Raw genomic sequence first — 103356 nt, 5'->3', positions numbered from 1 at the left:
AAGACTCCCTTCCGAGGTACTCCTGCCTCACTCCTGGCCCATCCTCTTCACCCTCTTCCCATTTCTCCTCCTACAGACTCCATTCCCTGCCTTGTAAACTGGGGATGAGAGAGCAACAACATCACAAGATCTCGAGAGACTCCTCCTCAGGACACAGCCAGTGTGCCCCCACAAGGCTGCCACCTTTCCATTTCTACTCAAGGTCACTTTCTGTTCTTTCCCTCCACTCTCACTAGCAGTGGCCAGCATTCTTTCTGCCCTGACATGCCAGGTCCAATTCTTTATGTGTTTTCACAACAACCCTATGAGGTGGCCACTGTTAACATTTTTTAGAGAAATGCAAGGTGCAGTCCATTGCCCTGGGCCATAGAAAAGAAGCAGGGCAGGAATGTAAACCCACGTGGCCTATCTCTAGAAACACCCACATGGGGGTGAGAGGGGTACACCTACAATCCCCACTACTCAGGAGACTGAGACAGGAGGGTCACAGGTTCAAGGACAGCCTTGGCAAGTGGGGAGACCCTGTTTGAAAATAAAAAATGAGCTGGGCATGGGAGCATTTGGGAGGCTTAAACAGGAGGATCGCAGTTCGAGGACAGCTTCAGCTCCTTAGTGAGACCCTTTGCAACTCAGTGAAACCCTGCTTCAAAATAAAGAATAAAAAACAGCTGGTGGTATAGCTCAGAGGTAGAATGCCCCCCCCTCCGCTCCATCTCCAGTACTGCGAAATAAATAAATAAATAAATAAATAAAATAGGGCTGGGGCTGTAGCTCAGAGGCGCAATGCCCCTGGGCTCAATCCCCAGTACCACAGAAAAATAAAATAAAAAAGTAACAGTTACTTAGCTATGTCTTATCTGAGATTCTAGTTCAAAGTTCTTCTGTAGCCCACTACCTCTCCCCCTCTAAACAGGGGGTTCCAAATAGGGGTTTTTGTTGGTGCTGGGGATCAAACCCGGGACCTCATGCCTGCTAGGCAATGGTTCTACCACTAAGTAACATGCCCAGCCCTCAACTAGATTTTCTGTAGCCTGATCTTGCTCTTAGCAGCATCTAACAAAAGGGATTCTTACCCTTTTGATAAGAAAAAAAACTTTCCCAAGTGTTTTTAAGAAATGTAGGTGCCGGGCGTGGTGGCGCGCGCTTGTAATCCTCGCGCTTGGGAGGCTGAGACAGGCGCTTGGGAGGCTGAGACAGGAGAATCGCATAGGTTCGAAGCCAGCCTCAGCTACTTAGTGAGGCCCTCCGCAACTCAGTGAGACCCTGTTTCCAAATAAAGTATAAAATAGGTTTGGGAGTATAGCCCGGAGGTAGAAAAGCCCCGGGTTCCACCCCCAGTACCACGCCACCCCCCCAAAAAAAAAAGAAATGTAGGCAAGGAACCCTGTTTGGATTTCTTTCTATACTTTTCTCCCTTCGTGAATTCAACAAATACATACTGACCACCTCCTTTGCAACATCCAAAACAGTCTTGACTTATGATGCGAGGACACGGGTATCAAACGAATTTCTTACGCAACTGACTTTAAAATTAGAACTGGGGGAAAGGAGCAAAGAAATTCAACAACACCCTATAACAGCCTGTAACGGGGATCTGATCTCTCTTTCTTTCTCTCTCTTTCTCTCTCTCTCTCTCTCTCTCTCTCTCTCTCTCTCTCCTCTTTGATGGTACTGGGGATGGAACCCTTCTACCTCCGGGCTATACTCCCAGACCTATTTTATATTTTTATTTGGAAACAAGGTCTCTTAAGCCAGCGAGGCTGGCTTCGAACCTGCGCGATCCTCCTGTCTCCGCCTCCCAAGCGCGGGGATTACAAGCGTGCGCCACCACGCCCGGCTCCTTTCTCCTTTTAACAGGGCTCTTTCCACAGAAGAATGTCTTCCTCTTACTAAATCAGTTTCATTCCCTGATACTCGAGGAAAAAGGTCTCCCGTTCTCCCGCGTCCCTCCAAGGTACCTCCCCTGTGGAATGGGAAGAAACAAACGAGGAACCCCCATCTCACTCTTCAAGGTGTCTCCTCCCTCAGGGCTCGCCTCGCTTCTCCTCTCATAGGGAGATGGAAGTTCCTCCCTTGGGTGGTCTCCCAGTCGCTCGTGTGACTGCTCTTCCTTCATATCCTGCAGAGACCCTACACTCTAACCTCCCCTTAGGGAAACCCTCCGGGACCCTACTTACAGATCTAGCCAGTCCCCGAGCTCCAGGCTGCCGCAGCAGCAGAAAAGCAGCCTGGCCGAGGCCTCGGCCTGTTCGCCAGACCCGGGCGGCAGAGATCGCTACCGCCATCTTGACTAAGAACCTCTCTGAGATCCGCCCCTCTCCTGGGATAGACCTGGGGCTGCCCCCTTCTCAGCCTGATTCAAATGCCAGCACAGCCCAGCCAAGGGAATATCTAATTCAGATCACAGAACATCCAGAATGCATTTAGTGGAGGAAAAGATAATCTATCTTCCCCCAAATTACTCCTATCACCTCATTGTAGTTGCATGTATTACAGGCAAAGAAAAGGGCAGCCTAACCAGATCCTTAGGGCTTAGGGCCCGGGGCCCTTGAGCAGGAGAAGCCGACGCCAAGTCCCGCCCCCTCGTCTCTATTGTCCAATGGTTTGTCAGAGTTAGGAGGTGGGGGTGGGTGGAGCTAGATTGTTGGTAAACGCGGAGACACGTGCGGGCGCCAAGTCTGACTGCGTCTGGGCTTAGCGCGTGCGCACTGCAGGCGCAGGCTGTACGCTTGCGCAGAGCTGGGCGGAAACAACTTCGGGTCCCGCACGTGGGATCTGGGGCAATGGAGGGGGTGATGCAAACCGACGACAAAGCCAGCTTTGATCCTGGAACAGAGTCCAACCCTCGGGGCCCTGGCTGTAGCCTCCGGCATTTTGCTTGTGAGCAGAACCTCCTGTCCCGGCCGGATGGCTCTGCTTCCTTTCTGCAAGGTAAGAACTTAACTCAGAATTGTCAGCCAGGTATACCTGGGTCGTAATTATGTCGCACGGTACAACGGAGTACCCGTCTTCCTTCGATATTAGGTGGTAAATACTCCTGCATGATGCAGAACAACTTCTTATTCCGAGTGAGTACTTCTAGAAACGGCTGGATACACACCCCTCTCTATAGATTCCAATGAAGGTATTTTTGCTCAGGTACATTCTTCTCCGGATGAGATAGGGACAGATCACCTTCATAAGAATGAACATTCCAGAACAAGGAAAGTTTCATTAGTGTCAATATCCCCCTTAACTAGGTTTCTTTTGCCTCCTACACACACAACCTGGGGCTGTACATCACCTACCAAGGCAAACGTACATTTGCATAAATACCCCGTACACAGGTAAATTACTACTACAGACTCAATTATAATTACTCACTAGACAGGGTCAGGTATTTTACCCAGGTAAATACTCCTCAGATTGAAGGTGACAACCCCACCCTCCCACCAATTGAATAAAATTCCCTTTATTTGGGATCCACAGCTCACCTTAGTAAATCAGGGTAGATAGAAATGAGGAGTCTGGGTGTTTTACCCCTGTAATTTCAGCAACTCCCAAGAGAGGCTGAGGAAGGAGGATCACAAGTTCAGGGCCAGCCTGGGCAACTTGTTGAGACCCTGTCTCAAAAGTAAAAGATAGCAGGCGTGGTGGTGCATTCTTGTAATCCCCGCGGGAGGCGGAGACTGGAGGATGGAGCAGGTTCGAAGCCAGCCACGCTGGTTTAAGAGACCCTGTTTCCAAATAAAAACTATAAAATAGGTCTGAGAGTGTAGCCCGAAGGCAGAAGGGTTTCCAGGAACCCCAGTACCACACACACACACAAAAAAAGTAAAAGATAAACACTGTGGTGGTACAGACCAGTAATCTCTGTACTTGGGAGGCTGAGACAGGAGAATTGCAGATTCAAGGCCGGCCTCAGCACCTTAGGGAGACCCTGTTTGAAAATAGAAAATAAAAAGGGTTGGAGGAGGTAGGATTCTACTAGGAGGTACAATGCCCTAGGTTCAATCCCCAGTACCACAAAGAATAAAAAATAAGGGCTGGGGATTTAGCTCAGTGGTAGAGTACCCCAGGATTTAATCAAGAGTACTGGGAGGTGAGGGAAAGCCCGTGCCATGTTCTAAAGCCCCAAACCCATGGGTCCCTACAGCAAGTGATAGTTCTTGCAGACCCTCTCAAAGTGTGCTCCAAGCACTTCTCATCTTAAAATCTCCAGCAAAAGTTGTAAAAATGCAGAGCCCTAACCAACCCCATACCACTGGCTGTCTTCTTCCCCCTCCTCCTCCTTTTTTTGTGTGGTGGTGGTGGTACTGGGGATTGAACCTAGGGCATTCTACCTCCAAGCTATACCCCCAGCCCTATCCCTATTCTGGTGTGTGTGTGTGTGTTTGCGAGAATGCTGGGCCTAAGTAGCTGAAGCTGTCCACAAACCACGATCCTCCGGTCTCTGCCTTCTTTACCTCTCAAATGTTAGAATTACAAGTGTGCGCGACCATGCCCCGCCTATTATTTTGAAGCAGGATCTAAGTTGCAAAAACTTAAGTTGCTGAGGCTGGCCTTGAACCGATCTCCTTCTGTCTCAGCCTTTCGAGTGGCTTTCGCCGTTGCCTCCTCCTCCTCCTCTTAAAGTGCTAGGATCAAATCCAGGGGCACTGTACCAATGAGCTGTACCTATACCCCTTTCTGTTTTGAGAGAGGGTCTCATAAGCTGCCGAGGCTGGCCTATCCTGTCTCATCCTCTGAGTTGCTGGGATTATAGGCATGTCACTGCACCCAACTTGGACTCTTTCTTTTTAAATTAACTCCTGAAGTTATTCTGTGTGCAGGCCAATGTTTAGAAACTGGGCTAGAGCTCCATGGGCTAGAGGTAGGGTGGGTTAGAGGGAGCAAACTAAGGGAAACTTGCATGCTAAACAAGTGCTGTTATCACTGAGCTACATCTCCAGCCCCAAAGAGCTCTATTTTTTTTTTTTCCTTTTCATGTTGTAGATTGCAGTCCTGGCTACATATTGGAATTAGCTGGGGAGCTTTGAGACTTCCCAAGTGCCTGAGCCCACCTTTGAACAGTTAAATTAAGAGCCTTGGAGGGAAGGCCCTGGACATTGGAATCCTTTTTTTTTTTTCCCCTCGGTACTGAGGATGGAACCCAGGGGCATTTGACCTCCAAGCAACACCCCCAGCCCTGTTTTTTATTCTTTTATTTTGAGACAAGGCCTCACTGAGTTGCAAAAGGCCTCACTAAGTAGCTGAGGCTTGTGGCCGACCATGATCTTCCTGTTTCAGCCTCCCAAATGGTGGGATTACAAGCCTGCGCCACCAGGCCCAGCCATTGGAATCTTTTATTATTATTTATTTATTTATTTATTTATTTATTTATTTTTGGTGGTACTGGGGTTCCTGGAAGCCCTTTACCTCCGGGTTACACTCCCAGACCTATTTTTATAGATTTTTTTTTTTTAATTTGGAAATAGGGTCTCTGAAGCCAGCACACCTGGCTTCGAACCTGCGTGATCCTCCTGTCTCCGCCTCCCAAGCGCAGGGATTACAAGCGTGCGCCACCATGCCCAGCAACTGGAATCTTTTAAAGCTCTCTAGTGGGCAGCCAAGGCGAGAACCACTATTAATGAGCTGTGACTAGCATTCTTTTTTTTTTTTTTTTTTTTTTTTTTTTGAGTATGTTTGTGTGCATGGAATTGGGGATTGAACCCAAGGGCATTCTACCTCCGAGCTACACCCCGAGCCCTATTTTATTTTTTTCTTTGAAACAGGGTCTCGCTAGATTGATAAGAGTCTCACTACTTGCTGAGGCTGTCCTCAATCCTTCTATGTCAGCCTCCCAAGTACTGGTATTACAGGCATGCATCACCATGCCCAGCAACTAGCATTTTTTTAAATAAAAGAGAAGAAAATATCAATACATCCAGGAAATAATGGATAAAATTGTGCCATATTTATTCCACTTACACACAGATTTGTGTGAATTTGGGGTCATCCTGTAAAACGTCTCTCTTATTGTGAGTATGGTCAGAGAAGTTCAGAAGCCACTGTTTGAGTTGATCTTTTGGTTTTACAGATGGTGTGACTGATGCCCAGAGAGCTTTTCCAAGTCAGTTGAGAGCCAAAAGGAGGCAGACAGGACTAAGAATCAGACTTGTTATTTCCCAGGTCTTATTTCCCCTCACTGTTCATATATCTGCTCTAGGGAACTAAGCAGAAGTCAGGATTACCCTCCCCCACCGTGTATCCCTTTTTCAGGTGTTTAGACTGCTGCAGAGTTTGGAAAGAGTGCGGGGCTAAGGGAAGCTTTGGGAAGAGAAGTTGAGACCAGCTGCAGCAAGAGGTATCAGCTAGAGTCTGTTGTTGTGCCCTCAGCGTGTCCCAGGCCATGTTTTAAGTGAACTGTCTTTTCTTTCCCCCAGGGATGGGGATGGGACCCAGGGCCGCACACGTGCTAGGAAAGCACTTTACCACTGAACCACATCCCCAGCCATGAACCGTATCATTTAATCTTCACAGGGACACTATGAGGGAGGCACAGTTGTTATCCCATTTTACTGGTGAAGATGCAGAGGCAGAGAAGTAAAGTGGGCCCTCAAAAAAATCACTGCTAACAAGTGGTGGGTGACATGGGGAGCCCCCATCCCCATACTGTTACAGGCTGCGCATTGGGACCCAGAAGCAGGGTAGGTGTGGCTGAGCCTCCCCTGCTGTCTTCCCAGGTGATACCTCTGTCCTGGCAGGCGTGTACGGACCGGCAGAAGTGAAGGTCAGCAAAGAGATCTTCAACAAGGCTACACTGGAAGTGATCCTGAGGCCAAAGATCGGGCTGCCTGGTAACTGGGCCCAGTGAACCTCCCAAGATCCAATCTTCCGGGACCTCACCCCACTCCTTTCTGCTTGCTGCCACAGTTCCTACTGCCCCCCTCACCTGCTGTAAGCTATTTCTGTCTTTCTCCAACTCTGCCTCTCTGTCTCAGTGTTTGTCGTTTTCTTCTGTCTTTTCTTCCCTGCCTCTTTCTCCCCTTTTCATTAACCAGTTTCTCCATCATTTCGCCCTGTCTCCCTCGCTCCCCAGGGGCTACGCCTGCTGGCCTGGGAGTGGGTGTGGGCAGCAGGCTCCCACCTGGAGTGGACGCTCCAGGTGTTCCTCCTCTAGTGGCTCCTTGGTGGCGGTCCTCTGTCATCCAAGCAGGTACCTGACCATTCCAGGCTGAATCTGCAGGCCTTCCAGAACACTTAGCTTCAAATGATGGGATGATAGAGGAACAGGAGCCAGGTAGAAGGGAGGAGCCTGACAGCCTCCTCTCAATTTCCCCAGGCGTAGCCGAGAAGAGCAGGGAGCGCCTGATCAGAAACACATGCGAGGCAGTGGTGCTGGGCACGCTGCACCCCCGCACCTCCATCACCGTGGTGCTTCAAGTCGTCAGTGATGCAGGCTCCGTATCCTTTCCCTGGCTGCTGCTGCCTCCAGGAAGTGCTCTAGAACCTCCCTGACAGCTTCTGTTACGGTAGCCCTGTAACACACCTCTGCCAGCCAGACGCTGACAGTCAGTTGGCAGGCACCAGCCTGTGAAGAACAGCAAACACAGCTTGAGTGCATACGTGTGCCAGGCTCTGTGCTGAGCGTCTAAACGCATATTAACTCCTTTAGCCTCGTGGCTCATGAATCGGATGCCTTTATGTTCCATGTGTAAGTGAGAACCCAAGTCTTGAGCCCAAGCCATCTGGTTCTAGAGCCCAAGGACCCTGGCAGATGAGTGTTCTTATGTTCCCATGTTTGAGGTGAGGAGAATGGAGCCCAGGGAGGGGGCAAGGCTGGATGGCAGCAGAGGCAGCGCTCGACCCGGCTGCTTAGACTCCAGAGCCTGTGCCGGGGACCTCCGGTTTACACCGTAGCCTGCATCTCATGAGGTGTGGACTCTGAGTAGGGAGAGTAGTTGGGTCAGGAGCTCAGCCTTGATAATCCAAGTGGCTTAGATGGGTGAGGATGAACCTGTCCCTGGTTCATGGCCCTGTCAGGCAGGCACCATATGGATGGGCAAAAGGAGAATGCGTGTGACCTGTTTTATAGATGTAAAAACTGAAGCCCGGAGGAGGTGACAGGGTCAGTGGCAGAGCTGGAACCCATTAGTTCTAAAGCCAGAGCCTTTGTCTGCGCTGCTAGGCCTGAGGGGAAAGACAGGAAACTTGAGAGAACCAGCTAGTTGACTCCGGCCTGTGAGTGCCCCCAGGACAGCAGAGGCTGTGGCTCCTTCCCCCTGCCAGCCCCATCACCTGCACGCGTAACCTGGAGAGGTTCTGACCCAGTTTCCCTGAAGATGCTTGCTGCAGACCTTAGTATATATTAATTTGTTAAGTATTTTGGTCCCTGTGTAACAGATGAGGAGATTGAGACTCAGAGAGCAGCTTTCCTATTCGTGGTCACACAGCTGCGGGATGGCAGAGACAGGCGTGAAACGGGCGATCCCTTGCCCATCCTGCTAAGCCACCTTTCTGTGATCAATTAGTGATGTCTGCCCCGGGCATCAGCATGTAAAGGGAAGCCAGCCCTGCGGTAGACACTTCTTAACTGCTCCCCGTTGCGTTCAGCTCCTGGCCTGTTGCCTGAATGCTGCCTGCATGGCATTGGTGGATGCGGGTGTGCCCATGCGGGCTCTCTTCTGCGGGGTTACTTGTGCCCTGGACTCTGATGGGGCCCTGGTGCTGGACCCCACAGCCAAACAAGAAAAGGTAGGTGTGAAGTGCTGTGGCCTGCTGCTCTCCCGCCTTCTTCCAGACACCGTCCTTCTCTGCAAGTCTGTTGGCTCTTGCACCTCCGCCTCAGTTGGCAGCTCTGCTTTATTTGTCAGGGTTTGTTCAGCTGCAGTTGCTAGAAGCCCAAGTGAAACATGCTCAAGCCCAGTAGGGGATTTATTGGCTTTTCTATTTATTTTTTATTTTTTATTTTTGTGTGTGTGGTACTAGATATGGAACCCAGGGGCAGTCTACCTCTAAGCTAAACCCCCAGCCCTATTTTTAACTCTTTATTTTGAAACAGAGTCTCACCGAGTTGCAAAGGGCCTCACTAAGTAGCTGAGGCTGTCCATGAGCCGTGATCCTCCTGTCTCAGCCACCCAAATGTTGAGATTACAAGCGTGCACCATCATACCTGGCTTATTGGCATTTCTTAACAAACTGAAATAACAGAGGTCTATTTAGAACAAGGAAGTAACACTTGCCTGTAATCCCAGGAACTCAGGAGGCTCGGGCAGGAAGACAACAAGTTCAAGACGAGCATGAACTTGCCTTGACAGGATTATCTCAAAAAATAAAAAAGAAGCAAGGCAGGGTGGCCCATGCTTATAATCCCAGTGCTTGGGAGGCTGAGACAGGAGAATTCACAGGTTTGTGGCCAGCTTCAGCTCTGCAACTTACTGAGACTCTGTTTCAAAGAATAAAAATAAGGCAGGTGGCCAGGCGTGGTGGCACACGCTTGTAATCTTTGCCCTTGGGAGGCCGAGACAGAAGGATTGCACAGGTTCAAAGCCAGCTTCAGCTACTTAGGCTCTCAGAAACTTAGCAAGACCCTGTTTCCAAATAAAATATAAAATAGGTCTGGGAGTGTAGCCTAGAGGTAGAAAGCCCCTGGGTTCCATCCCCAGTACCACCAAAAAAAAAAAAAAAAACTGGCACAAGCCAGCATTGGGGAGGCTGAGACAGGAGGATCGTGGTTCATGGACAGCCTCAGCCACTTAGTGAGGCCCTTTGCAACTCACTGAGACCCTGTTTCAAAATAAAGAATAAAAAATAGAGCTCAGAGGTAGGATGCCCTTGGGTCCATCCCCAGTACTGCAAAAAAAAAAAAAAAGAATAAAAATAGATTCTGGACATGGTGGTGCATGCTTGTAATCCCAGGATTTGGGAAGCTTAAACAGGAGGATCTCAGTTCGCAGATAGCCTCAGCTACCTAGGCCCTTTGCAACCTTGAGACTCTGTCTCAAAATAAAAAATAGGGCTGAAGGTGTAGCTCGGAGGTAGAATGCTCTTGGGTTTCATCCCCAGTACTGCAAAATTAAAAAAAAAAAAAAAAAAATAGAGCTGGGAGTATAGCTTGGGGGTAGAATGCCCCTGGGTTCAATCGCTTTTACCACAAAATAAATAAATAAATAAATAGGCTCAACATAGTGTCACACACCTTTAATCCCTGTATTTAGGAGGCTGAGACAGGAGAATCACAGGTTCTAGGACAGTCTCAGCAAATAGTGAGAGTCTCATCAACCTAGTAAGACCTTATTTCCAAATAAATAAAATCGAACTGGGTGTGTAGCTCAAAGATAGAATGTCTCTGGGTTCAATCCCCAGTACCACAAAGAATAAATAATGGGACTAGAAGTGTAGCTGGGTGGTAGAGCACACTTGGAAAAATTTCCTAGTACTGAAAAAAAAAGGAAAAAAAAAAGCCAGGACTTCAAACACCATCTGGATTTCTTTGCTTCATTTCTTGTCCCTGCTTTCTTCTGTGTCAGCTTCCTCCACTTGGGCCAGCATCTTTCCTAAGACTGAGACATCTTCTGCCAGCTCCATGCGTTGGCCTTTTTTTCCTTTAACATATATATACTTGTATTGGTGCACTGTAGTCTCACATAATCCATGCCTCCTTGAGATGCTCGAGTTTGTAATTCCTGCTGCTCTGGTTCTTTGGAATTTCCTGCCCAGTACTACCATGGCCCAATCAGGAAAACCGTACAGCCCTTGGGGTACTTCAGGTGGAGGGGATTTCATGCAAGGGATTGGTAGCAGCAGTGTTAGAAGAGTTCAAGAAATAAAAGGGAAGGTGCCCCTCGGTTGCTGTTCTGGATGCACAAAAGGAACACTGTCCTTTTGTGTTCGGCTGAAGGGCAGAACCCACTTCATGTTCATGGCTATTATTTACTGTCAGAGTGAAAAACAAGCTGCCTCTCTCGGCTCTTCCCAGTCTCCCACCGGATTCTTGGTAGAACCTAACGGTGAAGGAGTCTGGGGAATGTACTGTTCATTGGCCTTCAGCCCCCGTGGTCCAGAGCATGGAAAGGTGGTGCAGATGCGCTGCACCCTGTAGCTTACTGGCACTGTGGCTCCCCTAAGGGGCCTGCGCAGTACTGAGGTTGGAATAGGGGGCGTGGGGTGTGGCTCTACAAAGAAAAGGTAAAGAGCCATTACCTGGGGAGGGGGTTGTGTGTGTGGACAGAACAACACCTGGCCGTGGGAGGACAGGGCCTTGGGCCGGGGGGTCTGGGATTCCCTCTTTGGGGCTGGCTTGAGATAGACTTTATTGGAGGGTTGCAAGTCTCTTACTACCTTCTATCCCTTGTCCCTAGGAGGCCCGGGCAGTCTTGACCTTTGCCCTTGAAAGTGTGGAGAGGAAGCTGCTGATGTCCACCACCAAGGGGCTCTACTCTGATTCTGAGGTACCTGGGTGGGGATGAGAGCCAGACCTTCCCTCTCACTCTGACATGATGCCTTGTCCCAACTGAGAGGTTTAAGAGCCCTTGCCAGTACTAGGGAGGCTGAGAAAGGAGGATCACGGGTTCAAAACCAGCCTGGGCAACTTAGCAAGGCCCTCTACAACTTAGACCCTGTGCCACCAAGAAGAAAAAAAAAAAGAGTCCCTTGCCAGGTGCACTGGCACATACCTGTAATCCCAGTACTTGGGAGACTGAGACTAGAATTGCAAGGTTTGAGGCCAGCCTCAGCAATGTAATGAAACTGTTTCAAAATATAGGGTGTAGCTCAGAGATAGAATGCTCCTAGGTTCAATCTTCATTACCCCCTCCAAAATATAGGTCTTTTATTTATGACCTTTTTTTTTTTCTCTTTTTCTTTTTATTCAAAATAAAATATAGGGCTGGGAGTATAGCCCGGAGGTAGAAGGCCCCTTGCTTCCACTCCTAGTACCACAAAATTAAAATAAACAAAAGGGCTATAGCTCAGAGGTAGAATGTCCCTGGGTTCAATCCTCAGTACCTCAAAAGAAAATACTTTTTTGCTTGTGTCCCTGTCTATTTAAAAAAAAAAAAAAAAAAAAGGAAGGTGTGGGGGCTTTTGAATTTTGTAACCATGGAAATCTTTGTGGACATTTTGGAAGGAAGCCCAGTTTATGAGATAGAGAAAGAAGAGACACACAGTTTAAAGCCGAGGTAGGACATCAGAAAGCCCTAACGTCAAGCTCAGGGTGGCTCACCACCCAGAATGCTGGGTCTCCAAGGAACAGAGTTTGAAACTATTGGGCCAAATGGTCTCCGAGAGCATTTCCAACCTAGCCCTCCTCTGGACACCTGACAATAAGATTTGGAGGTCTCCAATCCCAAGGCTCTGAACCCCAAGATCTCCAGTTCTGTGAGCTCTTAGGCTCTGTGGCTCTACGCAGCTGGGGCCTCTTCTGAGGTGTTGAGATGCTGCTCCCACTGGTCTAAGGCCCTGTTGCTTCCAGCACATGATCCCTGAAGCCCTTGCCTGTGTTTTTCTCTTGCTCCCCACTAAGAAGAAAAAGTTTTTGAAGTGGGAAAGGAAATAAACGTGAGATAATCCACTCGGCGCCTGCCTCCCCTGCGGTTGTGAGGGGTGGAGCAAGGGGAAGAGGAGGCGCTGCGCTCTGGGCGTCAGTTGGGGTTGGGGGTCCTCTGGGGCCAGCGGGCCGTGGGTGGTTGCGGAACACTGACTGGCCTCTCCACTCCCAGCTCCAGCAGTGCCTGGCTGCAGCCCAAGCTGCCTCGCAACACGTCTTCCGCTTCTACCGGGAATCGCTGCAGAGGCGCTACTCCAAGAGCTAAGGCAAGCCAGGGCAGGGCGCCCCTCCTGCCGCCACCACCCACCACCTCAGCCTGAAGCCAGCCAACCAGCCTCCTCCCAGGCCCCGAGTGCCTGAGTGACGCCTGTTTTGTAGCTGCAGAGGTTCCTGCATGTAGGATAGGGTCTCAGAGACAGAGCCTTGGCCTCAGAGCCCCGGGCCTGGGCACACCTCCCCTCATAGGACAACATTAAAGGATTCTCAACTGTACAGAATGAATGAGTCAATGTACGTTTATTCTAACCAATAAGCGCCTGCTGTGTCAAGCTTTGCTGGATGCTGAGAAACTGGCAGTTTATACAAAAGACTCATATCCTGTATTCCAGGAGCACTCAGGCGATGAGCAAAGAAAGATGTCAGATGGTGCTTAATGCTTTGACAAAATTAAGAAATAAGCATCAGCTGGGCATGATGGTGCACACTTATAATTCCAGTACTTGAGAGACTGAGACCAGAGAGTTTCAGGTTTGAAGCCAGCCTTAGCAAGTAGTGAGACTCATCAACCTAGCGAGATCCTTTTTCAAAATGAAAATAGGGCTGGGGGGGTGGTGGTTTGGAAGTAGAATGCCCCTTGGTTCAATCCCGTGCCACAAAAATGGAAAAAAAGATGAGCCAGGCATGGTGGCGTATGCTTGTAATCCCAGCATTTGGAAGGCTGAGACAGGAGGATCGTGGTTCACTAACAGGTTCAGCTACTTAGGCCCTTTGCAACTCAGACCCTGTTTCAAAGTAAAGAGTTAAAAATAGGAGCCAGGCATGGTGGCACACACTTGTAATCCCAGCATTCGGGAGGCTGAGAAGAAAAAAAAGCAAAAAAAAAAAAAAGTTAAAAATAGGGCTAGAGGTGTAGGTTGGAGGTAGTATGCCTCTGGGTTCCATCCCCAGTACTGCAAAAAAGAAAAATAAGGATTAGGAGTTTGGGAGCGGGTCTGGGGAGAGCAGAGATGATGCATGAATGGGGACAGGGACACTTGCACAGGTGTGCTCTGCCAGGTGTGGTGGGCACGCCTATAACCTCAGTACTTGAGAAGCTGAGCCAGGAAGATTGCAAGTTTGATGCCAGCCTCAGCAACCTAGCAAGACCCCATTTCAAAAACAAAAACTAAAAAGGACTGGGAGCCAGCATGGTGGCATACACCTGTAATCCCAGAATTTAGGAGGTTGAGACAGGAGGACGATAGGTTCACAGCCAACCTCAGCAACTGGCCCTGTTTCAAAATAGAAAATAGAATAGGGCTAAGGGTGCAGCTCCAAGACAGTTTGTCCTTGGGCTCAATCTCTAGTACCACACACACACACACACACAAAAAGTAAAAGATAAAGGGAGTGAGGTCTTTGGTAGCATGGGGGAGAGGCCCCAGGGGTCGAGGACCAGCCCAGCAGCTAGTGTGGCTGGAGTGGAGTGAGAAGGGCAGGAGGAGCAGACGGGATCCGAAAGGCACAGTGTGAACATGGGGCCTGGTGGGCCATGGGAAGAATCTCCCTGACAGCTGTTTTAACCCACCAGCGGCCTCGTGAAGTGGGGCCCTTATGGTCTCATCTGAAGATGTTGGCTGTGTGGCGTCCCAGCTAGTCAGTAGAATAAGGATCCCACTCAAGTTCAGTCCCAGAGCTCACTGTCCACGTGGCCAGGGAGCCCAATGCACGGGGTGTTGCTCATCTATAAACAAGTAGTTCGGGTTTGCTCGTGTTTAGTCAGGGGGTAGCACCCCCTAAATGTGTTTGGAAGTATGGGGGGGGGGCGTATTTAGTTGCCATTTGACTGCTCCCTACCTCCTGGAGTGTTTAGGGGGCAGGAGTTAAGTACCTGTGGGCTTCCTGGTAAGAGCAGCCCAGCCACATGGGGGCGGGATCAGCAGCCTCCCGATGTTAGGGGGGTTTTCACATGTTGGGCGTTCTGCTGTATGTTTCACATGTGTGAACCCATGGGATCCCCACAAATGCTATGGGGAAAAGTATGATGTAGCAAAATCCTATTACATTAAACACTATTGCATTAAACAGTGAAATGACTAAACTGCTCATCTTCATTACTTGGTAACACACGACCCATTAGCAAGCATCTCCTGTGTCTCTGCTGAGCGCCTGCAGACATCTGCTCTGCCTGCAGGTGCCAGCACTTCCATGTTTCCTTAAGGTCCCATATCCTTGCCAGATTTGATCTAGTGGATTTAGATGGGGCTGTCTCCTAATCACCTGAGAAGGGGGACCTCGCTGCTGGGAAGGTTTTTCTCCCTCTGGAAGGGGCTGGCACAGAACGACACCAAGAGAGGAAGAGGGGCAAGGGATGCAGAGAGGCCAGATCTTCAGTTTCCTTGAGCCCAGGTCCAATTCTCAGTGTTTGCATTTGTAGCCTTAGGCAGTCGGGAGATCTCAGAGCAGATAGCCATTCACACCTAGGATACATTAAGGCCTCACCTCAGCTTGAGATGTGGAGAAAAGCGGCCCCATTTTGCAGATGGGAGAAAGTGAGGCTGGAAGATGAGTCATTTGGGCTATGGTTATGTGTCTGCCAGGTAAAAGGAGCAGGGATTTCCGAACCCACTTCTAATCCTCTACCCACTGTTGTAATTAAGAGAACATTCTGAGGCAGGTGTGGTGGTGCATGCTTGTAATCCCAGTACTTGGGAGGCTGAGACAGGAGGATCTGGGTTCGTGGCCAGCCTCAGCTACTTAGTGAGACCCTCTGCAACTTTGTGAGAGCCTGTTTCAAAAAAAAAAAAAAAAAAAAAAAGGGGCTGGGGGTGTATCTTGGAGGTAGAATGTCCCTGGGTTCCATCCCCAGCACCACACACACACACACACACACATTCTGCCACTTGGAAACCCTCTGCTCTCCTGACTCACCCTCTTCCAGGTCTCAGGTCTAAGGCCAAGCACAGCCTGTCACCCTGGCTGGGCTCTTCCTGGTGTCAGGCACCACCACCCAGTCCACCTCCCCCTCCACATACACACAGACTCAGGTTTAGGTGCAAGGGTGGCTTGTTTAATCTCATATTGCTGCTGTGTGGTGAGCAGTGGCCAGGAAGGAGAGGGGTCTCCAGCTGGCTCCCGTCCCTGGATGATGCACCTGCTGCAGCCTCATGCACCAAGATCCTCCACTCTTCCTGGAGATGCGCTGGGCCGCCGGCCTCCGTGTTCATCCTGGGGGCTGCAGGGACAACTAGGGCGGGTCTCGGGAGGCAAGGTAGGCAGCCAGGCTCACCAGGGCAGCTGCATATGTGCACAGGCCCAGCCCGATGGCAAGGACCCCCAGCAGGAAGGCGCGGCGGGAGGCGGCCCCTGCCCCCTGGACATCCCCCTTGGCCCAAGCCTTGTTGGTCTGTAGAGGCAGTGGGCAGTGGTGACCAAGGTGTCCCCTCATCCTCACCCTGCCTTACACGGCCCTCCCCCACTGACACACCATCCAGCCATACACTCCAAAATCAGGGCACCCCCACTGTGGATCAGACACAGCTGGGCAGAGGGATGCTGGGTGACTAATAAAAACATGTTACTATATGCCACTATGTGTTGTTCGGTTTGCTTTGTTTTTTTAGTACTGGGGATCGAACCCAGGAGCATTTTACCACCGAGCTGCATCCCCAGCTTTTTTTTTCCAGCCCTCCCAAGTACTGGGGTTACAAGCATCACTACGCCTGACTCCACTAAGGTTCTTTTTTTTTTTTTTTTTTTTTTTTTTTGTGGGTCTGTGGATGGAACCCAGGGGCATTCGACCTCCGAGCTACACCCCCTGCCCTATTTTTTATTCTTTATTTTGAAACCAGGTCTCACTGAGTTGCAGAGGGCCTCACTAAGTAGCTGAGGCTGTCCGCGAACCGTGATCCTCCAGGTCTCAGCCTCCCGAATGCTGGGATTACAAGCGTGCGCCACCACGCCCGGCTTCCACTAAGGTTCTTAATACTCCCATTTTACAGAGGAAAACGAAGCCCAGGAAGTCAAGTGGCTCACCCCCAGTGGCAGACTCAGGAGCTGAGTTGGGGTTCTTAGCCACCACACCAGGCTCTGAAACATGCCTCATCTTAACCCTGGATGCCTCTATGTGCCCTTCTCTCCCCCTGCTACTGCCCTCAGGCATGGCTCCTCTTGGGATTTTTTGGGGGAGGTACATTTTTCCCTTTTGTACACAGTACCTTCCCAGTCTCACCCACAGACTGACCTTCTGGGCCAGACAGAAAGCAGCAATACCCACGGGCCAGAAACAGCACAGCATGGAGAAGACCGCCAAGCCCAGGTGGTCCTGGGGTAGAAGTGGTGCACGATGGCCGCTCCCATCCCAGTCCGAGTCGCTGTCGCTGGATGATGTATCCTGTGGACAGAAAAGGGGCGGGGTGGCCATTTCCAGCCACCTTCTCTCCCATCCTCTGCTCCCCACTTCCCCGAAGACTAGTACCACCACAGAGACAGAAAAATGATCCACACCAGGCATAGTGGCTCACACCTCTAGTCCCAGTACTTGGGAGGCTGAGACAGGAAGACTGCAGGTCCAAGGCCAGCCTCAGAACTTAGCGAGATCCTGTATTAAAAAATAATTTTCAGCAGGGTGTGGTGGCGCACGCTTGTAATCCCTGCGCTTGGAAGTCGGAGACAGGAGGATCGCGCTGCTTAAGAGACCCTGTTTCCAAATAAAAAATATAAAAAATAGGTCTGGGAGTGTAGCCCGGAGGTAGAAGGGCTTCCAGGAACCCCAGTACCACCAAAAAAATAAAAAATAAAAAATAAATTATTTTCCTGTGCTTGGGAGACAGAGACAGGAGGGTTGCGCAGGTTCGAAGCCAGCTGTGCTGGCTTAAGAGACCCTGTTTCCAAATTTTAAAAAAGTATAAAAAAGCTCTGGGGTGTAGCCCGGAGTTAGAAGGGTTTCCAGGAACCCCAGCACCACCCAAAATAAAATAAATAAATAAATAAATAAATAAATAAATAAATAAATAATTTTTGGCTGGGCATGGTGGCCCACGCTTGTAATCCGCGCACTTGGGAGGCTGAGACAAGAGGATCGTGCAGGTTAGAAGCCAGCCTCAACTGGCTTAAGAGACCCTGTTTCCAAATAAAATATAAAATAAGTCTGGGAGTGTAGCCCAGATGTAGAAGGTCCCTGGGTTCCATCCCCAGTACCACAAAAAATTAATAATAATAATAATTTTTGAAGCCAGGCATGGTGGCTCACACTTGTAATCCCAGCATTCGGGAGGCTGAGACCAGAGGATCGCAGTTCACGGACAGCCTCAGCTACTTAGGCCCTCCGTAACTTAGACCCTGTTTCAAAATAAAGAATTAAAAAATAGGGCAGGGGGTGTAGCTCGGAGGTGGAATGCCCCTGGGTTTTATCCCCAGACCTGCAGAAAAAATAATAATAATAATATTAATAATAATAAGTTTTGTAGCCAGGTGTGGTGGCACACGCTTGTAATCCCAGCATTCAGGAGGCTGAGACCAGAGGATCGTGGTTAGCAGACAGCCTCAGCTACTAAGCAAAGCCTCTCAAAACTGAGTGAGTTCCTGTCTCGAAATTAGAAAGAATTAAAAAAATAGGGCTGGGGTGTCTCTTGGAGGTAGAATGCCCCTGGGTTCCATCCCCGATACCACAAAATAATAATAATTTTTTTTTTGAGCCAGGCATGGTGGCACACACTTGTAATCCCAGCATTTGGGAGGCTGAGACAAGAGGATTGTGGTTCGAGGATAGCCTCAGCTACTATTTAGTAAGGCCCTTTGCAACTCAGTGAGACTCTGTTTCAAAATAAAGAATAAAAAATAGGGCTGGGAGTATAGCTCAGAGGTAGAATGCCCCTGGGTTCCATCCCCAGTACTGCAAAAATAATAATATAATAATATATATATATATATATATATATTTTTGGGTCTGTGTGGAACTGGAGATAGAACTCATGGACATTCTACCTCTAAGATCTAAGACCTTCATTACAGGCCTCAACATTTCCTAGGAGCTGGGCACAGTGGCATATGCTTGTAATCCCAGTACTTGGGAGGTTGAGACAGGAGAATCACAGGTTCACGGCCAGCCTCAGCTACATAGTGAGGTCCTCCACAACTTAGTGAGACCCTGTTTCAAAATAAAGAATAAGCCAGGCGTGGTGGTACACACTTGTAATCCCAGCGCTTGGGATGCTGAGACAGGAGGATTGCACAGGTTCAAAACCAGCCTCAGCTACTTAGTGAGGCTCTCGGCAACTTAGTGAGACCCTGTTTCCAAATAAAAGTATAAAATAAGCTGGGCGTGGTGGCGCATGCTTGTAATCCTAGCATTTGGGAGGCTGAGACTGGAGGATCGTGGTTCGTGGACAGCCTCAGCTACTTAGTGAGGCCCTCTGCAACTCAGTGAGACCCGGTTTCAAAATAAAGAATAAAAATAGGGCAGGGGATGTGGCTTGGAGGTCAAATGCCTCTGGGTTCTATCCCCAGACCTGAAAAAAAAAAGTATAAAATAGGTCTGGGAGTATAGCCTGGAGGTAGAAAAGCCCCTGGGTTCCACCCCCAGTACCACAAAAAAAGAAAAGAAAAGAAAAAGAAAAAAAGAAAAAAGAAAAGGATAAAAGTAAGGCTGAGAGTGTAGCTTGGAGATAGAATAAATGCCCCTGAGTTCAATCCCCAGTACCACACACACACACACACAAAAAAAAAAGCCATAATGGTCAGTATGTAGTTGAAGATAACCAGGCACACAAGTCACCAAGAATGTGAACTAGCAGGAAAAAAATGTTCAAAATCTTTGGCTACTGGAATTATCAGACACAATGTCAACGTCATGCTTACTATGTGTGTCAGATTGTCTTTTCCAAAAATGGTCACAACCTCCCATCCCACATGCTTTTATCTCCCCCCACCACCACCACCCCCGGCAATAGAGGTCGAACCCAGGGCATTCTAACACTCCCAGCCCTTTTTATGTTATTTATTTTGGTACTGGAGATTGAATCCAGAGGGGGTTCTACCTCTGAGCTACACCCTCAAAGCTCTTTAATTCTTTTTTTTTTTTTTTCTTTTTGCAGTACTGAGGATGGAACCCAGGGGCATTCTACCTCTGAGCTAAACCTCCTGAATTTTTATTATTTTGAAACAGGGTCTCACTAAGCTGCGGAGGGTCTCACTAAGTAGCTTAGGCTGTCTGCAAACCGCGATCCTCCTGTGTCAGCCTCCCAAATGCTGGGATTACAAACATGTGCCACCACGCCCGGCTGCCTCTTTAACTCTTTTACTTTGAAACAGAGCCTAACTAAATTACTGAGGCTGGTCTCAACCCTGTGATCCTCCTGTGTCAGCTTCCCAAGTACTGGGATTACAGGCATGCACCACCAAGTCCGGCTTTAATTTTTTATTTTGAAACGGTATCTGTTGCTGAGGCTGGCTTCAAACCTGTGATCTTCCTGTCTCAGCCTCCCAAATATTGGGATTACAGGCATGTGCCATCGCAACTGGCTCCTTTTTATTTCTATTTATTTTTATTTTTATTTTTTTTTATTTTTGCGGGTCTGGAGGTGGAACCCAGGGGCATTCAACCTCTGAGCTACACCCCCTGCCCTACTCTTTTTTTTTTTTTTTTTTTTTTGGTGGTACTGGGGTTTCTGGAAGCCCTTCTACCTCTGGGCTACACTCCCAGACCTATTTTTACATTTTTATTTGGAAACAGGGTCTCCTAAGCCAGCGCGCGCGGCTGGCTTCGAACCTGCGCGATCCTCCTGTCTCTGCCTCCCAAGCGCGGGGATTACAAGCGTGCGCCACCACGCCCGGCCCCCTACTCTTTTTTTTTTTTTTGGTGGTACTGGGGTTCCTGGAAGCCCTTCTTCCTCCGGGCTATACTCCCAGACCTATTTTATATTTTTGAAACAGGGTCTCTTACGCCAGCGCGGCTGGCTTCAAACCTGCGCGATCCTCCTGTCTCTGCCTCCCAAGCGCGGGGATTACAAGCGTGCGCCACCACGCCCGGCCCCCTACTCTTTTTATTCTTTATTTTGAAACCAGATCTCACTGAGTTTCAGAGGGCCTCACTAAGTAGCTGAGGCTGTCCGTGAACCGCGATCCTCCAGTTTCAGCCTCCCAAATGCTGGCCACGCCCGGCTTCCTTTTTATTTTTGAGACAGGGTTTCTCTAAGTGGTCCAGGCTGACCTCCAACTTGCAATCCTCTTGTTTTAGCCTCCTGAGGTTTGGGATTACTGGTTTGTATGCACCACCGTGCCTAGCTACACATGCTCTTCTTTGAGTGTGACCTTGATACACCTCCCATCACAGAATGAATTGTAGGCCAGCTTAAGAGGCTGAGACAAAAAGATCACAAGTTGGAGGCCAGCCTTGGCCTCTTAACAAGACCCTGATTCAAAGTAATTAAAAAGGGCTTGGAGGTAGAATGCCCGTGGGGTTCAATCCAGTACAAAAAGAAAAAACGGAATGAGGTCTATGTCCCCTCCACTTAAATCTGGGCAGGCTTGTGACTTGCTTGTAATTAATAGAATGTGGTAGATGTAATGCTACATGACTTGTGACTTCCTAAGTCAGAAAAGGCAAGGCGGCTTCTCCTTTGCTGAAACACACCTGCAGGAGGTACCTAGTGGTCTGCCGGCCTGAAGCCCAGGACCTCCCACAGAGGGAGATCACGTGTGAAATCCCTGTGACAACAAGAAGTACCCAGCCAGCCTCAGGCAGCCCAGCTCCAGCCACCGACCAAACGCCCTGAGACCCTGAGGCAGAGCCGCCACCTGCATCCTTCTCTAGTTCCTCACCCCAGCAGCCATCAACGGAAACCAGGAGGAATAACAGTGTGTGTGTGTGTGTGTGTGTGTGTGTGTGTGTGTGTGTGTGTGTGTGTGTTGGGGACTGAGCCCAGGAGATTCTATCTCTGAGAAACACCAGTACCCACCACCTTTTTTTTTTTTTTTTTTTTTTGCGGGTCTGGGGATGCAACCCAGGGGCATTCGACCTCCGAGCTACACCCCTCCCCTATTTTTTATTCTTTATTTTGAAACAGGGTCTCACTGATTTGCAGAGGGCCTCACTCAGTAGCTGAGGCTGTTCGCAACCGTGATCCTCAGCTCAGCCTCCCAAATAATGGGATTACAAGCGTGCGCCACCACACCAGGCTTCCACTTTTTTTTTTTTTTTTTCAAACAGGGCAATCTACCTCTGAGCTACACCCTCAGCCCTATTTTTTTCTTTTCTTTTCTTTTTTTTTTTTTTTTTGTTGTTGTTGTTGTTGCGGTACTAGAGATGGAACCCAGGGGGCATTCTACTCCCCAGCCCTATTTTTGTTGTTGGTTTTTTTTGTTTGTTTGTTTTGGTGGTACTGGGGTTCCTGGAAACCCTTCTACTTCCGGGCTACACTCCCAGACCTATTTTATACGTTTTTTTTATTTTTGGAAACAGGGTCTCTTAAGACAGCAGGACTGGCTTCGAACCTGCGCAATCCTCCTGTCTCCATCTCCCAAGTGCAGGGATTACAAGTGTGTGCCACCATGTCCCCATGCCGGAATTTTTTTTTTAATACTTTTTTATTTGGAAACAGGGGCTCTTAAGCCAGCACGGCTGGCTTTGAACCTGGGCAATCCTCCTGTCTCTGCCTCCCAAGCACGGGGATTACAAACCTGTGCCACCACGCCCGGCATCCCAGCCCTAATTTTTTTATACATTTTTTTTAAATCTTTTTAATTTTTTTTTATTTTTTGGTGGTACTGGGGTAGAACCCAGAGGCTTTCTACCTCCGGGCTATACTCCCAGACCTATTTTATAATTTATTTGGAAACAGGGTCTCACTAAGTTGCTGAGAGCCTCACTAAGTAGCTGAGGCTGGCTTCGAACCCGTGTGATTCTCCTGTCTCAGCCTCCCAAGCGTGGGGATTACAAGCGTGCACCACCACGCCCAGCCCCCCAGCCCTATTTTTTATTTTTATTTTTTTATTTTTTGGTGGTACTGGGGGTGGAATCCAGAGGCTTTCTACCTCCGGGCTATACTCCCAGACCTTTTATATATATATATATATATATTTTTTTTTTTTGGAAACAGGGTCTGTTGCTGAAAGCCTCACTAAGTAGCTGAGGCGTGCGCCACCACGCCCGGCTTAATCTTTTTTTTTTTTTTTTTTTTTGGTGGTGGTACTGGGGTTCCTGGAAGCCCTGCTACCTCTGGGCTACACTCCCAGACCTATTTTTACATTTTTTATTTGGAAACAGGGTCTCCTAAGCCAGTGCGCGCAGCTGGCTTCGAACCTGCGTGATCCTCCTGTCTCTGCCTCCCAAGCGCGGGGATTACAAGCGTGCGCCACCACTCCCGGCTTAATCTTTATTTTGAAACAGGGTCTTACTGAGTTGCGAAGGGCCTCACTTAAGTAGCTGAGGCTGTCTGTGAACCGCAATCCTCTTGTCTCAGCCTCCCAAATACTGGGATTACAAGTGTGCCACCATGCCCAGTTTATTTTTTATTTTGAAACAAGATTTCACTAAATTACAGAGGGCCTCACAAGTTGCTGAGGCTGGCCATGAATCTGATCTTTCTGTCTCAGCCTCCCAAGTACTGGGATTACCAATGAGCCACCACACCTGGCTTATTTTTGTATTTTTATTTTGAAACAATATCTTGCTAGGTTGATGAGAGTCTCACTACTTGCTGAAGAACCCAAGATCCTCTGGTCTCAGCCTCCAAAGTACTGGGATTACAGGTAAATGTCACCATGCCTGTCTGTGATTGTTTTAAACTACTACGTTTTGAAACAATTTCTTATACAACAATAATAGAAGCCCTGCATGGTGGCTCATGCTTGTAATCCCAGCATTTGGGAGGCTGAGAGAGGAGGATCGTGGTTCAAGGACAGCCTCAGCTACTTAGTGAGGCCCTTTGCAACTCAGTGAGGCCCTGGTCCAAAATAAAAAATAGTGCCAGCTGGGCGTGGCGGCGCATGCTTGTAATCCCAGCACTGGGGTGAGACTGGAGAATCGCGGTTCACGGACAGCCTCAGCTACTTAGTGAGGCCCTCTGCAACTCAGTGAGACCTGGTTTCAAAATAAAGAATAAAAAATAGGGCAGGGGGTGTAGCTCAGAGGTCGAATGCCCCTGGATTCCATCCCCAGACCCACAAAAAAAAAAAAAAAAAAAAAATAGGGCTGGAGGTGTAGCTCAGAGGTAGAATGTAGGGCTGGGGGCTTGGCTTAGAGGTAGAATGCTCTTGGGTTCAATCCCCAGGACCCCACCACACACACACACAGACAAATTTGACAATAATGTACAAGGAATAAGACATAATTATGTGGTACTGGAGATGGAACCCAGAGCCTTGCACATGGTAAGGAAGCACTCTAACACACTGAGCTACAATCCAACCCTGCAATAAGAAATTATTAAATGTAGCCGGGCATGGTGGCGCACACCTGTAATCCCGGCATTCGGGAAGCTGAGACAGGAGGATCACGGTTCGCAGCCACCCTCAGCTACTTAGTGAGGCCCTCCACAACTTAGTGAGACCCTGTTTCAAAATAAAGAATAAAAGCCAGGCATGATGGTGCCCGGTTGTAATCCCCACACTTGGGAGGCGGAGACAGGAGGATCGCGCAGGTTCGAAGCCAGCCTCAACTGGCTTAAGAGACCCTGTTTCCAAATAAAAAATATAAAAAATAGGTCTGGGAGTATAGCCCAGAGGTAGAAGGGTTTCCAGGTCTCTTTCAAAATAAAGAATAAAAAATAGGGCAGGGGGTATATCCCGAAGGTCAAATGCCCCTGGGTTCCATCCCCAGACCTGCAAAAAAAGGAGAAAAGAAAGAAGCCGGGCGTGGCGGCGCACGCTTGTAATCCCAGCATTCGGGAGGCTGAGACCGGAGGATCGCGGTTCGCGGACAGCCTCAGCTACTTAGTGAGGCCCTCTGCAACCCAGTGAGACCCGGTTTCAAAATAAAGAATAAAAAAATGGGACAGGGGGTGTAGTTTGGAGGTCAAATGCCCCCAGGTCCCATCCCCAGACCCGCATAAAAAAAATGGAAGGAAGGAAGGAAGGGAGGGAGGGAAGGAATTATTAAATGTGGCTAGATGTGGTATTTGGAAGGCTGAGACAGGAGGACTGCGGCTTTAGTGAGGCCCTCAGCAATTGAGCAAGACACTGTTTCAAAATAAAAAGGGCTTGGAGGTAGAATGCCCCTGGGCTCAAAAGGAAGACAATGAGAGGGAGGGAGAGAGGGAGAGGAAGGAAGAAGAGAGGAGATGGAGGAATAAAGTAAGAAAGAAAAAAATTGTAAAATGTGCCAGGCACAGTGGTCCATGCCTGTAATCCCAGCTATCTGGGAGGCTATGGCTGGAAGATCACAAGTTTGAAGCCAGCCTGGGCATCTTAGCAAGACTCTGTCTCTAAATAAATAAATAGAAGCCAGTATGGTGGCCCACACTTGTAATCCCAGTACTTGGGAGGCTGAGACAGGAGGATCACAGGTTCATGGCCAGCCTCGGCTAAGTAGTGAGGCCCTCCGCAACTCAATGAGACCCTGTTTCAAAATAAAGAATGAGCTGGGCGTGGTGGTGCACACCTGTAATCGCAACATTCTAGAGATGGGAGATCACGATTCATGGGCAGCTGCAGCTACTTAGCAAGGCCCTTTGCAACTTAGTGAGACCTTGTTTCAAAAATAAAAAAGACTAAAAAATAGGGCTGAGGATGTAGCTCAGAGGCACAGTGCCCCTGGGTTCCATCCCCAATACCACAAAAAAAAGAAAGAAAGAAAGAAAGAAAGAAAGAAAGAAAGAAAGAAAGAAAGAAAGAAAGAAAGGAAAGAAAAGAAAAACAGGGCTGTAGTTCAGAGGTAGAATACTCACTCCTAGATTTAATCCCACAAAATAAATAAATAAGAAAGTAAATAAACAAATAAATAAGGCTGGGGAGCCAGGTATGGTGGCATATATCTGTAATCCCAGTACTTGGTAGACTGAGACAGGAGGATTGCTGGTTCAAGGTCAAGCTCAGCAACCTATTGAGACCCTGTTTCAAAATAAATGATAAAAACAGGTATGGTGTTATACAACAGTAATTCCAGTACTTGGGAGGCTGAAAAAGGAGGATCCCAGGTTCAAGGACAACCTCAGCAAGTGGTGAGTCTCTCATCAGCCTTGTAAGACCTTGTTTGTAAATAAAAAATAAAATAGGGCTGGGGGTGTAGCTCAGAGGTAGAATGCTCCTGGGTTCCATCTCCAGTACCACAATCAATCAATCAATCAATCAATCGGGCTGGAACCAGGGATGGTGGCGCACGCTTGTAATCCCAGTACTTGGGAGGCTGAGACAGAAGGATCTGGGTTTTTGGTCAGCCTCAGCTACTTAGTGAGGCCATCCACAACTTAGTGAGACCCTGTTTCAAAATAAAGAATAAAAATTAGGGCTGGGGGGTGTAGCTCAGAGGTAGAATGCCCCTGGGTTCCATCCCCAGTACTGCAAAAAAAATGTTAATTAATTTAATTAAATAAATACATAGATCTGGGAGTGTAGCTCCAAAGTAGAGCGCCCCTGGGTTCAATCCCCAGTAACACACACACACACACACACACACACACACACACACACACATGTAGCTCAGTAGTAAAATGCTTGTCTAGCATGTGCAAGGCCTTGGGTTCAATCCCAAACACTGACAAAAAAAGAAAAAAGAAATAGCCAGGCGTGGTGGCGCACGCTTGTAATCCCAGCATTTGGGAGGCTGAGACTGGAGGATTGCAGTTTGCGGACAGCCTCAGCGACTTAGTGAGTTCCTCTGCAACTCAGTGAGACCTGGTTTCAAAATAAAGAATAAAATATAGGGCAGGGGTATAGCTCGGAGGTAGAATGCCCCTGGGTTCCATCCCCAGACCCGCAGAAAGAAAGAAAGAAAGAAAGAAAGAAAGAAAGAAAGACAGAAAGGAAGACAGAAAGAAAGAAACTGGGGGAGACATAGAACTAAAAGAACAATAACTGGAGATCCACAAAGCTGGGAAGTGAGACTCCCACCACCAGCCTGCCAAATGTTGGCTGTCATTGCCTCTCCCTCCCCTCCCCCTCCCCCTGCCCCTGGCTTCCACCTAGGCCTGCAGCTCCTACCTCAGGGGTGGGGGGTCCTGGCTCCCCCAGGCCAGCGCTCACAGAGAGAAGAGGTGGTGGTAGGAACTGCCAACCTCCCAGAGATTCTGCAAAGCCTGTTTCCCCTAAAGGGGTTCCCAGGTCAGGTTCGCCAGGCTCCCAGGCAGGGAGGTCACAGGCTATGCCCACCAGTAGAGGCTTTTGAAGTTCCTGAAGACTGGGGCTGTCCATGGCTGGGGGAAGACTTTGGCAGGGGGATTCCTGGAGACAGATGCAAGACAAATACAAGTTGTAAAACAGTCTCACCTTCATCCACCCCCTGACCCGACTTTAGAGAGACAGGCAGAGATGAGCTCTTTCCACAACCCTCAAACCCATTCTATAGATACGTAGGAAAACTGAGGCCCAGAAGGTAAAAGAGATTGGCTTGCTGGGCATGCTAGCACACACCTGTAATCCCAGTCCTTAGGAAGCTGAGACAGGAGGATTGAAGGTTTGAGGCCAGCCTCAGCTCCTTAGTGAGGTCCTCTGAAACTTAGTGAGACCCTGTTTCAAAAAATAAAGAATAAAAAATAAGGCTGGGAGTGTAGCTTGGAGGTAAAATTACCCTGGGCTCAATCCCCAGCACAGGAAAAAAAAAAAATCTCATTAACCTAGTGAGACCCTGTTTCAAAAATAAAAATAAGCCGGGCGTGGTGGCGCATGCTTGTAATCCCCGCGCTTGGGAGGCTGAGACAGGAGGATCTCATGGGTTCGAAGCCAGCCTCAGCTACTTAGTGAGGCTCTCAGCAACTTAGTGAGACCCTGTTTCCAAATAAAATATAAAAAAGGTCTGGGAGTATAGCCCGGAGGTAGAAAGCCTCTGGGTCCCACCCCCAGTACCACCAAATAAATAAACCAAATAAATAAATAAATAAATAATAAAAATAAAATGGGGCTTGGGTATAGCTTAGAGGTAGAATGCCCTTGGGTTCCATCTGTAGTACCACAAATAAATAAATAAATAAATAAACAAATAATAAATAATTAAATTGGGCTGGGAGTGTAAGCTCAGGGGTAGGATGCCCTTGGGTTCAATCCCCAGTATCACAAAATAAATAAATAAATAAATGAATAATTTAATACAAAGGTTGGCTCTGAGGTTGATGCCTCTGAGAACTCAGGACCCCGAACATCTGAATCTGGGCTGTTCCTTCAAGCAAAAACCACATACCTGTTGCACACTTATTCCAGCCATGCCTTGCTTACACACTTACTTGCCCCACAGCCCCCCTCCCGCTCACACGCCCTCACATCCCTTCGCAGGCAAGTCCTCCCCCACCCCTAGGTGATCTCCCAAAGGATTCCTGGTACACTTGCCCCAAATATCAGCTCCCAGAAACACCGCTTCAGGCCTGCAGCCTTCTTACACACTTAACCCAAGTGACTCCTTGCACACTCCTGGTCCTCCCACCAGAAACCACACACGTAAGCCACAGGCTTCCCCACACCGCCCCGGTGCCCCTCACTCCCGCACACCTTCCCTGCACACTCATCGGGGTCAGCACCATCGCCTGCTCCACCTACCTGGGCGACCCCGTCCTCACACCACCACACCTCGCCCCCAGCCCCAGCACACACTCGCCGCCATCAGAAAGCTTCCCCTGCCCTGCGCACCTCCTGCCCGCTCACTCCAGACCTCCCCGTGCCGGTCCACGTCCACAGGTGACCCCCCGCCGGCCCAGGGCCCTGGGGGAGGCCGGCGCCCCCCGCGCGCCCACTCACCACCCAGGGGCTGGCCCAGTGCGGGGCCTCCCTCCGCGGGTCTCGGTCCCCGCGCTCGGTCCCCGCGCCCCGGCTGCAGCGAGCGGGGGCGGGGCGGCGGCCTCAGGCTCCGCCCCTCCGCGGCAACCCGGGAGGGGGCCTGGAAGGCCGGTGTCAGCCACCCCCGAGGGCGGGGAGTCGGGCGGGGTCCCCGGAACAGCAGCTCCCCGCTCCCCAGCCCAGGCCTGTGGGTCGGAGGAGCCCTCACCCCTCCTTCTCCAGGGCCGTCCCGCTTGCCTGGCCTCCCCGCCTACAACCTCCCTTGCCCAATAATAACCAATAATAATAACGACGCCAGCTGTGTGCCCGGTATACCCATGAAGTGTTTTTGCTTCCACGGTTATCCCTCAGAACAACCCTAAGAGGCACTATTATTTTCTGTCCTCTTTTACAGAGCAGGAAAGAGGCACAGAGAGGTTGGGTGTCCTGCCTAAGAACACACTGGTGACTCCTTGCTGAATACGTGGCCCAGGCCCTGGATTTGGGGCTGAACATTCAAGGCCTCTCAGTAGTTCAGTTTTTATCCCCACTTCCCACATAAAGAAGGTGAGAGCCAGATGTAATCCCAGCTTTTCTTTTTCTTTTTCTTTCTTTTTTTTATACCAGGGATGGAACTCAGGGTCACTGTACCTCCGAACCCCACCCCAGCCCTATTTTTTAGTCTTTTATTTTTGAAACAAGGTCTCACTGAATTGCGAAGAGCCTTGCTAAGTAGCTGAGGCTGTCTGCAAACTGTGATCCTCCAGACTCCGCCTCCTGAATGCTGCTATTACAGGCATGCACCACCATACCCAGCTTCCATTTGGGAGGCTGAGACAGGCAGATTGTAGTTTAAGGACAGCCTCAGCTACTTAGTGAGGCCCTTTGCAACTCAGTAAGACCCTGTTTAAAAAATAAAAAGACAAAAGCCCATGCTTGGGAGGCTGAAACAGGAGGGTCACACATGTTCAAAGCCAGCCTCAGCTACTGAGTGAGGCTCTCAGCAACTTAGTGAGACCCTGTCTCCAAATAAAGTATAAAATAGGGCTGGGGTGTAGCCCGGAGGTAGAAAAGACCCTGGGTTCCACCTCCAGTAACACAAGAAATAAATAAATTAAATAAACTACAAAATAGGGCTGGGGATGTAGCTCAGCTAGGAGGTAGAATGCCCCTGGGTTCCATCCCCAGTAGCAAGGAGGAGGAGGAGGAGAGGCTGAGGCTGAGACATGTGTGCTGGCTTGGTCAAGGTAAGCACCTGGTACCAGGATGGGCAGATGTACCCAGATCATCAGAGCAGGGTTCTCTGATGATCCCAGGGGAAGGAGGACACAGGCGTGTGGGGGTTGGGTGGGGGTGTCCAGGGAAAGGAAGCTGAGGAGTGGGATTGGGCATAGAGTGCTGAACTGATTCTGGGCAAGTATTGTTTAGGAGTTAGGGTTTGAGTCCAAAAGACCTGGCCTCTTCCTTCCTTCCTTCCTTTCTTTCTTTCTTTCTTTCTTTCTTTCTTTCTTTCTTTCTTTCTTTCTCTTGGCAGGTTTGGGGATGGAACCCAGAGGCGTTTGACCTCCAAGCTACACCCCCTGCCCTATTTTTTATTCTTTATTCTGAAACAGGGTCTCACTAAGTCGCAGAGGGCCTCACTAAATAGCTGAGGCTGTCCGCGAACCACGATCCTCCGGTCTCAGCCTCCTGAATGCTGGGATTACAAGCGTGCGCCACCACGCCTGGCATGACCTGGCCCCTTTCCAGACTTCTTAAGGCAATTGCAGTTTGGACAATGGCTTTACCTCTCTGAACCCTATCTTCATCTGAAAACAGGGAAATAGCCCCTGGTTCTTAGAAGTGACCACAGATGCAAAGCGCTTAGCAAGCACTCTAGACCCGCGTGAAGTTCATCAATATTACTACTTACATCCATCTCCATCCCATCTGATGGGAGAACTGTCCTCGCCCAGGAAGCCTCTGCTTCCTTTTCAAAAGCCTCCCATTGGGCCAGGCAGGAGGATTTCCCAGTCTGATGTGGGGCCCTGCCGGAGTTCCCTCGCTCCAGGGCTCTGGGGCACCGTGCCAAGAGTCCAGACGCTGAAGCTGGCATGGGCCCCACTCCTGGGGAGAGCAGATGGCGTCTGGGAGTGCGCTTGGCTCATCCAGAGTTTCTGGCAGATGACAGAGGCTGGGAAGGGCGAGGGCGAGGGTGGGAATATCTCCCTCACCTTGCTCTAATCCTCTTTTCCTATGATGATAAAATGTACTATATACTTCTTTTTCTGGTTGTATGTGTGGGGTTGTTGTTTGGTCCCGGGGATTATTGAGCCCAGGGACATTCTATCTCCAAACTGCCCCCCAGCTCGAGAGAGAGAGAGAGAGAGAGAGAGAAAGAGAGAGAGAGAGAGAGAGAGAGAGAGAGAGAGAATGAATGTGTGTGTGTGTGTGTGTGTGTGTGTGTGTGTGTGTGTGTGTTACTAGGGATGGAATCCAGGGACATTCTACCTCTGAGCTACACCCCCAGGCCTCTTTTATTCTTTTATTTTGAAACAGGATCTCACTAAGTTACTGAGGTCATCCTCAAACCTACATGTGATCCTCCTGTCTCAGCCTCCCAAATACTGGGATTACAAACGTGAGCCACCATGGCCATTGATCTTTTATTTTGAAACAGGGTCTTGAGCCTGGTGTGGTGGCCCACGCTGGTAATCCCAGTACTTGGGAGGCTGAGAAAGGAGGATCACAGGTTTGTTGCAATTTTTTAGTATATGTGCTGCTGAAGCTGAGCACAGGAATCACAGGTTTGAAGCCAGCCTCAGCAACTTAGTATGACTCTCAGCAGCTTAGTGAGATCCTGTTTCTTTTTTTCTTTTTCTTTTTCTTTTTTTTCTTTTTGTGATTCTGGGGGTGGAACCCAGGGGCATTCTACCTCTGAGCTATACCCCCTGCCCTATTTTTTTTACTCTTTATTTAGAAAAGGGTCTCACTAAATTGCAGAGGGCCTAAGTAGCTGAGGCTGTCTGAGAACCATGATCCTCCAGTCTCAGCCTCCCGAATGCTAGGATTACAAGTGTGAGCCACCACAACTGGCTGAGACCCTGTTTCAAAAGAAAATATAAAATAGGTCTGGCAGTATAACCCGGAGGTAGAAAGCTCCTGGGTTCCATTCTCAGTATCACCAAAAATAAAATAAAATAAAATAAAATAAATGAAGGAAGGAAGGAAGGAAGGAAGGAAGGAAGGAAGGAAGGAAGGAAGACAGGCCAGGTATGGTGACGCATGCTTGTAATCTCAGCATTCGGGAGGCTAAGACCTGAGGATCCGGGTTCGTGGCCAGCCTCACCTACTTAGTGAGGCCCTCTGCAACTTAGTGAGACTCTGTTTCAAAATAAAGAATAAAAAATAAGGCTGGGGGTGTAGCTTGGAGGTAGAAAGCCTCTGGGTTCCATCCCCAGTACAGAAAGAAAGAAAGATAGAAGAAAACAGGGTCTCACTACAGTGTGGAGGCTGGCCTTAAACCCTCCTGTTTTAGCCTCCCAAGTACTGGGATTACAGTTGTGCACCATTACGCTGGGCTTTATTTTTTATTTTGAAATGATCCTGCCAGGCACAGTATGCTTGTAGTCCGAGTACTTGGAAGGCTACACAGGAGGACTGCAGTCTTGAGGCCAATTTTAACAACTCAGTGAGGCCCTCAGCAATTTAGTGAGACCCTGTTTCTAAATTTAAAAATATATAAAGGGTTGGGGTGGAGATCAGAGATAGAATGCTGCTGGGCTCAATTCCTATTACAAAAAAAAAAGAAAGAAAGAAAAAGAAAAACAAACAAACAAAGCTACATTTCTGAGGCTGGCTTTGAACTTGCAATTCTCCTGTCTTGGCCTACCTAGTACTGGGGTTACAGATATGTGTGCCATCTTGTGTGTTTGTTTTGAACCCTCCCAACAGTACCACCTCCACGATTTGACCTCTTTTGTTCACCAAGGTGCCTCAGGGCCTAAGACAGTGCCTAGTACAGAGGAGGCCTTTCATATTGGTGGGATGAGTGCATGAATTCCTAGCACCCTCAGTTTTTCCACCAAATGGCTGAACTTTGTGGATTTCCCCATCTTCCTTGACAACTCTAGAGGTGAATTTACATCCAGTGAGAGCCCTCTGGTCACCATGAGCCTTGTATGGTCTCTCCAACGCGCCCCTTTTAGGGGCTCAAGGGAGGCTTCTGAGAGTTTGCCGTGGGTTTGGAATGTTAAAACATGAGATTCCATAGCTGGGCACGGTGTTGCACACCTGTAATCCTAGTATTTGGGAGGCCGAGACAGGAGGACTACAGGTTCAAGGCCAACCTCAACAATTTCGTGAAACTCAGTGACTTAGTGAGACCCTGTTTCAAAATAAAAAATAAAAAGGGCTGGGCTTGTAGGTCAGAGATAGAATGATCCTGGGTTCGTTCCTGAGTACTGAAAAAAAAAAAAAAAAAAAAGGCAAGCCAGGCGTGGTGGCACATGCTCGTAATCCCAGCATTTGGGAGGCTGAGACAGGAGGATCATGGTTCTCAGACAGCCTCAGCTACTTAGTGAGGCCGTTTGCAACTCAGACCCTGTTTCAAAAATAAAGAATAATAAGCTGGGCATAGTGGCACACGCTTGTAATCCCTGCCCTTGGGAGGCTGAGACAGGAGGATAGAACAGGTTTGAAGCCAGCCTCAGCTACTTAGTGAGGCTCTCAGCAACTTAGTGAGACCCTGTTTCCAAATAAAAAGTATGAAATAGGTCTGCGAGTATAGCCTGGAGGTAGAAAAGCCCCTGGGTTCCACCCCCAGTACTACAGAAAAAAAATTAAAAAATAGGGCTGGGGTTATAGCTTGGAGGTAGAATGCCCCTGGGTTCTATCCCCAGTATGGCAAATAAAATAAAATAAAGAATAAAAAATAGGGCTGGGGTGGAGCTCAGAGGTAGAATGCCCCAGGGTTTCATTCCCAGTACTGAAAAGAAAAAGAAAAAAAAAAGCAGCATTATCCGGGTCCAATAATTTTTAAAAAAGAGAAAAGGCTAATATGATACTCCTATATAAAACAAGTGGGCTATATTTACTTGCTTTATTTACTTATTTATGGTATCAGGAATTGAACCCAGTGTATTCTACTTCTTAGCTACACTCAGCCCTTTTTATTTTTAATTTTGAAACAGGGTCTTGCTAAGTTACTGTGCACTGGCCTCGAACCTGCAATCCTCCCATCTCCACCTCCTAAGTACTGAGATTAACCAAGCATGGTGGTGCATCACTGTAATCCCAGCATTTTGGAGTATGAGACAGGAAGGTTGCAGGTTCAAGACCAGCTGCAGAAAATTAGCAAGAGTCTATCTCAAAAAAAAAAAAATAGCCAGGCATGGTGGCACATGCTTGTAATCCCAGCACCTGGGAGGCTGAGACAGGAGGACTGCAGGTTTGAGGACAGCCTCAGCAAGTAGTGAGACTCTCATGAACCTACTGAGACCCTGTTTCCAAATAAATTTTAAAAAATAGGGCTGGGGGTATATCTTGAATATAGAATGCCCCTGGGTTCAGTCCCTAGCACCACACACACATAAAAAAAGAATAAGGATAGGCTCAGCAAATAGTGAGCAAATAATGGGATACCTCTCATGAACCTAGTGAGACTCTGTTTCACTGAGGCTGTCCTTGAACCTGTGATCCCCTGTCTCAGCCTACCAAGTATTGGTATTACAAGTGTGCACCACCATGCCTGGCCATGAACCTGCAATCCTCCTGTCTTGGCCTCCCAAATACTAGGATTACAAGCATGCGCCATCATGCCCAGCTACAGCCTCAGCAATTTGGTGAGGCTCTCTTTTGAAATAAAGAATAAAAAATGAGGCTTAGAGCCGGGCGTGGTGGCGCACACTTGTAATCCCCGCGCTTGGGAGGCTGAGACAGGAGGATCACTCAGGTTTGAAGCCAGCCTCAGCTACTTAGTGAGGCTCTGAGCAACTTAGTGAGACCCTGTTTCCAAATAAAATATATATTTAAAAAAATGAGGCTTAGGGTATAGTTCAGAAGCAGAATGCCCCTGAGTTCAATCACCAGTACCGCAAAGAAAATTAGGGTAAACTGGGTGCAGTGGCCCACATCTGCAATCCCTGCTACTTGAGAGTCTAAGGAAGGATGATTCCAAGTTTGAGGCCAGCCTCCACAGCTTAGCAAGACCCTGTCTCAACATAAAAATAAAAAGAACTTTGGTTTTAGCTCATAGGTAATGCACTTGGTTAGTATGCATGAAACCCTGGGTTCCACCCCTAGTACTACCAACATAAAAAAGGAAAGAAAAAAGTCAGTTTCAGTGGAGTACGGTGGCGCATGCCTATAATCTCAATGCTTGGGAGGCTGAGAGTGGAGTATAAAGGCCAGCCTTGGCAACTTAGTGAGACCCTATTTATTTATTTTTGGTGGTACTGGGGATTGAACCCAGGAATTCAGACTGGTTATATCTATGTGTGCCCATTGCACGGATGAAAGAACTGAGACCCAACTGGGTCAAAGACAAATTAGTGGCAGAGCCTAGTCCCAGTCACACAAAACAAGACTGTCAAGAGATAGGATGTAGTTTTGAGGTAGAGCACTTAATTTAGCATGCATGAAGCCCTGGGTTCCATGATGCCCAGCACTGCAAAACAAACAAAAAACCCAGGACTTTCTGTAAAGGGGCCTAGTTCCTCATTTCTCTTCTTCATCCCAGCCCCATTGCTCAGAATCAGCACTAACAGTGGAACTTGGCAGTAGCTCTGAGAACAAAGTTTGACTAGTCATTCCTTCAGAAGTCTGGGGGAACTCTGAAAACGGAAGAGAAACCTACTCCCAATTTCTACAGTGTCTGTATGATGAGAAAATTTTTGTTTTCTCTCAGTTATAATCAGGAGGGTATATACACAATGTCCTGGAGGAATTCCCCTTGGGTCCCGACTTACAGTTCTGGGTGGAAGAGTTTTTCGGGGAAGGAATGGGCACACAGAGTATCAATAGATTTGTGTCTTTTTTTTTTTTTTTTTTGTACTGAGGATGGCATTCTATCTCCGAGCCCTATGTTTTATTCTTCATTTTGAAACGGTCTGAGTTGCAATTGGCCTAAGTAGCTGAGGCTGTCCCGCGAACCGTGATCCTCCGGTCTCAGCATCCCAAATGATGGGATTACAAGCGTGCTCCACCACGACCGGATCAAGATTTGCTTATTTTGTAAAGAGGGAATCTAGCGAAACATAAGGCGCTCAAAATTCTCAGTCATAGCCGAGCGTGGTGGCGCACGCTTGTAATCCCAGCATTTGGGAGGCTGAGACCGGAGGGTCCCGGTTCGCGGACAGCCTCAGCTACCTAGTGAGGCCCTCTGCAACTCAGTGAGACCCGTTTTCAAAATAAAGAATAAAAAATAGGGCAGGGGGTGTAGCTCTGAGGTCGTATGCCCCTGGGTTCCATCCCCAGACCCGCAGAAAAAATAAAGAAAAAACTTCTCAGTCACACTGTAAAGATTGCAACAGCTCGGCCACGCCCCCAATGGTGGAAAGCTGAGCCACAGCCAAAGATGCTATTTTAGCAAAATGAAACCAGGGAGGGCGAGAAAATGTCTATCACACCTTGACTCCGCCCCCTTGGGGCAGCTAGCGCCAATCACCAGCACGCAGGGCGGGCACAAGGCTAGGGGCGGAGCCTGCTGTTGCCCCAGCAACAACCCGGGAGTCCAGACGGGCGCGATCGCGGAGGTATCGCGCCTCGGAACCTTTGCTGCCGAGAAGGTCCGGGGAGAGGCGCGAGCCAGGCCTGTGCAGAGCCCGCGGAGAGAAGGACAGATCAAACCCATGAGCCTCAATACCCACGGCCGCTACCGCTTCCCTTAACCGTTAAGTCCGCTGAGGTAGGAACGACGCATGCGCCGAGCCTGGAGGCGGGGCTAAGGCCGCCCTGTTCTCAAGGCGCGTGCGTCCGGGCTGATCTGACGCGAGGGGCGGGGCTAGGCGATCGTGGGCGGAGCCACAGGCCTTGGGCACGGGCTTTCCACCGGCCTGAGCCATACTTTAGGAATGATATTTTAGACGGGACCAAGTTAGGCAAGTTAGGCTCCTGCTCCCTTGCCGAGAGTGCCCTCTTCATTTATCAAGTAGGACCTGTTGCTTAGACCAGGCGTCGGTGGGTAGACAAACTACTTGGAGTCTAGTACTGCTTTATACATGGTGGGCCTCAGTTTCCCCCATCTGTCAAATGGAAATAAAACATTGACCCTACAGGGCTTTGATGATATGTTTCCCTTCCCAGGGCCATGGCTGAGGTGCACGTGATTGGACAGATCATGGGGGCCACCGGTTTCTCTGAAAGTAGCCTCTTCTGCAAGTGGGGCGTTCACACAGGTATTCCCCGAGGCCCGCTTCATCTCCCACCCAGACCACCCACCCCGCTCCGCACTGCAGCCCAAGGCTTCATGCTCCCTCCTTTACCGGTTGATTCAATCCCTGGTCCTCCCTTTCCCTTGGTTTTCAGGACTCCTGGCCCAGACCATATATTGATTTTGGGGGGTTTTGGTACTGGGGATTGAATCCAAGGGCACTCTACACTTTCAGCCATTTTTATTTTTTATATTGAAACAGGATCTTTCTAAGTTGCTGAGGCTGGTCTTGAACCTGTGATCCTTTTGTCTCAGTTTCCCAAATCCTAGGATTACAGGTTTTTGCCACCACATCTGGCTTAACTCTTATTTGGACGTCACTCACTATGGTGCCCTGTTGCTCCAACCCTGTCCCCATCTTTAGCCTGCCTGCCTTTCTTTCTTCCTTCCTCTCTTTCTTCCTTCCTCTTTCTTTCTTTCTTTCTTTCTTTCTTTCTTTCTTTCTTTCTTTCTTTCTTTCTTTCTTTCTCTCTCTCTCTCGCTCTCTCTCTCTCTCTTTCTTTCTTTCTTTCTTTCTTTCTTTTTCTTTCTTTCCTTTTTTATTGTGGTGCTAGGGGTTGAACCCAGGGACATTCTACTTCTGAGTTACACCCCAGCCCTTTTAAAATTTTTTGTTTTGATACCGGGCGTGGTGGCGCACGCTTGTAATCCCCGCGCTTGGGAGGCAGAGACAGGAGGATCGCGCAGGTTCGAAGCCAGCCGCACGTGCTGGCTTAGGAGACCCTATTTCCAAATAAAAATGTAAAAATAGGTCTGGGAGTGTAGCCCGGAGGTAGAAGGGCTTCCAGGAATCCCAGTACCACCAAAAAAAATAAAAAAATAAAAAAATAAAATTGTTTTGAAGCCAGGTGTGGTGGCGCACGCTTGTAATCCCAGCATTCGGGAGGCTGAGACCAGAGGATCATGGTTCGAAGACAGCCTCCGCTACTTAGTGAGGTCCTCTGCAACTCAGTGAGACCCGGTTTCAAAATAAAGAATAAAAAATAGAGCAGGGGCTGTAGCTTGGAGGTAGATTGCCCCTGGGTTCTATCCCCAGACCCGCAGAAAAAAAAATTTTTTTTGTTTTGAAATGGTCTTGGGTTGGGCATAGTGGCACACACTTATAATCCCAGTATTTGAAAGGCCTTTAAGGAGGATCCCAGGTGTGAAACCAGCCTCAGCAATTAAGTGAGGCTCCTCTCAACTTCGTGAGACCCTGTTTCCAGATAAAAAATAAAATAGGGGTACATGGTTTTACTAGGTTACTGACAGTCTCACTAAATTGCTGAGGCTGGTCAAAAATCTGTGAACCTCCTGTTTCAGCTTCCTAAACACTGAGATTACAAGTGTGCACCACCATGCCCAGCCATCTTTTTTATTTTTATTTGCTTTTTGTGGTACTAGGAATGGAACTCAGGAGCATTCTACTTCTGAGCTACACCTCAAGACCTATTTTTTATTATATATATTTTTTTTATTTAGTAGTACTAGGGATTGAATCCAGAGGCATTCTACCTCCAAGCCACACCCCAACCTTTTTTCTTTCTTTCTTTCTTTTTTTAATGTGGAACTGGGAATTGAACCCAGGGACATTCTGCCTCAGAACTACACCCCCAGCCCTATTTTTTATTCTTTTTTTTTTTTTCAATACTGATGGTGGAACCTAGGGACATTCTACCTCCAAGCTACACCCATATTTTTTCTTTATTTTGAAACAGGGTCTAAGTTATGGAGGGCCTAAGTAGCTGAGGCTGGCCATGAACCTGGTATCCTCCCTGTCTCTGCTTCCCAAGTACCAGGATTACAAGTATGCGCCACCATGCCGGCTACCTTTTTATATTTTTATTTGGAAACGGGGTCTTGCTAAGTTGCTGACAGTTTTGCTAAGTTGTTAAGGCTAGCTCTGAACATTCAATCCTCCTGTGTCAGCCTCCCTAGTCATGTACTACCACGGCCAGTGGTTATTTATTTTATCTATTTTATTTTTATTTTTTGCAGAGCTGGTGATAGAACCCAGGGGCATTCTACCTCCGAGCTACACTCCCAGCCTTATTTTTTTATTCTTAATTTTAAAACAAGGTCTCATTAAGTTACAGAGGGCCTGATTAAGTAGCTGAGGCTGGCCACAAACCTGCAATCCTCCTGTCTCAAGATCCTCCTGGCTCAAACCAAGTCTCTCAAGTACTGGGATTACAAGTGTGTGCCACCATGCCTGGCTATTTTTGTTTTTTTTGAAAAAGGACTCACTCAGTTGCTGCCTTTGAACCTGTGATTCTCCGTTTCCTGTCTCAGTCTCCAAGAACTGGAAGGACAGGTGTGTGTACGCCACCATACCCGACTAACTCTCCCCCACCCCCGCCAATCTTAATAATCTTTGATTAACAGTCTCCATTAGAGTTCTTTTTTTGTGTGTGTGTGTGTGGTACTGGGGATGGAACCCAGGGGCATTCTACCTCTGAACTACATGTCCAGCCCTATTTTTTATTCTTTATTTTGAAACAGGGTCTCACTGAGTTACAAAGGGCTTCGCTAAGTAGATGAGGCTGTCCTTAAACTATGATCCTCCTGTCTCAGCCTCGCAGTTGCTGGGATTACAGGTGTGCGCCACCACACCCGTCTCTATTAGAGTTCTTACTGCAGAATAAAAACTTCTATCCTAGATTTACAGAGGAGAGGCCGCTCTCTGGTATTTGCTATTATCTGTTTACCTTATTCTGGCAGGTATCCAAGTCTATTCATCCCAAGGAGGGACTCTGGAGGTCCTCTTTTCCAAACCTCACCATCTCAGGCCCTATGGATAGTGGTATAATGCAATGGTTAGAGCCATAGGCTGCCAGACATCGGTTCAAGCCGGGTGTGGTGGCGCATGCCTATAATCCCAGTACTTGGGAGATTGAGACAGGAAGATTTCCAAGTCTGAAGCTAGCCTCAGCAATTTAGTGAGGCTTTTAGCAACTTCGAGAGACTGTTTCCAATTACAAAATGAAATAGGGTTGAGGGTGTAGCCTGGAGATAGAAGGCCTGAGTTATACCCAGTTTACCCCCCACACTAACTAACTAAATAAATAAATAAACAGCTAAGCCGGGCGTGGTGGCCCACGCTTGTAATCCCAGCCTTCGGGAGGCTGAGACCGGAGGATTGCAGTTCGCGGACACCCTCAGCTACTTATTGATGCACTCTGCAACTCAGTGAGACCCAGTTTCAAAATAAAGAATAAAAAATAGGCTGGGTGTGGTGGTGCACGCTTGTAATCCCTGCCCTTGGGAGGCTGAGACAGGAGGATTGCACAGGTTCGAAGCCAGCCTCAGCTACTTAGTGAGGCTTTCATCAACTTAGTGAGACCCTGTTTCCAAATAAAATATTAAAAAAAAGGTCTGGGAGTATAGCCTGGAGATAGAAAGCCTCTGGTTTCCACCCCCAGTACCACCAAAAAAAAAAAAAAGAGAGAATAAAAAATAGGGCAGGGGTGGTAGCTCAGAGGTCAAATGCCCCTGGGTCCCATCCCCAGACCCACAAAAATAAATAAATAAATGAATAGCTGACTATAATAATGCATGCCTGTAATCTCAGCATATGGGAGGGTGAGACAGGAGGATTGAAGGTTTGAGGACAGCCTCAGCTATTTTACTAAGACTCTCAGCAACCTAGCAAGACCTTGTTTCCGAATAAAAGATATAATAGAGCTAAGATGTAATTTGGAGGTAGAACACCCTGTGTTTAATGCCCAGCCCTCTTTCTGTAAAAGATAATAATAATACTAAGCCACATATAGTGACACACACTTGTTTTTTTGTTTGTTTGTTTTTTGTTTTTGTGGGTCTGAGGATGGAACTCAGGGGCATTAGACCTCCAAGCTACACCCTCTGCCCTATTTTTTATTCTTTTTTTTTTTTTTGTGGGTTTGGGGATGGAACCCAGGGGCATTTGACCTCCGAGCTACACCCCCTGCCCTACTTTTTATTCTTTATTTTGAAACCGGGTCTCACTGAGTTGCAGAGGGCCTCACTAAGTAGCTGAGGCTGTACGCGAACCGTGATCCTCCAGGTTTCAGCCTTATTCTTTATTTTGAAACAGGATCTCACTAAGTTGAGGAGGGCCTCACTAAATAGCTGAGTCTGTCCGTGAACCGCAATCTGCAGTCTCAGCCTCCCAAATGCTGGGATTACAAGTGTGAGCCACCACACATTTGTAATTCCAATACTTGGGAGGCTGAGACAGGAAGATTGAAGATTCACATCCAGCTTCAACTACTTAGTGAGGTCTTCTGCAATTTAGTGAGACTCTGTCTCAAAATGAAGGATAAAAGCCAGGCATGGTGGCGCATGCTTGTAATCCCAGCATTCCAGAGGCTGAGACAGGAGGATCGCGGTTTGCTGACAGCCTCAGTTACTTAGTGAGGTCCTTTACAATTCAGTGAGATCCTGTTTCAAATAAAGAGTAAAAAAATAGAGCTGGGGGTGTAGCTCGGAGGTAGAATGCCCCTGGGTTCCATCCCTACTACTGCAAAAACTAATAATAAATAAATAAATGGATAAAGCCACGTGTGGTGGTACATGCCTGCAATTGTAGTACTTGAGAAGCTGAGAGAGGAGGATTGCAAATTTAAAGTCAGCCTCACCTTATTGAGGCTCTCAGCAACTTGGCGAGACCCTGTTTCCAAATAAAGAAACAAAAAATAGGCCTGGGAAGCTGGGCGTGGTGGCGACACTTGTAATCCCCGTGCTCGGGAGGCTGAGACAAGAGGATTGCACAGGTTCGAAGCCATCCTCAGCTACTTAGTGAGGCTCTTGACAACTTAGTGAGACCCTGTTTCCAAATAAAATATAAAAAATAGGTCTGAGAGTATAGCTCAGAGGTAGAAAGCCCCTGGGTTCCACCCCCAGTACCATAAAAAAAAAAAAAAATAGGCCTGGAGGTGTAGCCCAGAGGTAGAAACCCCCTGGGTCTGGTCCCTGGGTTCTATGCCCCATACACACACAAAATTAAATAAGTATAAAGAATAAAGCCTGGTGTGGCGGCACAATACTTGGAAGGCTGAGACATAGGATCACAGGTTCGAGAACAGCTTTAGCAAGTTGTGAAACTCTGATCAACCTAGTAAGACTCTGTTTCAAAAATAGGGCCGGAAGTGTATCTCAGAGGAAGATCACAGCTTTAGAGGAAGAGGACAGCTTTAGAAAGTAGTAAAACTCTTTATCAGCCAAGTGAGTGAGACCCTATTTCAAAAACAGGGCCAGGCGTGGTGGCACATGCTTATAATCCCTGTGCTTGGGAGGCGGAGACAGGAGGATTGCGCTGGCTCGGAGCCAGCCTTGCTGGCTTAAGAGACCCTGTTTCCAAATAAAAAAATATAAAATAGGTCTGGGAGTGTAGCCCAGAGATAGAAGGGTTCCATCCCTAGTACCACCAAAAAAAAAGAATAAAAAAATTAGGACTGAGCCATGCGTGCGTGGTGGCACATGCTTGAAATCCCAGTGCTTGGGAGGCTGAGACAGGAGGATTGCACAGGTTCAAAGTCAGCCTCAGCTACTAGCAACCTAGTGAGATCCTGTTTCCAAATAAAGTATAAAATAGGTCTGAAAGTGTAGCCTGGAGGTCGAAAAACCCCTAGGTTCCACACCCAGTACCACACACACACTAAAATAGGGCTGGGGGTGTCTCTCAGAAGTAGAATGCTGCTGGGCGCATGCTTGTAATCCCTGTGCTTGGGAGGTGGAGACAGGAGGATCGCGCAGGTTCGAAGCCAGCCTCTCTGGCTTAAGAAACCCTGTTTCCAAATAAAAATATAAAAATAGGTCTGGGCGTGTAGCCCAAAGGTAGAAGGGTTTCCAGAAACCCCAGTACTACAAAAATAAATAAATATATATGTATGTATATATATATATATATATATATTGCTACTGGGTTCCATCCCCAGTACTGCAAAAATAAATAAATAAATAAATAAATAAATAAATAAATAAATAAATAAATAAAATAAAATAGTGCTGGTATAGCTCTGTGCCCCTGGGCTCAATTCCCAGTACCACACACCAGAAAAGAAAAAGAAAAAGAAGCCAGGTGTGGTAGTGAATATCTGTGATCTGAGTACTTGGGAGACTAAGATGGGAGGATGACAAGTTTGAGAACAGCTTCTGCAAGTAGCGAGGCTCTCAGCAACCTAGTGAGACCCCATTTCAAAAAAACAAAACATGCTGGGCGTGGTGGCGCATGCTTGTAATCCTAGTATTTGGGAGGCTGAGACAGAAAGATTGTGCAGGTTTGAAGCCAGCCTCGGCTACTTAGTGAGGCTCTTAGCAACTTATTAAGTCCCTGTTTCCAAATAAGATATAAAATAGGTCTGGGAGAAACTAGGGAGTATTAGGAATACCAGCGGGATACCAGATAATGGAGGAGAAACCTCAGCAAAGCTAGATTGGAAGGGTAGGAGAGGAAGAAGGCTGAGGTTGATTAATGGAGGAGCTATATCCGAATGTGTGTAGAAGTATCAGTGAAGCTTGGTTAACCTGGATGCTCATTGTTGGGAGGGGGGAAGGGAAGTGGGGGAGGAAAGGGCACCAAGCACATTCTGAATGTATGCCATTTTCAATATGATCCACATTAAACAAACAAATAAATAAATAAATAAATAGGTCTGGGAAAAATAGGTCTGGGAGAGCCAGGCGTGCTGGCACACGCTTGTAATCCCAGCATTTGGGAGGCTGAGACAGGAGGAGATGGGTTCAAGGACAGCCTCTGCTACTTAGTGAGGCCCTCTGGAACTCAGTGAGACCCTGTTTCAAAATAAAGAATAAAAAATAGGGCTGGAGGTGTAGCTCGGAGGTAGAATACCCCTGAGTTCAATCCCCAGTACTGCAAAAAAAAAAAAAAAAAAAAAAAAAAAAAAAGAAAGAGAAAGAAGAAAGAAAAAGAAAAAACATAGGTCTGGGAGTGTAGCCCAGAGGTAGAAAGACCCTGGGTTCCATCCTAATACCACAGAAAGAAAGAAAGAATGAGAGAAAGAAAGAAAGAAACCATGAAAAGAGCTAGGAGTATAGCTTGGAGGTAGAATGCCCCCTGGGTTGAATCCTAGTACCAAACAATGAAAATAACAGTTAAACAAATAAATGAATACTTATTCTATACTCACTATGAATCTTTGAAAATGATGAGAATGCATTATTATTATTAATTATTATTATTATTATTATTATTATTATTATTATTTTGATACTGGGGTTCTTAGAAACTCTTCTACCTCTGGGCTACTCCCCTAGGCACCTAGTTTTTATATTTTTATTTAGAAACAGGGTCTCTTAAGCCAGTGCGGCTGGCTTTGAACCTGCATGATCCTCCTGTCTCCACCTCCCAAGAGCGGGGATTACAAGTGTGTACCACCACGCCTGGCAAGAATGTATTATTATTCACTCATTTGCAGATGGGGAAACCAAGCCAGAGAAAAGTAACTTGCCCAGGTTGCATAGGCAGAAAGTATCAGGACTGAACTCAGATGTTTGGCCCTAGAGCCCACACATTGTAACTCCTACCCTCACCTCCAAGTGCCAGGGGCAACAGGCCTGTCCCCAGAGCCACACACCCTTCCTGAAGGCTGTCTCTGGCCCCACACGACCACCTGGGTCTATATCCCTGCTTCTCTCTTTGCAGGGGCAGCATGGAAGCTCCTGTCTGGTGTGCGGGAGGGCCAAACACAGGTGGACACCCCCCAGGTAGGGGACATGGCCTACTGGTCCCACCCTATTGACCTGCACTTCGCTACCAAAGGGCTCCAAGGTAGGTACCAGGCCTGGGCCTGAGGCCTAGCCAAGGGGAGGGGCAGTAGCAGGAGCTGGGACTCCATAACTTGTTCTGCTCCCTATACATTTTGGATCCCTTCCCTAGCCAAGCCTGCCCTGGAGAAGCTGAGCTGAGCCTTCCCAGGCTGCTCTCCTGACGTCCCAAGTATGTGGGGTGGGACAGAGGCTGCGGGTGAAGAGAAGGTGGGAAGGTAGGGGTCAGGATGGGAGAGGAGGTGGCCTTCAAGTAAAGACACATCTAAGAATCTCCAGCTGGGTGTGGTAGTGCATGCCTGTCATCCCACTAGCTTGGGAGGCTGAGACAAGAGGATCACTGGTTTGAGGTCAGTCCCAGCATTTAGTGAGACCCTGTTTCTTTACATCTCTTTCTCTCTTTCTCTTTCTGGTACAGGAGATTGAACCCAAGGACATTATGCCTCCAAGCTACACTCCTAGCCTTGTTTTATTTCATTTCAATATAGGGTCTTAGCTGGACATGGTGGCACACATTTATTTATTTATTTATTTAGGTTGTACTGGGGGTGGAACCCAGAGGCTTTCTACCTCCGGGCTATACTCCCAGACCTTTTTTATATTTTATTTGGAAACAGGGTCTCACTAAGTTGCTGAAAGCCTCATTAAGTAGCTGAGGCTGGCTTCGAACCCATGCGATCCTCCTGTCTTAGCTTCCCAAGCGTGGGGATTACAGGCCTGCGCCACCACGCCCGGCTCTATTGATTGATTGATTGATTGATTGCGGTACTGGGGATGGAACCCAGGGGTATTCTACCTCCAAGCTATACCTCCAGCCCTATTTTTAAAAATTCTTTCTTTCTTTCTTTCTATCTACCATCTGTCTATCTATCTATCTATCTATCATCTATCTATGTACTGGGAGTGGAACCCAGGGGGCTTTTCTACCTCTGGGCTGTACTCCCAGACCTATTTTATATTTTATTTGGAAACAAGGTCTCACTAAGTTGCTGAGAGCCTCACTAAGTAGCTGAGGCTGGCTTCGAACCTGCGCGATCCTCCTGTCTCAGCCCCCCAAGCACTGGGATTACAAGCATGTGCCACCACGCCCAGCTCTTATTCTTTATTTTATTTATTTATTTTTTTGTGTGTGGGTGTGGAGATGGAACCCAGGGGCATTCAACCTCTGAGCTATACCCCCTGCCCTATTTATTTTGAAACAGGGTCTCACTAAATTGCAGAGGGCCTCATTAAGTAGCTGAGGCTGTCTGCGTACCGCAATCCTCTGGTCTTAGCCTCCTGAATGCTGGGATTACAAGCATGCGCCACCACGCCTGGCTTTATTCCTCATTCTGAAACAGGATCTCCCTGAGTTGCAAAGGGCCTAAGTAGCTGAGGCTGTCCTTGAACCATGATCCTCCTGTCTCAGCCTCTCAAGTACTGGGATTACAAGCATGTGCCACCATGCGTGGCTTGGCACACATTTATAATCCCAGTACTGGGGAGGCTGAGATAGGAGGGCCACATGTTCGCAGACAGCCTCAATTACTTAGTGAGGCCTTTTGCAACTCAGGGAGACCCTATTTCAAAATAAAGAATACAAAATTGGGCTGGGAGCCAGGTGTGGTGGCACACGTTTGTAATCCCAGTATTTGGGACCTCCCATTCTATAAAGAAATCCTGTCGGCTCATTTTTGAAATACTTTTCAAACTTTCACTTCTTGCCCACTTTCTGCCCAGTCCTGATCTCTCCATCTTTATCGCTCACCTGGATTACTTCATGGCATCTTCGCTGTGCTCTGAGCCCTACATCGGTGGGGCCCACACACAGCCAGGAGGGCCCTTTGCTCAGAATCTTCCAGTTCCGAGTGAGAAAACCTCCTTTCTCACTCAGAATAAAAGCCAGAGTTATACCATGCATCATAGGGCCTTGCACAATCTGGCTGTCAGCTCCACCCCTTCTCTCTCTTTCTGATCCAGACACACTGGCTCCACCAGTGTCTACCTCAGGGGCTTTACACGAGCTACTCCCTCATGGTAGAATCCTGTTCCCTGAGATGCTGCTCTCTTCCCTCCCTTTTTCTTTTTTCTTTCTTTCTTTCTTTCTGCCCTATTTTTAAATTTTTTATTCTTTATTATGAAACCGGGTCTCACTGAGTTGCAGAGGGCCTCACTAAGTAGCTGAGGCTGTCTGCGAACCAAACCGCAATCTTCTGGTCTCAGCCTCCCGAATGCTGGGATTACAAGGGTACACCACCATGCCTGGTTCCTTTTTTTTCTTTCTTTCTTTTTTTTCTTTTCATGTGTGTGTATGTATATGTGTATGTGAGAGAAAGATACACACACACACACACACACACACACACACACACACACACTTGCGCACACACGGTACCGAACCCAGGGACATTATGCCTCTGAACTATACCCTAGCCCTATTTTATTTCATTTTATTTTTTGCAGTACTGGGGATTGAACTCAGGGACATTCTACCTCTGAGCTACATCCCCAGCCCTGTTTTTTATTCTTTATTTTGAAACAGGTCTCATTAAGCTGCGGAGGGCCTCACTAAGTAGCTGAGCCTGGCTGTGAACCTGTAATCCTCCTGTCTCAGCCTCCCAGGTACTGAGATTGCAAGTGTGTGCCACCACACCCAGCTCCTATGTTATTTTGAAATACTTTTAATTAGTTGCTAAGGACCTCCATGAATTGCTGGCTGTGAACCTGCGATCCTCCTGTCTTAGCTTCCTAAGTACTAAAATTACAGGCACGTGCAACTGCACCTGACTCTTTTTATTTTTTATTTTAAGAGAAGGTCTTGTTAAATTTCTCAGGCCAAACTTGAACTTGCCATCTTCCTGCCTCAGCCTCCCAAGTTACTGGGACTATATAGGCATGTGCTACTTTGCCTAGCTCTTCTCCCCCCTACCTCCTCCTTTTTATGTGAGGTACTGAGGACAGAACCTAGGGGCATTCTACCTCTGAGCTACACCTCCAGCCCAATTTTTAAAATTTTTGAAACAGTCTCACTGTGTTGCTAAGATGTTGAGGCTGAGCTGGGCTTGGTGGCACACACTTGTAATCCCAGTATTTGGGAGGCTGAGACAGGAGGATCACAGGTTAATGGACAGCCTCAGCGAGTAGTGAGACTTTCATTAGCCTAGTGAGACCCTGTTTCAAAATAAAAATAAGTTGGGCATGGTGGCATACCCTTGTAATCCCAGCATTTGGGAGGCCGATACAGGAGGATCACAGGTTTATGAACAGCCTCAGCTACATAGTTAGGCCCTTTGCAACTCAGTGAGACCCTGTTTTAAAATAAAAAAGAATAAATAGGGTTGGGAGAGTAGCTTAGAGATAGAATACCCCCTGAGTTCCATCCCCAGAACTGCCAAAAATAAAAATAAATAAACAAATAAATAAAAATATAAATAAAATAGGGCTGGGGGTGTAGGTTGGAGGCAGAATGCCCCTGAGTTCAATCCCCAGTACCAAAAAAAAAAAGAAAGAAAGAAAGAAAGAAAAGAAAGAAAAAAAAATACTGAGGCTGGGCTTGAACTAGCAATCTTCTGTCTCTGCCTCCCAAGTACTGGAATGACAGGCATGTGCCACCATGCTCAACCTTCCCTTCCCTTCTTTAAGCATTTGTTCAAATGTCAATTTTTTTTTTTTGGTGGGGTCGTAATGGAGACTGAACTGCGGAGACATTCTACCACTGAGCTACACCCCCAGCCCTCCCTTTTTCTGTGGTACTAAGGATTCTACCTTACCTTAGAGATAGAATACAGGGGCATCCTATCTCTTAGCTACACACCCAGACCATTTTTCCTTCCTTCCTTCCTTTTTTCCTTCCTCCCCCCCCCCTTTCTTTCTTTCCTTCTTTCTTTCTTTTGTGGTACTGCAGATGGAACCCAGGTGCATTCAACCTCTAAGCTACACCCTAGCCCTATTTTTATTCCTTATTTAGAAACAGGGTCTCACTGAGTTGCAAAGGGCCTCACTAAGTAGTAGCTGAGGCTGTCCACAAACCACGATCCTCCTGTTTTAGCCTCCCAAATGCTGGGATTACAAGTGTGTGCCACCATGCCAGCACCATTTTTTTAAATCTATTTATTATTATTTTTTGTTTTGAAACAAGGTCTTGCTAGGTTGCTTAGAGTCTCACTAAGTTGTTTAAGCTATTCTAGAACCAGGGATCCTCCTGTCTCAGCCTCCCAAATACCAGGATTATAGGTATGTCTCACCATGCTCCACTTCCCCTAGCTCCTTTTCTATTTCTTACTTTGAAACCCACAATTCTCCTGTCTCTGCCTCCTGAGTACTGGTGGTATAGGTGTGCACCACCATACCTGGCTTAAAAAAAATTTTTTTTGTAGTACTGAGATTGAACTCAGGGACACTCTATTTCTGAGCTATACCCTATCCCTACTTTTTATTCTTGTTTTTGCAGGTATTGGGATGGAACCCAGAGGCATTCAACCTCTGAGCTACACCCCCTGCCCTATTTTTTATTCTTTATTTTGAAACAGGGTCTCACTAAGTTGCGGAGGAGCTCACTAAGTAGCTGAGGCTGTCCGTGAACAGCGATCCTCCAGTCTCAGCCTCCCAAATGTTGGGATTACAAGCGTGCACCACCACACCCGGCCTTTTATTCTTATTTTTGAAACAGGGTCTCACTAAGTTGTGGAGGGCCTGAGTTGCTGAGGCTGGCCGCAAACCTGCAATCTTCCTGTCTCACCCTCCCAAGTGTGTGCCACCATGTCCTGCTCAGCCCTACTTTAAATTTTTATTCTGAAATAGGGTCTCACCAGGTTGATAAGAGTTTCACTACTTGTTGAAACTGTCCTTGAACCTGTGATCCTCCTGTCTTGGCCTCTCAAGTACTGGGATTACAGACATGTGACACCATGCCCGGCTCTCAAATGTCACCTTTTTTTTTTCTTTGTGGGTCTGGGGATGGAACCCAGGGGCATTTGATCTCCAAGCTCCACCCCCTGCCCTATTTTTTATTCTTTATTTTGAAACAGGGTCTCACTAAGTGGTGGAGGGCCTCACTAAGTAGCTGAGGCTGTCCGTGAACCGCGATCCTCCGGTCTCAGCCTCCCGAATGCTAGGATTACAAACGTGTGCCACCAGGTCTGGCTCAAATGTCACCTTCTTAATGAAGTTTTCTTGAATCCATCCTTTCTCAAACTGCGTCTCCACCCCCCAACCCTCTGGGCTTTATTTTTCTCCAGAGCAGTTATCACCATCTGACATACCCTATAATTTGCTTATTTACTGTGTTCGTTGTCTAGGATGTCAGCTCCACAGGGCAGGAATTTTTGTCTGCTTGTTCATCACTGTGTCCCCAGCCCAAGAGCAGGGCCTAGCACAGAGGAGGGGCTCCGAATGGAGGCTGAGGGGGCGGTTTCCAAGGACTCTTGACTACCAGGCTGAGGCGCTGAACTGGATTCCAAGGACACTGGCAAACCTGTGGGAGGGTAGAAAGATGCTTCCAGCTGCCAGTGGAGATAGATCAGATAAAGGAAGAAAGGAGCCCCTGAGTCCATGGGGAGGATAAGGCCCAAGGGACCCCCTGACCGGGGCATCGAGGAAGCCAGAGCGAGGAAGTCAGCAGAGGCCAGATGTGAGGGGCCTTCAATACTGAGATTGGAGTTTATACTGAGGGCACTGGGGAGCTATGGAAAGCTGTTCTGCTTTATGGTACTGGGGTTCAGCCTAAGTGCATCCTACCTCTGAGCCCCAGCCCTATTTTTTTTTTTAATTTTTATTTTGAAACAGGGTCTCACTATGTTGATGAGCGTCTCACTACTTGCTGAGGTTGTCCTTGAACAGGGATCCTCCTGTCTAGCCTCCCAAGTACTGGAATCACAGGCGTGTGCCACCATGTCTGCCTGGTTTATGGAGCTGTTATGAGCAGGAGATTAACACAGATTTAGGAAGATCTCTTTAGAGCCGGGCATGGTGGCACACACTTGTAAACCCCGCGCTTAGGAGGCTGAGACAGAAGGATCCCACAGGTTCAAAGCCAGCCTCAACTACTTAGGGAGGCCCTCTGCAACTTAGTGAGACCCTGTTTCAGAATAAAGAATAAAAGCTGGGCGTGGTGGCGCACGCTTGTAATCCCCGCACTTGGGAGGTGGAGACAGGAGGATCGAGCAGGTTTAAGAGATCCTGTTAAAAAAAAAAAAAAAATTATATATATATATATATATATATGTATGGGAGTGTAGCCCGGAGGTAGAAGGGTTTCCAGGAACCCCAGTACCACCAAAAAACAAACAAAAATAAAAATAAAAATAAAGAATAAAATATAGGGCTGGGGATGTACCACAAAAAAAAAAAAAAGAAAGAAAGAAAGAAAGAAAGAAAGAAAGCGGGATCCCTTTGGATGTGATGTGGGGTCAGCAGCAGGTGGGAGCTCAGAGAGGAGGCTGGGCAGAAATCCAAGGGAAAAGGAATGGGCTCAAGGAGTCTGTGGGCACAGGGAGGTGGGGACCCAGGAGCAGGGGTCTGGGTCTCAGGCATCCTTCTTTTCCTCTTTCCTGTCCTGCAGGCTGGCCCCGGCTCCATCTCCAGGTGTGGTCCCAGGATAGCTTTGGCCGCTGCCAGCTCGCAGGCTATGGCTTCTGCCATGTGCCCAGCAGCCCTGGCACCCACCATCTGGACTGCCCCACATGGCGGCCCCTGGGCAGCTGGCGGGAGCAGCTGGCCAGGGCCTTTGTGGGTGGTGGGCCACAGCTGCTGCATGCGGACACCATCTACAGTGGGGCCGACCGCTATCGCCTGCACACGGCTGCCGGCGGCACCGTGCACCTTGAGCTAGGCCTGTTGCTGCGACACTTTGACCGCTACGGTGTTGAGTGCTGAGGGACCGACCCTGTCTCCAACGGCTGGTGAGGCAGGGTGTGGCACGGTGGTCGGGACAGGCCTGACCCCAGCCATGGCATGGCCTTGCTTCCCTCTGCCCAGTAACTGCCCCCTGTGTCAGCGGGCACCCAGGATGCGGTCCCGGCGGTGGTGGGGAAGAGGCTGCTTAGCCATGAGAGGTGCTCAATAAAGGTGACCAGTTCTTAGGAGTCTGGTGCCTTCCTGACCCCTTCATCTCTCCTGGCCCCCTTGTCCCATCCTTGACTCATCCAGGCTCAAGAAGATGAGGGCCAGGCCCTCTGCCCCAGCCTCTACTTCTCCTTCTGCCCCCCCCCACCTCTGATCCCCTCTCCTTAGTGTCCCATTCTCTGAGCCTGCCCTTTAAGATCCTTATTTTCTTCGCGACCCCCCACGCCAACCCTCAAAGCCACGGTGCACCGCGGCCACCTGCTTTGGTCGGGCTCGGCCGCCAGGAGGCAGCACCCTGTCGGTGGGGCGGAGCCGGGTGCCCGCCCCCTCCCCCTGGGCTGAAGGGACCCCCCTCGGAGCCCGCCCACGCGAGATGAGGACGGTGGCCCCCCCATGCACTCCCCCTGGGGGTTGCCCCCGCCCCGCGCGCTTCCTGGGTGGGGCTGGGGCGGCCTCAAAACCCCCCGCCGCCCCAGCCGGTCCCCGCCGCCGCCCTTCCAGCCCCGGGCCGTCCCCCTCCCTCCTCCCGCCGCGGATCGCCAGACAGCGAGGCCCTCGGCCGGGGCGGGGGACGGCCCCTCCGGGGCACCCCCGGCTCTGAGCAGCCCGCGGGGCCGCCTCCGCCCGGAGCGGAGGAAGGAGCCGCCGGAGAGCAGCCCGAGGCCCCAGAGTCTGAACCGAGCCGCCGCCGCCCCCGCCGCCGCCACTGCGGGGAGGAGGGGGAGGAGGAGCGGGAGGAGGGACGAGCTGGTTGGGAGAAGAGAGGAAAAAAAGTTTTGAGACTTTTCCGCTGCCGCTGGGAGCCGGAGACGCGGGGACCGCTTGGCGCTGCCCGGCGAGAGGCAGGACCTGGGGACCCAGATCGCCCTCGCTCACCGCCTCGCCTCGGACGCTGGCTCCCTCCCTGCCCCCCACGCAGCGTCCCCCGGGCGCCCCCATTCCGGGCCGGCTGCCGGAGCGGCAGACCCCGCCTCCCACGAAGACTTCACCCTAGACCTGGGGCGCACCCCCTGCACGTCGCCCTCCCCCCGGCCGGTCTCCTGAGCCCCAGCGCATCCTAAGACCCTCTCTCCTCGGGGAGACGACCTCTCAGATCTGCCCAGCTCTCCCCTTCAAGACCACCCACCTTCTGGTACCAGTTCTCGTAGAATACTGAGACAACCTGTGTCTGCGGTTCCTCGGGACCCCTGCTGCTTTCTCCCTGAGGGCTTTAACTCCCCCCGAGACCCTCCTACCTTTCCCCGGGAGACCCCCAGCCCCTGCAGGGGCGGGGACTCCCCATCCCACCTCTGCCCTGTTCGCGCTCTCGGCAGTGCCGGGGAGCGCCGCCTCCCCCATGCCGCCCTCCGGGCTGCGGCTTCTGCCGCTGCTGCTACCGCTACTGTGGCTGCTCGTGCTGACGCCTGGCCGGCCGGCCGCGGGATTGTCCACCTGCAAGACCATCGATATGGAGCTGGTGAAGCGGAAGCGCATCGAGGCCATCCGCGGCCAGATCCTGTCCAAGCTTCGGCTCGCCAGCCCCCCGAGCCAGGGGGAGGTGCCGCCCGGCCCGCTGCCCGAGGCCGTGCTGGCCTTGTACAACAGCACCCGCGACCAGGTGGCCGGGGAGAGCGCGGAGCCGGAGCCCGAGCCTGAGGCGGACTACTACGCCAAGGAGGTCACCCGCGTGCTAATGGTGGAAAGCACCAACAGTGAGCTCGGGGAGGGGGCAGGGGTCTCGGGGAGGAGATTCCTGGGGGAGGAAGCCGGCTGGAGGAAGGGGACCCCCGGGAACGTGGGGGGGGGGTCGCAAAGAGGATGGCGATGAGTCCTGGCCCCCAAGCTTTCTGGTCCTGGAGAGAAGGTAGCGAGCGAGGTGGAGCACTTGTGGAGGGCCACAGGAGCACGGGGACGTGGGGGAGCCCCCTGGGAGGGGAGAAGCAGCTGGGGGGTGGCAAAGGGGGTAGAATACCAGGGCGCTCTAGATACAGGAGTCGTGGGGTTCCGCTTGCAGACGGGGGAGCTTAGTTCGGGGAGAAGCGAGGACCCCCAGCCTTTGGGAAAGGAGAGGCCGTGGGAAAGCGGACCCAGAGCTCCGGGTGACTGAGATGGAGAGGTTCACGGACAGAAAGGCTAGAGAAGCAAACCCCCAGCAGCGCCAGGGGAGTGCAGAGCGGACCACGGAGGCGCCGGGAGCCCGCGGGGCTGGGGAGAAGTGTGGGGGCCGCGGCCGGGGGTTAGGTGTGCGGGGGGGGGGGCGCGTCGTTCGGAGGAGGTCGGCCCGAGAGGAGCGGGCCGGGGTGCGAGGGACGATGTCCCGGGTGTTTCGGACACTGGCGTGCGAGAGAGGAAGAGCGCGCGGAGCGAAGTCCCGAAGCCCGGGAGTCCGTGCGGTGGAAAAGGTGGACGCGCGGGGCGGGCGGCGCCGCCTGGGACGGGGTGGGCCGCGCGGGGCCGACCCCAGGGGAAGCTCGCGGGGGGCGAGGCCAGGAAGCCCAGCCGGTCCGTAGGGTGCGCGAGCCCACGTGGGTGCCACGCGCGGGGGGAGGAGCCTGCGCTGGCGGAGGGGCCGGGAGGACCCCGGAGCCCGCGGCCGTCCGGCGGCGTCCAGTTCCTCCGCCCGAGGCCGGGGAAGCCCGGCGTCCGGCCGCCTCGCCCTCCTCCCTCCCTTTCCTTCCCGTGCCCCGGGGGCGGGGATCGCGCGGGGCCCGGGGCGAGACGGGGCAGGTCGGTCCCCGCCCTCGCGGCTCCCGCTCTCCGCGCCCCGGGCCCGCCCCGTCGGCGCCCACGCTTTCCGCGTGGCCCCGAGCCCCGGGGCGGCCCTCGGGGTTTCACTTTCTTTGGGAGGTGGGCTTTCGGGTCTCCGGCCCGTTCCAGAGCCCAATCTGTTGCCGCAGCCAAATGACGCCCCCTCCCCACGCACGCTCTCCCAGGTGTAGCCTACTTTTCCTTGTACAGCTTTAACCGTGATGCCGCCAGTCCCCTTTTAAACCTTGACACTTTCTCCTGCAAATGCATGCGCTTCTCTTCTGGCGCGCGCCTCTGCATCTCGGCCCTTTCTTCCTGCCTTCGTTCCCCTTCATCTGGCTCCATCTCGTCCACACCCCCTCTCCTGTCTCTGCCATCTACATCTCTCCCTTGGTTTTTTTATTTTGTTTTGTTTTGTGGTACTGGGGGTGGAACCCAGGGGCATTCTACCTCCGAGCTACACCGCCGGCCCTATTTTTTTATTCTTTATTTTGAAACAGGGTCTCACTGAGTTGCAGAGGGCCTCGCTAAGTAGCCGAGGCTGTCCTTGAACCCAGATCCTCCTGTCCCAGCCTCAGGAGTGCTGGGATTGCCAGCGCCCCACCACGCCCGGCTCTCCCTTTGTGCTCCATCCCCAGCACTTCCTGTCCCTTCCTTTCCCCTATCTGTCACCCCAGCCGGCGCTCTGCCTTTCCCTTGGGGTTTGCTGAGTAACTGCTGGTCCAAGAATAGGGCTTCTGGGGTGGGCACAGGCGGGTGGGGAGACTAGCATGGGAAGAGGGCCCCAGGAAGGGGTTTCCTCTTCCTTTCTGATCTTTGTACCCGCTCTGTAGGAGTCCCAATCACCTCAGTTGATCCGTCCCCAACCCCGAACTTCTTCTAGACTAGACAGTGCTCTTCTTCATTTTCTTCTCTCCACTGTCATACTTTTTTTTTTTTTTTCCCCCAGTACTTGGAATTGAACCCAGGGGCATTCTACCTCTGAGCTACACCCCTCAGCCCTATTTTTTATTATTTATTTTGAGACAGAATCTCACTAAGTTGCAGAGGGCCTCACTAAGTAGGTGAGGCTGGTGTGAAACCTGCCACGCTCCTCCTACCTATCTCAACCTCCCAAGTGCTGGGATTACAAGTGTGCGCTACCACGCCTGGCTTTTTTTTTTTTTTTTGGTGGTACTGGGGTTCCCAAAAATGAAAACCCTTCTACCTCCAGGCTACACTCCCAGACCTATTTTTTTATACTTTTTTATTTGGAAACAGGGTCTCTTAAGCCAGCACTTGGAGCCTGCACGATATGCCTGTCTCTGCCTCCCAAGCGCGGGGATTACAAGCATGCACCACCACCCAGCTATTCTATTTATTTATATATTTATTTATTTATTTATTTATTTATTTATTTATTTTGGTGGTACTAGGGGTGGAACCCAGAGGCTTTGTGCCTCCGGGCTATACCTCCGGGTTTAGGGGCAGCCTGCGGGAGTCTGAATCCCATTCTGCCACTTTCTAGCTATGTGACCTCGAAGCCAATTTACTCAGTTCTCCATCTGTTAAGTAGATATAATAATGTCTTCCTCGTGGCATTGTTTTGAGGTCTCAGTGTTTTCATCTTTGTAAATGGCTTTGAATATTGGGAGGCTGAGACAGGAGGATGGCAGCTGAGGACAGCCTCAGCAAGTAGTGAGAATCTTGTCAACCTAACCAGAGCCTATTTCAGATAAATATAAAAATAAAAAATAGGGCTGAGGGTGTAGCTCTGAGGTAGAAGGCCTTGGGTTCAATCCCTAGTACCACAAAAACAAAACAAAAGGTTTAAAACAGCATCTGTAAATAGTGCTCATTTGTGTGTGTGTTGGGGGGTTACTGGGGATTGAACTCAGGGACATTCTATCTCTGAGCTATACTCCCAGCCCCATTTTTAAATTCTATTTCATTTTATTTATTTATTTATTTGTTTATTTTGGTGGTACTGGGGGTGGAACCCAGAGGCTTTCTACCTCCAGCCTATACTCCCAGACCTATTTTTTATATTTTATTTGGAAACAGGGTCTCACTAAGTTGCTGGAAGCCTCACTGAGTAGCTGAGGCTGGCTTCGAACCTGTGCGATCCTCCTGTCTCAGCCTCCCAAGTGTGGGGATTACAAGCGTGCGCCACCATGCCCGGCTTATTTCATTTTATTTATTTATTTATTTTGCGGGTCTAGGGATGGAACCCAAGGGCATTTGACCTCTGAGCTACATCCCCTGCCCTATTTTTTTTTTTTTTTTTTTTTTGTGGTACTCGGAGTGGAACCCAGAGGCTTTCTACCTCCGGGCTATACTTCCAGACCTATTTTTTATATTTTATTTGGAAACAGGGTCTCACTAAGTTACTGAGAGCCTCACTAAGTAGCTGAGGCTGGCTTTGAACCAGTGTGATCCTCCTGTCTCAGCCTCCCAAGCATGGGGATTACAAGCATGAGCCACCATGCCCGGCTTTCCTGCCCTATTTTTTATTCTTTATTTTTCATTTTATTTATTATTATTATTATTATTATTATTATTATTATTTTATTTATTTATTTATTTATTTATTTATTTATTTATTTTGGTGGTACTAGGGGTGGGACCCAGGGACTTTTCTACCTCTGAGCTATACTCCCAGACCAATTTTGTACTTTATTTGGAAACAGGGTCTCACTAAGTTGCTGAGAGCCTCACTAAGTAGCTGAGACTGGCTTTGAACCTGTGCAATCTTCCTGTTTTAGCCTCCCAAGCACTGGGATTACAAGCATGTGTCACCACGCCTGCCTGGCTCTTTATTCTTTATTTTGAAACAGGGTCCCACTAAGTTGCGAAGGGCCTCACTACTGAGGCTGTCTACGAACCGTGATCCTCTCGTCTCAGCCTTCCGAATGCTGGGATTACAAACATGCACCACCAGGCTCAGCTTATTCTTTATTTTTGGAATGGGATCTTACTACATTGCAGAGAGCCTCACTAAGTAGCTGAGGCTGGCTGTGAACCTGCGATCTTCCTGTCTCAGCCTTCCAAGTACTAGGATTACAAGCCTGCACCATCATGCCTGGCTCCCTTAGCCCTTTTTAAATTTTTGTTTTTTGTTTATTTGTTTTGAAACAGGGTCTTGTTAGGATGCTGAAAGTCTGAGTTGTAGAGGTTGGTCTTGAACCTGTGATCCTCCTGTCTCAACATCTCAAATACTGGGATTTATAGGCCTGCGCCACCACCATGCCTGCCAATAGTGCTCTTTAACATAACATTAGTGACAGGTGTGTGAGACTGCATCGTCTGTCTCACTAATCTGCTCCTATAATCTTGGAATCAGAACCTCCTCCCTACTCTCTTTGGTACGGGGGATTGAACCCAGAGGCATTCTACCTCCAAGCTACACCGCTAGACCAGTTTTATTTCTTTTTTTTTTTTTTCCTTTTTATTTTTTTATTTATTTATTTTTTTAATTTTATTTTATTGGTGCACTGTATTCATACATCATAGTGGGATACAAACTTTTGTAGACATACATGCACACATCGCCCAGTCAGCCCCCACCCGATCCCCACCCCATTCTCTCTCCATCCCTCCCTCCCATGCTTGGCTTAGTGGTTGACATCTAGTATTATAGCAATTTATCCAAACTTAAAAATGATAATCTCACATAACAGTTTCATTTGTCTGATACCAAGCGTTTGATGATTTAAAGATAGCATTTCAATATTTCTTTTTGCTTTCTTTCTTACTAGAGCATATTTTTTTCTGTTTTTTTAGGTGAAACTATCATATATTTATATATTTATTTTTCAGAAAAAAATCTATCCTAATATGGAATATGAATTCTAGATACCCAAAACGATCTTGAAAAAGAACAAAGCTAGCAGATATATATTTTCTGATTTCAAACCATATAAAGCTACAATAATTGAAACAGTGTAGTACTGTTCTAAAGGCAGATATATAGACCATTGGAGTTAAATACAAGCCTAGAGCTAAATTCTTCCCTATATTGTCAAGTTATTTTTGACAAGGTTTCCACGAACATTTGGTGGTGGAAATAATAATCTTTTAACTAAATATTGTTGAAAAATAATAATTACATGGAAAAGAATAAAATTGGACCTTTACCTAATCCCATATACAAGTATTAACTCAAAATAGATAAAAGACCTAAATATAAATCTTAAGACTATAAACTTTTAGGAGAAAATCTGGGTCATAAAACCTCACAACATTGAAATTGGCAGTGATTTCTCGGATATGATTTCAATGGCACAGGCAACAGAAGAGTATACAAACTCCCTAAAAAATAAAAGAAAATATTGTATATCCAAAGACAATGTAAACAGAATTAAAAGTTACTAATAGAATTGGATAAAATATTTCCAAATGCTATATCTGAAGGTATATTAATATTCCAACTAGAAATCCTAAAAATTAACAACAATAAAGGCAAACAATACAACTTAGAGATAGGTAAAAGACTAACATAAATAATGAATCTCCACAGATAACCAATCTTAGTTGTCTGTTGGATGGAAAATCTTGTTTCTCTGGTTCTGGTGAGTGTTACCTATTTCTTCTTTGTAGTTAATCTCTTTGAGTATTTTCTCTAGTGCTGGTTTTGAAGACATAAATTCCTTCAGTTTCTGTTTGTCATGGAAGCTTCTTATTTCTCCATCTAATTTGATAGAAAGTTTTGCTGGATAGGAAATTTTTGGCTGGAAGTTGTTTTCTTTCAGAGTTTGGAATATGTTACTCCAAGCCCTTCTGGCTCTCATGACTTGGTTTGGGAAGTCTGGAGTGATTCTAATTGGTTTGCCTCTGAATGTCAGTTGGCCCTTTGTTTTTGTTGCCTTTAAGATTCTCTGCTTGGCTTCCACATTGGTCATTTTGACAATTATATGGCGTGGGGATCCTCTTCTCCGATCCTGTCTAAAGGGAGTTCTATAAGTTTCCTGGATCTGTGTATCAACCTCTTGCTCTATATTTGGAAAATTTTCTGCTATTACTTCCTTGAAGAGATTGTTGCTCCCTTTGGTATCACTTTCTTTTCCCTCCTCTATTCCAATTATTCTTAGGTTAGCTCTCTTAAGATGGGCCCATATTTCTTCAATGTCAGATTCCTGCTGTTGGATATTTTTTTCTAGATTAGAAACTATGCATTCATTTTTGGATTGCTCATCTTCTAAGAGCGAGATTCTGTTCTCCATGTGGTCTAATCGGTTGTTTGTGCTTTGAATTGAGGCCTTTACTTCATTAATTGCATCCTTTATCTCTTTTTGGCTCTCTCTGAGTTCTTTTCGAAGCACCTCTATTATTTCTACAGTTATTTTCCTGATTTGATCTTCTAGAAATCTCTGATTTTCTGTTTTATCAGGTTCAGATGTTGTGGGGTTGTGCACATTCATTACTCCAGTGTTATTCCTCTTTCCCATGATTTCGGAGGTTTGTGCCTTCTCTGGGTTCTTCCCTTGGGTCACTATGGCTTCACTTAAGGTGCTCTGGATCTTGAGTCTGTATTATCTCAGACCCCACTACTCCTTTACTGGGTTGTATCACAGAGTCTCCGACCCAGGGAGTCGATAGAGGCTGCTTTAAACTATGGGGGGTGCCAGGTTGCACGTTCTCCTATGGTGTGATATCTCTGCCACCACCACTCCCTCACTGGGTCAAGTCCCAGGAGGCACAATACTGCGATTTCTCCTCTGTGGCCCGCAATTTGACTCACTGTTCTTGAGTACGCAGATGTAGCTGTACTGGACTCGGTGAATTCACTGCTGCTGCCGCTGCCGGTGGCAATATGGCGCCTCTGCCACGCCCTCGGCCATGAGGCTGGCGTATTTTTTCTTCTCTGGTTTTGATTTCCACTCTGAATCCCTGCAGCGTGTGCTGAGCTCTGCCACTGGGAGCTTTAAATGCTGTCTGCGCGGAAAGATCCCGCCTGGCTGTTCCACAGCGGCTCACCTGGCTTGCTGTAGCCGTCCGTTGAGTTCGCCGCTGCCTCCGGCAGTATGGCGCTGCTGCCGCGTCCTCGGGCGCGTGTGTCTCCTCTGTGGCCCTGAGCTCTGTTCTCAGTCCGCTTTCTCTCTGGAGCCTGGTGGTTTTTTTTGTTTTTCTGGTGATGGTGTTTTCTGGCTATGAAAGGCACTCTCTTTGTGGTAATGGAGATTGGTTGTTAGCGGGACTCTTAAGCCCCGCTTTTCTCGGTCGCCATCTTCCCGGAAGTCCCCAGTTTTATTTCTTATTTGGAAACTGGGTCTCACTAGGTTGCTGAGAGCCTCGCTAAGTTGCTGGGCCTGGCTTTGAACCTGCGATCCCCCTGTCTCAGCCTCCTAAGCATTGGGATTACAAGCATACGCCACCACGCCCGGCTACCTGAGTCGGATGGTCTCTCACAGACAAGGAACTGGCTCAGAGAGAGGGATTCACCTGCCACCGGAGACACGGTGCCTCAAATTGGAGAGCCTGGGTTGAAAGTCAGGGAGCTTGATGTTTTTGTGTTCTTCAAAGAATAACAGGAAACTGAGGTTCCAAAAAGGGGTGTGGACTGCCCAAAGTCACATGGCTGAGAGGCGGCAAAGGCACTCTCTGGCCCCATGGCCCAGGCCTTTGGTCCTTACTTTTATTTTATTTATTTATTTATTTTGGTGGTACTGGGGTTCCTGGAAGCCCTTCTACCTCCGGGCTACACTCCCAGACCTATTTTTTATACTTTTTTTATTTGGAAACGGGGCCTCCTAAGCCAGCGGGCGGGGCTGGCTTCGAACCTGCTTGATCCTCCTGTCTCTGCCTCCCAAGCGCCACCACGCCCGGCTTGGTCCTTACTTTTCAATTTAATTTGCATTGGAGGCTCCAGGCCCTGGGGAAACCTGAGCAAACAGAGTAGCCCCGCTTAGTGGGAGCCCTAGGTGGAGGGTGCTGGAGAGATGGAAAGAAGGGTGGGTAGGCCCTGGCCCACAGCAGAGGGAAGAAACCCAGAGCAGGAAGCCCCTCCACCAAGGTCACAGACCTAAAAAGAATCAAGAGTAGAACTCCAGCCTGCATACCTGTAATCCTAGTACTTGGGAAGCTGAGACAGGAGGATCACAGATTCGAGGACAGCCTTAGCAAGTAATGAGACTCTCATCTCAACCTAGCGAGACCTTGTTTCAGAATAAAAATTAAATAGGTCTGGGAGTGTAGCTCAGAAGTGCAATGCCCCTGGGTTCAATCCCGTGTGTGTGTGTGTGTGTGTGTGTGTGTGTGTGTGTGTGTATGCATATATATATGCCGGGCATGGTGGTGCATGCTTGTAATGTCAGCATTTGGGAGGCAGAGACAGGAGAATCCAGGTTCGTGGCCAGTCTCAGCTACTACTTAGTGAGGCCCTTTGCAACTCAGTGAGACCCTGTTTCAAAATAAAGAATAAAAAATAGGGCTGGAGGTGTAGTTTGGAGGAGGACTGCCCTTGGGTACCATCCCGGGTACTGCAAAAAAAAAAAAAAAAGAAAAAAAGTGTAGAGTTCCAACCCAAAGCTGTCAGCTCCAGAGCCCATATGCTTAGACTTGGGGTACACTTGCTCCCCTTTCCCTGCCAAGCTCTTGATAGCCTCTCTCTCATCCTCCTGCCTAGAAATCTATGACAAAACCAAGGACATCTCGCACAGTGTATATATGTTCTTCAATACAACCGAGCTCCGGGAAGCGGTGCCCGACCCCCTGTTGCTGTCCCGGGCAGAACTGCGTCTGCAGAGGACCAGGGTAAAAGCGGAGCAACACGTGGAGCTGTACCAGGTGAGGCCGGGACGGGTGGGGTGCTGCTCCTGGGCAGAGCTGCGGCCAGGGGGCCTGTTTGGAAGGCTGCTGGCTACAGGGTCCATGGAGATAGGCCCCGAGAGATGGAGGGGCACAGACAGCTAAATCTTAGGACTTGGTAACTTTTAGACTCTTTGCATTCTAAGATGCTAAACACTTAGAAGACTGGAGGCCTAGGAGTTGGATTCTAAGAATGCAGGGCAGACTGGGCATGGTGGCCCATGCCTGTAATCCCAGTACTTGGGAGGCTGAGACAGGAGGATCGCAGGTTCAAGGGCAGCCTCAGCAATTTAGGTCTCTCAGTAAGACCCTGTTTCCAAATAAGAAAATAAAAGGCCGAGCGTGGTGACGCACGCTTGTAATCCCCGCGCTTGGGAGGCAGAGACAGGAGGATCGTGCAGGTTCAAAGCCAGCCGCGCGTGCTGGCTTAGGAGACCCTGTTTCCAAATAAAAATGTAAAAATAGGTCTGGGAGTGTAGCCCAGAGGTAGAAGGGCTTCCAGGAACCCCAGTACCACCAAAAAAAAGAAAAAAAGAAGAAGAAGAAGCCGGGCGTGGTGGCGCACGTTTGTAATCCCAGGATTTGGGAGGCTGAGACAGGAGGATCGGGTTTGTGACCAGCCTCAGCTACTTAATGAGGCCCTTTGCAACTCAGTGAAAGCCTATTTCAAAATAGAATAAAAAATAGGGCTGGGGGTGTAGCTTGGAGGCGGACTGCCCCTGGGTTCCATACCCAGTACCACAAAAACAAAAACAAAAACAAAACTTTCTCACAGCCGGGTGTGGTGGCGCGCACTTGTAATCCCAGCATTCGGGAGGCTGAGATCGGAGGATCACGGTTCGCGGAAAGCCTCAGCTACTTAGTGAGGCCCTCTGCAACTCAGTGAGACCCGGTTTCAAAATAAAGAATAAAAATAGGGCAGGGGTGTAGCTTGGAGGTCAAATGCCCCTGGGTTCCATCCACAGACCCCCCCCCCAAAAAAAAAAGAAGAAGAAGGTGGGCGTGGTGGTGCATGCTTGTAATCCAGTATTTGGGAGACTGGATGATCAAGGATTGCGGTTCGAGGACAGCCTCATACTTAGTGAGGTCTTGGCAACTCAGTGGGACCCTGTTTCAAAATAAATAATAAAAAAAAAAATGTGGCTAGGGTTGTAACTCAAAGGTAGAATGCCCCTGGGTTCCATCTCCAGTACCAGAAAAAAAAAAAAAAAAAAGCCAGGAGTGGTAGAGCACGCTTGTAATCCCAGCATTCGGGAGGTGGAGGCCAGAGGATCAGGATTCATGGGCAGCCTTAGTTACTTAGCGAGGCCCTTTGCAACTCAGTGAGACCCTGTTTCAAAAAATAAAAATACTAAAAAAATAGGGCTGTGGTATAGCTCGGAGGTACAGTTCACCTGAGTTCTATCCCCAGTGCCATATTCACACAAAAAAATTAAATAAATAAATTAATTAATTAAATTTAAAAAGGCTAAAAATAGGGCTGGGATGTAGCTCAGAGGTACAATGCACCTGGGTTCCATCCCTGGTAATGCAAAAAAGAATATAAGTTTTGCTGGGCATGGTGGTTCACCCCTGTAATCTCAGCTACTCTGGAGGCTGAGGTAGGAGGATCACTTGAGCCCAGGAGTTCAATGCCAGGTTCTGAAGAGTATAGTAAAATCCATATATTTATTTATTTATTTATTTATTTACTTATTTTTGGTGGTACTAGGGGTGGAACCCAGAGGCTTTCTACCTCCGGGCTATACTCCCAGACCTATTTTATATTTTATTTGGAAACAGGGTCTCACTAAGTTGCTGAGAGCCTCACTAAGTAGCTGAGGCTGGCTTTGAACCTGTGTGATCCTCCTGTCTCAGCCTCCCAAGTGCGGGGATTACAAGCGTGCGCCGCCACGCCCGGCTTATTTATTTATTTTTGTGTGTGAATCTGGGATGGAACCCAGCGACATTTGACCTCCAAGCTACATCCCCTGCCCTATTTTTTTTTTCTTTATTTTGAAACAGCATCTCACTAAGTTGCAGAGGGCCTCACTAAGGAGCTAAGGCTGTCCGCAAACCGTGATCCTCCGGTCTCAGCCTCCCAAATGCTGGGATTACAAACTTGCGCCATCACGCCCGGCTTTAAAATTCATATTTAAAAACAAAAAGTCAAGCCAGGCGTGGTGGCGCACGCTTGTAATCTCCGCGCTTGGGAAGCTGAGATAGGAGGATAGAACAGGTTTGAAGCCAGCCTCAGCTACTTAGTGAGGCTCTCAACAACTTAGTGAGACCCTATTTCCAAATAAAAAATATAAAATGGGTCTGGGAGTATAGCCCGGAGGTTGAAAGCCTCTGGGTTCCACCCCCAGTACCACAAAAAAAAAAAAAAAAAAAAAAGAAAGTCAGGTGTGGTGGTATTTGCCTGTAATTGTAGTACTTGGGAGGCCAAGACAGGAGGATCATAGGTTCGAGAACAGCCTCAGCAACTCTTAGCAATCTAGTGAGACCCTGTTTCAAAACAAAGAGTATAATAGGGCTGGGGGTTTGCTCAGAGGTAAAATGCCCCGGGGTTCAATCCATAGTACCACAAAATAATTAAATATTTTCTATACTCTGTGGTCCTTTAGTTAGCAGGCTATTTTGAACTTTGAAGAAAAAAAGAACATTCTGCTGAGTGCGGTGGTACAGGCTGTAATCCCAGTAGTTGGGAAACAGAGGAGAATCACAGGTTCGCGGCCAGCCTCAGCAACTTAGTGAGGTCCTGTTTCCAAATAAAAAATAAAATAGGGCTGGAAGTGTAGCTCAGAGGTATAGTGTCCCTGGGTTCAATCCCCTGTGTGTGTGTCTCTCTTTCACACACACACACACACACACACACACACACACACCTCCCAGAAAGTTCTTTTTCTTTTTATTTATTTATTTTCTTTTTGCGGGTCTGGGGATGGAACCCAGGGACATTTTACCTCCGAGCTACAGCCCCTGCCCTATTTTTTTATTCTTTATTTTAAAACCGGGTCTCACTGAGTTGCAGAGGGCCTCACTAAGTAGCTGCAGCTGTCCGCGAACCGCGATCCTCCAGTTTCAGCCTCCCGAATGCTGGCATTATAAGCGTGTGCCACCACGCCTGGCTCAGAAAGTTGTTTTTAAATAGCACTACCCTATAGAAGATGGAGTCTCCAGGAGGGCTGGAGTCTCTAGAAGGTTCTATGACCTAGAATCCATGTGATATGGAGCCTTAGACTACTTAGGATGGTAGATGTCAGTCTCTCACAATGAATAGCTAAGCACAGTGGCAGATGCCTGTAGACTCCTAGCTACTTGGGAGGCCTAATTAAGAGAATTGGAAGTTCAAGGCCAACTTAATGAGACAACTTAATGGTCAACTTAATGAGACACTGACTCAAGACAAATAAAAAGAGCTAGCCCCGTGATATAGAGTGTGCTGGGTTCCATCTCTAGTACTAGGGGAGTCAGGGGAACCAGGAGTGGTAATGCATGCCTATAATTCTAGTACTTGGAGGCTGAGACAGGAGAATCACAGGTTCAAAGACAGTCTTAGTTAGCCAGGCGTGGTGACACATGCTTGTAATCCCAGTACTTGGGAGGCTGAGACAGGAGGATTGCAGGTTTGTGGCCAGCCTCAGCTACTTAGTGAGACCCTCCACAACTTAGTGAGACCCTGTTTCAAAAAATAAAATAGGGCTGAGGTATAGCTCAGAGATAGAATGCTCCTGGGTTCAAACACACACACACACCCAACACACACACACACACTCAACAGTCTTAGCAATATAGCAACACCCTCAACAACTGAGCAAGACCCTATTTCAAAAAATAAAAAAAGCCAGGCATGGTGATGAATGTTTGTAATCTCAGTACTTGGGAAGCTAAAACAGGAGGATTTCTGGTTCTCAGCCAGCCTCAGCAATTTAGTGAGATCCTCCGCACCTCAGTGAGACCCTGTTTCAAAATAAAAGAATAATCCGCGCGCTCGGGAGGCGGAGACAGGAGGATGCGCAGGTTTGAAGCCAGCCCAGCTGGCTAAGATACCCTGTTTTCAAATATAAAAAAGTATAAAATAGGTCTGGGAGTGTAGCCCGGAGGTAGAAGGGCTTCCAGGAACCCCAGTACCACCAAAAAAAAAAAAGACCCAAAATAAAAGAAAAAAGCCAGGCTAGGAGTGTCACTTGGAGGTAGAATGACCCTGTCCCACCTCCAGCACCACACATGTACACACAAGAAAAAAAAGGAAAGAAAGAATTAAAGGGCTGGGGATGTAGTTCAGAGGCAGAACACCTCTGGGTTCAATCCCCAGTAACACACACACACACACACACACACACACACACACACACACACGACTCACAGTGTTGGATTTTGGAGAATTCATTTGATGCTGTAGCCCCTGATGTATTCCATCCTGTCCAGGGATTCTTTTTTTTTTTTTTTTGTGGTACTGGGGCTTTCTACCTGCAGGCTATACTCCCAGACCTATTTTATATATATATATATTTTTGGAAACAGGGTCTTGTTAAGTTACTGAGAGCCTCACTAAGTAGCTGAGGCTGGCTTTGAACCTAAGCGATCCTCCTGTCTCCGCCTCCCAAGCACGGGGATTACAAGGATGTGCCACCACGCCCGGCTCCAGGCATCTTTTCACACAGATGTCAGGCTCCTGCAACATTAGTGTTCTAGAAGCTCAGTTACAGTCATTCTTGGAATGCTGTGTAACACTGGAGTTAGGAAGCAGCTTCTAATGCAAGCCCTTAGACAGTTATCAAGTCTGAGAATCTAGGGTGTCAAACATTCTGAACTGTGTGCTCAGTAAACCCCAGGAAGTTAGCAGCAGCAGCTTAGTTGCACTATGGGAAGGGGTAGGGAGGACTCCACCAGTGGAGAAACTGAGGCCTAGGGATGGGAAGAAGACTTCTGAAGCCCACAGGAACCAGGGGCAGAGCCTGAGCTGCCCCAGGGGGCTTTTTTTTTTTTTCAGTACTGAGGATTGGACTCAGGGATATTCAACCTCCAAGCTACACCCCCAGCCCTATTTTTTTTTTTTTTTTTTGCGGGTCTGGGGATGGAACCCAGGGTCATTTGACCTCTGGAATACACCCCCTGTCCTTTTTTTTCTTTTTTTTAGGGTCTGGGGGTGGAACCCAGGGGCATTCAACCTCCGAGCTACACCTTCTGCCCTATTTTTTATTCTTTATTTTGAAACCGGGTCTCACTGAGTTGCAGAGGGCCTCACTAGGTAGCTGAGGCTGTCCGTGAACCGTGATTCTTCGGTCTCAGCCTCCCAAATGCTGGGATTACAAGCGTGCGCCACCACGCCCAGCTCCCTGTCCTATTTTTTATTCTTTATTTGAAAGAGGATCTCACTAAGTTGCGGAGGGCCTCACTAAGTAGCTGAGGCTGGCTGTGAACCTGTGATCCTCCTGTCTCAGCCTCCCAAGTGCTGGGATTACAAGCGTGTGCCACTATGCCTCTCTAGCCCTATTTTTTATTCTTTATTTTGAAACCGGGTCTCACAGAGTTGCAGAAGGCCTCACTAGGTTGCTGAGGCTGTCCACGAACCGCGATTCTCCGGTCTCAGCTTCCCGAATGCTGGGATCACAAGTGTGTGCCACCACGCCCAGCTCCCGGTGGGCCTTGGTCCCAACCTGGGGCTCTCTCTGCTTCTCTTAGGGGTGCCGGGGGTGGAGCCTGTAGGGCCCCATAGTATGGTATCTGGGGACTTTCTGGAAGCCTCTTTAGGGGAACAGATAAGAGTGGAGGTGCAGGTGGTGTTAGTGGGGACATAGTGACATCTACCTAGTCTCTCTCCCCTATTCACCATCCTTCAGAAATACAGCAACAATTCTTGGCGTTACCTCAGCAACCGGCTGCTGACCCCCAGCAACACGCAGGAGTGGCTGTCCTTTGATGTCACTGGAGTTGTGCGGCAGTGGCTGAGCCAAGGAGGTGAGGGCTGCTTGTCTGCTCGCCTCTGCTTCTTCACGGGTCAGTCCTGCTGTCTGTCCTGGGGCCACCTGGCTAGCACCCCCCCCATCCAAGGTTGGTGCCAAAGAAGCCTAGCTCAGCCTTCCTCCCCAGCACCCGGGTGATTGGTTGATGAATCCATTCTTGGTCGGTCCAGTTACCAAGCTCTCCACCCTGCCCTGTGCGCAAAGCAGCCCTGCCCTTCCCCTCACGGAGCTCCTTGTCCATAGGTGGGCCTATGAGTAACACAACTGTAGCGAGGCAGTGATGGCCCAAAGTGGACAGGGCTGGGATGGAGAGCCCACGAGGGGTACCTGACCCAGCCTGCACTGGAGGAGGGCACATCTGAGTGAGCTGAGCCAGCTAGGAAAGGAAGGAGGGGCAGAAGCCCTGTGTAAAGTCCCTAAGGTCAGGGAGAGCCTGACACATTTCATTTATGCCGGAGAGGACCTCATCGTCCTATTCCTGGTCGATGCCACTGTGCCTGTCTCTCTCTTCCTTCTGGCCTATTCGTTCACACGTTCATTCACGTACCCGCCAACAGATCTGTGCTCTGTGCCCAGCCCTGTGCTGGGTGGTGTCAGGGACAGGGTGGTGACCAAGACCATTCTAAGTCTTGCATTCATGGAGCTTTCAGCCCTTCTGGACACCTAGGAGGGCTTGCCAAAGCCCTTCTGTGCAGTAATAACCTAGAACTATGGAGGCCAGGCCTGGAGAGCATAGGCAGGGGGGTCAAACCTGGAGCGAGGGAAGCCCTAGGGCTGAAGGTGTGGTACCTTCTGTGGGCTCCCACATGAGGGAGGGTCCCCCGATGAGGGCGACTGTGTGGAGATTGATGGGATATGCATTCATTTGGCCCGATGAAAAGATGGGAGTGGGGAGCAGGCAGATACCAGCTGGACAGACTGGGCCATCGGATGTAAGGATGCCAAAGGTTGGCAATGCCGAGTTCCACGCACCCAGCTTAGGGTCTGGCACACAGTAGGACCTTAAAAATCATTTCCACATTCATTCAAGAAATAGCTCACAGCTGGGCATAGTGGTGCACACCTGTAATCCTGGTACTTGGGAGGCTGAGACAGGAGGAACACAGGTTCGAGGCTAGCCTCAGCATCTTAGCAACACCCGCAACAACTTAACAAGACATGGTTTCAAAATAAAAATTAAAAAGGGCTAGGGGTATAGCTGGGAGGTAGGATGCCCTTGGGCTCAATCCTCAGTACCAGTACCCCATCCCCCCCCCCAAGAAAAAAGAAAGGAAAAAGAAAGAAAGAGAATTGATGAGTGCAGGGTAGGGAGCACGCAGGCTTAGATTGCACCCAGCCCTACCTTTGGCACCCGTGTGAGCTTGGGCACTCACTCCCTCTCTGTGCACCTCACTTCCTGGTCTGTGAAGTGGGGGGTTCCGGTAGGGAATGAAGAAGATAATGCCCACAGAGTTTCGAGCAGGTCTCGGCACCTGGTACACAGCACAGGTTTATTATTGTGACTGCAGGCCAGACCCGGTGGGGAACAAGAAAGATGAGGCTCCCCGCCCTGGTGCCTTCTGCTTTCTATTAAAAACAGTGAGAGAAATAACGCAATGCGAACATCAGAATATCAGAGCAGGTTCATGCTCCATCCGAAGCAAATTAAAGGGAAATCACAATGGGGAAGGGGTGTGCCTTCTGGAAGGCCTCTCTGAGGAGGTGACATCTGAGCTGTGACCTGGAGAGAAGGAGCCATGCAAAAAGCTAGAACAAAAGGCAGGGGTGGCGCACGCTTGTAATCCCAGCATTCGGGAGGCTGAGACCAGAGGATCGCGGTTCGCAGACAGCCTCAGCTACTTAGTGAGGCCCTCTGCAACTCAGTGAGACCCGGTTTCAAAATAAAGAATAAAAAATAGGGCAGGGGGTATAGCTCAGAGGACAAATGTCCCTGGGTTCCATCCCCAGACCCCCCAAAGCTAAAACAAAGCTGGAAGGATCGGGGTTCTCAGCTTCAGCTACTTAGTGAGGCCCTTTGCAACTCAGTGAGACCCTGTTTCAAAATAAAGAATAAAAAATAGGGCAGGGCTGTAGCTCGTAGGTAGAATGCCCCTGGGTTCCATCCCCAGTATCACCAAAAAAGAAAAAGAAAAAAAAAAAAGAGAAAAACTAGAACAAGAGCCTGCAGAGAGGGCAGAGCAGTGGGGTGCAGGCAGGAAGGAGCCCCTGGCTCTGCTCCATCCTGCCTCTTCCTGCCCGAGCCGGGCGGTGAGCAGAACCCTCAGACCGGCTTCCCTCTCCCCACCCACAGAGGAAATAGAGGGATTTCGCTTCAGTGCCCACTGCTCCTGTGACAGCAAAAGTAACGTACTCCAAGTGGAAATCAACGGTGAGGCCCCTTTCCCGGCCCCATGCCCAGTGTGTGTGTGTGTGTGTGTGTGTGTGTGTGTGTGTGTGTGAGATCCCATTTACCCTGATCGCCCATCCATCCATGTAAGAGTGCGCGTGCATATCCTCCATCCCCTGGCTCCCTAACTCAACCAGGGATCGGTCCCAAACGTCGGGGTGACCTGGCTGCCATTCATGACATGAACCGACCCTTCCTGCTCCTCATGGCCACCCCACTGGAGAGGGCCCAGCATCTGCACAGCTCCCGGCACCGCCGAGCCCTGGACACCAACTACTGCTTCAGGTGAACACTCCAGCCTGGGTTGCCCTTGGGCAGAGCATCTTCTTGAACCTGGAGGGCTTGGGGATAATGCTGGGATGTAGAAACCGGGAGTGTGATAATGTAGGGCTCGGGTTGCTTTCTTGCTGGACCATTGGAATCAGAGACTGTTAGAATGCTGGACGCTAAGACTCTTAAGAGTTAAAGTTAATTTTGGAAGTTTGCTTTTTTTTTTTTTTTTTTTGTACTGGGGATGGAACCCAGGGGCATTCTACTTTCAAATTATACCACTAGCCGGGTGTGGTGGCGCACGATTGTAATCCCTGCGCTTGGGAGGCTGAGAAAGGAGGATCACACAGGTTTGAAGCCAGCCTCAGCTACTTAGTGAGGCTCTGAGCAACTTAGTGAGACCCTGTTTCCAAATCAAATATTAAAAATAAAAGGTCTGGAAGTGTAGCCTGGAGGTAGAAAGCCTCTGGGTTCCACCCCCAGTACCACCAAAAAAATAAAAAAAGATTATACCACCAGATCTTTTTTTTGTGTGTGTGTGGTTCTGGGGAGGCATTTGACCTCCGAGCTACACCCCCTGCCTTATTTTTTATTCTTTATTTTGAAACAGGGTCTTACTAAGTTGCAGAAGGCCTCGCTAAGTAGCTGAGGCTGTCCGCAAACCACAATTCTCCAGTCTCAGCCTCCCCAAGGCTGGGATTACAAGCGTGCGCCACCACGCCCGGCTCAGATCTTTTAATTTTTATTTTGAAACAGAGTCTTGATAATGGCTGGGGTCTCACCAAGTTGCTGAGGCTATCTTTGAACTTGTGCTTCTCCTGTCTCAGCCTCCCAAAGTGCTGGGATTACAGGCTTGTGCCACCACACTCAGCTTGGCTTCTTACGTTGTTGACAGTTGAGGTGCTAGAACATGGGGATTGTAACAGGCAAGAACTCATTATGAACCATGGAGTTTTTTGTTGTTGTTGCTGTTCTTAGCTTGTTTTTTTGGGGGGGTCTTTTCTTACTTTGTCTTTAGAAATGGGGATTGACCCAGAGCACTGTACTTGCAACCCAAGTTCATTGCCTTTGAGCTACATTGTTAACAATTTGGAATTGAGAGTGTGGATGGAACTCAAGGAAAGCTGGGAGTTGGGATCCTAGAGTTTAGGAATTCAGAACTGGAAGATTGTCACTTTGAATTCATATGACATTGGCCAGCTGTAATCTCCAATGTGGACACATGGGCATCCTGACTCCTGGACTCAGAATAATGGAATCCTGTGTTGAAATATTAGCATGCACAGCTGGGTGTGGTGGTGCACACCTGGGAGGCTTAGCAAGACTCAGCAACTAGTGAGACCTTGTCTCAAAGCAAAAAATAAAAAGAGCTGAGAGTGCCGGGCATGGTGGCGCACACTTGTAATCTCAGTGCTTGGGAGGCTGAGACAGGAGGATCTCAGGTTCTCAGAAAGCCTTAGCTACTTAGTGAGACCCTCCACAGCTTAGTGAGACCCAGTTTCAAAATATAAGATAAAAAATAGGGTTGGCAGTGTAGCTGGAAGGTAGAATGCCCTGGGTTTCATCCCCGGTACTGCAAAAAAAAAAAAAAAAAAAAAAAAAAGGAATAAACAATAGGGCTGGGGGTGCAGCTTCGAGGTAGACCACCATGAGGGTTCAATCCCCAGTAACACACACACACACACACACACACACACACACACACCATGCACAAATGTTGGCAGTGGAGAAAGGCAGAATATGGGTATCCTAATATGCTGACGGACGCTCAATGTTGGAATGTTAGAATCTTAGAATGCTGGAATCTTAGGAAGTTGGCAGGTCAGATCTCCTGAATGATAGGCCTAGAACTGTGGAATGTTGAGATGTAGTACTGAAATATGGGGATTTAAGAATGCCCAAATCCTAGCCGGGTGTGGTGGCGCACGCTTGTAAATCCCAGCATTCAGGAGGCTGAGACAGGAGGATTGTGGTTCGCGGACAGCCTCAGCTACTTAGTGAGGCCCTCTGCAACTCATGAGACCCTGTTTCAAGATAAAGAATAAAAAATAGGGATGGGGGTGTAGCTTGGAGGTAGAATGCCCCTGGGTTCAATCCCCAGTACCACACCAAAAAAGAAAGACAGAAAGGAAGGAAGAAGGAAGGAAGTTAGTTGTGAGATTAGAGCAATAAGTTGATTTTGTCCTGCCCCTGCTTGAAATATCTCGGTGGAACCTCTGGGCTTTGTCACATGCTATTTTCTCATTGGACAGTGGGCCCTACTCCCTGGATCCTTTGAGAACAAATAGATTTAAGGTCCTGAATGCCAGTAGGTTACAAAGAGAGGCAGCTAATCATGGGAACATTCTCAAGGAGGAACACATCATTGCCCAGGATGTCTTGCCAAGAAAATTAAATGAAAAAAAAATTTTTTTGGTAGTACTGGGGATGGAACCCAGGGGCCTTCTTCCTCTGGGGCTACACTCCCAGACATATTTTATATTTTTATTTGGAAATAGGGTCTCTTAAGCCAGGTGAGGCTGGCTTTGAACCTGCGCGATACTCCTGTCTCCCCCTCCCAAGTGCAGGGATTACAAGCATGCGCCACCACGCCCGCCATAAATTAAATGAATTTTGATCAGGACTAAAGATCCAACTACCAAACTCCCAGAAATAAAGGGACAGAGGAACATGTTAAGCCACACCATAGAGACGTAGTCAGCAAAACTCAGATGGCGGGAAACGTGTCCTCCCTCTCCTTCTTTTAAACCCAGGGGCAGCCGGGCGTGGTGGCGCACGCTTGTAGTCCCCCGCACTTGGGAGGCTGAGACAGGAGGATCACACAGGTTCGAAGCCAGCCTCAGCTACTTAGTGAGGCTCTCAGCAACTTAGTGAGACCCTGTTTCCAAATAAAGTATAAAATAGGTCTGGGAGTATAGCCAGGAGGTAGAAAAGCCCCTGGGTTCCACCCCCAGTAACACACAAAATTAAAAATTAAACAAATCCAGGGGCATCCTTCCGAACTGAGGTGTACCTCTGAAACAGTGTCTCGCTGAGTAACTGAGGCTCTTGCTAAGTTGCTGAGGCCGGTCTGGAACCTGTGGTTGTCCATCTCAGCTTCACAAGGAGTAGGCTTACAGGTGTGCCACTGTGCCGAGCCTGACCCAGTTTCTTCAACAAATACAAGGAAAAAATAGGGAGGGAAGTATTTAGAGAGAAATGTCTATCTCTCCAAAGGGACATACCAGCATATTGCAATGTGTAAGCCTTATTTGGAGTGTGTGTGTGTGTGTGTGTGTGTGTGTGTGTGTGTGTGTGTGTGGTACTGGGGATAGAACTCAGAGGCATTCTACCTTTGAGCTCAATCCCCGGCCTGATTTTTTTTTTTTTTTTTAATTTGGAAACAGGGTCTCACTAGTTTGATGAGTCTTACTATGTGCTGAGGCTGTCCTCAAACCTGCAATCCTCCTGTGTTAGCCTCCCAAGTACTGGGATTACAAACTTGTGCCACCACACCGGGCTTATTTGGATTTTTAAAAAAAATTTATTTTTGAGATGAGTATACTGGCACTTGCTTGTAATTCCAGCATTTGAGAGACTAAGACAGGAGGATCATGTTTTGCATATAGCCTCAGCTACTTAGTGAGGTCCTCTGCAACTCAGTGAATCCCTGTTTCAAAATAAAGAATAATAATAATAAAAAAAAAGGGCTAGCGGTATAGCTCGGAGACAGAATGCTCCTGGGTTTTATCCTCAGTACCACACACACACACACAAAGTACTGGAAATTGAACTCAGGGGCATTCTACCTCTGAGCTACATCCATACGCTTCCCTCCCTCCCTCCCCCCCCCTCCCTCCCTCCCTCCCCCCACCTCTCTTTCTTCCTTTCTTTGTAGTACTGGGTATTGAACCCAGGGCCCTTCTACCTCTGGTACTGGGGATGGAACCCAGGGGGCTTTTCTACCTCTGGGATATACTCCCAGACCTATTTTATACTTTATTTGGAAACAGGGTCTCACTAAGTTGCTGAGAGCCTCACCAAGTAGCTGAGGCTGGCTTCGAACCTGCGCGATCCTCCTGTCTCAGCCTTCCAAGCACGGGGATTAAAAGTGTGTGCCACCATGCCTGGCTTATTTTTTATATTTATTTATTTATTTATTTATTTATTCATTTTTATTTATTTATTGGTGGTTTGGGGTTCCTGGAAACCCTTCTACCTCCGGGCTACACTCCCAGACCTATTTTATATTTTATTTGGAAACAGGGTCTCTTAAGCCAGCGAGGCTGGCTTTGAACCTGTGTGATCCTCCTGTGTCCGCCTCCCAAGCTCGGAGATTACAAGCGTGAGCCACCACGCCCGGCTTGCTAGATTTCTTTTTAAAAAGGCATTTATACAAGCTGCTTGAGACTTTGGGTTTGATCTCCAGCAGTGCCCCCTCCCCCAAAAAAAAAGACAGTTATGAGACAGTTGGGGAAATGTGAACTTGAGTAGATATTTGATGGTATCAAAGTATCATTGTTATTTTTTTTCTTTTTTGTGGTACTGGGGATGTGCAACCAAGTTGGGCATTGTGGCACAGGCCTGTAGTCCCAATGCTTGGGAGGTTGTGACAGGAGGATCACAGGTTCAAGGACAGCCTCAGAAATGTAACAAGACCCTGTTTCAAAACAAAAAATAAAAAGGGCTGGGTATATATCTTGGGGGTAGAATGCCGCTGGGTTCAATACCCAGTAACTAAAACACACACACACACACACACACACACACACACACACACACACACGGATGTTCAACTGGTAAAGTCTATAAAAATACCCCCAAACCAAAAAGAACTCTGAAGCTGGGTACAGTGATGTACATCTATAATCCCAGTACATGGGAGGCTGAGACAGGAGAATTGACGGTTAGAGGCCGGGAGTGTGTGGTAATTTAGCAAGATGTTTCAAAATAAAAAATAAAATAAGAGGCGGAGACCGGAGGGTCACAGTTCTCATACAGCCTCAGCTACTTAACAAGGCCCTTCACAACTCACTGAGACCCTGTTTCAAAATTAAAAAGACCAAAAAATAGGGCTGGGGGCTGGGCGTGGTGCAGCACGCTTGTAATCCCCGCGCTTGGGAGGCAGAGACAGGAGGATCGAGCGGGTTCGAAGCCAGCCTCGCTGGCTTAAGAGACACTATTTCCAAATAAAAAGTATAAAAATAGGTCTGGGAGTGTAGCCCGGAGGTAGAAGGGCTTCCAGGAACCCCAGTAGCACCAAAAATAAATAAATAAATAAATAAATAAATAAATAAATAAATATAAATAAATAAATAAAAAATAGGGCTGGGGGTGTAGCTTAGAGGTAGAATGCCTCTGAGTTTCATCCCCGGTACCACAAATAAATAAATAAATAAATAAATAAATAAATAAATAAATAAATAATAAAATAGGGCTGGAGATGTAGCTTGGAGGTAGAAAGCCCCTGGGTTCAATTGCCAGTATTATACACTACACACACACACACACACACACACACACACACACCTCTGACCTGGGCATGGTAGTGCATCCCTGTAATCCCAGTACTTGGGAGGCTGAGACAGGAGCATCACAGGTTCAGCAAATAGTGAGAGTCTCATCAACTTAGTGGGACCCTGTTTAAAAATAAAAGTTAAAAACAAAAAACAAAATAGGGCTGGGGGTGTAGGTCAGAGGCATACATATACATACACATACATACACATACACACACATCTATATCTATATCTATCTATCTATCTATCTATCTATCTATCTATATATATATATCTGAAACACTTGTAGTCCCAAACATTTGTGAAAAGGAATGTTCCGAGCTGGACGCTTGTAATCCCAGCATTTGGGAGGCTGAGACAGGCTGATCCGGGTTCGTGGCCAGACTCAGCTACTTAGTGAGTGAGGCCTTAATAAAAAATAGGGCTGGGGGTTGTAGCTCGGAGGTAGCATGCCCCTGGGTTCCATCTCCAGTACAAAAAAAAAAAAAAATTATTTTTTCTGTGGTAAAAAGTTGTTTTTAGCCGGGCGCGGTGGCGCACGTTTGTAATCCCAGCATTCGGGAGGCTGAGACCTGGAGGATCGTGGTTCTTGGACAGCCTCAGCTACTTAGTGAGGCCCTCTGCAACTCAGTGAGACCCTGTTTCAAAATAAAGAATAAAAAATAGGGCTGGGGGTGTAGCTCGGAGGTCAAATCCCCCTGGGTTCCATCCCCAGCACTCCTCTCACACACACAAAGTTGTTTTTGTGTCAGCTCCAGCCCATAGCTCCAGCAGCCAAGGTAGAAGTGAGGGGCGGGGCCCCTGAGGCTCCAGGTGCATTCCTTTCACTCAGTAGGCCCTGCTGGCTCTTGACAGGCTGGACAAAAGCGGTCCCCAAAGGCAGAACTGTGGGAATCCCAGTCGCAGCACACAGTAGGTCCCAGTGTGTCCTGTTCAAATGAGTAAGCCTGTGTACCAGGAGCGCCTGCAGGGCATATTTAGCATGGACCACTGTTCCCCACCCCAAATCTTCTCACTCAGTAGGTCTGTGGGTTTGTATTTCCCACAAGTTAAGGTCCAGGGAAACCATGTGGAGAGCTGACTTGGAAAATAGAGTCACAGGGTATTCAAATCCTAGGACTGAGCTGGGCCTGGTGGTACAAGCCTGTGATACCAGTACGTGGGAGGCTGAGACAGGTGGATCGCAGTTTTAAGGTCAGCCTCAGCAGCTTAGCGAGACCCTTTTACAAAATAAAGAATAAAATTGGACTGTATAGCTCAGAGGTAGAACACCCTTAGGTTCAATTCCCAGTACCAAAATAATAATAATAATAATAATAATAATAATAATTAGTTAATTAAAAAAAGAAAAAAAATCTTAGGGTTCAGAACTCCAGCCAAAGTTAGGTTGGAAACTAGATATCTAAACAGTGGGTCTTCCCTTTTTGGGAGTCTAGGACTTTACCCCCTCTGGAAAGGGAAAAGCCAGGAACCTCCCCCCACCAATCAGTGTACCTGTATACACACGTGCAGATGCTTGGTCTCTCAGGAGCCACCCTGAGCCCCTTCACAGACTCCTAATGTCTTTTGGGCCTCAGATTAACAACACCTTCCTTGATTTAACATTCCCCACCTTTGGGAGGACCAGGCTGAATTTACAAGACTCCAGTTACCTAAATCCCTTCTTAGGGTTCATCTATAGTTCCTAGAAAGGTCATACCCAGCTCAGAATGGTATTGTTTTTATATGCTGCTATTCTCTAACCTGCTTTTTTTTTTTTTTTAGGTACTAGGGATTCTACCAGAATTCTAGTAGAATGCTTGGAGGGGCATTCTACCTCTGAGCTACACCCCCAACCTTATTTTAATTCTTTATTTTGAAACAGGGTCTCACTAAGTAGCTTGAGGCAGGCTGAGAACCTAGGATCTTCCTGTCTCAGCCTCCCAAGCGTGCACCACCATGCCCGGCTCTAATTTGCTTTTTGAAAACTATATATATATATATATATATATATATATATATATATATATATATATTTTTTTTTTTTTTGCAGTACTGGGGATTGAACCCGAGGCTGGCTGTGAACCCCGTTCCTCCTGTCTCAGCCTCCAAAATGTTGGAATACAAGCATGTGTCACCACGCTCAGCTTGAAAACACAATATATTAATCAGTTAATTTACATATCCAACAGTGATGAGTACCTTTTATGTGTCAGGTGTTGGCAGACACTGGGGATACATAAGGGAAAAAACTGATTCCCATGCTCAGAGGTAGACAGATAATCTCTAATAAAATAACACATGGCCATAAGTTCTAAAGTTCTAAGATGGTATATAAATCAGAAAGAGGACAGAATATATATATATATACATATATATATATATATATTGTTTTTTTGGTGGTACTGGGGTTCCTGGAAGCCCCTCCACCTCCAGGCTACACTCCCAGACCTATTTTTACATTTTTATTTGGAAACAGGGTCTCCTAAGCCAGCGTGCAGGGCTGGCTTCGAACCTGCGCGATCCGCCTGTCTCTGCCTCCCAAGCGCGGGGATTACAAGCATGCGCCACCATGCCCAGCGAAAGAAATATATATTGAGAACTATTTTATATTATGACTGAAATTGTTTTATTATGAGAAATGTCAAATGTTAACGAAAGCAATTAATATATTGAAAGTCTGTGAACTCTTTTTTTGTTATGTGGTGCTGGGGATTGAACCTAGGGGCATTCTACTTACAAGCTACACCCCCCCAGACCGATTTTATTTTTTTTTATTTGGAAACTGGGTCTCACTAAGTTGCTGAGGGTCTTGCTAATTTGCTGAAACTGGCTTCAAACCTGTGATTCTCTTGTCTCAGCCTCCGAAGTGCTGGGATTACAGGCAAGTGCCACCATGTCCGGCTTCTCTCATTCAGCCCCAACAGTCATCAGGATTTTGCTGTAATTCACATATGGACATTCTCATATTTTCTTATAACAGCTGCAATATCACTGAATGGGATTAACAGTCATTTACTTGGATTGATAGTTTGGATAGGATGACTCTGGCAGGTCTCTGAGGAGGTGATGTTCATTTGAGTAACTGATATTGAACATCTGCTCAATAATAAATAAACAGCCAGGGACTGTTTTAGGAGATACAACAGCCTGAGTGATGGACATTTGAGCCCAGAGCCGGGCTTGGTGGCACATGTCTGTAATCCCAGCAGTTGGAAGGATGAGACAGGAGGATTGCAGGTTCACAGCCAGCCTCAGCAATTTAGCCAGGCCCTGTTTCCAGGCTTAAACAATGACAACAAATTGTGTGTGTGTGTGTGTGTGTGTGTGTGTGTGTGTGTGTGTGTGTATGTGGGGTCAGGTGTTGGCAGACACTGGGGATACAACAAGGGAATATAGCTTAGAGATAGAAAATCCCTGGATTCAATCCCCAGTACCACAAAATAAAACCAGAACAGAGACAGGTTTGGCCAAGGACTAAGTGCGGTGAAGGAACCAAAGCGCGGCTATCTGTGGAGAGAGCTAAGGCCAAGACTGTGTTTGAGGAAGACAGGGCGCCAGTGTGGCTGGATTGAAGCCGGGGCAGGTAGGGGTGAGATGGGCCAGACCCCAGGCAGCTGTGGCTCCCGACGAGGACCTGGGCGTTTGCCCCGATGCACGGAGCCGTCGCAGAGCAGAGGCACGACGTGACAGTCTAGATAGCACGTGCGTGGCCTTGGAAGGCTGAGATTTTTGTCTGTTTTGTTTGTAATGTCTCCAGCAGTGGGTCCCCGCCCAGCATTCAGTAGTCGCTTAGTAAATGTTTATTGTACAAACAGAACGTACCAGTGCACGGGAGCTGCATTGTTGCTGGTTTTATGATCCCCGTGTGATGCGCCTCCATTTATTTAGCCCTTCTGTGCGCGTCTGTGTCTGAAGGCTTGCTCCCTGCACTGCCTGAGAGCGTGTTGCTCAGGCACTTAGCACACTGGGTGGTGAGAGGAAGTACTTAACTGTACTAGTAATACCCACAGGGGGTGCGAGGGAGGCCCAGGTGGGGAGGAGCTGGGGGCCACCTAGGGCGGTGCGCACACAGGTGGAGGTGCGGGGAGCAGCACGCCCCCCCCCCCTTCTGACCCTGCTCCTGCCCTCCCACCTGCAGCTCCACGGAGAAAAACTGCTGCGTGCGGCAGCTGTACATCGACTTTCGCAAGGACCTGGGCTGGAAGTGGATACACGAGCCCAAGGGCTACCACGCCAACTTCTGCCTGGGACCCTGCCCCTACATTTGGAGCCTGGACACGCAATACAGCAAGGTGGGTCAGGCTCACGGGTCTGAGGGGAGCCGGGACCAAGGAGGAGGAGAAGAGCGGAAATGCAAAATCAGAGAGATGAGTGGGCAGGATAGGAAGAAGGGGGCAGAGGCGGGGTAGGGGGAATAAAGAGCTGAGAGGCAGAGATGGGGATTGGGAGAGACCGAGAGATAGGAGGAGACCCGGAGGATGGAGAAAGACAGAATTGGGGAGAGGCTGGCGGGGTGCGGACACTCCCGGGGCAGGGGCGGTGTCGGGGGTGGGGGGCGCCCCTCACCCCCTCCTCCAGGCCGGGCCCCGACCCTGACCCGCCCGGCCGCCCGCAGGTCCTGGCCCTGTACAACCAGCACAACCCCGGCGCGTCGGCGTCGCCGTGTTGCGTGCCGCAGGCTCTGGAGCCTCTGCCCATCGTGTACTACGTGGGCCGCAAGCCCAAGGTGGAACAGCTGTCCAACATGATCGTGCGCTCCTGCAAGTGCAGCTGAGGCCCCGCCCCCGCCCCCGGCAGGCCCGGCCCCGCCCCGCCCCGCCCCGCCCGGGCTGTATTTAAGGACACCTGCGCCCCAAGCCCACCTGGGGGCCCATTAAAGGTGAGAGAGGACTGGTGTCTCCGTGTCGTTGGGCGCCTGACTGGCTCTCCCCACTTCACCGCCGCTCCCGCTCCATCTCTCTCTCCGCCTCCTCCATTCGTGTCCCCATCACGGGGACAGCACAGGCTGGGTTCCAGGTTCCTGGCGCTCCTGAAGGCGCCCGAGGCCAAGGGTGAGCTTTGGTTCCATCTGTCTGCCGCGCCCCTGGGGCACTTACATACATTGATGCGCTCGCGGAATAGCAGGGATTCTGATAGCCCATTTCACAGGGGAGGTTAAAGGAGTAGTTCCTGAGCCGGGCGTGGTGGTGCACGCTTGTGATCCCAGCATGGGAGGCTGAGACGCGAGGATCGCGGTTCTGTACAGCCTCAGCTACTTAGTGAGGCCCTTTGCAACTCAGTGAGACCCGGTTTCAAAAAATAAAAAGGCTAGTCGGGCGTGGTGGCTTGGGAGGTGGAGACAGGAGGATCGCGCAGGTTCGAAGCCAGCCTCAGCTGGCTTAAGAGACCCTGTTACCAAATAAAATATAAAATAGGTCTGGGAGTGTAGCCCGGAGGTAGAAGGCTCCTGGGTTTCACCCCAGTACCACCAAAATAAAAATAAATAAATAAAAAGGCTAAGCCGGGCATGGTGGCACATGCTTGTAATCTCAGCATTTGGGAGGCTGATTATGGTTTGAAGACAGCCTCAGCTACTTAGTGAGGGCCTTTGCAACTCAGTGAGACTCTGTTTCAAAATAAAGAATAAAAATAGGGCTGGGGCGTAGCTTGGAGGTAGAATGCCCCTGGGTTCCATCCCCAGTATAAAAAAAAAAAAAAAAAAAAGAAAAGAAAGAAAGAAAAGAAAAAGAAAGAAAAAAGGCTAAAAAACAGGGCTGGCACTGGGCGTGGTGGTGCATGTTTGTAATACCCACGCTTGGGAGGCGGAGACAGGATGATCGCACAGGTCTAAAATCAGACTCACTGGCTTAAGAGACCCTGTTTCCAAATAAAAATAATATAAAATAGGTCTGGGAGTGTAGCTCGGAGATAGCAGGGTTTCCAGGAACCCCAGTATCGCAAAAAAAAAAAGTAGTAGTTGTCCCTACCCACCAGGAATCTGCTTTCTGGGGCTGGGAGACAGAGGGCAAAAAAGAATGGTTCCCTGATAGATGGCATGCAGGCAGGATGGAGAGCAAGGGCTGGCTTTGGGGAGGGAACACTTCTAGAAGGAAGTGGCATTTGAAACTTGAAGGAAGCCAAGAAGGCAGGCTGAGGGAGGACCTGAGGCGAGTGTTCTGCGTAGAGAGAGGAGAAAAGCAAAGACCCGGAAGTGGTGAGCAACTTGGGGTGTGCTAAGCAGTGAGGAAAGAGGCCAGTGTGGTTGGAAGAGGGCGAGCAAGGGAAGGGTGTTGGGAGCTGAGTCAGACGCACACTCACAGGCCAGAGAGTAATAACAATCCTACATGCCAGGTATGTCATCTCTCCTAGCTAGCTCACTGCATGCTCCCCGCAGCCCAACAGAGCCGGGGTCAGCACCCCGAGGCTCACAGCCAGTTCCAGCGCACTGCCTATTTTTGCAAATAAAGTCATAGAGGAACATAGCCAGACGCCTTTGTCTACATATCGTCTGTGGCTGTGTTCGTGGCCCTTCGGTGGCAGAGTGGAGACCATCCTTTAGCAAGGAAGTTTGCTGGCTCCTGCCACGGAGACCACTTGCTGACCCCTTTACAGGTGGAAACACCGAGATACAGGGAGGTTCCATTGGCTGTTAAGTTGGCACAGCTGGTAAGAGGCAGAGCTGGGATCTGAGCCCAGGCAGCCTAGGTGAGGGGCCGTGTTTGTGAGCCTTCTGCTGGGACTGCCTTCCAGATCACGTTAGGAGGGAGGGGCCCGGCAAGGACTCGTCCTCTGCGGCAGATGGGAGCCACAGCATGTTCTGAATGGAGGAAGGGCTCGGGAAGCACCCTCTGGCTGAAGGTGGAGGGTGAGGGAGGAGCCGGAGCCTGGGTCGGAGTGAGCTTCCCCTTGCTGTTTCATATATATATATATATGTATATATTTTTTGTGGTGTGGGGGATGGAGCCCAGGGGCATACTACCTCAGAGCTACACCCTCAGCCCTATTTTTTTTATTCTTTATTTTGAAAGTGTCTCACTGAGTTGCAAAGGGCCTCACTAAGTAGTGGCCGAGGCTGTCTTTGAACCTCAATCCTCCTGTCTCAGCCTTCCAAATGCTGGGGTTACAAATGTGCGGCACCACGCCCAGCTTTGTCTCACTCTTCATTTGCTGTACTTGTGCTTGTGAATTTCCTCCTGCTTCCTCTTTCTCCAGCCTCTCGGTTTCCTCTGCCTCCCAGGTTTCACTTCTCACTCTCTCCCCTGCATGCTCAGGCCCAGGACCCCTTGACTTGCTCCTCTACCCAGGCTTGTCCCGGGCAGGCGGGCGGGCAGCAGGACAGAGGGAGGGCCTAGCTCCCTTTGCCCATGAGCCCCAGGGCAGCTGGCAGCACTGGCGCTGGGTGAGTGGGTCCTGGCTCTGTTCTGCCTCCTCCTGCCCCAGGACTGGGAGCTGCAGAGGGCTGGGCTTGGGGGGAAAAGGAGCTCCCTGTGCAAAGACTTGCTACCACTGTCGCCAGCCTCATGTGTGGGATACCACTTGAGGCCTGGTCCAAGTGGCAGAGACACAGTGACATGGACTGTGGTCACTGCAGCCCCATAACAGTGCAGCAGGAATACACATCCGCACATTCCTACAGAGGCTGAAATACAGGTAGCGTCCCCAACCACACACACTTGTTCACCTCTGAGAGTTGCAGTGGAGAGACTCTTGCAGGACCTAGGACACGACTGTGACGCCTGGCGGCAGTTACAGCCCATACATACAGGTGCAGAGAGAGAGTGCTGTTCCTTCACATACACAGGCCAGCCTTAGAGCTTCACCGGGACATGACACAAGCAGAGACTGCCGTAGCAAAATAGTCACACAAATATATTCCACGGGGTCATGGTCATCACCACCACACAGCAGACACAGATTCAGACAGTGTTACACACAGACACACCACAGCCTCAGAGTGCTGTCAGGAAACAGACCCCCCAGGAGTTACATAAACATCCTCCGTGGGGTCATGGTCAGTGTGTGACCCATCACAGTGCCACCCACACCACACAAGCAGGTTTGACACACGTCACAATCGCAAGACGGCCAGCTGGTCCTACCCACTGTCTGACATCTCACATACCCCACACACTCTGTCCAGGGGAGTCCCACAGAAGGCCACAACCCTGTCACACCCAGAAACACACCCAGGGTCTCAGACAAGCAGCTCCCACACATCCAGACAACCCCTGGGCTCCCCAAGGCCCTCACAGGCCCAGGTTGGCTGCCCTGCCTACTGGTGACACCCGCCCACCTGCCTGAGGCTGCTGTGGGGGCTGCCACCCAGCTGGCAAGGGGGGAAGGCAGTGTGGGCTCGGCACCTTTGCTTCACCACGCTGTGTGCATGGCCTTGGCCCTGCCACCCTGGCCTGCTGGGTGGCCCGGCCAGTCGGGACATGTCTGCCCAGCTTGCACCGACCCGCAGGGCAGGACTGCCAGAGGTTCAGGGCGCACCGCTGCTCCCTGGCCCTGCCCCACTGGCAGCCGGGACCTTCGGGGGAAGTCATGGGGGGAGCCTGGGTTCCGGCCGGAGCCCCAGCTTCCCGTCCAGCCCCACTGGCAGGAAGCCGCTGGGGGAGGCCAGCTCAGGCCTTCCTGCCCCCTGCCTGGGAGGGACAGGGGGTGGGGTGGGGGTGGGGCGAGAGAGCCTCTTCCCCTAAACCCCTGGTCATCCCGTCCAAGTGCTGGTGTGTTTTGTGTGTGTGTGTGTGTGCGCACCTGTGTGTCAGCACTTTGAGGGGAGTGCCGGGGGCCTCTGGAGTGGATGGCAGTCCGCGTGGTGCGGTGTCCCCAGCACGTGTTGAGCACAGTGCCCTGTGGCTGTGCTGCATTTCTGTTGAGTGAGTCTGCTGGTTCATGTTTCTGCTGGAGCAGCTGGGGGACTTTCTGTGGTTCTGTGTTCTGGCGCTGTTTGATGAGTCCGTGTACCAGTGGGTTGCATATCTGGGATGTATGGTGTGTCTCAATGTTTTCCTCCACATATTCAGTTCTTCTCTGGATGTAAACTGTATGTCCTTATTGTAAGTTTGACTTGTGATCTGGGTGTTTTCTGGGTATGTATGTATGTACCCATGAGAAGTTTTCCAGAAGTGTTATTTTTTTTCTTCCTTCCTTCCTCCCTCCCTTTGTTGTGATGCTGGGATTGAACCCAGGGACCTTCTACCTCTGAGCTACACCCTTCACCCTACTTTATTCTTTTATTTGGAAACAGTCTCACTAAATTGCTGAGGCTGGAGCCGGGGATGGTGGCACACACTTGTAATCCCAGTACTTGGGAGGCTAAGACAGGAGGATCACGAGTTCTATGACAACCTCAGCAAGTAGTGAGACTCTCATCAACCTAGAGAGACCCTGTTTCCAAATAAAAATAAAATAGGTTGGGGTATAGCTTGGAGGTAAAATGTCCCTGGGCTCAATCACACACTCACACACGCTCTCTCTTTCTCTGAGGCTGGCTTTGAACCTGTGATCCTCTTGTCTTAGCTTCCCAAGTACTGGGGTCACAGGCATGTGCCACACGCCTAGCTCGACTTTGTTTCTACACAAGCCGTTTCCAGTGCATGTGTGTAAGGTAAGCGCTCTACCCGGAGCCACCCCAGCCTTACACTGCTGTGTGATTAGTGGCACCCTGTTGGTATTCTGAGCACTTTCGTGGTTCACAGATCTCTGTAGTGTAGTGTGTGTGAGAAGGCATGCTCCCGGCTGTGAGCCTGTGTGTGTCCATCTGAGGGGCTGGTGTTCTCAGCCTGTGTGGGCATCTGTGAGAGCAGGTGGAGTCTTTACTGGTGTTGCAACTGTGGCTGGTGATGTCAGTGTGTGGAGTCGTGAGGGTCCCCTCTGAGGGTGTCTGGAGGTCTCAGCATAGGTGGGTGTGGGTCTGCATTGTGTGCTCCTGTTTTCAGGGGCCTCCGGTGTCCTGTGAAGCCATTGGCATTTGTGCGATCAGTGCCTACCCGTTGGCTTCTGTGCTGACCAAGTGGAGGCTTACGTCTGTGGCGTCCCCTTGCTGGCTGGTGCCACGCTGGCTTGGGGCTGGCTGTGGCAGCGGGCAGGGCAGGGGCTGTGGTGGGCACTGGCCCCACGCCCAGCCTCGGTATAAATATCCCCAGGCTGCCTGCGGCTGTGTTTACTCGGCCCCAGCCCGGGGGCGGCAGCAGCCCAGCAGATCCTGGGGGTGGGGGTGACCAGGCCACAGCACAGACATTTCCTTCTGGCCAGACAGGTTTGCAGCCTTGCTGCCTTCTCCTGCGGGTGGGGAGGGAGAGGCAGTGACCCCTCATTCTGGGCTCCCTGGGGCCACAAGTGAGCTCAGTCCTGGACATCCCAGGTGGGCTTCCCAGGGACAGAGAAGGCGGAGATGGAGACAAGCAGGGAGGGGGGCAGGAGAAAATGAGGGTGAAGGCGAGGGGAAGAGAGAGGAACGGGGAAATGGGGTTACCAAGACAGTGGCCAAAGCTGAGGCCTGGGAGGGAATGGGGTGGGGAGAAGAGAGGGGGAGCGGGCAGGAGCACAGGGAAACCCAGGGAGAGGAGGGGAGTGGAGTCACTGGGAGACACCAACAGCCTGCGGGTACAGACGAAGACTGGGGAGTCTGAAGGGACTGCAAAGCGGGAGAAAGTAGCTAGCTTCAGGTCTGGCAGGACACACAGAGGTGTGGGGGCTGGGGACTAGGACAGACAGGAGACACGGGGGTGGGGGCCGGATGTCCACAGAGGGGCTCTCCTCCAGCTGGGCCTTCCTTCCCTGACTCAGCCTCTCCACCCACCACGTCCCCAGACCTGGGAGCAAAGGGAGAGGTGCCCACTGTGGGGGCTGCGACTGGGGGTGTGCCTCTCACCATCCCGGCCTGATCCTGTCTCCGCCTCTTTTCCTGTCTCCTCATCTAATCCCAGTCGCTGTGACCGGGCTCCACCTCTGTCTCAGCTGTAGACGCTCCTGTCTCCCAGTCTCCACCATCTGACTAACCCCGATTCTGACTCAATTGCTGTGCCTCTCATCTCTTTAAAAAGGTTACATAACCACTTTATGTACGGCAAAGTATATCATCAACACATTTAATGATCAAATGATAGACTGAGGGCTGATACCTACACCATGAAAAAACATTTACAAATCTAGGGCATGGAATAGACAAGAGTACCTCCAAGATGAAATGCTCACCTCCCTAGCTCCCGTCCTTCCAAGTGGTGTGGCCCCTCTGGGGGTCATGGAGCCTAGCTAGCTGGAATTACTGGAATTAGCCCCCTGCACCAGATGGTGTCAATTCAGTGGCCGGAAGCCTGTCTTACATGTAGAGATGGGCCCTACCTCGGGAGGCCCCATGGCATCAGAATGATAGCTATCTTCTTTGGCATCTGCTTCATAAGTCCTCCTGAGGAAACTTGTGTGTTCTTCCACTTCTGTCTAGCTCAGGGGCGTCCTGAACTAGACAGAGGTATCTGCCAGGCAGCGAGCGGTTTCCAGGACCTGGGCTTGCACCTCCATGCTGCGGGGGTGAGGGGAGCTTGAGGAAAGGCATCTGCTCGGGCCCTCTTGACCCTCTGGGGTAGAGCTGACAGTCTTGATCACCAGCCCTCCAGAGGCATCCTCTCAGCGCCAGGCCTCTCTTGACCAGGCCCAGAGCGCTCAGAAGCCGAGGCTTTCATTATTAGCCGTCTCGCGGTCTGCATGCCCCCTTGCCACTGTGCAGCTCACTCTGAGTGTCTGGTTCTTGTTCTACTTGACCCAGAGGGCACACCCGAGACAGAAGGTCAGCAGCTGTGGCCCAGGAGGTCCTTCTGCAGGTCTCAGGCATGGGCAGGGCAGAATACAATTCTGTCCCATGAGTGAGGGGTCCCTGGCCCAGCCTCAGACCCTTGGCTTGCGGTCTCCACGCCCACAGTGGCCCATCCCTCCTCTGTCTGTTGGGGGAGCAAGGGTGTGGGGGCATGGGAAGGTGGGATGCCTGGGTTCTCACAGCAGCGCTGAGTCACAGGCAGCCATCTGGCTCCCATTAGCCCAGGGCGGCAGGGGGCTCCATGGGGCGGGCCCTGTGGCTGGCTGGGGGCAGGGACACTGCTGGGGCAGGCTGTGTGTGGGATGACTCAGGACCCATGATAACAGCCTGTGCGTATTTGGGGAGTGTAAACAGGAGAGGGAGAGGGAGCGGGAGGTGGAGGAAATGAAGGAAGGGAAAATTGTGGCTGGGTGGGGGGAGTCCCCCTCCCCACGCCCAGGCTGGCAGGCTCCAGGATCCCCAGTTCTGTCTCTGCCCAGTGAGGCCATGTCACTCCAGTCAGGGTTCTGTGCCCATGGTGAGGGACCAGGGTCTGCGGTGGAGAAGACTGAAATCCAGAGAGATAAAGGCTGAGGCTGACAGAGAGGGTCCTGAGAGAAATGGAAATATACAAGCAGGAAGAGCAACAGGCCCAGAGAGGGAGGCTGCAAGGGAAAGGGAACAAAACAGAAGCAAGGAGGTGCTGGGTGCAAGACACTGGAAGACAGGCTGAGGTAGAGAGCCAGGAAGCTAGGGCAGAGCTGAGTGGGGCCAGGGCGGCCCTGGGGGCTGGCCACCTCCAGACGGCACAGCCTAGCTGGCTGGCCTCATTCCTGAACCCCAATGTAGGAATGGCACTCAGGGCACGGGGCGGGGGGATGGAGGAGGCAGACAGTGGCCAGAGACCTGGGAAGAGGGATAAGAGACCTAGAAAGAGGGATAAGAGGAGAGAGAGAGACACAAAAAGAGCTGGGCATGGTGGCACACGCTTGTAATCCCAGTATTTGGGAGGCCGACACAGGAGGATTGCGCAGGTTTGAAGAGACCCTATTTCCAAATAAAGTAGAAAATAGGTCTGGGAGTATAGCCCAGAGGTAGAAAAGCCCCTGAGTTCCACCCCCAGAACTCCCCCCCCAAAAATGTATATGTATAGATATAGAGGGGGCAGGGGAGAGGGGGGATCAGTGGGTAGGAAACCCCCAAAACAGGGGTAGGGGCACTGTCTGAGGTGAGACCAGGCTGTGGGTGTGTGAGAGCTGCCCTGATGTCCCCTGGATAAAGAGTCACAGAGTCAGCCTGTCATCAGCTGCCTTGCTGGGGTGGGCAGGCAGGTAGTCAAGCTGAAACGTCAGTCCCCATCAAGTTCTGGGCTGGGTGCATCCTCAGGCTCCTCCTCATCAAAGTACCTCTCTTCCTCATCCCGTGCCACGATGTCCAAATTGTCAAAGTCGGGGTTGTCGTCCACTGTGCTGCAGAGGAAGAAGGCTGTCAGAGGTCCTGGGAAGCCCAGCTCAAGGTCATGGGACTCCCAAAGTCAGAGGCCAGGCAGCTGCCAGCCAGGGCCAACCCTCAGGGGATGCTGGGTCTCTTAGGACTTAAGACAGAAGGAAACCTTTTCCAAGTTAGAGACTTTACATAAAGACTTTGGTTTCTCTTGAAAGCTGGAAGATGTACTATGTGGGCCCATGTTCCTAAGGCAGGCACTGAATGGCTTTGCCTCACAGGGCATTTAGATTTTTTCCCCCCCAGTACTGGGGGCATTCTGTCTCTGAGCTATACCCCCAGGCCTTTTAAAAAATTATTTATTTTTTGCTGGGCGTGGTGGCGCACGCTTATAATCCCCACACTTGGGAGGCGGAGACAGGAGGGTCGCGCAGGTTCTAAGCCAGCTGCGCTGGCTTAAGAGACCCTGTTTCAAAAAAAAAAAAAAAAAAAAATATTTATTTTAAAAGTCACCAAGTTGCAGAGGGCCTAAGTAGCTGAGGCTAGCCGAGAACTTGTTATCCTCCTGTCTCAGCCTCCCAAGCACTGGAATTCCAAGTGTGTGTCACCTTGCCTGGCTCACTGATGTTGTGATTGTCCTCACCAGGGGCTTGCTACTGCAATCGAGTGGGTAGAGGCTTGGGATGCTGCTAACCACCACCACACAGGACAGACTTGCCTGCAAATTAGTGCCTGGCCTGTAGGTGGCAGAGGTGCCCAGGTTGAGAAGCCCTGTCTTAAGGTAGCAGGTCATCCTACCTGGCTTAGCTCCCAACTCTTCCTCCCTCCCATCACACCCAGAGGGTTGCCAAGCCCTACTCCATCTGACACCTGCCCTTCCCACGGCTTTGCTGCTCCTCTGACACTCACACCTGCTGTCGCCCTGCCAGGAACACTCTTCCCAGCCATTGCCGTCTCTTACCCTCACCTCTGCAGGTGGTTCAGATGTCAGCTCTTTGAAGCCCTTCCCTCATCTCCTGGACACTCCCTCCTGTTTTTGTGGTACTGGAAGATGGAACCCAAGGGCATTCTACCTATGAGCTGTACCTGTAAGCCCAGTTTTATTCTTTACTAGGGTCTCACTGTTGTGGAGGGCCTAAGCAGCTGTGGTTGTCCAAGAACCTGGATCTTCCTGTCTTAGCCTCCCAAGTACTGGGAGTTTTTCCTCATGGCCCCATCTCCATGTCTTCAGGCCCCTTGTGGGGATAGTCAAAGTGACAAAGTGCCTTGGGAGGAAAACCATTTAGTGCCAAATGTGGGGCCTGTGTGTCATACCTTCCAGCGTGTGTGTGTGTGTGTGTGTGTGTGTGTGTGTGTGTGTGTGTGTGTGTTACTGGGGATTAAGCCCAGGGGCATTCTACCTCTGAGCTATACCCCCACCTCTATTTTTATTTCTTATTTTGAAACAGAGCCTCACTAATTTTCTGAGGCTGGCTGTGAACCTGTGGTCCTCCTGTCTTAGCCTCCCAAGTACTGAGATAACAAGTGTGTACCGCCATACCGGGCTCATCTTATGGCTTTTAAGAGAACCAGGCCAGTCTCCATCCTCTTCATTGGAATGGGACCCTTTCCAGGCAGGGAAACCACATGTGGAATGAATGGCCAGCTGAAGGACTTGTCTGGCTGCTGAGAGGGCAGGGCTGGGGGCCACCATTCCCAGCTTCCTGGGAGCGGCACTGGCCCTGTCACTGAGGTGCCAGAGCCCAGGCACTCTGCTCACCACTTTGTACATGGGGAACTAGGTTCCATGGTGGCTGGGAGCAGATCAGCCAGAGTTTATCTCAGAGCTAGGGAGCCATTCTCCAGTCCCTGGCTAGCTGCGGGCTGGGCCCTGGCAGTGGTGATCGTGATTCTCATTTTACGGATGAGCCCACCAAGGGACTGTTTGCAGCCAGAGTTCATGTGTCACTGGGGCTCAATCTGAAACCAGGGAGGACTCTTTGCTACCACTCTGTTTGGGACCATGAGGCGAGACTGGCTCAGGTGACAAAACCACTTATCATTAACTCAGATACGCCACTTTCCTGGGTCCTTATCCTGATGACAAAATCCTTTTCTAAAGCTGGTGGCCCACGTGTCTCCCCTGGCTTATACTGCAGACACCAACACCCGGCACTGCAGAGTCAACTACTACAAGCCCCTCCACACAGGGCAGTAACCCAGCTAGGGATTACTTCTTGCAGTGTGAGGAGGTCTGGGGTCCTGAGGAGGTGGCTGGGTTTCCTGGACACACGTAGAGAGCTTGGGGGTAAGAGCACCTGCCAGATCACGGTTACTTTGCCAGGATGGAAATATTTTAGTATGTTATGAATAATGAGCAAAATGTCAGCCCAGTGATTCCCCTTCCTCTTAGCCGAGGGCACTGAGGCTCTGAGAACGCTAGCCAGGGTCACCCAGCCTCCTTTGGTTGGTCTGAAACCTAGGGCCTATGCCCTAGAACTGTTTCATGGCTGCCTGGCACCAGGAAGGGAGGCTCTCTGTGGATATGTACAGAGGGCTGGGGGAGGGCAGGGCGCGGAGCACCTATAGTCGAAGTCCCCATCCTTGCCATCCAGGAAGCGCTGGTGCATCCGGCTGGTGAACTCTTCTCGTAGGATCAGTCTTTCCTCCGAGTCTGGCACCCAGGAGTCTGAGTCTTTGTCTGACCTCTGGTCTGTGGAGGAAGACACCATAAGAAGGGAGTGGGGGGCTGAATGCAGTCAGAGAGCTGCTGCCTCCACACCCCCCCACCCCTGCTCAGTGGCTCAAAGAACAGTCCTTGCCTCCCGGGGGGGCACATCCCACACACAACAGTGTGCTGCTCTGCAGGCTACAAACCAGGGTCAGGCCTGGGAAGGCACTGCCAGCAGAGGAAAGGTGATGAGCCTGGAGGGGACTGCCTGGGACCTTTGAGGAGCGCAGGGCAGGGACACTGGAGAGGTGGAAGGGCTCTTAGATGAAGGGTCAGGCCACCCTGGCCTGGTGGCATGGAATAGAAGCAGACAGGTCTCAGGTTGGGGTGTTTAGACACCGGGCTCCTGTTGCAGCCCTTACCTTCCGCATCACTGTCTCCTTCTTCCTCTTCCTCCTCTAAGCAGGCGTCTTCCTCCTCCTGTTGCTGAAGCAGACGCTGCTGCAGCTCCCGCTCCTGGTAGGACTGGAGCAGCAGGTCGGAAAGCGGGCAGGCAGGCGTGCTGGGGGAACCGGGCCTGGGGACTTGGGGGGCTGGGGTGCGGGCACTGAGCTCCTCCTGGGTGAGGTACTGCCCGATGTACTGCTCATACAGCAGGGGGGCCCGGAATCGCATCTGCTCGTCACTGAAGTATTCACCCCCTGCACAGAGGAGAGTCAGGTGGGCAGGCCTGAGCAGACCTGCCCTCGTGTGTGTGGTCACGCTTCTACAAAGACAAGTTCAACTGTAAGTACATTCAGGTAAAGAAGGAAATGTGCACAGATGCTAGGTCATTAGTACTCACATGTGCATCATGTGTGTGCACATGACCAGGCCTGCACCTACCCCTGTATTTGTGTGTTCAAGTATGTGTGCATGGGCAGGCCCAGGAACCTCCCAGCTTCTTGAGATGCTGGGTCTGGAGCCATGAACAACAGTGCCTAGGCAGGAGTCACAAGTGACCACCATGGATGTGTGTGCATGGTCAGATGTGCACAAACCACCTCACACTGCCAACAGGTATGTGTGTGCCTGGCAGTTAGCATGTGGAACAATCCATGCTGCATGTGTACGCAGGCTGTGTATGCCTGTTTGTTGAGCCTGTCCAGCTCAGGATGTACAAGCCTGGACAGGCTTGCACTGTTGGGCATGTATGCCCATCTCTGTGGCTCTGGTATATGTGTGCATGCAATAAGGCCAGGCAAGGCACCAGCCTGTGTGGGTGTGCCTGTGGGCCTGGATGGGCGGTGGCGAGTCCTGCCTGGCTCTTTCCCTCAGAGGAGTTACACCTGCCCTTGACCTTCCTACCCACAGGTGCTAGGCCTGCCTTTAGAGCCCAGGGCTCGGAGTCCTAGCCTCTGCAGCACTGTGGCCTGCGATGTCCCTACCTGCTGGGCTCTCCCTGCTCTGCCCTCTCTCCCTCTCCACCTACCGATTGATTTATCCGTCCTTCCTGGCTCAGACAGTCACCTTTTTCCTCTGGATGTGTCAGTCTCTCTTCCTCTCCTGATTCATCCCCACCTCTCTTCCCTGCTTTCTCAGTTCTTGCCATCTAACTCTATGTCCTTCATTTATCCTTCCCCTTTTTTTGTGGTATCACCTTGAAACTACACCCCAAACCCCCTTTTTGGAGTATTGGGGATTGAGCCCAGGGGCATTCTACCTCCAAGCTACATCCCCAGCCCTATTTTATTTTTTGTGGCACTGGGGATTGAACCCAGGTGACTCCACCTCTAAGCTACATGCCCAACCCTATTTTATTGTTTATTTTGAAACGGGATCTCACTAAATGGCAGAAGGCCTAAGTTGCTGAGACTGCCCTCGAACCTGAGATCCTCCTGTCTCCGCCTCCCAAGTACTGGAATTAAAAGTGTGCGCCAGCCGGGCATGGTGGGGCATGCTTGTAATCCCCGCACTTGGGAGGCGGAGACAGGAGGATCCCACAGGTTCAAAGCCAGCCATGCTGGCTTAAGAGACCCTATTTCCAAATAAAAATATAAGAAAAAATAGGTCTGGGAGTGTAGGCCAGAGGTAGAAGGGTTTCCAGGAACCCAGTACCACCACACATACACGCGAATAAAAGCGTGCACCATCCTGCCTGGCTCACCGTTTTTATTTTTTTATTTACTTATTTATTTTTGCAGTACTGGGAACGGAATCCAGGGGCAGTCTACCTCTGAGCAACACCCCCAGACCTATATTTTTATTATTCTGAAACAGGGTCTCACTGAACTGGAAAGGGCCTAAGTGGCTGAAGCTGGCTTCAGCCTGTGCAATCCTCCTGCTTCAACCTCCCAAGGATCCCGACCTCCTAGGATTACAAGCGTGCGCCACCACGCCCAGCTCAATACTTTTTATTTGTGGTACAAGGGGGTGAACACTTTTTATTTTATTTGTGGTACAGGGGGGTGGAACGCAGGGGCTTTCTACCTCTGGGCTACACCCCTAGCCCTATTTTATACTTTATTTGGAAACAGGGTCTCACCAAGTTGCTGAGAGCCTCACTAAGTAGCTGAGGCTGGCTTCGAACCTGTGCGATCCTCCTGTCTCAGCCTCCCAAGTGCTGGGATTACAAACATGTGCTGCCACACCTGGAGACCTTTTTCTTTTTGAAACAAGGTCTTACTAGGTTGTTGAGAGGCTAAGTTGCTGAAGCTGGTTTTGGACCTGTGATCCTCTTGTGGCCTCCCAAATACTGGGATTACCAGCATGAGCTACCACACCCACTTGCCCTCCCCTTTTAACTTTGGTTCTGGTGTTTTTATTCACTAGATACTGTGTTTATGTGTGTTACTGGGGATGGAACCCAGGGGCATTCTACTTTTGAGCTATACCTGCAGCACTATATATATATTTTTTTTACTTTTTTTTTTTTGTGGAACTAGGGATGGAACCCAGGGGCATTCTACCTCAGAGCTACACCCCCAGTCCTAGTTTTTATTCTTTATTTGGAAACAGGGTCTCAATGAGTTGCAAAGGGCCTCAGTAGTTGCTGAGGCTGTCCTTGAGCTGTAATCCTCCTGTCTCAGCCTCCCAAATCCTGGGATTATAAGCATAAGCCACCATGCCCAGCCAGCACTATTTTTTTTTTTTTTAAAACAGGGTTTCAAGCCGGGTGTGGTGGCGCACGCTTGTAATCCCAGCATTCGGGAGGTTGAGACCTGGAGGATCGCGGTTCGCGGACAGCCTCAGCTGCTTAGTGAGGCCCTCTGCAACTCAGTGAGACCCGGTTTCAAAATAAAGAATAAAAAATAGGGCAGGGGTTGTAGCTAGGAGGTAGAATGCCCCTGGGTTCCATCCCCAGACCCGCCAAAATAAATAAATAAATAAAAACAAAAACAGGGTTTCACTAAGTTGCTGAGGACCTCACAGATTGCTAAGGCTGGCCACAAACCTGCTATCCTCCTACTTCAGCCTCCCAAGTACTGGAATTACAGGCGTGTGCCACCATGCCTGGCTTGCTAGATACTTTTTTTTTCCTTTTTTGGTACTGAGGATGGAACTCAGTGGCATTGTACCTCTGAGCTACACCCTTAGCCTTATTTTTTAGTCTTTTAATTTTTGAAACAGGGACTCACTGAGTTGCGAAGGGCCTAAGTAGCTGAGGCTGTCTGTGAACTGTGATCCTCCTGTCTCAGCCTCCCAAGCACGGGGATTACAAGTGTGCACCACCACACCTGGCTAGTTACTTTTAATTATGTTGTGGTTGTAAGGTGTAAGAAGAAGCCAGGGACAGTGGTATACACCTGTAATCCCAGTACTTGAGAGGCTGAGGAAGATCACAAGTTTGAGGCTAGCCTAGGCAATTTAGCAAGATCTTATATATATATTTTTTGTTGTTGTTTAATGGTACTAGGGATTGAATCCAGGGGCATTCTGCCTCTGAGGTATATTCTCAACTCTATTTTATCTTATTTTATTTATTCACTTGTTTATTTTTTGCAGTGATGGGGATGGAACCCAGGGACATTCTACCTCTGAGCTATACCCTCAGCCTTATTTTTTAGTCTTTTTATTTTTGAAAAGTGTCTCACTGAGCTGTGAAGGGCCTAAGTAGCTGAGGCTGTCTGTGAACTGCGATCCTCCTGTCTCCACTTCCCAAATGCTGGGATTACAAACATGTAAGCTACCAGTTTTTCTTTATTTTGAAATGAAGTCTAAGTTGTGGAGGGCCTAAGTAGTTGAGGCTGGCCAAGAACCTGTGATCCCCCTGTCTCAGCCTCCCAAGGACTTTCATCACAAGCCTGTGCCCCCAAGCCAGCTCACAAGTGTTTTTTCAAGAAGGCCTTCCTGACCTCAAGACCACGAGTACATTCCCTTTAGTTTCCACTGGTGCCTTTGGGTGTGGTGTGATCTTGTGTTTCTTAGGGACAGCCAATTATCACAATGCTGCGTACTGTGTCTCCTTGGCCTACTGCTCTAAACCGCCACTTGTGACACTTGCTAAATTCTCCTCACGGCTATGTGCCCCACTTTCTTACTGGGCTCCTGTCCATCTCTGTCTTTCTCTGTACACCTTACTCCACATTTCTTTTTTTCCTTTTTTTTTTTTTTGCAGTACTGGGGATGGAACCCAGGGTCATTCTACCTCTGAGAGACACCCCTAGCCCTAATTTTTTATTCTTTATTTTTGGAACAGAGTCTCAGTGAATTGCAAGGGGCCTCACTAAGTAGCTGAGGCTGGCTGCGAACTGCGGGAGGTCTCTGCCTCTGCCTCCCGGTTGCTGCCAGTCTCTTCCTGTGTTTCTATTTCTTTGTCCCAAAACATATTCTCCAGGATCTCTGCCTCTGTGTTCCTGCTCCTTATTCTTTCCCACTCCCTGCCTCCATCTCCCCATTTCCCAAAGCTGCCTCCTCCCCCCACCAGCCTCCACACCTTGGATGAGCTCACGCAGGGCGGCGTAGCGCCGGTTCCGCAGGCGGGTGCGCAGAGTGCGTGGCCGGGCAGTGCCCTGCCGGGTTACCTCAGCACAGTAAAAGTCGGCACGGTGGTCGCCACGCAGGTGGCCGAAGCAGGCCAGGTGCTCCTCTCGAAGGCCCGTGCGGAAGCGCTCCAGGAACACCAGTGGCTTCTGGTGGTACAGCTGGCCCAGGATGGCCACCTTCTCACGTTCTGTCAGGTCGGGCTCGCCCTGCTGCTGGCTGCACACAGGCAGGCGGCTGGCAGCCACCGCATGCAGCATGGCGCTGACTGCTGCGTTCTCGGCTGGGGGGATGTCACCATCCAGGGCCTCTGGCGTACTCTCTGCCATATCCACCTTGCCCTGGGGTCTGGATGGGACTGGTGTGGAGCTCAGCTCCCCCCAGTGCCCAGGTTTGGCCTTTGTGCAGCCTGCAAGGAGAGGGGAGATTGATTAGGGATGGGAAGGGTTGGGAAGGGGAGAAGGAATTAGGTAGGGAGGGACTGAGCCTCAGTTCACAGTTATAGAATACCTACTATATATTCTGGGCTCTGTTTTCGGCCCTCCAGACTACAGGTTGATATTTTAGTAGGGGAAACAGACATTTAACAGTGTAACTGCTGAAAATATGAATTATGTTAGGTGTTCTGTGGCTATGAAGAAAAATTAAGAGGGATGCAGGAGGGAATGGAGATGGCTGCAATATTTATTTATTTATTTATTTATTTTTTTGGTGGGTCTGGGTATGGAACCCAGGGGCATTCGACCTCCAAGCTATACCCCCTGTTCTATTTTTTTATTCTTTATTTTGAAACAGGGTCTCACTAAGTTGCGGAGGGCCTCACTAAGTAGCTGAAGCTGTCCGTGAACTGCGATCCTCTGGTCTGAGCCACCCGAATGCTGGGATTACAAGTGTGCACCACCACACCCAGCCTGCAATTTTAAATGGAAGGGTCACAGAAGGCTTTGCAAAAAAGTGACATCTTAGTATGTGAATATGAATGCATACTCACACATTCACCCAACCACTCTTCAGCAATTCTAAATCTATGCAAGCCCTGAGCTAGGAAACGCAGAGGATCCATAGGAAGAGTCCAAGCTAGTGTGCCCTCAGGGAGCACACTGTCTGATGTGGGAGAGCAAAGACCAAAGATAACATGAGCAAAGATAATAGGAAAGCTGGGTACTGGGAAACCCTGGTGAGAGCTGTTTCCAAGTATGGCAGGAGTTGTAGTGAGCCTGCAACAAGCAGGAAAAAAGTGGAGACAGGAAGTGGGGACAACTCTTTTAGAAGCTTGGCTGGGATGGGGAGGACAGGGGGATGACGGCTGCATGTGATGTGGGATTCAATCACTGAGGCAAGAGAAGATTGAGCTAGACAGAGGCAGAACACCCCTGAGTGTAATCCCTAGGGACAGATGGATGGACTCTCTCTCTCAGTGAGAGAGGGCAGGGGCTGTAGAGGAAGGGAAGGATGGAGAAAGGAGAACTAGGAACATGGTGATGAGGCTAGGGGGACAAGCCATAGGATTGAAGAGCTGGGAGGTACGAGAAGCACCTGGAATAAGGCCCAGTCTCTGGCCTAGGGATGGCTGAACCATCCCTGAGACAGGGAAGCAGACAAGAAGCAGGTTTAGAACATGGAAGTTAAGATGGGCCCAGGGGACATTTAAGGGGAGGTGGGTAAGAGACTGCTGGGACACAGACCTCCAGGCCCTCAGAAGAGAAGTGCTGGACTGGAGACAGAGTTGTGGGCGTCATCAGAGCAAAGATAAGAGCTAAAGTAGAGAGACATGAGAGCTGGGTGTAGGGAAGGCCAATGGGGTGTGTGTGTGTGAGGGATGATAGGAGCAGGGGCCAGGAAAAAGCAATGAACAGATGTGATGAGGCCTGGCCTGAGAAAGTTCAAAGCAGCAACCACCCCCCACCCCTACCCAGACAGCCACTCTTAATCCCTAGAACCTGTGACAGTGACCTTAAATAGATGGGGGGAAAAGAGGGTCTTCACATACCAAATTAAATTAAGGCTCTTGAGATGGAGAGATGAGCCAGCTGTGTCCGAAATGCAATCAGAAGTTCTTAGAAAAAAGCCCGAGGAAGATCTGACACACACACAGAGCAAAGGCAGGGTGAGGCACAAGCAGACATGGATGTGTCCTCAAGGCAGGAATTCCAGAACCCATCACTGGGCTATGGCAAGGAAGAGCTTAGAGCCTTGAGGAGGTGGGGCTCGGTGGACACCTTGATTTAAGTCCAGTGATTTGATTTTAGCCTTTTGGCCTTCAAGATAGAAAATAAATTTCTATTGTTTAAGCCACCCAGTTTATGGTAATTTGTTAAAGCAGCCATAAGAAACTAATACAAAGGCTGAGAAGGAACAGCCTGAGATGGGAAGGAAATCAGAGTGGTGTCATGGAAGCCAAAGGAAAATGTACAGAAAGGATGGAGGGTCAAAGGCATTGAATCATCCAAGTAAGCTAGTAAAAAAACTGAGCTGGGTCTAGTGGCCCACACATATGTAATCCCAGTACTTGGGAGGCCGAGACAGGAGGATTGCAGGTTTGAAGCCAGCCTCAGCAATGTAGTGAGATTCTTGGTAACCTAGCAAAACCCTGTTTCAAAACAAAAACAGCTGGATGTGGTGGCCCACGCTTGTAATCTTCGCGCTTGGGAGGCGGAGACAGGAGGATCGCACAGGTTCGAAGCCAGCCTCGCTGGCTTAAGAGACCCTGTTTCCAAATAAAATATAAAATAGGTCTGGGAATGTAGCTGGGAGGTAGTAGGGTTCCATCCCCAGTACCACCAAAAAAGGTTCCATCCCCAGTACCACACACACACACAAAAACAAAAAAAATCCCCAAATCAACCCCCCCCCCAAAACAAAAACCTAAAGCTAGGCGTGGAAGTGCACGCTTGTAATCCCAGTACTTGGGAGGCTGAGACAGGAGGACTGCAGGTTCACAGCCAGCCTCAGCTACTTAGGCTTTTTGCAATTTAGTGAGACCCTGTTTCAAAATAAAGAGAAATAGGGCTGGGGATGTAGCTCAGAGGCAGAATGACTCTGGGTTCAACTCCTAGTACCACAAAACAAACAAAACATAAAAAGGGCTGGGGGTATATCTCTATGGTTGCTGGGTTCAATCCCCAGTGCCACCCCTCCCAAAGCTGGATGGAGTGACTGTGTTTAACTGCATGTGGGGAGAAATCATTGCAGACCTAATCAAAGCATTTCCAGAGAGTAAGGCCAGATCACAGAGGGTGTCAAGTAAGAAAATGGAGACAATTGTACATGGCTCTTTGGGGGGAGATAGATGATGTCTGAAGGCAGCATGAAGCCAAAGGACAGATTTTTTTTTTTTACCCCCCAGTACTAGGGATTGAACCCAGAGGCATTCTACCTCTAAGCTACACCACCTCCAGCCCTATTTTTTCTTTTCCTTCCTTCCTTTCCTTTTTTTTTTTTTTTTTTTTTGGTGGTACCAGGGATTGAACCCAGGGGCATTTTACCTCCGAGCTACATCTCAGCCCTGTTTGTTTTTTTTTTTTTTTGGTACTGGAGATGGAACCCAGAAGCATTCTACTTCGGAGCTACACCCCCAGCCCTTTTTCAAGTTTTTATTTTGAAGCAGGGTCTCACTGAGTTGCAAAGAGCCTCACCAAGTAGTAGCAGAGGCTGTCTCAGCCTCCCAGACGCTGGAATTACAAGTGCGCGCCACCATGTCCAGTTCCCATCCCTATTTTTTATTCTTTATTTTAAAACAGGTTCTTACTAAGTTACAGAGGGCCTCACTAAGTAGCTAAGGCTAGCCACGAACTTGCGATTCTCCCATCTCAGTTTCCCAAGTACTGGGATTACAAGCATGCGCCACTATGCCTGGCTATTTATGCTTTTTTTTTTTTGAAACAGGGTCTCTCTATGTGTAGAGGGCCTCACTAAGTAGCTGAAGCTAGCTTTGAACCTGCTATCCTCCATGTCAGCCTCCCAAATACTGGGATTACAAGTGTGTGCCACCATACCCAGCGTCAGATTTTCTTTCTAGGTTAGAAAAATAAAATTCAGGCTAGGGATGTGGTTCAGTGGTAAAGTACACGCTTAGCAAGGCCCTGAGTTTAACCCCTGGCACGAAAAAATAAAAAAAAATTTAAACACACAAAGAATAGGACTTTTTTTTTGTGGCACTGGGGACTAAACCCAAGGGCATTTTACCTCCAAGCTACAACCCAGCCTTTTAATTTTTCCCCCCTTAATTCAGAACAGGGTCTTGCTAAGTTCCTTTTTGTTTTGTTTTGCGGTACTGGGGATGGAACCCAGGGGCATTCTACCTCCAAGTTACACTCCTCGCCCTATTTTTAATTCTTTATTTTGAAACAGGGGCTAACTAAGTGGCTGAGGCTGTCTGGGAAGGGCATTTCTCCTGTCTCTGCCTCCCAAATGCTGGGATTACAAGCATGTGCCACCACACCTGGCTGAGTCTTGCTAAGTTTCTGAGGCTGGCTTCAATACTGCTATCCTCATATCTCCAAACCTGCAATCCTCCTGTTTCAGCCTCCCAAGTACTGTTTGTCTCTCTCTTTAATTTGTAAACAGGGTCTTGCTGAGGATGGTTTTGAATCTGCAATCCTTTGCAACCCTTCTGTCTCAGCCTCCCAAACAGAAGGATAGCAGGTTTGAGGGCAGCCTTAGCAATTTGGAGAGATTCCTTGTTTCAAAAAAAAAAAAAAAAAAAGAGCTGGGGGTGTGGCTCTGGGGGAGAGAGGGGGGGAGGGGGGGAGAGAGAGAGATGAGCAAGACAAAAGCACTTCTGATCCTAATGGAGAGTTCTCAGAAGACAAAGAAGATGCGAGGTCAGAGACACAATCTGAAACGGAGTAAGAACTTTGAGGCAGCAGACTGGATTGTGGCCTTTGGGAGGAGAGTTAGAATGAAATAGGGAGCTGCTAGTATGGGGTAAGTAGAGTTTGCAGGGGACAGCTGAGAAAAGAAAGCTGTTTGGCACCGGGGAGGAGGTTCTCGAAAAGGGTTGGCCTGACCGTGGAAGTTAGCTCAGGGCTAGACTGGTAAAGAGATGGATTAGCCTAGAACTAGAAAAGTCCGGACTAGAAAGAAGTTAATTTCGGGACGGGACCACCCGCAAGGAGCGGCGAAGGGGACAGGAAGGTTAGGGCAGGTGTCCCCTATACAAAGTCCCCCATCGCGTTCCCAGGGAATCATTTCCTGGGGACACCGCAACCGTACTCTGCGGCCGCCTCCGCGTGGTCGGCACCTCACCCTCATCGGGTTCCCTCGTCGTCGTCGCCGCCGCCGCCGCCGCCGCTGCCTCCATTCCGGATGGCCAACTGTCGTCGCAGGCTCCGCACGCCAATCTCAGCGCCGCGGACTCAGCAGACACTTCCGCTTGTGCAAACTCCCCCGCCGGGGGCTTCACCGCACCCAAGCAATAAGGTTCCGGCCGGAAGGCGGACCTCCCTGAGCGCATGCGTGTCTCTCTCGGACGCCGCCTCTAGCTACCAGGAAGTAAAGGGGCACTAGAGAAGATCCTCTGCTTCTCATATTTAATGTAGGAAGTCAGGAGCGATCCGAACCATGGTTGAGTGCCTACACCCATGGCCTGGTGCTCTTATTGAATCAGTTTTTGTTCTTGTTTAAATGCCAGTGTATCTCCTGAATTTCTTTACTATCTCAATATTTTTAAAGCCTTTTCCTGGGGATTGAACCCAGAGGCATTCTATCTTCAAGCTACACCTCTAGCCCTTTTATTATTTATTTATTTATTTGCGGGTCTGGGGATGGAACCCAAAGGCATTTGACCTCCGAGCTACACCCCCTGTCCAATTTTTTATTCTTTATTTTGAAACCAGGTCTCACTGAGTTGTGAAGGGCCTAAGTAGCTGAGGCTGTCCGGGAACCGCGATCCTCCGGTCTCAGCCTCCCAAATGCTGGGATTACAAGTCTGCGCCACCACGCCCAGCTAGCCTTTTTATTTTGAAGCAGGGTTTAAATTGCTGAGGCTGGCTGGTCTCAAACTGCAATCCTCCTGTCTCAGCCTCCCAAGTACTGAGATTGCAGGCACACATCTTTGTACTTGGCTTTCAAGGAATATTTACCAAGTCTCTATTCATTTTTGCCATCGCACTCAGTCCCAGGAGAAATCTT

At 49.5% G+C, this 103356-nt stretch overlaps 6 protein-coding genes across 6 annotated transcripts in view; 3 read left to right on the top strand and 3 right to left on the bottom strand.

Moving 5' to 3' along the window:
• Nucleotides 1-2285, bottom strand: part of BCKDHA (branched chain keto acid dehydrogenase E1 subunit alpha) — a gene marked incomplete at both ends in the record, with an annotated part of 32429 nt that extends 30144 nt beyond the window's left edge. The window contains one exon of the mRNA XM_080702628.1: nucleotides 2178-2285. Coding sequence (XP_080558754.1) covers nucleotides 2178-2285 — 108 coding nt within the window. The remainder of the gene's footprint in view (nucleotides 1-2177) is intronic.
• Nucleotides 2286-2783: 498 nt separating this feature from the next.
• EXOSC5 (exosome component 5) lies at nucleotides 2784-12773 on the top strand (the record flags this gene model as incomplete). Its single annotated transcript, XM_080704261.1, has 6 exons — nucleotides 2784-2931; nucleotides 6705-6818; nucleotides 7304-7425; nucleotides 8575-8715; nucleotides 11322-11411; nucleotides 12681-12773. The coding sequence occupies 6 exons, from the start codon at nucleotides 2784-2786 to the stop codon at nucleotides 12771-12773; spliced, it is 708 nt and encodes a 235-aa protein (XP_080560387.1).
• A 3180-nt stretch (nucleotides 12774-15953) lies between these two features.
• Nucleotides 15954-27061, bottom strand: TMEM91 (transmembrane protein 91; the record flags this gene model as incomplete). The annotated part of the gene is made up of 3 exons (XM_080703196.1): nucleotides 26843-27061; nucleotides 16950-17099; nucleotides 15954-16112 (listed from the first exon to the last, which is right to left on the bottom strand). The coding sequence occupies exons 1-3, from the start codon at nucleotides 27050-27052 to the stop codon at nucleotides 15954-15956; spliced, it is 519 nt and encodes a 172-aa protein (XP_080559322.1). The 5' UTR covers nucleotides 27053-27061.
• A 9829-nt stretch (nucleotides 27062-36890) lies between these two features.
• B9D2 (B9 domain containing 2) lies at nucleotides 36891-51611 on the top strand (the record flags this gene model as incomplete). Its single annotated transcript, XM_080704413.1, has 3 exons — nucleotides 36891-36978; nucleotides 44638-44763; nucleotides 51298-51611. The coding sequence occupies 3 exons, from the start codon at nucleotides 36891-36893 to the stop codon at nucleotides 51609-51611; spliced, it is 528 nt and encodes a 175-aa protein (XP_080560539.1).
• Nucleotides 51612-53136: 1525 nt separating this feature from the next.
• TGFB1 (transforming growth factor beta 1) lies at nucleotides 53137-81170 on the top strand (the record flags this gene model as incomplete). Its single annotated transcript, XM_080702460.1, has 7 exons — nucleotides 53137-53491; nucleotides 62131-62291; nucleotides 68138-68255; nucleotides 70551-70628; nucleotides 70784-70931; nucleotides 80535-80688; nucleotides 81012-81170. 7 exons carry the CDS (start codon nucleotides 53137-53139, stop codon nucleotides 81168-81170), a joined length of 1173 nt encoding a protein of 390 aa, XP_080558586.1.
• An 8347-nt stretch (nucleotides 81171-89517) lies between these two features.
• CCDC97 (coiled-coil domain containing 97) lies at nucleotides 89518-102526 on the bottom strand (the record flags this gene model as incomplete). The annotated part of the gene is made up of 5 exons (XM_080702083.1): nucleotides 89518-89638; nucleotides 92175-92304; nucleotides 92685-92963; nucleotides 97178-97633; nucleotides 102472-102526. The coding sequence occupies 5 exons, from the start codon at nucleotides 102524-102526 to the stop codon at nucleotides 89518-89520; spliced, it is 1041 nt and encodes a 346-aa protein (XP_080558209.1).
• Between the last annotated feature and the right edge of the window lie 830 nt (nucleotides 102527-103356).

The sequence above is a fragment of the Muscardinus avellanarius genome (genome assembly GCF_963383645.1).
Source record: "Muscardinus avellanarius genome assembly, chromosome: 10".
Taxonomy (NCBI): domain Eukaryota; kingdom Metazoa; phylum Chordata; class Mammalia; order Rodentia; family Gliridae; genus Muscardinus; species Muscardinus avellanarius.
The sequence above is the reverse complement of the archived record's forward strand: the minus strand, read 5'-3'. Positions and strand labels throughout refer to the sequence as shown.